Source organism: Meriones unguiculatus, chromosome 11 (genome assembly GCF_030254825.1).
Source record: "Meriones unguiculatus strain TT.TT164.6M chromosome 11, Bangor_MerUng_6.1, whole genome shotgun sequence".
Classification (NCBI taxonomy): domain Eukaryota; kingdom Metazoa; phylum Chordata; class Mammalia; order Rodentia; family Muridae; genus Meriones; species Meriones unguiculatus.
Genome location: NC_083359.1, coordinates 81,255,620 through 81,399,798, shown reverse-complemented (window position 1 = coordinate 81,399,798; position 144,179 = coordinate 81,255,620). Strand labels below are relative to the sequence as shown.

The following is a 144,179-nucleotide window of genomic DNA, read 5'->3' as shown; positions in this document are numbered from 1 at the left end:
CAGAATGGTGACCTAGCTGGAAAAGCTGATGTCATGAAAATGAGAGAACAGGCCCACACATGTGGGTCCTTTCCTGCTGAACCCATCTGCCTGTGCGGGCCATCCATGGGCTACCATAAAGGGATACACTTTATTCCTTTATAGTAATAGATTGGGTTCTGATTATGGTTGCTCAGAATGCTGGGGAAATTCAAAGAAGATTGGCATCAGTCTAATGATCTCATTTGAATAAATACATGGCAGTAATCTTTGTTTCCTCTGAGAAAATCCAGACCGCTCAGATTACAGACATTGCTTTGTTAATCTTGCTATGCCCCAATGAGGCCAAAATTTTATTAGCTCCGTTTTCCAGATGGTGAGACCAAGGGAAATATTTTAACTTAATGCCAGGAAAGCTAACCCTGACATTGCAGTTTTTCCTCTTACTTCCCAGGCCTGTCAACTTGTCTTTATCATCTGGTGGGGAAATGATTAGTTCTGTGATTCTAACATTATTTTCTTAACAAGTATATTCCCCGGGGCAACATGATCAACAATAAGTACCTTCGACTTTAGGATCTGTCGGTTTCTACTGAGAGACAGAGGGAAGCTAGGTGGAAATGAATTGGTAAATTTATGGAGCTTAAAAGGGCACTTCATCTTAATATTTGCCGACCTTTGGTCTGCACTGGAGCAAAGTTCAAGTCGCTTTGGCCCTTAGTTTCCAGCTGTAAGTGTGGGATGCAGTGTGAGTGGCAGAGTCTAAAACCGGACCATCTTAGCCCTACCGTTTGCTTACCTTGCACGCTGAGCCCCCATCTGAAACACTCCTCAGCGTGCTGGGTTATTGTGAGGATTAGAGGATTGAGTACGTTTCGGACTTAGAGTACCTGGGTGCACAGCGAGTGTCCAATAAATGATCTAGGATGATCACAAAGACAACGATTCCCCTTCTAACTGCAGGCCACAGGGATCCTTTCTTCAAATGTCATCTCACGTCATGAACTGGAAATTTCTACGTCTAATTGATGTCTCATATACCAGATGTTGTTCAAAAGTGAAACTCTCTGGGAATTTCCAGAAAATAAAAGGAAGATTTAGGAGGAATAGGGGAGGAGGAACAGAGAGAGAGACAGAGAGAGAGAGAGAGAGAGAGAGAGAGAGAGAGAGAGCGGTTCTCGAATTAACCCAAAAACCTTTACTGTGAGTCTGTCAGGTGTAATCCATTGTTCAGGAGACATATGCTATGCACCTGTACATATGTACATACAAACAATATTATTTTCTGACCTTAAAGCATGCAACTTATTGTTATCTCAGCCGGGAGGCTTTGCTGGACCCCCAGGCACAGATTTCTCTTAGAACGCTTCTGGCACTGATCATACACAAAGACTTCATAAGAATCTTCTTTTTTGAAATGTGAGCATTGCATGTGTGCGTACATGTGACTGTTTGTCTGGGTGTGCACACAGGTGTGTGGAGGCTGGAAGACAATGTCTGGCTATTTTTAGAAATGCTATCCACACCCTTTGAAACAAGATTGCTCACTAGTCCAGAACTTGCCGATTAGTCTGGCTGCCTGGCTAGATAGCGCAGAGATCCTCCTGCCTCCTCCTCCCAGAGATGGAATGTGCCACCATGCTTAGTATTTTCATTTGGGTTGAAGGGAGTGGACTCGGATCTATGTACTTGTGTCACAGTTCTCTATTGGCTATGCCTTCCCTCCTGCTCAGATACTGTATGGTGAACTAGGAGCCTGGGAGGTCAGGGTCAGTCCTTTCTCATCTTGAGCACCCCCTAGCTTTACAGGCTAAGACGGAGCAGAGCTTATCTCTGTGTGTACTTCCCTTCTCTGTGGTATTGGTACCTTTGGCCTTAGATCTCACTTTTGGATTCACTGTTAAGCTTGACTCCTTCATGAGCCCTGACCTCCATGACCTTCCAGTGGGTAGTTTTGTCTCTTTCATACTGAACATATACATTGGGCGTCACCAGTGAGCTAAGAGGAAACAAAAGGAACCTTTCTTTTAAAAAAATATTTATCTTTATTTTATGTGCATTGGTGTTTAGCTTGCATGTATGTTTGTGTGAAGGTGTCAGATCTTGGAGCCATAGACAGTTGTGAGCTATCATGTGGGTGGAATTGAACCCAGGTCCTTTGGAAGAGCAGTCAGTACTCCCAACAGCTAAGCCATTTCTCCAGCCCATGGGGCCTCCTGAGGAAGCCTAAAAGGCTAAGCTTTCAAAGCTAGAAGCGGTCTCCCTCCTCTTCAAAGGACTCCCCTACCTACCAATGCAGCTTCTACTGAGAATGATGCAACACAAAGTGAAACTGGGGTCTAAGGAAAGATTGGCCACAGTTTTGATCGAAGAACTTCTTGATCAACTACATTTCTCTCCCCTTTCTTTCCTAAAAGATCCCAGGGCCAGTCATTTCCTGAGGGTGGCAGATCTGTCCGTCTCATCTCTCAGTTGAGTTCCTGTAGCCTCTGACTTTGTCCCAGCGGCAGGAATTTTAGGATTCCCTGAAATTGACCATTCATGCCATCAAAGTGTTTCAGCCAGTGCACTCTCCTGCAGATGTCCATGAACACCCGGCAGTTGCCAGGCACCAGTCAAGTGTCAGTCTGAATCACTGTCCATCGCCTAGACCGCACAGGGCAGATCATCCTGCTGTGACATGCACACTCCCAAACACATGCCGTCTACCAATACGTCACTGCATGCCTTACTCTGCAGTCAGGCTCACAAATGCGCCATAGAGCCTGGTGCCTCCTGCAGAGACACAGCTTGTCTCTCTCTCCCTTGCTGTGGTTGTGCTTACCCAGGTCCTTCATTTATAATTACTTTTGAAGCATAGCTTTAAACTTCTCCCAAAACCACAGTGGCATGGCAGAAGGTAGGGCTGCCAAAATTTAAAAGAGTCAGGATGTCTGCTCTCCCCTTGCCTTGGGCCATTTTCTTTGTTTGTGGGACATTGTAATGAAAAGGTGAACAGACTTTTTTTCTTTTTTTTTCTCATCTGATGGCTCCTTTGGAGTATAAACCAAAAAGTCCCAGGGTTCATTGTGGCGCCAAGATTCCATGACAGAGGTTCCTCATGGAGGCTTTTGGATAAGCTGCAGTTGGTTTTGGACTTGGCTAGCACAGCAAGATTCTTGAGAAGTTTGTCACTGTCATTGCCAATAGGCTTTTAAGACCTAGGCAAAAATAATCACAGTCCTTAAAATTCTGGGTTTCCCTTTCCAGCTTCCTCAAGACAGTGATGCTTTCGTTTAAATGACATATGTCAGGGAGAAATACATTCATTATTTTAAAATGCATTCATTTCCTTTTATGTGTATAAGTGTTTTGCCTGCATGTATGTTCGTGAACCATGTGTGTGCCCAGTGCCCACAGAAGCCAGGAAAGGGCATTGGATCCCCTGAAACTGTAATTATGGACGGTTCCAACCTGCCATATAGGTGCTGGGGATTAAATCTATATTTCCAGTGCTCTCAACTGCTTAGCCATCTCTCCAGCTCCAGGTTCTAGACTCTTAAATGACCTGTTTTGCTTTTAAATTCTTCTGCAGGAGAATTTAGGAGGCTCAGTTCACAAAATCTACCATTGTATGGTTACGTTTACCATTGATCACAGAGGGCATGTATACAGTTGATTTCTTTGTTTGGCATTTAGTGACCTCCAAAATCTGGTTCTCACTCACCAATTCAACATACTACTTCCTTCTTTTAACTTTTGGTTTGATCAAAATGCCTTTTTTTCTTTTCATATAATTTTCCAACATTGTTGTCTTTCTAAGAGTGTGTTCCCAGATTTTTTAGGGTACCTCTTTCAAAAGTGTGAGTCCCCCAAAGACTCGGCTGTTCTGTTTGGTTTTGCTCTTCTCGTTTTATGATTGCTCTCATATATTCTGATAGCTTCAGCTGCCACCACTATGTCTACATGTCTGTCTCCCTTCACGTATCTCTCCTGAACTTCAAACTCTTATTATCTCATTGAGTTCTTTGGTTGTCTTGGTGGACACCTCAAACTGAATTCCAAAACTGAACTGACTTTTTCCCTAGAGCCTCATCTGCTGGCTGCACTTACAGCTCAAGTGAATGAGCTCTTTTCCTTCCCCCATCACAATCCCTTTTCTTCAGTTTGGCCACTCTCCCTCCCCATGCAATATCACTGTAACCATGTCCTTACTGATATGTGTATCTCTAGACCTGTGTCCTTTAAAACTGTTATTAATTTATCTCAACAGTGTTTGTGAACAAGGCAGCTATGCCACATGCCCTTGTGGGGCTTACATTTGGTAAGAATGACAGGATTCATGTACTTGTAAGAATGGCAACTGGGAGGAGAACCCCAGGTGAGGTAAAGGATATGGAATCCTGATTGTGGGAAATGCCGCATCATAAAACAGAGCATGAGCTTCTTACACACAGCTATGAGTTTGATCTTTTTTGAAAATTTTTTCCTCTGAGAAATGTAATACACATTCACTATAGATATTTGAAAATAATACATTAATAAAATAAAACAACAAAACAAATATTGTGTACTTAGATTCTCACCATTACTTAACACTGAAGTGTTAACCTTTTCAGCTCTGTTCACACGTTGTCAAAATGATGTTCTCCATCATGTAAGTGAAGTAAAACTGACAGCTAAAGATAAATATTGCAGACTTTCCTTCATATGTAGAAAAAATATCTGTATATGTGTGTATGTATGTGTGTATGTGCGTGAGTATGTGTGATGTGAAAGTAGAAGGGAGCCTATAAGAGGGGGAGGAAGAGTCCTAAAAGAAGGGCAAGAGAGGAGAGGGAGAGATTAAATATTACATATTTACTCTTATATAAAAGGAAATCTAGGTGATTGTATATGACAAAATAAAAGCATAAGGGGACTTTACGGGGGAGGGAGACTATTGAGGGGGTGAGAAGGAATATAGGCAAAGTGCAATGATATATGTGTGTGGAATGGCATAATGAAAGCTAATATTTTGTGTGTTAATTAAAAATTAATTTAAACATCCTCCTATATTAAAAATATAATACGATTTTCTTTTTGAGAATCTTCAGAAGCTTCTTACTGTCTAAAATTCCACGTGCCCAGCTCAGTGCTTAGCAAAAGATACTAAATAGGGCAGTAAAGGTTCCAGCTAGTATGAAAACATCTGTATTTAAACACAGATTTTATTATTTAAGTCCTCAGGGAAGATTAGCTGCTTTGGAATGTTGTTTTTCTATGTTTTCACTCTGATGCTAAATTATCTACTGAAAACATCATGTCATCGTTTCAATGCCGGCTTTTACTTATTTTAATAATAATATTTATTGTAATTATTGTTTTACTTGACATTATTTATCATTATTATTGTGTGTGCCTGTGCATGTATGTGCCTGTGTATATGTGTTTATGTGTGTGTGTACACACACTGCATATGTGTGTGGAGGTGAGAGGAAAACCCACAGGAGTCTTTCTCCTTTGACTGTGTGGGGCTGGGTTCAAATGAAGAATTCAGGCAGTGAGACTTGGCATCCTTTAACCTACTGAGCCATCTTACCAGCCAGTCCTCTACTCATGCCTGAGTAGCTGAAAGCCAGAGAACTACATTTCCCAACACCGCTTGGTGCAGTGTTTCCATTTTGAAACTGGCTATTAAATGCTGCTTTTGCTGAGAAACCTGCACTCCACACTTAGACTCCTCCCTTTGGCTCTCAGGCTATTAACCTTCTCTTCACTTGTGAAATGAATGTGTTTAACAGGAGTGTGGAGTCTATGAAAGGTTTGTACTATCTGCTTATATTTCCTATAATGGTCTCTGTCTGCTTCTTTGACTAGAGGTGGGAACTACAATTACTCGTGGATACAGAGATTAGTATTTAGAATGTGGTTAGAAACTATTCTGGTTTAGTTAAGAGGCAGCAGTTCTCCTCTAGAGTGCTTGGTCTCACCAGCCATGGCTATGTTTACCATGCCTATAGTGAATTCCCTCCTATTGAGCCTTAAATACAATTAGGATGGCGGTTGGTTGCCCCAGGATTTGAGTGCCACTATTGCTCCTTTAAGAACATCTTGCTATTCTGGTCATTGTTGATGTTCACAGGTATTATAGCTGGCTATGACTATTGATTGTTCTTCTCCCTTGGTAGCTTGCATGGCTCCTTCTGGTACTGTGAGAGCTTGTCCTTAGGGAGAATGCTTCCATGTCCATTCCAGCTCAATTCCTTCCAAGTCATCTGTCTGAAGTATGTGGTGTCTTAAGTAACAGGGTTCTACAGTAACAGCGTTCTACCTTGAATTTCTGGGTGCCAACCAAAGGCCATGGTGATAACTTTTATTGTTTCTTTGGGGGAGGGAGAGGGTGTTTCTTGGACTCCCCTGATCAACAACTTGAAAGGATGTTGTGCCTAGTTCTAACCGACCTATCTACAACACAACCTTTATGCCAAGGATGAGGTGTATTGAAGAAGAGAGAGCAGAAAGACTGTAAGAGTCAGAAGATTAGCATAGTCATCTGCTGAAACATGGTGTCTTCTATATATGACAGGGAAGGTACATGCAGGAAGTCTGAACAACATGATTGCCTGAACAAGCTTAAAAACTGGCAACACCAACGGACATGCCAGTGTTGATGGGGAATTCTCACAAGGCTTTACCTCTCAAAGAAGAGTTGCAGGCGATTAGTGGCTTCTAAGAGAGGAAGAGTCAGTCTTCTCTTTTCTATGGATGAGCCCTCTGAGAATTTAGCCAAAGTTATCCCAAGAGTTCAGCCTTAAATACATATGAGCAACACTAAATGATCTAAGTAGGCTATATTTAGAAATTTATATACACACATATAACAATTATATGTAAAAAAAAAGAGTTCACAAATTTGAGAAGAAAGGGAAGGCACACAGGAGGGATTAGAGGAAGAAGGAGGGAAAGCTGCAAATACAGTACTCAGTATAGAACCCTCAAAAAACAAATAAAACAATCTGAGGATGGACAAAGAACTTTTCTAGACACAGAATGGAAGGGAAACCTACATCACCAACTTATTTACATCAATTATTTTCTTTAAGGGAGAACTCTTAAACAATGTTTTTCTCTTCCCAGACTTAAATTTAAAAACCAACCAACCAACCAAACAAACAAACAAATAAACAAAAAGCAAGCCTGTTGGAGAAAACCCAGAGCCTAGGGTCTCAATCCTTATCCCTATGCACCGCCATTAAAAAAGACCAATTAGCTTACTTTACTGTTTACAGTTAAGTTTACATGTATTCTGGTCTTTGTAAGATGATCATGGGTTCAGTGGGGAGGAAACTAGATAACCTCTTCTTTGGCTAAACTGTGTATGATTTTTTTTCTTTATTAGTGTCTGTTTCCTAACCCTTTAAAAAAATATGAAACCATGCCACGAACTTAATAAATCTAAAGGCCCAGTAACACTTCTACCAAAAAGAGACACTCATCTGAGCTTTGGAGTGAAGTGTGAGGCAGAAGAGTGTATTTGGTCCCCTGGCTTTGGAGGTACATGTGAGGTATGGCGTTCCTCTGAAAAACTCGCTGCTTTGATGCCACAGGCCACCGGGATCACCAGCTTGCCTGTAACTCCAGAAACTCAGGATTTCCTATGAGGTAGAGGCAGATCTGAGTGCTGACCTTTGAACCCTGTTGTCTTTGATCTATGTCTTAGTTCTACCATTTCCTGCAATGTCTCTGAACTAGGGCTATGCCTTTGCCTCTCACATCTTTGCAGCTGGCTTAGTTTCTGGATCTACAGTTGCAAAGACAGATAGCAGCATCCAAGGCTCATTACTTCAGGCAAGACATCGTATTCAGTGAACAGAGCTGTAATTTTATTTAAATTTTTCCTGTACAGTGATTTATTGAGGATGTATGCAGTTACACAAATCCAGGAGAGGATTACAAGACAGGAGAGTGTCTGGTAGTAACTCAGCACCATCATCATGAGAAGAATGCTCAGAGTCTCTGGGGGTCTCTTGTGTCTGCAGCTGCATTAAGGCTTGATGGACTCATGCTTAGATGAGGTGTTCCCCACTGCAAAACAGTGAAATGATTAAAAAAAGAGACTCCTTTTAATGAGCAGGTTTTCAGAATTATTTTATGTGTATGAATGTTCATCTGCATGTCTGTCTGCATCCCACATGCATGCCTGATGCCCACAAAAGTCAGAAAAGGATGTCAGATACCCTGGAACTAGAATTACAGATGGTTGAGACCCATCAGGTAGTTGACTGGAATCAATCCCTGGTCCTCTGCAAGAGCAAAAAAATACTCTTAATCACAGCCAGCTTTTGACTCCACTTTGAGCACAAATACAGACACAGATGGCTCTGTATGTCGGCGGGCACAGCACGGGTACTACAGGTGCTGCCTGCCAGGCACAGGATGATAGACGATTCATTCCTAAAAGAAACGAGTGCCACAGGATAAACTTATCAAGAAAAACTGGGGCCACATGAGCACATGGGTATATTGAGATATTCTCAGGAAAATGGTGCCCAAGAACTTACACATATACTAGACTACAGAAAGAGTACAAGTCCCTCACCTAGACCCCATGGAGAGGAAGGCATCTAACACTGTCAAAGCCACACCATTGGTGCACACATCAAGAGACTGGCAGTCCTAACTGTCCTAGGCCCTTCAGCCCAGCATAGGCCTCACTATTGACACTGCCTACTCCAATTGCCACCTACACAGCTGTCTGGACCTGTCTGTTCATCTACTCATTGGTAGTCTTCGTGGTTCTGCACCTACTTCTGCTGTGAAACTTAATCCCAGGGCCTAAAACACAGTGTTTGTAGATTCAAAACAAGCAAGCAAGCAAACAAACAAACAAAACAACCGTAATACTGTTGCTACACTAGTGCTTCCTGATTTTAGTTTCAGACTTTGGAATATTTCATATCTGAGACCTTTGGGTTAGGGATGCTCACCCAATGATGTCTATGGTAACATTCCAAGTTTAAAAACAATCCAGAAGCACTCCCATTCAAAGCTTAGGTAAGGGGCACTCAGCCTGCACATAAGGCCAAAAAGCTTACAAAATAGGAGTTTGTTTTCTCACAGATTTAGAGGGTTTAGATTCAAGATCTAGATATTAGCAGGGTTGGTTTCTTCTGAAGCTTTTTCTTTAGTTTAGAGATGGCCAGATGCCTTCTTGCTGTGTCTTTACAGAGCCTTTCCTCTGAGTTCATCTTTATCTTATTATCCTTTTCTTTTAAGAATACCAGTTATGTTTGGTTAGAATGTATCCCGATAACCTATTCAAAATTTAAAGACCTTGTCTCCAAATACAGTGACATTCTGAGGTTTTTAGAGTTAGGACATCAACATATAGAGTTGGGGAGTACTATGCAGCCCATGCCAATCTTTGAATCAAACTACATATTGAGAAGTACTTCCATCAAATCCCAGTTGTTGTTTTTTTTTTAATAGAATTTGGCAACCTGAAGGTTGAGTTGGTGGAACATACCTAATACATAGACTTATTACAGAACAGAATAATTTAGACATTGTTGTAAGCTAACCAAATAGACCCATTTGTATGGACCTTTGGAAAAAGAAAGGGGATGTGAAATACCAGAGGAGCAAATATATATTTTCTCTCATATACGTCCAGTTATTTTTAGCATCATTTATGGCCTCTAGACATCTGTTTAGAAAAAGTATTGACTATTTTTTTTTAACCTTGGACAAAAAAATACATTTCAGATGTATAATGGACCTACATGCATTAAAATAAAATTTAAAAGCCTCTGTAGAACAATATAGCTGACTATCTTCATGACCTAAGGATAGGAAAATGTTTCTTAAATAAGCCACAAACAGAACAAACCATAAAGGGGAAAGGATGATAAAGTTGAGCAAATTAAAATGAAAAACATCTGCATAATAAAATACCAGACAGAAAGGAACAGAGAAGTACAAATAAGGAGAAAAAGCCAGTAATGTGAGAATATACTATGTTCCATGCAAACAAATTAGCACAAGATGACACAATAACCACCTTAAAATAGTCATTAATTTGCTAGCACTGGATATATGGGTTTAAAATACTAGTTTCAGTATAATGAGGAAAAATCATTTCCAACTTGTTATTTTCAAAATTAAAATGTTAGAATATATGAAAATAAAACACGTCAGAAAAGAGGTTGTATTTAGGCTCCATCTAGACATGGAATAAAAATATAAAGATAGCCAGGCATGGTGGGTCACGTTTGTACTCCTCTCATGCCTGAGGCTGAGTGGGAGAATGGCCTTGAGTTTGAGGCCAGCCTGGGACACACAGGCCATCTTGGGCTACAAAGTAAGACCCTGTGGGTGTTTAAAAAAAGAGAGAGAGAGAGAGAGAGAGAGAGAGAGAGAGAGAGAGAGATGCATTGGAATAATAATTCCTTTTTTTTTTTTTAAGTTTCTGCATCTGAATGTTCCAAAATGCATTTGTGCATATATGTGGAGGTCTGGGGTCAATTTCAGGTGTTATTCCTCAGGAGCTGTCCACCTCATCAAAAAAACAAAAACAAATCCACAGGCTCTCTAGGGTAGGAGAGGCTTCTGGGAGTTTGGGGGTAGGCTGACCTTAGCTGAGACTTGTAGCAGCAGGGAATATGGACCCCAAAGTGGCCACCTCCTGTGGCCAGGTGGGATTTCCAGTAGGGGGATCACCACCCACCCACAAAACCTTCAACCCAAAATTTGTCCTGTCGACAAGGAACAAAGATGGAGCAAAGATTGAGGGAATGGCCAACAAAAGCCTGGCCCTGCTTGAGGCCCACCCCATGGGAGAGAACCAGTCCCTGACACTATTAATGAGACTCTGCTATGCTTATAGACTAGAGCCTAGTGTAACTCTTCTGAGAGGCTTCACCCAGCAACTGATGGAAATAGATGCTGAGACCCACAGCCAAACATTAGACAGCTCAGGGAGTCCTATGGAAGAATTGGGGGAACAATTGAGGGAGCTGGAGGGGTCAAAGACTCCACGAGGAGACCTACAGAGTTGACTAATCTAGGCCCATGGGGGCTCATGGAGACTGAACCACCAACCAAAGAGCATGCATAGACTGGTCCCATGCCTCCTGCACAGGTGTAGCAGATGCACAGCTTGGTCTTCATCTAGACCCTCACACAACTGGAGCAGGTGCTCTCTCTTTCTCTGATGCCTCCCTTTGGATCCCGTTCTAACTGGGCTGCCTTGTCTGGTCTCAGTGGGAGAGGGTGCGCCTAGATCTGCAGTGACTTAATGCCAGGACAAGTAGGTACCTAGGGGGAGGGGTGTACAAATGGGGGGACGGAGAGGAGAGGGGGCTGCAATCAGGATGTAAAGTGAGTAAATAGATACATTAAAAAACAAAAAACAAAAAACAAAACAAAACAAAACAAAACAAAAAAAAAAAAAAACAGAGGATCTCTCAGCGGACTAAAATCCCCTGAGTTCATTGGCTGACTGTCCAGCCAATCCCAGGGCTCTTCCTGTCTCTGCCTTTCCAGCTTTGGGATTATAAGCAGGTGGCACCAAACCTGACTTTTTTATTTTTTTTTTCTTCCACATGGGATCTGGGAATTGAACTTAAATCCTTGTGCTTGTAAGGCAAATGTGTTCTGGGTCGGAGCTGCCTTCTGGCCCACAGCGCTTCTCTCTTGGAAGGAGGGCAGTATGGTGGCTCAGACAGCACACATAGAAACTTTAATAGTGCGTGTATCTTACTTCTGAAATAAGGAAGGTGGGGACACTGGTGCCTTTCATGCTCTTCTCTCTATCTTTCGTCAGGTTTAAGATAGTCCATGCTTTTTATAGGGACCACCTTCAGCTTCAGACTCTAATGGGAATAACATGTTGACAATGAATTTTGTCTACTTTTCAACACTTTGCAAATTTATATTTAGTAAGGGTTTTGATATCTGAAGGCAGGGATGAATATGGAACAAATGAGCTAGAGGCAGATGGGAGGAGGCAAAAGTGGAGGGGCATTAGTCTGCAGAGGTCCCTATTGGGCTTCTGTCCCCCAATCACACGGAACAGCCCCCATACCACAGATGGCCTCAGATTGGTGACCTCAGCAGTTCCACAGGAAAGCCATGTCATTACCGTGGTTTTGCCATTATGTGGAATGGAGCAGTTGCTATAGTGTGGCTTAGCAGTACAAAACAAAAATGTCAAACACTGGCTATTAGGGGGAATTAAGCTTGTCTTTTTCAAAAGCATGAACAGAACGGCCTTGGGAGGAACATTTGAGCTGGGAGCCTGGGACTCAGTGGATAAGGAAAATGATGGAATTTTCCTATTGTTACAGCTGTTAGTCATCTTCAGAGGAGGATAGTGGAATCTCTCATCTTTTTTAATTTACATCCTTGAAGTTTGATAGGTATTGCCATTATTTGGCATAAAAGTTTTTTTGTTTTTTTTTATTTTAATCCCTACAACAAACTTAGAGAGACTTTCCAGTAGTATTCCAATGTATCAGTATAACGATAACCAGCCAGGACTGCAAAGGACAAAGGCCCTTTACTGAGTTCCATGCTGTAAATATTCCCCATGAAGCCTGGTTTTTATGTGATATCTTTGAATGTGGAATTGGGAAGGGACGGGCACATTTGGCTTTCGGAAGTCGAGCCAGGCTGGCTTTCACACACTACTTCAAAGTTCTTTCCTAGCGGAATGGTGAGCCAGTGTCTCAGCCATAGAAAGGAAGACCAGCAGGGCAGAGGGACTTCTGCATCTACAGCTTCCTCCCACTCCCTCTCAGTGCAAAGTGTTGAGATCTCATTGTTCCACCTAGAATATCAGAGCACTTCCTTACACCCAAACACTTTTAGAAGATACCTGTTTAGAACAAAAATAGAGATTCAGTGTCCTTCCTAAAGACATGGAAGACCAGATCTGGCAATAATGTTTACCTTCCGTACAGCTCTTTGCAAACCAGCGGCAGCCAAGGGGACACTTATCTTTGTAGCTTGTGAGGAGCTTCTAATCTGAAGATCTGTGTTGGAGAAAATGATCAGAGTACAGCTAACAAACACCCTGGCTCAATTTGCTTGTGAAGAAAAGATATAAGTGACCATAAGTAATGAGAAACCTCAAGGTAGGAAAGCATCGGGACTGATTAATTCAGAGGATTAAGAGTGCCATAAGGAATTCAGGTTCAGCCAGGAGCTATGGTGTACAACTGTAATCCCAGCACTTGGGAAGGCAGAGGTAGGCACATCATTGTGAGTTCAAGGCCAGTCTTGTGAACATAGTGAATTCCAGGACAGCCAAGGCTACACAGAGAAACCCTGTCTCAAAAAACCAACAAAACAAAACAAAAAGAAAAGAAAAAATTTAGGTTCTCTCATATTTCTTCCAAGTCATAACCCTTTATCCTGTTGAGGACCTCACATAGCTGGAAGATGGCAGCCATGTTTCAAGTGACCATGACAACACAACACTAAATTAATGACAGAGATAAAGCCATTATGAAAGAAATTAGACCTCATCAAATAAAACGTTTATGCTCCAAAGAATGTTATCAAGAAAGTAAAAAGATAGTCTAATAAATGAGAGGGGATATTTGTAAGTGATTTTTCTGTCCAGAGCTTAGAAGCCAGACATGGTAGCACCCAAGACTTGAAAGGCTAAGACAGGAATATATTGAGTTCAAGGTCAGCCTGGGCTGCGGAGCAAAACCATGAAAGCAAAAGGCCAAAACAAAAACCTAGAATATTTAAAGAACTTTTGTAATTCAACAATGAAGCTACAAATAACACTTTTAAAACAGGCAAAGGATTTAAAACAACATTTTTTTTCTGAAGACCATTAATCAATGTCTAATAATTACATGAACAATGTTCAGTGTCATTAATCATTTTACAATGAAAATCAAAACTACAAGACTTCACTTTAAATCCAATAGAGTGTCTCTAATAATAATAATAAAAAAAGACACAATAGCAAGTACTGATAGGTTTTGGAAAAACTGGAATGTTGGTATGTTGTTGGTTGAGTTGTAAGATGGTACACCTCCTTTGAAAGACATAGAATTAACATACATCCCAGTAACCAATTATACTTCAAGATAAATAACCAAAATAGACCAAAATACATATCCACACAGAACTTTATACACAAATGTTCACATTTGCATCATCTCTAATTGCCCAAATTGGAACTAGGATGAGTATATATTAACTAGTTAATGGACAAACAAAATGTGGTGATGCATAATAGTAAAAAGATTTAAAATTTGGTGTATGCTACAAGAAGCTCGACAACTCTGCTAAATGAAAGAAGCCAGTCATAAAAGAACATGCACTTTGTGATTCCATTCGTGTCAAGTATCCAGAATAAGAAAATCCATAGAGACAAAACAGACTAGTAGCTGTCTGTCACAGGCAACTTAGGAAGAATGAGACACAATTACTAATACGTGTGAAGCTTCTTCTGGGCTTCCGAGATGTTCTCAGATTAGCTGATGCTGCAGTCCTATGAATGCTCTATGAATGCACAACTGCTTCAAAGCACTTACAGTGCACTTTCACAGATTACTGTAAAAGTATGTGAATTGTACCTCAGTTAAAAAAAATTACATGACTATGGCATGACTTTAGGGGAAACAGGACAAAAATGTCAATGGGATAGCAAACATTTTGTGTTGTAAAATTCATTAGACTATTCGTGATTATGAAACTTACTCATTTTATTTTGTCCATTCCTGACTCTTTGTTTTATGGTTTAACTGTGTCTAGTGATTCTCAATGCAAATGGTGCATTTCAGAACCACAAAGGGAGCTTTTACAGAGCTCTGTGCCTGGCTTCCATCCCAGCCCAACCAGACCAGTGTCTCTGTTTTGCTACCCACAATGTTGCTCTCTAACTCGGTTAAAATCTCCCAGTGAGAGGGCTTAGGAGTAGATCAGCAGGAAAGCGCTTGCCATGCACGTGCCTGTAATCCTAGTGTAAGGGAAGTGGAGACAGATGGAGCCATGAAGCTTGCTGGCCAGCCAGCCTGCCCAGTTCAGGGAGCCCTGGGTCATGGTGAGAGGCTTTGTCTCAAAAAACAAGGTGATCAGCTCTTGAGGAATGAAGACCTCTGGCTTCCACAGACATACATACATGGACACACATACACACACACACACACACACACACACACACACACACCCCTTCTAGCCAGTTCTTTATAATGGCAAGACTTAGATAACTAAAGAGTAGCCCAGAGTGTAAGGCAACCCTGGGGCAAATTGTTTAGGATCCTTTGATGAGCTCTTCTGTTCTTCTCAAGTCAGATGTGAGATAGAGTTTATATGTGGTAAGTCCTAAAAAAGTATTCATTTAAAAAATGCTGATTTTCACTCATGTTTATGTGTGTGTTTTGGGTGTCGGGCGTGTGTTTGTGTGTACCCACAGAGACCAGAGGCCAGAAGAGGGTATAGGATCACCTGAAGCTGGAGTTAGAGGTGATTGTGAACCACCCAGTGTCAGTGCAGGCATCAAAACGATCCTCTGGAAGATCGTTGAGTCATCTTCTCTCCATGGAGCCATCTCTCTAGCCCTTCAGGTATGATTTTTTGGTGAATCTTGACTGATGACTCATTCTGTAACAACTTCTGTGGTCAATACACAGAGCATTTCCTTACCCTCCCCCCAATTCTTGTGTTCCTTTGTGATCATCTCTATGAATTGGATATGCATTTGAGGATGTTTGGCCACACTAGAAAGCAAGTCTTGGAAATCTAGGTGAGAAAACAGAGGACAAAACTACTATAGAAAGAGTAAAAAAGAAGCAAAAAATTCCATATAGTGCAATCTTAATTTGCCCACTCTTTATTGAACATGTGCATAGATCTGCATATTTCTCCAAGTATGTATTCATTTGCAGGAAAAACATTAGCGATTTCCTCCAATGCTGAGAACTATAGGAAATATTAATTTCCCTCTTTATATTTTTTTCTGCATTTCCCATTTAAACTATGGCAGCAAATTGCTTTTATAATGAAAATAATAACATTTAGAAAATAACAATCTGTGCAAGTGATACATGAAGAGCTTCCTAAAGAAAGCTGTCCTTCCCCACTGGGTTTCAGACCCCCTAGCTGTAAAGCCAGCTCTCTGGCCCTACATACCTCAGGCAACTGTCTTATAGCAAGTGTTATTGCCAAAGAAGATTAATAAGAAGATATTGACTTCCAGTGAGATGGATATCAAAAAATATTGACCCAGGAGGAGAAAATATTGATGGAAAAAGAATCAAGGTCTTTCATTGCCTTGAAAGGAATAATAAACCTTCCACTTTGCTGAATTCCACATTCTGTTTGTTTTTACAGGCAATTGCACATTTCAAGTCAAAGATGGCACAAACTGGTAAGCACTGTTGGAAGCTTGAATTAAGAGTTCACCAGAAAGAAAACAAGGGGGCAAAGACAACCCTGTAGATAGAGAATAAGCACAATTTACAGAATGGGAGAGAGAACGTGCTAAGATATCTTGACAATAAAGCCCGTTTAGGTCTGGATTCAGCTCCATTAGATTCAGTAGCATCCTACTTAAAGACATTATAGGAGAGCATTGCAAGATCTCAAACAGACCAGCTCCAGCTCTCCAAGTGAGACATAACTAACTTAGTCTCCCTGAAAGGCAGCACATCAGTCTATCATATTTCCGGTGATTTCTTAGGACAAATACAATGGGGGATGACTATAACTGGAAGGCTTTCTTCCACATTTTTCTCAAATAAAAGAAGATGATATAATAACATGTTGGTTGAGTCATTTGAACCAGAGATTTTTTTCCAGGTTGTTCTGGAACGGGTTGTTTTTTTTAGTACTGCTAGACAAAAATGATGAGTTGGAATTGGTTTCATGTTAATGTCTTCCCTAATTTTGTGTTTTGTCGTAGCAGTTTTCTGTTGTTGCTTTGTGTTGTATTGTATTGTGTTGAGACAGGAACTCACTATGCAGTCTATGCTGGCTTTCATTGTGCAGTCCCCCTACAATTAGGCCTTCTAATTTCTGGGATGACAAGTATGTATCTCCAAGCCCAGATCTCAGTATAGGTTCTGATGTCATTTTTTTCATTCTTATATTGAAAACATCTCTAAAATATAGTAATTTCAAACAATCATTGATTTTTCACTGCTCTGTGTTTGGTAGCTCGGATTAAGCTGAGCTGGGATTACTCAGCAGGTACTGGCTGAGCTTCTTCAATTGTCTGGTGTCTCTGTCATGATGTCTCTCCTGATGTCACAGTGTCTCTTTCTTTTTTCTTTCACCTCTAGAGGCACTGCAATTCCCAGGGACTAACTGAACCTATAAGGCCACAGGAGGACACATCTTAGAGTCCCAGTATCCACCCTTTAGCTTCATTCTACTGGGAAGAGAAGCCAACAGAGCTGGTTCTGGCTCAGACAAAGGGTAGATAGACTGATTCTATGTCAAGAGGAGCAGCAGAGAGTCCATTTTTAGCTTTTGTGAACTGAACTTGCAGACAACACAGTGGACCTAAAAGAACAATAAACTTTGGAGTTGGATTTCCCGTGTCGATGTTACAGCCTGTTACTAGATCAGACTCCAGCTCCTTCTGAAGCCTTATGAAAGTCTGTGTTCTTTGCAGCACCTTAATAAATCCAGCTGCTACTAAGAAATGTGTGGGTTTTGAAATTCTTAGAATAGTTGCAGCTTTAAGAAAAAATCCTGAATACAGAAAATTCTGATATAGGAAAACACCAGGGGTAGTTCCTTTAGTTAGCAATGTCATCAAACCCCAGAGCCCCTCCATTTATTCCCTTCCTCCCTCCTCAGTCTCTTTCTTTTTTTACTTTCTTCCTCCTTCTTCCCCCTTCCCTTCTCTCTCTTTCTTTTTTACCTCTTTCTTTCACACACACTCTTTCTTTCTTTCTTCCTTCCTTCCTTCCTTCCTTCCTTCCTTCCTTCCTTCCTTCCTTCCTTCCTTCCTTCCTCCCTCCCTCCCTCCCTCCCTCCCTCCCTTCTTTCTTTCTTTCTTTCTTTCTTTCTTTCTTTCTTTCTTTCTTTCTTTCTTTCTTCCTTTCTTCCTTTCTGTGTCTCATGAGTAAACACTGTCCTTGAATTCCTGATTCTGCTTCTGTATGATTGTGTGAGTGTGTAAGTGTGAGTGTATATATGTGCGAGTGTGTGTGAATATGAGTCTGTGTAAGTGTGTGTATGCATATATGTGTGTGAGTGTATGTGAATGTGAGCATGTGTGAACATAAGTGTATATATGTGTGTGAGTATGACTGTGTGTATGTGTGAGTACAGTTTTCATTGAACCTTTGATAATATATTCTTTCTTGTTTACTCTGAATGCATTTCATGTTCTTGACTGAACTGGTTGCTAGAAACTGCTATGGAATTATCCTGTTTGGCTTAGAAGAGTCAAAACCAACTTCCTATTCTGCCTCTCCCTACATCAAGATATGAAGGATTCAAGCCACAAGTACCTACTGTCATGAACTCTGCTCTTCTCCTTCTTCACAGTGCTAGACCATATACCCTTTCAAACTGTGAGCCAAAACAAATTTCTCCTTCTCAAGTTCAGGTATTGAACCACAGCAAAAAGAACTAATATTGAATAGAAAATTGGTACTGAGAAATGGAGACATATATGTGACAAACTTTTAACACGTGATTCACAGCTCTTCTGAACTGGTTTATGGAAGGAATGTTGAAGATTCTGGAGCCGTGGGCTTGAGAAATTCTGGAATGCAATAAACTGAACTCAATGGGGCCAGTCGTGGAAGTCTGGAAGACCGGAATGCCAATAGAAATGTAGACATTAAATACTGTGTTCATGTGGTTTCAGGGGATAGCAAGGACTCTGTTTAGAACTGGATTGTAGACCATTCATGTTATATTTGGCAAAGACTTTGGCTATACTTCATGTCCTGAATACATAATGAGGCTAAAATAAAAGATAATAGACTAAGTTGTGTGGTGAAAGATATTCTAAGATAATATAACACCCAAGCTGTGGAATATTTGTTGTGTTATTTACCAAGATGTACAGTAAGAGAGAGAAAGAGCAGAGAACGGAACAGAAAAATATGCAAAATGTGCAGCTAAGCAAGGAAAAGAACACAAACCCAGTTTAAGTTGTGAACAGCATTTATTTGGACAAGTGTCTATAATTGTTGAAGTGATTCATGCCAGGAAGGAGAAACTTTGGACTTTGCACTAGGAAAATAAGAAAGGTGCCTACAAGGCAAGACTCTCCCCATTGAGGAGGGTAAGATGGATTGTAACAAAAATTCATTTGAAAGAAGGATGTCTGAAAAGACAAACATTCAAGGTACCCTGCTGGAAAATAGTTGTCCAGGGAAGTACCCTCCCAGGTTCAGTCTCAAAGCCACACAAAACATCTTGGTCCAAGATGGCTACCTAACCTGGAGTCATTCTTGCAGTATTGGTTTTACAGGCTTGCAAAATGTTGGGGTTATGGGGTCTTGGAGGCTTGCACCAAAATTCTAAAAATCTGCTTAAGCCAGACAATAAGGCACAGGATTAGATTCCTCAAATGGAACCCCTGAGTAAGGCTGTGTGTGAAGCTTTGGAGATGAAGCCTACATTGTACTGAATATTGATGATGCTACAAACATGGATCCTCTTCCAAGGAAAGCAGGGAGCACCAAGTGGTGAAACAGAATGAGAGGAAAGAGGTACAGGTGATATCATCATGAGTACCAGATGCTGGACATGGAGCTGTTGGGTTTGGTGGTGCTTGGCCTCTTGTGTTTTGGCCTGATCTTTCCTTGCTATCTTCCTGTTACTATCTTTTGAATGGAAATGTTAACTCTGTACCATTGTATATTGGAAGGATGTTAAATTCCTCATTATCATTATTATTATTATTATTATTATTATTATTATTATTATTATTTTGTTTTACAGAGGAATGTAGGTAAGCTATTGCCTTTAGTCTTAGAGGAAACCGGACTTTTTAGCAATGTTGAAAATGTTAAGACTATGGGAACTTTTGGAGTCAGACTGAATGCATTTTGCCTTGTGGGATGGCCATGAACTTGAGATGATGTTACAGTTTGAGTGCAAAATTTCTCGCCTAGGCTCATGTGCTCAAATACTGTGTCACAGGTGGTGGTGCTGTTTTGAGAAGATATGGAACCTTTAAGATATGGAGCCTCACTTAAGAAATGGATCCTCAAGGTAAGGGCCTTGGAGTTTTGTAACAGACCAGCTTCCTGTTCTGTCTTTGCTTTTGGTTTGACAGTATGTGAGGGTGAAAGTGCTAGCCATATGCTCCTAGCAACATAGACTCTGCCATGGCTTACCATTGTGGACTGTAGCCCTTAAATTTGTGAGCCAAAAATAAATGTCTCAAGAAAAAGGAGAAGGGATAAGGGAATGAAGAGGAGAAGAAGGAGCAGAAGGAGAAGAGGAGAAAGACAAGGAGAAAGAGGAAGAGCAGAGGGAGGAGCGGAAGCAGGAGGAGGAAGAACAGGAGAAGAAGGAGGGAGCAGAAAGATGAGGAGAAAAGAAAGAGCATAAGGTGGAGTAGTAGTAGGATGATCAGGAGAACAGGGAGCAGAAGAAAGAGGAAAAGAGGAACAGAAAGAGGACAAGCAACAGGAAGAGAAAGAGGAGAAGAAGGAGGAGGAAGACCAGGAGAAGGGGAAACAGGAGGAGGATGAGGATGAAAAGGAGAAGGAGAATAAAAGGAGTGACAGCAAAAGATAAGACCCATTTCCTGGAGAATGGGCCTAGATTTTTCTGTAGCAGATTAAAAGGACAAGAGTAGATCTTGAAATGAAATTGGGGTTTTTGGGGAGTGGCAGTCACATCTATAATCCCAATGTTTGGAAGATTGAGGTAGGAGATTGCCACAAGTTCAAGGCTAGCCTGGGCTGGATTTTGGGAAACCCTGCTGCTAAAGCCGCAGTCCACCATTACCAGGAAGCCCTGAGCTCTGTGTAAAATGTAGGACTCCATTTGTCTGTGAGGCTTCCTCTTTTTCACTTTGGGGAGCCCAGGTCCCCACAGCCTCTACCTGAGAAATGTCATATAATCCTCAGAGAAATTACAAGTCCAACTAACTGCCTTTCTCTCAATAAGGACAGCAAGCACCTGCGAGTCTTTGAATGCCTCCCCATGCAAATGAGGCATCTCAGTACCTTAGCCCCTCAGCTAATGACCTTTGCCCACCTGGGATGTCCTGCCACCTCCCCAAAATGCCTTTTAACCCTCCTTCACCATGAAGGTCAGTTTTGTTCGTGTTCACAGGCACATGTATCCCCACTTTGTTGGTTCTGTTCCCTTTTTCCTGAGGACCAGTGGCCAATGACTCCAGGAATGAGCCACAGCTATAGAGTATATATTCTAGACCTTTTCTTTTCAAATGAGATTTTTCTCAGGTAATAGAAAAGGCAAGGCTATTGGGGAAATCGGCTAATAGTGCTTACCTACCACCACAGCTTTGGATTAGCTTGTTTAATGTCTGAGTAATTTGCTTTGTCCTTGGGTATCTTGAGGAACAAATCTGACAAGATGTGATGCTAGGTAACTTAATACATGCTTTGGATAAAGGTTAAAGCAATGAAGGCAAACAGGCACCTCTTTCTCTAGAACTCATACTGAAGTGAAGAAACCTCTGCATGAACAGATTCTAAGAAGAAATTCTATAATGCAAAGTCCAATCAAGGTGAGATAAAATCAGCCCCAACCTCAATCTTACAGTCTGTGAGAAATCAAAGACTCTCCTGTCCCTGCCTCCATCACCACCTTCTGTGACTTCTGTCCTGGGCAGGGCAAATGAGCTCTTCATTTTTACTACTTGTGAATTCTGTCACTACTTGTAAATTACGTCCTTTTGTCACCTCCTGTTCTCCTGGCAGTGCTGACCATGATATGACCCAATTACTGTCTTTAGTTTATTTCCTCAAAGAAGTTACAAGATGTTGGTATAAAATGTAAGTAATCTAACACCAAATAGGTATTCTTGTTCTTAAAAGTAATTTGACTTTTGTTTTGTTTTGTTTTGTTTTGTTTTGAGATAGGGTTTCTCTGTGTAGCCCTGACTGTCCTGAAACTCACTCTGTATTCTAGGCTGGCCTTGAACCCAGAGATCTACCTTCTCCTGCCTCCTGAGTGCTGAGACTAAAGGTATAACAACCAAAGCCTGGCAAAGAATTTGACTTTTAAGGTCTCTCCCTCTCCCTGACTTTGTTCCTCCTCAGGCTCTATCTAGCCTTGCTGCATCCATCCGTTACAATCTTGTTTGCTTTACCATTTCTAATTATATTCTTTACCCTGTAGGGAAGTTCAGCTTTGGGTGGAGATATTGTTTGTTTCTTTGATTCAAGCTCAACCTTGGATTCCTAAGTAATTTCTTAAATAAATACAGTCATTTCCCTGAGAAAAATTTTGGAATGAGTTTTTAAAAAAGTAAAACTGGAGGCTGGAGAGATGGTTCAGTGGTTAAGAGCACTTGTTCTTGCAGAGGACTTGGGTTTAATTCCCAGCACCCACCCACATGTTGGTTTACAACCATCTGTAACTCCAGTTCTGGGGGATCCCATAGACACCAGGCATGCCTACCTACATACATGCAGACAAGACACTTACACATGTGAAATAAAATAAATAAATCTAAAAACTAAAAAACAAAGCAAGACTTCCACCTCTATTCAGGTGCTATAAAAGGAAAAGTCAGAAAAGACATCATGGAGATGGAGATAGGGTTGGCCTTTAGAGGAGGGGGCCACATGACTGATGATGGGAAGTGGGGAGGGATGCCTTGCTGACTCAGATGGGGTGGAGCTGGGCGACACTAATAGTTTTGTGAATAGTGGGGGAAGTGGGTATGGGGTAAAATAGAAAGGCCAGAGAACTTGAGAAGCCTAATCCTGTAGTAAGAGTTTCCTAGCTGTAGGAAGAGTGCAGCAGTGGAGTCTAATGTTATTGGAGATTTGGTGACCTGGGAAGGCCAACTTGCCTTTCTTTATTTGAGACAGGGTTTGATTGCATTGTTCAGGCTGACTTTACACTCACAATACTCTTGCCTCAACCCCCTGCATGCTAGCATTACAGGGATAAAGCCTCACCATCAATCCTCCTAACGGCTGTTCTTGATGGCATCACCCCACCTAATAAACATAGATGGGAATAGAGGGGTCTTTATCAACTGCTACAAAAGCAAGCAGCTGATTCGGGTGGGGATCAGCAATAGTTACCAAAAGTTATGTGTGAAAGTATAAGAAGTGGGGTGTTTAAAGATTTCAAAGTATACAATTACAAAGGGACAAACATTCACCTTGGTTGGTGAAGCTTGGTACAGTGATCACTTAAGCACTTAAACAAGTGATCTAAGGTAACGCTCCCAACCGTAGGGTAGCTTGATATCAGGGCCCTTTGATATGACATGCTGAAGGGGACTCCCAACATACTGCCCAAGCCACAACCGAACTTTAGTCATGAGGAAACATTACCTGAAAACAAACTGAGCATGTTCTTCAGAGTAACGGACCTCCACTCACCAAAGCTATCAAGGCTGTAAATAGATAAAGACAGAAGAACTACTTCAGGCTGCAGGCAGATGAAGACCATGGATTATCTTAGCCCGGGTCCTGGGACAGAGGACTCAATAATGTCCTTGGGTATAGAGGACATTAGAGAGGCAATTGATCTGGTTTGGATGCAGTATATAAGCCAGGTAATCAACCGTATTGTGTCAATATCAATTCCTGTTTTCTGTCATCACGTGGAAGTTATGGAAGAGTGTATTTCTGCTTTGGAAGACTACTATGCACTGAAGTCATTTACGATGAAGAAGCTAAAACGGTGAACCTCACCTGTAACTTAGTCTCAAAAGTTTTAGAAGAATGTGGGCAGATGGGAATTCTTTATAATATTTTTCCAGTTTTTCTCTAAGTCTGAAATGAGCAAGATAAAGTAGTTTCATCTATGCAAGCGATGACTGTTCACTCCCCTCTGCTGTTACACTTACCCCTGTCATCTTGGCTGAGCGGTGGACCTAGAGAGCCGCATGACGGTAGCACTGCCCTCTGTCTAAACTGCTTTTGTGAGAGAGGAGTCCTCTGTCTTGTTAAGATACCGCAATGGAGGAACCAAGGAGCTTCTTTCACTGATTTAGTTACATCCACTGAAGGTGTAGAAAGTAGAGGGGTACAGAGACTAGGCCAAAGTTGCTCGTGTGGGAAGAACTAGAAAAAGGAAATTAAGGGTAGGGACACCTTAAGGGGCACCTGGCAACAGGAGGACTTCCTCAAAGTGGCCCGAAAAGTTAAGAAGCAGAAAAGAAGATCCAAGGGGGAAAAAAGATATTTGGGGGCAGAGAGCGTCCTGGCCATTTGCAATTTCACAACACTGGTCACTTCTGTAAAAGTCTGCTCCTAATTCCTGGGCCAGACAGCAGAAGTGTTTGTGGTTGTAAATGAAGAAGCATAGGGGACATCTGGACTGAGATGGATGTTATCAAAGAGTCTTTAGTGGGATACACAAGAGTCAGAATGGGTAATAAGTAACAACAGCAGCTGATGCGGGTGCCTCATCTTGTCCTTTGGACTATTCTACAATCTTTAGGTGTTTCAACCTGTTCAAGCTGCACAATACATGCAATGTTCCTATTTCAGAGAGGAGGAAAATGAGGCATGATGTGGTGAAGCCAAAGGTCATCTGCCAGTTACAAACACAAGCTTTATACTCTGGCCCTTGGCTCATCTCTGAACTGAAACCAAAGGGAATCTGAGTGGCCTTTAGACTTGACCCACTCCACTCATTTTTAGCTACTATCTTTGGTGACCAGTTTTAGAGATCATGTAGCTAAGGGACATATTATCCCAGCAGCTTTGATGAAGATGACCTTTGCCATGTGAGTCATAAGGGAACACTTGCCTAAGTTTTTTTTTTTTGTTTTTTTTTTTTTTTGTTTTTTTAAGAATTTGGAGGTCATTCTTGTTAGCTCAACTCAGGAGAAACTACAGAGCCCTCCACCTGGGCCTGTGCAAAGTGTGAGACCCTTTGATGTCTGTGTTTTTGATCCCGCTAACACCATCATTTTTTGAACATGCGTCCTGTGACAAGCAGGATGTTTGCTGATGCATATGCTGACCCCTGAAGACCTCACCTTTCCTCACCTCTAACCACCTTTCCTCAAGCCTCTTGACTACTCTGCTTCTTTATCTCCTAAATAGCACTGAATTCTATTTTCAGGGAGTAGGTTTGAGGCTTCCTTTCTCATCTTCATCCTTGACTACTGTATTAGTTATTTTCTCATTGCTAGGACAAAATATCTGACAAACAAAACTTGAGGGAGGACAGTTAATTTTGACTCACAGATTATGTAAAATCTGTCATGGCAAGAGGGGCCTGACGGCAGCAGTGTATCGAGTCTGGTCGCGAGTAATCTGTGATCAGGAAGCAGAGAAAGACAAATGCTCCTGTTGCTCTCCCCTTTTTCATTCAGTCTGGGACTCAAGCCCATGGGATGGTACCACTCACACTCAGGGTGGGTCCTCTCTCCTCAGTTAAGCCTCTCTGGAAACACCCTCAGAGATAAACTCAGAAGTTTGTCTCCAAGGGGATTCTGAATCCCATCAAGATTAAGTTGGCTTATGTATAAACTTTTTCTCATTTAAAAGGGTTTTGTTGTTTAAAAGGTTTCTCATTGTTTCATTATAGAGCCTGATGAGCAGAACGGGCCTGGTTCAATAACAGCTGAAGACAACTCTTTGATTTTTCTTTGCTCTGTCCTCAGCCTTCTCCTTTCCCTCCAGCAATCTTTTTTTTTTTAAGTTTATTTATTTATTTATTCACTTTACATCCCAATCGTAGCCCCTCCCTCCTCTCCTACCGGTCCTATCCTCCCTCCTTTTTCACCCCTCCTCCTTCCCTATTCCTCAGAAAAGAGGATCACCCCCTATCCACCCACCCCAGCTCATCAAGTCACATCAGGATTGAGCTTATCCTCTTCCCCTGTGGCCTGCAAGGGAGTCCTGTCATGGGGAAGTGATCAAAAAGCAGGCAACAGAGTCTGCATCAGAGACAGCCTCTGGCTCCCCTTACTGGGGAACCCACAGAAAGCCTGAGCTGCCCATTGGCTACATCTGTGTAGGAGGCCTAGGTCCAGTCCATGCCTGGTCAGTGTTTGATGACAGCATAGATGAACTGGAAAGCAGTGGCTATCTCTGTTGTATTGTAGATCTGCCCTCCAGAATCTGCTCTGGGCAGGGCAGGGCAGGAGAGGAGTGGTAGGAGAGAATGAAGCAGGCTGGCCTACGACCCACTGGAACACTGGAGGGAGGAGGAAAGCCTAACATCTGATGTCATGATGAGAAGAATGGTGGCTTTCAAGGGCGCTGTTCTCCTTCTCTGGTTAGAGTTTCCATGTAGACCTTGTGGGATAGGCACCTGGGAATGTGTGGTGGAGTGGGCCCCAAAGTCCCCACGTCTGCTCTTCTTGTCCTCAACCCTCTTCAGAGAGCCCTGCTTCTCACAGGTGTGAGGTGATGGAGAAAGAGGAGGGGGTGTGGAGTGAGGTGGGGGGTTGAACATCAAAGCAGGGTCTACCCCTGGCAGTCTCTGCTGACTTCCTTCTACACTGAAGGATTTTTCTTATTTTTCAGTAAGTTCCAGAATGTCTGAAGCACAGAAAAGAGACTCAATAAATATACTTTCAAACCAGAAACTCAGCTCCTGGCCAGGAGACATGCACACTTCTTAATATCCTTGTTCTGCCTCCACTTAAATGGAAACAGCCCCTGGTATTTTTAGCTGCTGTGTAATCAAAGTAAGAAGGAAAGTGGAATGTATATTTTTTCCCCTCTCCTAGTTAAAATAAGAGAATGAATTGCTCATTCCTTAACAGAGTCCGGGAAGGGAGGAAAATCCTGGAGTCCCATTGATTGGCTCCTCCTCTGTCTTAGCCATGATTTAAACCCTGGGAGGGAAGAAGAGAGGAAAGAAATCAAGGGACAGACCAGCACTGAGGTTGAGGTCTACAGTACCAGGACCAGCTCCCAGGAGGCAGAAGGGTAGGAGGCAGAAGGGTTGGAAGTGGTGCCCGGCAGCCTCCAAGGTAAGAAAGGGTACCAGCCTTTGAGGCTTTCTCATTGACTGGGAGCAGGGCGGCCAGTGTGGGGATGATGGTAGACTGAGTGTACTGTTGGAAATCCAAACAAGGTAATACAAATTAAGTTCAAAATATCTCTCAGGACCTGTGAACCATGTCCTCAGCTGGTCTTAGACTTTGCCCTCCCTGTGCCAAGTGTGTGTGTGTGGGGGCACCTCTCTTACCTGCCAACTGTGATATGTAAGATAGCAGATTCTACACGGGGCAGTGCATTTTAGAGGACTTGTTTTCTTTTTTAAGTCTATTTGTATTTCTTCTGACACAGACCTCTTCTCTCTGTGTTTATAGCTCATTCTCTCAGAGAATGAGCTTTCATTTCAGTTGTGACTTGGAAACTATATATAACTTTTCTGTCTTTGAGATGTTTGTGTGAAGCAATGAAGATGATGCTTGCTTGCAAACTCACATGAAGGGGCTTATTTCGTTGTTCATATTTTAATCATTATTTGTGAGAGGAGAATTTCTTTCCCCTGATGTCCCATATAGTTACCCTCACAGTGCCTCAAAGCAGGCATTTTGAGTCACTTCAAGAGTGATGTGGTAGACCGAGTTTCAAAGATCTGACTTTTTATTTATAATTTTTGAGGGTAGGAGAGGGCTGGGTGAAGAGGGAAGACAACTGAGTGAGAAAGACAGGATTCACTCCTAAGGACCAGATTAGCTCATATAACCGCTAACGGAACAACCTCAACCAAAACATAAATGATCATCCACATCTGCACACAGGTAAGCCATGGCTTTGCTTCTGTGGCAGACCCAGAGTGAAGGTGACAGTGTCAAGAGACTCAGGAAAAAAAAAAAGTCTGGAGTATCAATACCATATGCCATTTCCCCAAAATGGAGGGGAAATAGCACCTGACTTTCTTTCCTGCTACTTTGATTTTTTTTTTTTTTTTTTTTTAATGTCTCCAAGTAATTCCCAAAGCAAGGAAACCAGGGCAGGCAATTTCCAGCCCATCTTGTGGCTTCTGGCTTTCATTCCAGTGCTGTGCCGTGGTCTGACACGCAGACGAGACCAGCTCTTTTCTGAGATGATGCCTGAGGAAATCATGCCCAGGCCCATGGAAACTATGCCCCTTTCTCACTCATTCCAGAGCCCTGGCTCCCATAGGATCTGGCTGTAGACATGAGATCATGGTTTAGGTCCTGTTGGAGCATTTGGAACCACCAGTTTGTGATATCAGGCCTGGTTCCTGGTGGTCAGCAGCTCGGCCTGGTTCCACCACAGAGGACTCGGCAGATGCCAAGCAGCTGCTATTCAAAGATGCGCACAGCCAACGCGGCTGAAGAGTGTACATCGTCGGACATTAGCCTCTTCAGCTTGAAGGAGGGCTGCGACTTTAACGTTGTTTCAATGTGTGGAAAATCACATTAAAGTAAAAAAAGAAATTGTAAGTTTTCATTATGGGTCTCTCCTCATTAGTATTCACACCTGAAGCAGATGCCCATCATGGCCATGGAGAATAGGGATAATTGCAGATCAGCTAACTATCATTCTGGGGACTGGGTTTATAAAAGAAAGTCCCCAAATTTAGATCTCATGTCTATTTTATCTTCCCATTGTGGATGAGCCTGGTCCATGGAGGCAAACAGAAAGCCTTTCTGTGAGAAATTAATTCATTCCCACAGGGATAAATGATCATTTTTGCCTATTGTTCACAGACAGCTTTTAAAGCTCTTAGCATAGGAGCTGGAGTATAAGGAGTGTTTAGAAAATAGTAGCTACTATTATCATCATTCATTGGACCCCTTGCAAAAGGCAGATTAAGATTTAGTTGATAAAAGAAAATGAGCCTGTCAAAACTCCTGAAAATGTAGTTGAGCCCCAGGGCTGAGCTGGCTGCATCATCCATTGTCTTTTCTGTCCTTGGTGGGTAGGCAGCATACAGAGACAGAGGGTTGTTGTGTAAGGCGTGAGAGCTCTTACAGGCAATTCCTGGGGACTCATTAGATCGACCCAGTGAACTAGGAACACAGGAGCACACAACCTGGAATGTGATATCATATAAAGCCACATCTTCATTCTTGACCTGTCTCTCATCCTATATGGAATGCCTCTTCAGAGAGCTCAGAGTCACGCATAAAAATGTTTGTATGAATTTGGCTCAACTGGAGGTTGGTCTAGCAGAAACAGGGCTGTCTCATATACTAGATTCTCTTGTAAACAGAGGAATGGGAAGTGGGGTCATTGGTTGTCTGAGGTCTCACTTCTGGGATGGGTCATGCCACAGTAAATTGTTCAGCCCCATGAGAACTTGATTTCTTAGACCAAGTGCTCTAGTCACAAGACTCAAAACCATTTGGGGTCGTAGTCCCATGGGAAAACCCCACAGGCTGTAGACCACCGGCAAATTATGCTCAAGAAGAGTTAATGGGAGGAAGGATTGAGGGAGTCTGAGGGGTCAAGGACAGCCCCAAAAGACCTACAGAGTCAACTAACTGGGCCCATGGGGGCTCACAGAGAATAAACCACCAACCAATGAGCATGTATGCACTGGCCCTAAGTCCCTACACATATGTAGCAGGTGTGCATCTTGTTCTTCATGTGGGTCCTCTAACAATTGGAGGAGGGGCTGTCTCCGACTCTGTTGCCTGCTTTCGGATCCCTTTCCCCTAGCTGGGCTGCCTTGTCTGGCCTCAGTGGGAGAGGATGTGCTTAGTCCTGTTGTGACTTGATGTGCCAGGGTGGGTTGGCACCCCTGGGGGCCCTTCCCTTCTCTGAGGAGGAGAGGAGGTGTAGGGAAGGGAGAGGGAGGGTGGGACTGGGAGGAGAGGAGGGAGGGGGCTGTGATCAGGGTATAAAGTGATTAAATAAATTAATGAAAAAAAGCGTGAAGTTTGCCAATGACATTTGTGACATCAGGACATCCTTAGCCACCTACTTCTTCATTTTTCTTCATGGTTCTACAAGGTCCACCCTATTATTTGAGGAGAGAATATCTTCTTAGTGACTCTACTGGAAATCAACCATAATAAAGCTTTTCTAAGACCCAGTGCAGTGGGCTCATTTGCTTGTGGTTAACCGTTAGGCAGGGTGAGGTCATGAAGAAGCAGAGAAAGCCCCGAATTAAAGCACAGAGCTTTTCTCCGGTGGCTAGAAGCTGGCAACTGCTCTCTTTGATGTAAGTAGTATTTTTATTTCTCCTGACTCAATGTGCATCTTTCTTTGGAGAGAATGAGGTGACACAGAGGCCATTCAACCCTAGTAAGGAGACCTTGGAAACTGAGAGCCCATTCTCTCTTGCTAAGGCCTGGTTGACAAGTGCCCTAGAGGGTAAAGGCCTTGGCATTCTCTGCTGTTTCCTACCTTTCCGTGGGAGGCAGTGGGACTTAAGCTACCTGTGAGGGAAGCACTATTTATCTTTCTAAGCACCAGCTTGCCCTGGTCACAGGCCAAGCAGGTCCAGGCTTCCGATACTGATTTATTGATGCTTTGTTGAATACCTGGTATGCCTTGGCTTTTCTTTCCTTTCAGAGCCTCTCTCTTGAAGGAAATATGGCAGGAAAGGATATTTGGTGTTTTTCTTTCCGAATCTACAGCATATATTGCAGAAAGATGAAGAATCCAGACACAAGGAGTATGTGATCCCAGCTCGGCTGCTTAACTAGTTGAATGCTCTGACCAAATCATTTAACATTTTGAGTGCTTGTGACAAAAATATTGTTGATCGACTGTCATCATTTTGAGGCTTAATTAAAGCTAATGTTTTTTAATTTTTTGGCCCAGTACATGCCATCTGCTAAACACACACACATTCATTGTCCCTTATTATTTAACCTACAAAACATTTGGCCAAAGCTATGCCATGTGGTTAGAAAAACAGGAGAGACCTGTATCATCTTAGCCATTGTTGTACATGAGCTGACAGGCATTCTAGGCTGGGAACAGACTTGCAGACTGGGAATTAAAGTCACAGGAGTAGCTGCAGCTAGCTACTGAGAAGAAAGAGCATGGAAACACAGAACCCTGTGACATCATTGTGCCTCGAGGCAATCCAGGGGACCATCCATCTAGGTCATGCTGAGCAGTAAATCCCATGAAAAGCCTTTCTCATAGTGTCCACAGGGGCAGCATTTACTCCTACCGCTGTCTCTTACCTTCCCACACCATTCAGTGCCCTCCTGCAATGATGCTCAGCTTCAGTGAGACGGTAGTTCCTGGGGGACCCCTCGTTTCCATGGTTTCCTGTGTATAAATGCCCTTTGCCTCGTGAATTCCTCCAGCATCTTCCCCCACTTTCCATCAGGAGCTACCTCACAAAGAATCCTCTCTACTCAGAAATGTATCGTGTGTTGTTTTTCTTGGTGAAATTTTGCGTCCCCCTACCCCCAACACTGAGAGCTGCCTGTGGTGTGCTATGCATATTAATACAGAGGATGAAGTCATGGCTTCCTCATGCTGTTCGGCAAGGAGAGGTTCCCTCCTGCCACGTGTTGAAGCCGGAGGCAGCAGCTTCCGTTCTCGCTCACACTTCACAATGCTACTCGGAGGGTTTCCCCTGCTCATCTTCTTTCGAGCAATCACTCTGCCCAGGAAAATCTGAGCTCAACATGTGCAATCAGAGAGGCTGTGATTAGCAAGGACATCTTGTTATAATTCAGGACATGCGACACGGAGGGCTCCTGCAAGAGCTTCTGGGGTTTCTCATATTTCAGGCTTCAAAAACAATGTTGAGACAGGGTTTGGATTGCCTTGCTGTGGTTTATGGCAGGAGTTCCTTCTTTTTTTTTTTTTTTTTTTTTTTTCATTTCTTAGGAACTTCCTCTTGGGGATGGGCACATCTGCACTCCATTTAGGGCTCAGGAATAGCGAACATTAGGCAGGAGGTTGGCGTTGGATGGTAGCAGTGAACCCAGAAGTTGGCTTTGTTGTCTCTATGGTTGCCTAGAGGGGACTGGGATAGTATAGACCACACTTGCTATACCCACAGTAGGTGATCCATTGCTCACCTGGGTCTAAGGACGTGTCCTTGCTTAGTAGTCACGTAACCAGCAGCAAGTGGTTATGGCCGCTGCTCCTCAGCTTCTGGCTTTAGAGTGGACAATTTGTGTTTTGTTGCCTTATCACCGGGATGAACTTTTGAATGAAGCTCTATTCATATTTCTATTACATGCCTACCTTCCAACTCATTTGCTGGCTCTCCCAATCCCACCTTCTCATGGAAGTCTCAGGCCGATTCTTTAGCTTTCCTACTTGCTTTGGTATTAAATCACTTCCATGAACTCAAATCCTTCTTCTTGCCAGACCTTCATCTACTCCAGTGCACAGCTTTTCTTCTCTCCTAGCTCAGGTTGCTAGGATCCACATGGTGTGAATGCATGTGATGCAGGGCGTGTGTAACTGGATGCTGTCCTTTCTCTTCTCTCAACTTGTACATCTGTTCTGGTTTGCCCAAGTTGCTTTCTGGGATTTGGCATGACATGGGGGAAAGGACACCTTTATTTACTCAGGGTCATCGTAGTTTTCTCCAGCTATTGTGATGGTAAATGTCTACAATACTGGACCAACACCCCTTTGTGGGAACTGTATGTGAATTCTTCAGAGACTCCCCATTTTTCCAGCTGGCATCTCCTCCTATCCTTACCTACTAGGGCAGAGAACCCCTGCTGAGCCTTGGGGCCATGTCCCAGTTGCCCTGTTGGGAGGTCTAATGAACCTTGCTCTATGGCATCAGCCTGACCTACCCTGAACTTAAGGGTAGAGTTTTTTTGTGGAACTCTACCAAGGGCCTATCACTCTTGGCTAGTTGGGCATCCATCTTTTTGCTAACCATCACCTTCCATTTATCCTGGCCTCACCAAACCTCCAAACTTTTGATAGATGCAGAGGTGCTTGCTACCTCTTTATTAGTGGAACCCTGACAGTAAGAGATGTTCCCCGATCATTCCATTTCATCTGGAGAGTGTTCCAGTGCCTGAAATATAGAAAGAGCTTGGAAGCATAAGCTGTTTTCACTGCTTTTAATAACATATGCCCCAAACAACAGGCAGAGCTAAGGATGGAGTGGCACAAATGAGTAATATGAAGACCCCTCTCTTGCAAAATAGCTAAATGAATATGAAATCCCCAGCACACAAATCAGCTAAGCTTTAGGGATATGGAAGTGCTTATTACCTTGATTTGGTCATTACACACTGTATGTATACTGTGTGCTGAATTACCTCACTGTGCCCCACAAAGAAGTACACATATGACAACAAGAGAGCCCCAGCCTGGTGCCGTTCTGGTTAGTTCTCCGTGATGACACATCCCTTCAGTACATCCGATCCAATGAGGGCATGACACGGGACAAAGAGATTTGCATCAGCACTTCATATGGACGTAGACCAAGCACACATGTGTTCTTGAACTCCATGTGAAAGAGGGCAACAGAGAGGGCTTGAGGATAAGCCGATCTTACTGGAAATCCTTATTCTCTGGTGTTCATATGCCGGAGCTGAGCAATCTCTGTACTTCTGAGCTGTGGTACCCAGGACAGCTCGCTTAACCCCTCCAGCTCCTACCTTTTGATGCACAGAAGCATGGCATGATGGTGAGCATGGGCCCGAGAGTCAGGTTGCTCAGGTTCAAATCCTCCTCCTGGGCTGGAGGTAGATGTAACTTAGTGGTAGGAACTTACATTAGTAAGCAAGAGACCCTCCCCTACGCATCGGAAGAAAAACCGCAAGACTCTGAGCAACGTGCATGCAAACGTGATTCAGCCTCGCTGTCTGCAAATAGAGGTTAAGAAAAGGTTGGTGTAGTTCAGCACAAGAGCGCAAGGTCAGGTTCAATTCGAAGACACGGGGAAAAGCGAGGGGATTAACACTAGGGCTCTCGTGATGGCTGAAGGAGTTAGGGGACACCGGATGCTCAGAAGAGATCTTGTCACACAGCAAGCCTTCTGAAATGTGCAGCTATTACTGTTCATCAAAACAGTGGTCGATATTCAGGCTGCTCTAAACACTAGGGATTAGGGAGATGAAAGGCTGGCTTAGGTGAAAACGAAGAGAAGCCCTTCCCGGTTCTGTGAACAGTGTGTGGATTCTTCGGATCTGCTAAAAAGGGCCCTTTCCTCTCAGCCAGGCCTCACGGCTTTCCTTGTGTTCTTTTTTCTGGCTCTAGGCCTCCTGGAGTGTCTTGATCCCTTTCTCCAAGAATGGGTCTCTGGGGGACGTTTGCCTTCCCCCTCGGGCTCCTGCTTGCCTCCGTGCTCCTGGCGGCTTCAGCCCCAGCCACTCCAGAGTCTCCTGGCTGCAGCAACAAAGAGCAACAGGTCACCGTCAGCCACACCTACAAGATTGACGTACCCAAGTCCGCTCTGGTTCAAGTAGAGACTGACCCACAGTCGCTCAGCGACGATGGGACATCTCTCTTGGCCGCCGAGGAGGCTGGAGAGGAGCAGAACATCATCTTCCGGCACAACATCCGTCTTCAGACACCGCAGAAGGACTGCGACTTGGCGGGCAGCGTCCAGGACCTGCTGGCGCGGGTGAAGAAGCTGGAGGAAGAGATGGCGGAGATGAAGGAGCGGTGTAGCGCCAACCGCTGTTGCCAGGGAGCCGCCGGTGAGGTTACCACCCGCTATGCACTCCACAAACACTTAGTGAGTGCCACGTGCCGGTGCCCCGGGAGCCTTGCTGTGCTGTGAGATCTTGGCGCATCACGCTCTCGGCTTTTCTCGGGGTGCAGGCCGTACCCCTGCTGGTTATTCACTGATTCAGCTCTAGGGTCATCTTAGAAGCCCAGGCAGGGAGGGCTCGGCAGGCTGGCCTCCTAGGTTAATGACACCAGACCAGAATGACCCCGGGGGCTGTCCAAGGGGGGGAGTGAAGGTACAGAAAGGAGAGAAAGGAAAGGCAGATGCCATGCTGTGAAAATTCTGCAAGTTTCTGCAACGATCCAGCGAGGATGATATACCAGCCAGCACAGTTCTGAGAACCAGAGAACATGTGTATTAAAGTGCTGGTCCCACAGTCCGTATTCAAAAACTGTAAATATTTTGTTAGTAATAAGGTACAGAGAATGGGGTCTTCTCAGCTCCATAGTTTAAGGACATGGCTGCTCAAGTGACAACGAGTGGGGCTTTTTATAGTTTTGGTTAAAGGCACCCCTAAATGCCAGGTATAAACCTAGAGGTCAGGGACACACCACTGGGATGGCGGCGGCATGATACACCCCACCCTCTGCCCCCGTCCCCACTCCCCACACCCTCCCACACCCGCCAGTAGCCCCACTTTGGAAGACTCCTTAGAGAGGGAGGATGACTCTAAGAGACAGACGGTCCTGCACTGAGCGGCCTGCGTCCAGCTTCCCTTAGCTGCGGAGGAGGGCTGGCCAAACGCTTTGGCCTACCATTGAGGCCAGGCCGTTCTGCAGTTTCTGTAGACTGATTCACAACCATTCTTCCTGAGTCCAGCTCCGTCCTCCAGATTCAGACAGGGTCCCCGGAGCCCTGCCCCTTGAGCTAGAGTTCAAACACCAGTGTAGACCATTTAAAGTCTCTTTATGGAAAAACCACCATCTAGAGAAGAGGAACCCAGTGAGTTCACCGGAGAAGCAGCTTTTTAGACAAACGAAAGAGAAACTGAGGTTTGGTTCAAGTGGAAAGAGTTTTGCTCACGGGGCCCCGACAAGATCCAGCTGTCTCTGAGCAGTCTCCAAGAAAGGAGACTTGTACTCATCGCCCATTTCTCCTCCTCCCGGCAGATCTGAGCCGCCACTGCAGTGGCCACGGGACCTTCTTCCCCGAGACGTGCAGCTGCCACTGTGAGGAGGGCTGGGAGGGCGCCGACTGCGAGCTGCCGACCTGTCCCGGGGCCTGCAACGGCCACGGGCGCTGCGTGGACGGGCGCTGCGTGTGCGACGAGCCGTACGTGGGCGTCGACTGTGCCTACGGCGCCTGCCCCCAGAACTGCAGCGGGAACGGCGAGTGCGTGCGTGGCGTCTGCCGGTGCTACGAGGACTTCACGGCCGAGGACTGCAGCGAGCGGCGCTGTCCCGGCGACTGCAGTGGTCATGGCTTCTGTGACACCGGAGAGTGTTACTGCGAGCTGGGCTTTACCGGCCCCGACTGTTCTCAAGGTGAGAACTGAGATGCGCCGCGAGGGCCACCCTTTCACTGTGGGCCTAGCTGCACTAACTCAATTGCATGCTGTCACACGAGGGTGTCTGGCCCTTTACCCTGCCTAATGATCCCCTTGGAGGGCTTAACAATAGAGATGGCTATAGAGGAAGGGTCCCCCCACCCAGGTCTCACCCCTACTCGAGAAGCTATGCAATTGGTGTGGCTTCTAGTGGGTTTCGACACCTCGGTGGGTGGGCCTCGTACCAGATCATACAAGAACTACTAACTGGACTCAGCCAGGTACATACAAAAAGAAAGAAGGGCGGGGGTGGGAGGGGAGGGGAGGAAGGACAAGAGAAGAGGGAATGTGAAGTTGGGAAGGACTGCGTTGAAGGGGGGGTTGAAGTGAGGGATAGATATGATCATGACACATTGTGTTCTCGTGTGGAATTTTCAATGAATTAAAAATAAAGAAATAAAAGGAGGTCCTGGGCCCACTGCCAGAGCTTGCCGCACAGATGCTCTTGGGGAGGTTCCGAGACTGTGTGTTTGCCCAGATTCCCCAGGGGCTGCTCCTGGTGGTCGTGGTGGTCCTGGTTCTGGCAGTGTGCGCGTGCTCAGTATTAGTGCAATCAGAGAGTAAGTTCCTGGGGAACAGGGCGCTACTTGGTTTGCATCCCGCAGGCCCACCCTCACAGCGCAGTAGGTGCTGGAGAACATTCATTTGGCCACCAAGGCTCACCCTCTCCACCCTCACCACGACTCAGTCACTGGCCCATACTCAATGGTTCTGTGTTAGTTGCTTTAAAGGCCTTCATCTGCAAACTCACCTCCCGCTCCTCTTCTGCCTGCAGTGGTGGCTCCTCAGGGCCTACAGCTGCTCAAGAGCACGGAGAGCTCCCTGCTGGTGAGCTGGGAGCCCTCCAGCGAGGTGGACCACTACCTTCTCAGCTACTACCCTCTGGGGAAAGAGCAAGCTACGAAGCAGGTCCGGGTACCCAAGGAACAGCACACCTATGACATCACCGGCTTGCTGCCTGGTACCAAGTACATAGTCACGCTGCGCAACGTGAAGAAAGACATTTCCAGCAGCCCTCAGCATCTGCTTGCCACCACAGGTGAGGACCGCTCCCGAGTCCGCGAGGCCAGGAAGGTCTTCGAGTTGCCCCACACTCCCACGCAAGCAGTCAAAGAGTGAATGGCTAGCTCCTCATGGGTTTCCAAGGCCATTCAGCAAGTTCCAGTAGGGGTGGGCGAGAAGTGGTTGGAGTCCCCCATCGCAGGTAGAGTCAGTGTTCATCGGGAAAGGGGACACAAATGGGGCACCTGAAGGTTTACAGAGTTATTTACAAAGGTCTGGACAGCATCTGGACAGCGGAACACTCAAGGGCTGGGCATTGGTACACTGGCCCAGGGGAAGCTGTAGAGAAGGCCGCTGGAAGAGGTGGTGTTGGTAGAGGTGTAGCGTCTGCTGCTCCTCAGCAGGGAGAATAAAGATCAGTGGCGTGAACTCTCCCCTGCTCTCTGAACCACCAGTGGTTCCTTCCGGCTGAACCCAAGGTGAAGGGTCTGGCAGACTTAATTCGGAGAGACAAAAAACCTGGGATACAGAACAAGGTGGAAGGTGCAGGGGACTGACTGGCTTGGGGGACAGACACAGTCTCCTCTGCATCACCTGATAACTCCAGAAGGACAGGAAGAATAAACATCACTGCTTATGTCACTGGATGCAACAGGTTCACCTTTTGGTGATCATCCAGGGAATTTAAGAGTAGACAGGGGGATAGGGGCTTATTACTTGCCGAAAGTAAGAGGAGCCCTGGAAATAACTCTCAAAGCAGCATTCTTCCTCAAACAAAGAAAGCAGGGGTAGATGGGGGGGCTCTATTCAGAAACTCATTCATAAAGGACAAGTTACAACCACATGTGAAGGTGGGCACATTCCTGAGCACACTTAAAAAAAAAAAAAGGCTAAGGACTTGAGCTCAGTCCCTAGAAACCATGTTAAAAGATGGTGCTATAATACTGGGTAGGCCAGCCTCACCTATTCAATGAGCTCCAGACCAATGTGAGACCCTTTCTCAAAAAATAAGGCAAACGGTTCTTGAGAAGCAATCCCTGAGGCTGTCCTCTGGCCTACACACACCTGTGTAAGTGTACCCACATATGTGTGTGTGTGCACGCGTGCGCACGCGCGCGCGCACACACACACACACACACGAACAAACACACAGGGTAGCTAACATTAACACTTCTGGGGCAAAGCATCTGGTGTTGTCATGCAAATGAACGACTCAGTCACTGGCCCGTACTCAATGGTTCTGTGTTAGTTGCTTTAAAGGCCTTCATCTGCAAACCCTCCACACCATCACCGTCATCACCAACTCCACCGCCATCATCACCACCAGCAGCACCAGCAGCACCCCCCAGCAGCTGTAGTGACACATGTCTGTAACCCTCGCCCTCAGGAGGCAGACGCACAAGGATCACAGGTTCCAGACCAGCTTGAGCTACCCAGTGAGACCCTGTCTCAGAACAAAACAACTTTGAAAGCACATTAAGTCATTTAAAAAGGTGGCTTTTTTCCCCTCGACGTGTGGGTAGGAACTACACTATGTGACTGCCTGGCAGGAACACTCTTTAGAAAAAAAATCAGTTTTAATGAATATTCTTAAAGCAGCTTAGACCTTTGAAGGTTTGGATCAACTTAGTTGTCTGAGTGACCGATTCATTACTTTACTCAACCCTCGCTCTTTGAGGACCCACCATGTGCCAGGAGCTGTTGTAGGTGCTGATAAAAATGCACTGCCTTCACCCTACTCTAATTCCCTGGGGAAAGAACCGATGGATAGGATGTTGTGTAGCCATCTTTGCAGAAACAGAAGGTTGCCTGTCCTATTTTGGTGGGGGGACTATGGTGAGCTATAGTAGATCAGAAAGGCTTTGAGAGACAGTTTTAGGCCAGGCCTTTGTCAGCAATCACTAGAAACATCCCTGTAGTTGAGCAAGTTGGATTTTGTTGTTTATTTTATTTTAGGACAGGGGGTCTCAGTGAGAATGTAAGGAAGGATTGGTTTTAGAATATTGGGTTGAATTAGATAACACGGGGGAGCAGGGGTTTGTTTTCATTGGGATATTGTTAAGAAGTGGGGCTAATTCTGTGGTCAGGCATCTTGGGGACTTCTGTCCAGAAAGAGGGCTCAGTAGAGACAGCCAGTGTTGTGACTGGAAAGAGGTAGCTGCCTTGCCTGTTAGTTAGGGGAGAGGACATTGTACCATCTCTGTGGACAGTAGCCTTGCCTTCGTCTGTGTTCAGACACGGTCATAGAATGGCTTTGTTTTTGTCTCACTTGTGCGTGTTTGCGGAGTGTCCTTGGCTCTCGCTCCTGCTCTGAAACGGTTTATGAGCATAGCCCTGAGAGCCAGGCCAGCTTCCGAACAGCAGGGGCTGCTTTGTCAGTAGCTGTATCTGCTACAGTCAGGGCGATGTTGAGAATCCCAGGGAAGTGGAGGAACATTTGCTCAAAGCCTTAGCAGCCTCTTCTTAGAGTCTTTCTCTGACAGTTTGTAAAACCCTACTGTGAAGTTTGTCTTTCTCTCTAAGCTGATTCAAGTTCAAATCTATCTTCCCTGCACCTCAGGGAGCTTTAGACCCAGTAACACTATTCCCATCTTGAACATTCTCCTTAAGTCCTTGCTTTTTTCTTCTTCCTTTTTTTTTTTTTAATTTGTGAATTTTTTCCAATTTTCTTAAGCCACGTAGGACCTCTTCCACAATCCTTGAGTTACCTTCTGACCTTTCACTTAGGGAATCCTCTTTAAAAGAATCTGGGCCTAGCAGGTAGGAGCTTCAGGTGAGGAGAAGGGCTCTGAGAGGTTCTTTGTCTATAGAAGAGAGAGTCTGAAATACTCAGAACTGAGGGACCTTGGGATAACTGAGTTCATATTCTGCCCAATATGAAAGTTCATATATCTTTGTCATATATCCTTGACAAGCGGTCAGCAGAACAGCTGGAAGTGCTTCTAAGATAAAGGTGACAAGGATTTGGAACGGGGCAAGGCTGAGAGTCTTGAATTTTTTTTTCTGTCTCACACTTTTAGAGCAAGCTCTATCAGTCCGGGATACAGCTATTGCAATTTTAAGCATTCACAAAAGAGCTCAGTTGCTCCCTCCCAAAAGTTTTCCCTTAGAGTGCCATTTATTTAAATTATAATTTCAGTCTTTCCCCCCCCCAAGTAGCAGGGCAAATGTTTAACCCTATGTACTCTACTGTGAACAAAGACAGGCGTATGATGAGCATTCTTTACAGAACAGGGCAATGGGGCAGCATGAATGCACCAAGGACCTTGTGAAAGTATTACAGTTAGATAGAATGTTCTGTAAAGATATGGGGAAGGACCAAGTTAAAAATCACCTGCTTTGTAGTTTTGCCTTGGGTTAATCTATAGAGCATTTGAGTGCCATGGACTCTAATTTGGGAGTTAGAGGAAGGATCTGGTTGTATTGGAATTGTTATATATTGAAAAATTGAAATACATTGCCCCAGTTTTACATGCATCTATTCCTGTGGCTATTGCCAAGGACAGGGACTCTGTAGCCAAAGGGAGAACTCCAGTTCAGAGTAGCTGAGCCTTGGGCTGGGCATTATGGATGCTGGCCTGAGAGGAGCAGCTGCTGCTTGGTCAGAGTCTGTATGGGAGGTGCATAGCAGGATAAGGAGCAGAGTCTTTCTGGGAAGAGTCTACCTTCTGTGAACAGCCTCAAGAGGCAGCCTGCTGCTCCCTGGGGAGCTGTAAGACTCCTGTTAAAGACTGTGCCCTGAAGCTGCAGCCAGGAACGGGAGCTGACTTAGTGGCCAATGGCCTGTTGTCAGACCTCTGCACTCAACCACTCTCTCTTTTCTTCTTTGACCTCTGTTCCAGATCTGGCTGTGGTGGGCACTGCCTGGGTCAATGAAGAGACTGAGACGTCCCTTGATGTGGAGTGGGAGAACCCTCTGACTGAGGTGGACTATTACAAGCTTCAGTATGGGCCCTTAACAGGGCAGGAAGTGACTGAGGTCACTGTGCCCAAGAGCCGTGATCCCAAGAGTCGATATGACATCACGGGTAAGAGTCTACACTGGGAGATTCCAGTTGTTGGCTGCAGAAGACAAGATGGAGGGAGACAGAGTACACTGGGCCTTAAGGACCACACTTGATTCTAGACATAGATACAACTTTTTTGGGCATCTGATGTCTATGTGCCAGTGTTTCAGGGATAGAATCCCAGGACACTTCATTAACAGTATGAGGGCCTGTGTATATTTTAGGATGTGTTTGATGGTCTATACATACTTCTTTATACATACTTCTTTTGGAGGATGGTTGCAGGAGGGTAGGATGGAGAGAGAGGAAGATATTGAGAGAAAGACATAGAAAGAGAAAGAGAGAGAGAATTGATTTGCTGAGTACCATGCAAGAAGGGTTGCGTTAGCCATGGGGCGGGGAATCACTTCTTAGATGACTAAACTCACTCCAGTAAGACCCGGAACTCAGGAAATAGGGATGTAGGGATGGATCAAGTTTTGTAACACATGGAGTTTCTATACTTTTCAAGGTCTACTTCAGAAAAGTAATACATGTGGTGCACAATCATGAGTTCAAGGCTAGGCACAGCTCGGTAGTAGAAGCCATCTAAATGAAGGATTCTCAGGCTCATTTGCCTCCTGGTCCGTCCTCCGGGTCTTCATTCCGCTGCCTACGTCCCCAGTTCCTTTTTGACAGACAACTTGCAGCTCTCCATGTTTGTGGAGAATGAGTGTGTGGGCCTCATAGACGCAACTGTTTGTTTTCATTTTGCTAATGGAGTCTAAATGGTTGTGTCATCAGGAACAAGCACTCAAGTTCTTTCCACAGGGAGATAACTTAGCCCAGATTTCCCTCTTTCTTCTATTACAAGAAAGAAGTTTTGAGGAAATCTGGTTGGTAGGAGCTGGAAAACATTTGGGCTATAAATAAAATTGGAAAGTAAGTATTCAATAGCCCACGGAGAACAGGAGCCCCAAGGACTTTGAACCATCTGTTTCCTACCCCTTCACATTCTACTGATCCCAGGGTTAGTTATCTGCCCCTGCGGTTTGGGGGGGGGGGGTCAGCATAAATCTTACCTTCACAGGGGAACCCAGGTGGAAGCTGAGTGGGAATGGGGTCTGGAGCCCATCTGCACACCTGTGTTGGTTGCTTTTTTTCTTTTTTCCCTAGGTCTGAAGCCTGGAACGGAATATAAAATCACAGTTGTCCCCATAAGAGGCGATCTGGAGGGAAAGCCGATTCTCCTGAATGGCAGGACGGGTATGGAGGTTTAATTGTCTTCACGTTCTCAAATTTTTCTTGTCCCTGGGTGACAATTTCAGGATTTCCATGGAGAGAGGCTGCAGCTTTCTGGCTGAGTATCTGTACAGAGGAGCAGAAGAACAGAAGCAAATTTCTCCTGTTTCACTTCTTTTCTTGCTGTGGGAAAACCTTCCTGGGATCTTGGAGTCAAAGGGACTTTACTATCCCTGATGCCTTTCTTCTGATTTTGGTTGTTTCAATCACTGAATTATTGTCTCAAGGCACTTAATAGGCTCCCTGAGGACAGAGGTGCTAGACTATTTGTATTTGTTCCTAAAGTCCACACTCAAGCAGTCTGCTTTCAAATGGGTGATGCTGTTTAAGGTTCTTACGTGGGAGTCATGGTATAGTTAGCATTTGTTTATTGAGAATACTTAAAAGATGTTATGCAGCAGTAATTTGTCATGGATCAACTGGAATGGAAGTTGAAAACACTGTAAGCTTAAATGCATTTTGAACTGTGGGCCTCCTCAGTAATTGTGTTCCTGCCTACATAGATCAGGGTCTGGAAGACGCTAGTGATTAGAGCCTACCAAGAAAGAATCTTTTAATTTTAAGTTTTTCTTTGAATGTGCTTTCATTCTTTCCAGTTCTGTCTTAGAAGTAGCTAGGTAAGGAGGATGAGACAGCATAAGGGCTGAATTCACCATTTCAGCTTCCTATGAGATGGTTGAAGTTTGCAAAAGTTAGAGAGCTGGGTAATTATAAAGAAAGAGATGTGATTTGATTTATGATCCAGACAAGATGGATTGGGTAGTCTGCCTAAATTGTTGATGAGCTATTTGAGTGAGTCAGAAAATGGCAAGCCCTTCCCTTGCTTCCTAAAGCTTTCTCTGTGGCTTGATTAGAAGGTTGTAGATCAATTGAAAGTTTGCTTGTGCCAGGCAGCAATTCCCCTCAACATTTTCCATGAGTTTTGTCATTTAGTTCTCACAGTCAGTCTATGGATAAGCTACTACTATTATTTCTAGGCCATATGCATAAAAAAAACTGAAACTTAAAAAAGTGAATGTTAGGATTGCCCGGCCAAAGGCAGAGATGGATTTGAATGAAGGATATGCACCTCTAGGCCTTGGAGCTTAGCCACAGAAGAAAGTGCTTCCTAGTTGACCCTTCTGTGAGAGATGAATATGTTTTCTCCACTTACACAATCAACACAACACACAACACTTGGCTATTAATGTGTGTGTTTTTGGATTATTCTCCAAATGCCAAGTAATTCACCATCAGACACCAACTGGGTGTCGTATAAGTCAATTCACTTCTAATAGTACCCACTAGAAATAGTGTTAGATTTGGACTGATGGGTCAGACTTAAAAATGTGTTCAAAAAGGCACTGGAGGATCGCTTTCTTAGGATTTGAAACGACAATAGGGAGACCAGTTGTAAACCCGGCAGTTGTGGGAGGGGGTGGATGGAGAGGAGGAAGATAAAGTCTGAGTTAGAGTTTAAGAAAGCTGGTGTGTTTAGCAGTGTAGACTGGCATGTCGCTGCATGGTAAAGGTGAGGAGTGCTTCAGAGGACGAGTGAGAAAGCCCAGGATATCGGGGAAAGCACACTTTGAGTTTTCTTGGTATCAGAGAGAGAGAGGGGGTGGGAGGAAGAAGGAGGAGGAGGAGGAAAAATATCTTTTTTTTTTAGTTTGAACTCAAAAGAGCAGGCAGGCTTAGTGGGACTGATAAATACATCATCTCATTAAGGGGATAATTATTTCTCTCATCACCTTATCATGTATTCAGGTGAATTGGCTTTCTGTGGGCTAAATTTTTGGCCAGGAAATTTAAGGGCCCCAGCAGATTAATTTTTAGGGGAGAGACAATAGCATGTTCTGATTTTTCCAGATGATTAGAATGTCAGTTTCCACCCAGGAAGAGAGGTGAACCTCAGCTTCCATTCTTTTGACAGGAGTGGGGTGGGGTGGGGGGGAGGCTTGCTTTCCCTTACATGGGATTTAGGGAAGCCCTGATACTTCCAACTTTTCATGTTTTATTTTAAACCCTAAGGAGGTCAGTTGTGAAGTTTCCATTCCTAATGTTACCCAGGAAAACAGGATGTAAAGTCCAAAGCAGGATCAGGAGGGAAGATCCACTCTCACTGGCCTACAGGTCAGCTAATCCTAGTAACAAAACTTCTACTTCTTGACTAAAGCCTTTTACATTCACACTAAATGTCACAGCCTCTAAGTTCTTACAGCAATTAATTGCATGTGCCATTGAATTGGTAGTTAACCTTTCAAGTATATTATCCCAACTAGACTATTAGCATCCAAGAAGTGTTTTTATTGTCAATTATCTCCTACATCAGGATGAGATACTTTATTGGATTGCAAATAAATCTATGGTGTGTGCTCTACTAAAATAAAAAAGAAAAAGATATCATAGTTCTGAGGTTAGGAAATAATTTCAGACTGGTTGAGAGTACTAGTTGATTAAGGCGACAAACAAATTTGGTTTCTCCAAACGTTTTGTATCTTGAAAGATGAAAAAGAGTACCGGAATTTAAGACTAGCATATGCATATACGGGAAGGGAAGACTGTAGTTCAGTTATTTTCCATTTAATAAGTCAGCCACTGGAACTTGTTAAAGCAAAACTCTTAAAACTGAAGGGTCTCTAAATAAAGGAGTTTATTGAGCTGTTACAGCTGCTAGACAGAAACAAAACAAACCAAAACAAAACTCTGACCAGGTTCTTGGACAAGTTCCTCTGACTATTAGGAACAGGGCTAAATAGCAATTGAAAATATCTGAGTAGGACACAGAGCCAAGAATATATTTGTATGATTCTGGGAAGGAGCACATATGTGCTTAACACTGGGTCTACACTGACAATAGGCAGGAGAGACTGGCTTATCATGGGCAACAGGAGCTATAACTCCACACTGCCAGCTCTGCAGCTGAAGGAGTTCTCCTGGGGATCTCTGTTCTGCTGCAGCCAGGGCCTTGAAATATTCTGCAGAAAAAAATTGGGTACAAGACATAAGGAAAGGGCAGAACATGCTCAAGAGATAGGTAGAGGCTCCTCAAGAGACAGAGAATAACAAGTATTTAATAATGTCTGCAAAGGGTTTTGAAGTTAGATTGGTCAAAGGATGTGGTCTGTATTTAAATTTAAAAATCTAAAATGAAAACATTGAATTAAAATGTTCAAGTATACTTGTTCTTAATTCAAGAATTGTTTTATTTGTCAATTATAAGATGTTTTATGATTGTATTCTACAGTTTTATGAATGAGCTAAGGGAGTACTGTAAAGAAAAGTTCAGATCAAAAAGGTCAAAAAATTTTTTTGCTATACCTAGATCAAAAGAAAATCAAGACCTCTTTGACTGTAAACTCTATCCACAGCTTTTTTTTTTTTTTTTTTGAGATTTTTTCCCCCTCAGGTTTATAAATAATAGACAATTCTGATATGGTTGAACTCAAAGGCCATTAACGTTTTGTTAATGTTTAAACCTAGCTAATGTTTAAACCTAGTTCATTAGTTGTTTTAGCCCTCCAGTTTCATATATCTCTCAGGAAAAGTGATATTGTTTCCATGCAGGAAATCTTTATAATGGCGGTATGTGGTGATGGCATCTTCACCCTCTCACATTTTCATATGTTTTCCTGTCTACCTAATACTCCGGAGTATTAGGATAATGCTCTGGAGTAAGGGAGCAGTGTTTACTGCTCTGGATTAGTTGGTTTTAATACAAGTAGACAGGGTGTGGTGGCCCTGGTTGTGAGTATATTTAAAAAATTATTATTATCATTTATTACAATTTATTCAATTTGTATGCTCCCAAGTTATTCAATTTGTCTCCTCCCAATTCCACCTTCCCTCTCTCTTCTCCACCTATGCCCCTCCCCTAGTCCACTGATAGGGGAGGTCCTCCTTTCCTTCTGTTTGACCCTAGCCTATCAGGTCTCATCAGGACTGGCTGTGTTGACTATATTTAAGTCAAAGTCTTTATGTAGCGTTAAAGAATATGGAGAGATCTTATTATTAGTTTCACCTACAGTTACTAATTGAGTTACTTTCCTTAGCATCTTCCTCCCTCCTCATCTTAAGTCATTGTTTTATCAAACTAATATCATGAAAAGGACAAGGCTGATAGAGGCCAGTGAGGACCACTAGAGTCCAGCAGGTAGGAAGTTGTAGCTGGAGGAGGATATTGGGACAAGGTTGGAGAAATCCTGTTTTGTAGATGAGACTACAGCTGTAATTAATCTATGATTTGGCCTGCAACTGCAGCTACTGGAAGATTTTGCTGCATGGAAAAATGGTTTAATGATCCCCACATCTCCTGTTGGCAGTCAGGGAGGTTTTGGTCTTGCAGTGCTGACTTTCATGTGATTTTTGTGAGTGTGTGGGGTCCATCCATGAGGTCTTCTTTTCATTCTCAGATGTCAGTATCTGATTGCTATCTTTGTTCTAGCCTGCGGATGATCAGGGATCACAGCTCCATGAGGATCCCACTTCTAGTTTATGACAGTAAAGGAGTTGAGAGCAAGGGGAGAGGAAGGGGGCAGAAAACACTGAGTTCTAGGCTGCTTCTGTCTCTCACTGGGATTCTGGGGTTAAATTTCTAGATCTAGAGCTATTCTAAATATAGAGCTTGATTTTTCTTTCTTGGTGCTCATAACAAAGATTTGTTAATTTACTTATTTAGGCTTTTGGCTTGATGGTTACCTAGTTCAGGTCTGGAAGCTCACCCCGCAGATAAACCATTTTGGGGAAGATGAGTGCTACAGTGAAAGAAATGCTTCACTCAGTGGTTGAAGAATGAAGAAATGGGAGCTTTTACCTGCAGATCACCCTTGAGTGGAGGGAGTTGAGTTATTAGACATAGGACAAGACCAATGAGGGAGAGAGCCCCCCACCCCCCAACGAAGGGGAGGCATGCTACTGTCTTTTCTCTGAACAAGTAGAGCTCTTCCACAAACGTGGGTGCCTCCTCTTTTAATTGTCTTTGGTTTTCATGTGACATCTCACAGGATGTTGTTGTTTTTTTAACCCTGAAGGAGAAAGAGAGACTTGGCAAGGTCTAGGTCAAGTTAATCCTGCCTTATAACTTTGGACAAAGCATTTTTCAAATGATCAACATGTCTGCAGGCAGAGCAGAGTACAGTCTGACCCAAAGGTTAAAGCAAAAAAAAAAAGGACAGCATGAAGGAAAGCAGAGATGGCAAGCCTTTCCATCCCATTTGAGTCACCCATCAGACATGTGCAGATAAAAGCAGAGAGTTGGTGTCCCCAGCAAAGTGTTCTTCAAGTCCTTGAAAAGCAACCCAGGCAACTGTTACCGTTATAACAATGCACTAGATGCTTTTAACGGCAAAGCTAGGGGGAAACTAAAGTGTATTTAGCCTGATCATGTGACTTACAAAGTTCATGGTTTTTAAGTGAAGGACAAATGAGTCTAGAGGGTTTGTTCAGGGTTTTCTTTGAACAAATCCCATCTCTTTAGTGTTCTGAGGCTTCTGAGGAAAAACAAGCTCCAGGGCCGGCCAGGTTAGATCTCTCAGTGCGCCTAGACAGTTCTGATCCCACCAATCCTCTGACCTGTGCAGGGAGCCCAGAAGCTATGGGCTAAGTGCTGACTGGGGCAAGGTGCAGAAGTGAGAGGCACTGCTAGGATCCTGGGTTTTATAGATGTGGGTGAGTCACTCTGGAGATGGTGAGGATTAGGGACCTCAAGAGCAGGACTGTACCCTTCTGTGTTCTCATTCATCTATTCTCATTTCATTACTATTGCCCCAGACTGAGCTCTGTTGGTAGGCTGTCACTATCTCTCCCTAGCAAGCACAGACTTGTATTTTGCATACAGAAAGGGGCATGGAGCAGGGAGGGAATCCTCTCTGTTGTGTGCATGCTTTTTTCAGGACAACCTCTCAGAGCCTCCTGAAGTTGGCACTGAGATTCTGTAGGTTTCTGCATCTGGAATTTCCCCCTCTCTCAGCTCCTTTTGCTGATGAGATATATCTAGCATTCCAAAAGCCCAAGGCTGTTTTCTCTCTTTAGTATTTTCCCCAAGTTCTAATCTACTGCTACCATGTTATTTCAGGTTACAATAACCTTTCAGAGCATATTTTATTTTGCCTATAGTTTGTTGCTGGTGGTTATTCTATATAAATTGATGAGATGTCAGTCATATTGGATTGGGTCTACCCAACTGACTCCATTTTAACTTTACTATCTCTGAGAAGATTGTTTAAAAGTAATAAGGTTCTATCCTGAGGTACAAGGCATAGCACTTTGGCGTGTTGTATTGGAGCAGGAGAACTAGACACAATTTAACACATACCGCTGCTACTGATCCTCAGCTGCAAGCAGACATTCAAAGATTGTTAGAGGAATGACAGTCACTAACATTTATTACTATTGATCTTAGAGAAGTTACCTAATCTGTCTAAGCCTAGCATGTACTTACTGTTCTAAGAAGGGAAGACTTTATTAGTTTTCCAAACTTCTGAGGCACTTGGTAAATGTCTTGCATTTTCGCCATGAGATTTGATAACTAATGAATGTACGGAAAGCACCATGACCCTTGGTGTGTGCTTAGTAAATGGTAGTTGACTTACTAAATGAAATATGAACTGCCTCTGGTAATGGAACACATTTCATCTTTTCTTGCAAATAAAACATTGCCCTTATGTTTGATAAAGGTGTGCTGTAGCTAATGTTGAAAAATGGGACTATGTGAAATTGTAACTTCTCTCTGAAAATTTCTTGGCTAAGAGTCAAATAATAGATGTGGGGAAAAGAGAAGAGTTTAGCTGCCTTAAACTAGGAAGTTATTCTGTTGCTTTTTAAGCTAAAAAGATGTAGATCCATACACAAAGGATATTCTAGTGTCATATCTTAGCTTTGTTCTATCCAACAACTTTATCAGTGGCCTTGATGAATGTGTATAGATGGCTTGCTTATAAAATTCTCCAGTGGTAGGAAGATGGATAGAAAGCTGAGCATATCAGTCCAAAGACTAAATTGTACATGGAACTTTTAAATGGTAAAATGAATAAGTGTCAATGTTGGCTAAGGACATTCTTACACATGCTGGGATGGAGCTGATGGGCTTAATATGGAAATCCTCATTCTTTGAATCACTTAACAGCTTTGTTTATGTATTTACTAACTTATATATATATTTTAAGATAAGGTTCAGTCTGTGGTTCAGTCTGGTGCTCAACTTCATGTATAGTCCAGGTTTACCTTGAACTCATGATCCTTCTGCTTTAGGCTCCCAAGTGCAAGGATTACAGACACCCACCACAACCACAGAAGTATGTGTATATGTGGTGATACTTGTTTCTACTCCCAGAATTCAGAAGGCTGATGTAGAAGGGTTATAAGTTCAAGCCCTGGCCATGCTATATAGTAAGGATCTCTTTTTAAAGAACTCTCCCAAATCCCCCAACCAAAAACCAAAACCAACCAACCAACCAACCAAAAATCATGAAAAAGAAGCTAAGAGGTGTTAGGGCCTATTCTAAACGTCCTGAAGAAGAATCTCTGCCGGTGGCACTTGGCAGAGAGCCAGCATTGACAAAATTTGAGGATCCCTTGATAAAGGTTAGTAAGTGCTGGTGTGAAAAAGATTAGGGGCATAGTTACAGGATATGTCATTGAGAAGCATGTGTGTGTGTCCAGGATACAGCTGGCAAATTGTTCTGAGCATAAGTGACCTGAACAAAGATTCCTGCTGTGTTATTTTATTGATAACTGCTGAGTGCCACCACGTTTTCTGTCATATATATTGTTTTGAGGTAAATGAGTTAAATTTTTGGCACTTTTATTTGGGAAAGGAAAAAGAAAGCAACGTTGTATAGATATAGGATAAATGCCATGTCTAGAAACTTTAAATTAGAAAGAGTAGACAGAGGAGGTCAGTTGTTTTGATTTCAAGAGAATTGAGAGGGGGAAGGACAACTGTTCTTGAATACTAAGTCTCCTGAAAAGGGATTTAGAGGCATTCCATCTGTACCTAATGGTAGACACGTTAAAGGAGTTATACTTCATAGAGACTTCTATGTCAGTGATAGCTTTGATTACATCTTAGTGTGTTCATCAGCTGCACCTAATGGAATTCACTCTAATGTATTCAGTGATCTGAGACTAGAACATAATTGTTTACCAATCTACCAGGGACCTATTTTTAGTTTAAGTTTAAAGCAGAGGCTGGATGATCACCTGTCCTGGTTGAAGGAGAGTCCTTCTTGCCCTGTGGAGAGACCGCTGACCTAGACCTTGAAGTGACTGCGGCTTTTGCCAGGTGAAGGCTTTCTCTAATTTTTCTCTCGTTTGTATTGTTATGAAGAAATTGATGGGCCAACCAATGTGGTCACTAATCAGGTGACAGAAGACACAGCATCTGTTTCCTGGGATCCAGTGAGGGCTGACATAGACAAGTATGTGGTGCGTTATATCTCCCCCGATGGGGAGACCAAGGAGAAGGCAGTACCCAAGGACCAGAGCAGCACCGTCCTCACAGGCCTGAAGCCAGGAGAGGCCTACAAAGTCTTCGTGTGGGCTGAGAGGGGCAACCAGGGCAGCAAGAAAGCAGACACCAAGGCCCTCACAGGTAACAGGACAATAGAAGTTGGGTAGGCATCCTCAGGGTAAGAAGGAAGTTGCTTTTGAAGGTGGCATCAGCTCTTTCATTGGTGGGGTTGGAGAATATTTACAAAAGCAGTTTTAAAAGATCTTTATTCGTTTTAAAATTTGTTAAATAATATATTCTTATTATATTTTTTCCTCTCCCAATTCTTTTTAGCTCCCTACCACCTCATCTCAGCCAACTTCATGTTCTTTCTCATTCCTTCAAAAGAGCCCCCATGAAAAATAATAAAACAAAACAAAAGTATGTAACATCAAAAATCAAAGCAAACTGAAAAACGTAACAAAAATCTCACAGGAAAAAAAAAACACATGGAGTTTGTTTTGTATTGGTTACCTATTCCTGGGCATAGGCCTGCTTGGAGTATGAGTGACTCACCCAGTAACACTCCATTGGGAAAATGTTCCCGCTTCCCAGCGGGTATCAATTTGCAGTTAGCTTCCTGGTTAGGGGTGGGACTTTCTGTCTACCTGCTTATTGCTGAGATTTTGTCCCAAAGCAAATTTCAAGTGTCAATTTTGTGATTTTTTTTTTTTCCATTTTAACCTCAGACTGAGAGATAAGACTATTTAATAAAAAACAGTCATACTTATTTGGGATGAAATTCCATATATCTCTTTTGGAGTAGAGTAAAACCTTGTGATTTTAATTTTTTTAATAAAAACTTAAAACATTGGACCAACTATAAGTTTGAATGCTTATCTGGGTTTGCAGTGGTGGTCAGAGCACTCTGCGTGTAGTTGGGAGCTCTCTTTCAGACCATGGGAATGGTTTGCATCAACATTTGCCAAATGTACCGATTCTTCCAGAAAACTTTCTGAAACAAAACCCTCCAAACTGCATTCACTTCTTCTGCTCCGCTCAGGCCGCTCTTTGTATTTAAACACTCCTTTGGTGATGCCCTGAATTCACAACAGCCTAATTGGTACCCACCTGCTCTTCCCAAAGGCTTAATAGGAAGCCAGAGGAAAAGGATTGTATTTGGACAGTCACTGAATACAGAGAACCTCAGAGAAGTATGCACAATAACTAGGGATGTGGTTTCAGTTCTTGGGCCGTTCAGATTTTAACCCCAGAGCTGCCACTTATTAGCTGAGTGGCCGTGAATCAATTTCTGCTTTATAGAATGGCTCAGAGGTGTCTGTGTTATAGGGGTATGGGGAGGGTTACATGAGTGTCTTGGGGTTGCTATTGCTGTGATAAAACACAATAACCAAAAGTAAGCTGGGCAGGAAAAAAGTTTATTTAGCTTATGCTTCCACATCATCAAAGGAAGTCAGGACAAGAACTCAAGCAGGACAGGAATCTGGAGGCAGGAGCCAGTGCAGAGGCCATTGAGGGATGCTGCTTACTGGCTTGCTCCTCATGGCTTGCTCAACCTGTTTTCTTAGAGCATCCAGGACCACAGCCCAAGGTGGCTCCACCCACAAGGTACTGGGCACTCCCACACCAGTAACTAGGAAAATGCCCTACAGGCTTGCCTACAACTGGGTATCATGTAGGGATTTACTTAATTGAGGTTCCCACCTCTCAGACGACTTTAGCTTGTGTCAAGTTGAAAGAAAACTACCCAGCACAGACTGACACACATCAACTGTCCTAGTTTGCTTTCTGTTGTTGTGATAAAACCCTGACCAAAACCATGAAGTTGGGACATTAAAGCCATCTCAGTGTCCCAAATGTTAAACCCTTTATCCTTCTATGACAGACGTCAGTCGGTATAGTCCCATCTCCGTGCTTCTTAAGGCCAGTTGTCTCACAGGACTCCATGTTTTACTGAGGTGACCGGCGGGCCTGGCTTTCTGTGACATGCAGGTTGAAACGCTTTTCCTTTCTGGGAACACTCTTAAAGAACTGGCTCCTAGAGCAGGGTAATAAGGGCATTCATTACTGCTTAGCCATGCCTTTTGTATGTCCCATACTGTTTGAAGGCCTTACATTTAGAGGAGGAAGTGATATCCCATACCTTAAATGCCATTATTTACGCATTACCTTAAAATGCCATACCTTAAATGCAGTATTAAATGCAAGCTTTACAAGCACTCATCATGCGGTAAGTAGTTCATCTAAGGGGAAGGACTGCGCTTTCCTTCTCTATAGAGGTCCAGAGAGAGAAACTTAAATCATACAGTTTGTCTTAAGTGAGGAACCAAGAAAACCAGAACCCAGGGTTCAGGCCAGTTTCATCACGCTGACACTCAGGCAGATTCCACGAGGGTCCTATTCATTAGCCCACACCCCATTCCCTGGACACAGATGATGCTTTATGTAGAAAGCACTGTCAGCTCCTACTTCTAGAACATCTTTCTTCCCAAAGAACATACCAGAGCAGGGAGAGATTATTGCAATATATTTGTTTTTGTGTACAAGTGGTAGGGAACTGCAAGAGAGTGCTATGTAATCTATGGTAAAGGAAAACTTTGTATATGAAAGCCATTTCTTTAAAAAAAAGAAGAGTGTATGGAATTAATCTATATATTGGCATGCTCTAAAGACTCTGCCTTCCACTTACCCTAGTAGATTGTTCGTAGAATACCTGACTGCTTGTCTACTCAAAGCCTTAAGTTCTCTCAACCCCTGGCACATAGATGACTGTGGAATTAATTTGACATCATTATTTCGGCTATGCCTTTGGCCTTTTAGGGAAGTACAGAGTAATAAAGCTCACATTTTTCTTTTGTGTCTTCCTTAAAGAAATTGACAGCCCAGAAAACCTGGTGACTGACCGGGTGACAGAGAACTCTCTCTCTGTCTCGTGGGACCCGGTGGAGGCTGACATCGACAGGTACGTGGTAAGCTACACTTCCGTGGATGGTGAGATGAAGCAGGTTCCGGTGAGGAAGGATCAGAGCAGCACCGTCCTCACCGGCCTGAGTCCAGGTGTGGAGTACAACGTTTTCGTATGGGCTGAGAAAGGCGATCGAGAGAGCAAGAAGGCCGACACCAAGGCTCCCACAGGTAAGCAGGCAGAGACAGACTGTCGGAACAAAATGGAAATCGATGGATCTGAGTGCGTGTGGTACCACAGGTTTGGTTCCAAGACCAGAGACTACAACTGGGATGTTAAGATGCGGTACACCAGGGCTGGAGAGCTAGGTCAGTGCTTGTGGCACAATCTAAGTTCGATCCTTAGCATCCATGTGTAAAGCTGGACATGGCAGCATGGACTTGTGGTCCTAGAACTGGAGAAGAGACAGGTGGATGCCCGGGGCTCATTGGCCAGCCAGCCTAAGCTAACCAGCGAGCCTCAGGATTGCATGGTCGTAATGCTTTTAGGTAGAATCGGTAGATGTTCGGAGAGGGTCTGCTTATGGAAATATTTGTGACGAGACTTTCAGAGCGCTCACCGGTGAAGCAGCCCTTGATAAAAAGATAAATTAGGTACCCTGTCATTGTGGCAGGTGTTTAATTGGCTGTCTCCATGTGCCATATGTTGCTATGAAGATATTGTTCCTTCTGTATTTTGGGGAGCCGAAAGCCAAGAAAAGATGCTAAGTGTATAGCTAGCCTGATTTTGAGACTGAGACTCGGAAAACGCTTTCTCCCTTGACTCCAAGAAGAGATTTGATGTGGGAACCCACTGCCTTGTGCTGAATGTTCTAGAAGATAAAGAGCAGGATAATGGGGGTGTGACTTCCACCGCTACAGATTTGACTTCTCAATCGTTTTCCTTTCAGACATTGACAGCCCCAAAAACTTGGTGACTGACCAGGTAACAGAGACCACTCTCAGTGTCTCCTGGGACCCTGTTCAGGCCAGCATTGACAGGTATATGGTGAGCTACACTTCCGCTGATGGAGAAACCAGGGAGGTGCCAGTGTCTAAGGAGAGAAGCAGCACCGTCCTGACAGGCCTGAGACCAGGCATGGAGTACAAGGTTCATGTATGGGCCCAGAAGGGGACCCAGGAGAGCAGGAAGGCCAACACCAAGGCCCCCACAGGTGACGGAGCATGCATTGCCTCTATCTATGTCATTTCTAAGTTCATGCGACATCAAGGCTGCTTTTTCCTTCTCTGACCTTGGCAATGCTCCATAGCAAACTGTGTACCTCCTTCTCTTAGGACACATGTCTCGTACCATAGTCTCCAAACTGTGATCTGTAAAGACTGATGCTCACTGCTCACAACCACCCCTGCTTCATCTTCTGCCTGTGTACCTTATTACCTAAACATTTCACTTCGGCAAGAAGCAAATAGGAAGAAAGGATAAGAAACTGTCATGCTGAGAGAGCCGGACTTGTAGGCTGTGATCCACAAACAACCTTTCCTTTTAAAAAATTCCTCACTTGTTTAAACCCCTCCAATGAAGTTTGTTCTTGTTTCTGCCCTTTGGAGGGAATGTTTTAGGCAGAAATAATTGCAGTGTTTTGTTATCTAAAAACAAGCCAGTGTCTAGTTCGCCCAGTGTTTTGATTTTTTTCTTTGTTTTTTTAGTAATGAAAATGTCCATTTGCATGTAAGAGTCCATCGTTCATATGCACCTAGCCATTTGCATGCTACTGCTTGTCGTGGGAAGGGGCATTGGTCAGCTTTTCTTCTGTTTCATTCCTTGAATTTCAGGTCTTGTTCTTTCCTCGGGCTAAGTAAAAATTTTCCATCCTGATCGGTTACCATTCCTTCCTCCTTATCCCCAGCACATTTCCTCTAATGGTTGGTTGACCAACGACGGTTAGCTGAGGATCCCCAAAACTGCGCTGATGGTGTCATCTCACACCTCTAGGTAGTCCTCCAGAACAGCTCTTGACACAACCCCAGGCATACCCCACTCTGCTCAACTGACATCTAGTTTGTGGGAACCACACATGCAGTTTGTGTCCATCTAAATTAACAGTCTGCGTGAAATGCTGCCATCCCCCTGGTTCTGTGAGAGCAAGCCAGCCATTTTCTCACTGATGAGGTATTTTTAGCCACAGGTCATACACCAGCTCATGTGTTCCCCGTGCTTCAGAAAGGGCTTCTCAACCTCAGCATGGTTGACAATACTTTGTTGCAGAGGTCTTTCTTTTGTGTTGGAGGATGTGTGTCTCCCTCCCCTTCACTGAGTTATAGCGATCAGAATGTCTTAAGCACCGCTCACCACCCCTGCTGAGATCTCTTGCTCCATAGCAGACACAATAAGCTCTACCAGGCATCTTGGTGAAACAGATGGAAGTTCAGACCTCACTCAAGGCACACAAAGTATTTTCATATAATTCCATTCTCTAAGTTCTAACACACTGGCCTCTTCAACTTCCTTAATAGCCCTGACATGGGTGGCCAGCCAAGAGTCCTAAAACTGTTGATCCTGCCTTACTTGTGGGCCTCCAGGTAGAAATTTAGATTCCAGTCTTCCTGGGGTCATACCCTGAAGTAACATACAAAGTAGAACCTTTGAACAAATGACCTTAGGAAAACGGCTTTTGCAATGAACTATTTAGAAAAAGGAAATGCTAGATAAAATATGTTTTGATTACCCTCTGTTATATAGTATGGAGGAAGATAATCATTTGGATTTAAAAAGTGGCAACAATATGATTTTATTATTGGTAATGTTAGTTGAAGGTCTTGGGCATCTACTCACTGCTAAGAATAGTCATAGCATGTTATTAACTCATAGGATGTAACACTTCTCAAGATATAAATTAATGTCTCCCATCTCCTGTTTTTGTTTCCTCTGTGGAAGAAATTGAAACACAAGGGCTGGAATGCCATTTACTACATTTTTAATCTCAGAATGAATGTTATCCGTTACCGGAGCTGTAAACATCGTTTTTATTCTTAGTTGAAAGAGCTAACCACAAGTGTGTGTGCACTCACACACACATTAAAAAAAAAATCTACCTTATGAATGCAGAATACAATGAAGCAACTTGCCCAAGTACTAAAACAGTTAATAACGGATGCAAGTAGATGCACATGTTGAATATTAGTGCCTGAAAGAACCTGAAGTCTATAGAACAGCCTCTATATAAATTTTAGAGGTGAACGAGCAGGGCTCAGAGACAGGCAGCTGAGTTGCCTGAGGCTGGCTACCAACAAGCTGGCTGATGGCTGAGCTGGGATGAGCCTCTTGGTCTGTTGACTGGAACCCAAGGTGCTTCCTGCCCCTCAGCTCTGCCTCTTAGTCCATTCTACTGTCCTGTGCTGCCTCCCTGAGGCTCTGAGTCAGCTGTGGAGACAACATCCTTGTCCATGAAGCACTGAAAATGCATGTATGACATGGAGAAACCTTATGAACTGGAAACTCTCCCTGCCCAGGCCAAACGGTCTCATTCTTTCTTGCCTGTTACTAGTATTTATTGATCAACTCTCTCTCTTTCAGATATTGATGGCCCCAAGAACCTGGTGACCGACCATGTGACAGAGACTACTCTCAGTGTCTCCTGGGACCCCGTGGAGGCTGACATCGATAGGTATATGGTGCGCTACACCTCTGCAGATGGAGAGACCAGGGAGGTTCCTGTGTCAAAGGAGAAGAGCAGCACTGTCCTGAAGGGCCTGAGGCCAGGGGTGGAGTACAAGGTTGATGTGTGGGCCCAGAAGGGGGCACAGGACAGCAGGAAGGCCAACACCAAGGCTCCCACAGGTATGAGCATTGTAGTTTGAAGATGTGACATATTTCACAAACCATAAGGGGACACTTGCTGTTCCTTCTCTGACCTTGGAAGAAAGCAGTGATTGTGGAAGACGAGAGTGGCAGGCTTTGTCATCACACCCATGCCAGCCCCACATACCCTTTACGGCTAATCTAGAAATATGGACCTCATACTTTGTTCTTACGAAGACTAATGATTGCTCACATCTACACACTCTTCTTCTAATGGTATATTTCCCCAACTGTCAATCATTCAATTATTCTAGGATCTAGGCGCTAAGTGAAAGGGGGAAATGGCTTTTGCTGGGATTTCCTTGGCACGGGAGGATTTATTGTTCTGTTAGTGAGTAAATTCTTTGAATACTGTGTATTCCATTTTGACGGTCCTAGAGTAGTGGTCATGCATAACAACAGTAGCTACTGGTAAGGCTTTTCCATTTCTGTTTCATTTGCAAAGAATAGCCTGATTAAAACGTGTTTACATAGAAAAGTCAGTCTTTAAAGTACACAGCTCAGCACTTAGGATTACACATTCACAAAATTGCCCAACCATTAGCACTGCCTATTTATAACATTTTCATCACGATAAGGAACATGATCTGCATGACCAGGTGTTGCCTGTCCCGTTCCCTCCCCATCAGTAGCAACAGCTGTCTGTTCTAGATTTCTTTTTTCTGTACAGTTCTAGTACATGGATTAACACAGTATGTGGCGTTTTGAGATTTACTTCTTTCACAAAACATAGTTTTCAGGTTCATCTGAATGGTAACCTAACATTGACATTTATTTTTATTAAAATTAATACTTTCTTGTATGGATATGCACATTTGTTTACCAGTTTTTATTAATGGCTGTTTGGTTTATTTCCACGTTTTAACTACAGAGACTAATGATACCGAGGCATTCATTTCCCATGGATAGATATATTAGAATTGACGTGTTAATTCTGCACATTTAATTAAGTTGCTGCCAAACTAACCTCTAAAGTGTTTGTGCCTTTGTGCATAACCACAGGCAAAAATAAGAGTCATTTTCTTCATTTACTTGGTCCCAAAAAGGATTTGTTGTGTTGGTAGAGCAGGCGGTCCACGTTTCCATTCAGAGTTGAGAATCTTCAGTCTAGTGGAGAACACGATTTCTATAGTTCACAGAGGATGATTCATAGGGTTTGATTCATAAAATACCCATGGAGTATGGCCACGTTACAGGTGGGCAGACTGGGGTTTAGTTAGCAGCTAAAACCCCCAGAGCCACTGGGCTGGGACTGGTACCCAGTCTCTCTAACTTCTGTATATGTTACTGTTTTCACTGTCCTTGGCTGTGGCCTGAGCATCCAAGAGGCTGTTTGTGGAGATAAGAGCTCTGTCCATGAGTCAACTGAACACCAGTATAGAACTTGGGGAAACTATAAGAACAGGAATGTTCAGCCCAGCTTAAGGTGGCTGGTGTGTGCGTGTGCATGTAAGCATGTGTGTGTGTGTGTGTATGTGTGTGTGTGTGTGTGTGTGTGTGTGTGTGTGTGTGTATGTGTGAGTTTAGACCAGTGGTTCTCAACCTTCCTAATGCTGTGACCCTTGAATACAATTTCTCATGTTGTCATGACCTCCCCAACCATAAAATGATTTTAGGTGCTACTTTATAACGTTAATTTTGCAACTGTTATGAATCATAATGTAAATACTTGTGTTTTCTGATGGTCTTAGGCAGCTCCTGTGAAAGGTCATTCAACCACGGGGGAGGGGGGTCATGGCCCACATTGTTGAGAATCCCTGGTTTAGACAATGTTTTGTTTGGGCAGCCCATGTTGATCTCAATCATGATCTCATGATTTCCCGCCTCAGACTCTGAGTGCTAGGATTAGACACTTGAAACATCGCACTCAGTTTGCTGGTTTGATCAAATTTTTCCTTTTAGATATTGACAGCCCCAAAAACTTGGTGACTGAGCAGGTGACAGAGAACACTGCCACCGTGTCCTGGGACCCAGTACAGGCTGACATTGATAGGTATGTGGTGCGCTACACCTCTGCCGATGGAGAGACCAGGGAACTTCTTGTTGGGAAGGAGGAAAGGAGCACCGTCCTGACGGGAATGAGACCAGGTGTGGACTATCAGGTCGACGTGTGGGCGCAGAAGGGGACACGGGAGAGCAGGAAGACCAGCACCAAGGCCCCAACAGGTAATGGGCGCTATTCCTTGAGATTATAACGATTATCATCGTATGCCTATGGGAGTTTGGTCATCCTGGGGTTTCTTTCACTGCTATTGGCCTAAGTCAATGATTTGGAGGAACAGGATAGCAGAATATTGTACAGCTTGTGCTACCTCTCTGCCTTTGATACGTTGTCTCTTAAGGAGGACCCTACACTCAAGCCTCATCTAGGTTAGTGGCAGGCTGTGGATATAACTCAGTAACTAGTGCTGGCATAGCATGAACAAGGTCCTGGGGAATCAAGTAAAAGGACGGATGGTGACGGGTGACTTCTGCCCAGTGTTCGTTCAACTGTGTATTCTCTTTGTGCTCCATCTCAAAATATTTCTTTTAGTGAATAGATAGAGAGGAGATGTATGTGGTCTGTGAGGGAAGTACTTTAGGAAAATGGCTTCCACTTGGAGCAAAGAGAGGATGTTACTTTGTTAGTGGTAAATCCTTTTCTGAGTACGATGCTCCATTCTGAGGATTTTTATCATTGTTATCTCATATAACATTTGGTAATTGTAAGGCCTTTTCATCTCTGCTTACAGATTTAGAAAGAACAGTCACATTATCAGATATATACATATTGACATTCACCCTTTAAAATGTACAATTCAACTAATTTAGTATACTCACAGAGTTCTGTAACTGTTACTATAGTATATTACTGTAGTCTCTTCTCATCACCCAAAAGAACTGAGCTCAAGTTCACATCCATTGCCATCTGCTCTCTAACCCTGCTGCCTCCAACTTTACTAACAATTATAGTTCTCTGCTCTAGACATTGCTTATATGTGGATTTATAATCTATATGGCCTCTAGTGAGATGCCATTCATTTAAGTTTATTTGTGTTGGAAGATGTATCAATATGCAAATTAGTATTTGATAGTAACATGTGAGCACATTTGCTTTTCAGTTTACTAGTTGTTTGACAATTGGATTATTTTAACTTTTAAAACTCTATTATGCCCTGACATTAGTCCTTTAGCCATAGCAACAACCATTGAAGTGACAGGAAAAAAAATACCATGGTTTCTTCCACACATTGTTTTCTATTTTGGTACACTTTAATTTTTCCAAATTGTGAAATGTATTGTTGTTATATTGTGGTTAAGTTTATGAAATAAATACTGATTTTACATAAAAAATACCTCTATTATGAATAATGTTATTAGGACATGGGTATATAAATATTTCTTTTGTATGCATGATACTGGGGATCAAACATAGGACCTGGTACATGCTAGGTCAGCACTTCACTATCTTTCCAACCTTCTATATGTAAGGTTTTTGCATACATATGTCATCAACTTTACTTAGTTATACAACTAAGAGTGGAATTACAGGATCATTTGGTAATTCTAATTTTAATTTATTAGGGAAAAGTTGAGATAGGATGCTGCATGCCCACTAGCAAAAGAAGGGGGTTATTTGCACATGTATTTGGTCTTCAGAGGTCTTTGTTGAATTGGTTGAGAAGGAGTCAACATCTCTGCTTCACGGCTGAGAATCCCTTCGTTCTGTGAAGCGGGTGGTTTCTATAAGACACGTAGCTGAGTGTGGCTTCAGAAATTCTCATGCAATCCTGAGGTATCTTAGAATTTACTTACCTAGGCCTCCACCTACAAATGAGGAAAGCAGTCAGGTGCCAGTTACCCAAGCTGATGAGGTTCTGGTCTGCTGACTGGAACCCAAGGTGCTTCCTGCTCCTCAGTTCTGACTCTTAAGGTAGAACACAGTCCCTTTGGCTGTAGCGCTCATTCTGCTGTCCCGTGCTGCCTCCCTGAGGCTCTGAGTCAGCTGTGGAAACAACATCCTTGTCCATGAAGCACTGAAAATGCATGTATGACATGGAGAAACCTTATGAACTGGAAACTCTCCCTGCCCAGGCCAAACGGTCTCATTCTTTCTTGCCTGTTACTAGTATTTATTGATCAACTCTCTCTCTTTCAGATATTGATGGCCCCAAGAACCTGGTGACCGACCATGTGACAGAGACTACTCTCAGTGTCTCCTGGGACCCCGTAGAGGCTGACATCGATAGGTATATGGTGCGCTACACCTCTGCAGATGGAGAGACCAGGGAGGTTCCTGTGTCAAAGGAGAAGAGCAGCACTGTCCTGAAGGGCCTGAGGCCAGGGGTGGAGTACAAGGTTGATGTGTGGGCCCAGAAGGGGGCGCAGGACAGCAGGAAGGCCAACACCAAGGCTCCCACAGGTATGAGCATTGTAGTTCGAAGATGTGACATAATTTGTGGTAATCCATAAGAGGACGCTTGCTGTTCCTTCTCTGACCTTGGAAGAAAGCAGTGATTGCGGAAGACCAGAGTGGCAGGCTTTGTCATAACATCCACAATATCATAATATTTTCTTCTTCTTTTGTCTCCTGAAGGTTAACAGTGATTGGCACACCCACTCACTTTTTATTAAAATGTGTATTTCCTTTGTGACCAGTCTCCAAAGAATCCTCTTGAAAAGAAGGAATGTATGCTAGGATCTGTGAGCCATATTCTTTATTGAAGTAAATGTCTTTTTCTGTGTTCTCTTTGGGACAATGGAGGACATTGCTTCCTTAGAAAACAAACCTCTTGAGTACCGTGTTTTCTATTCTGAAGCTCCTGTGACTAATTAGATCTAAAAACAGTTGATAATTCTAAGGCTTTTTCACCTGTGTTTCCTCTTCATCAAGAACAGCCTTCCCAAGATGCATTTTTACACTAAAATTCACCCTCTTGAATAGTCCAGTTCAGGGGATTTAGTGTATTCTTGACACCTTCACAGAACTATACAACTACTGCTGCTGTTTCAGAGACATCATGAGCAAGAGGAATCTCATGTCCATCACCAGCAAATTCCCTCCTCCTTCCTGTAACCTTATATCACAAGCGCCATCTGTCTCTAGAGATATTCCTGCTCTGGACATATCTTTTAAAGTAAAAGTATATTTTTGTTAATTCATGGGAATTTATAATGCACATATTATATTTTCATCATTCCCCATTCTCCCCTCTAACTCATCCCTATTGCTTTCCAACTCAAGAGTGAGTTGTTGTCTTCTCTTCTTCCTTTATAACCCACCAAGTCCAATTTATACTTCCCATATACTCATGGGTGTGGGGCCATCCATGGTTGACTGATTGGAGGCCACACCTTTTCCCAGAATCCATCAACTGTCAGCAGCTCCTTAGCTGGGGTTCCATGAGTCTCGCTCCCATTCACGGAGGAATGTTGCCTGGTTTCATGTTGTACATATGTCATGAGGCACTCGTGGCTGCCATGAGTTCTTGATTATCGCAGTCTTGTCACATCCATAAGACACTGTTTTTGTGAGGGTCCTCTCCAACTTCTGGCTCTTACCGTCTTTCTGTCTCTTCTTCCAGAATGGTCCTTAAGCCAGGGTGTGATATAGATGTTACATTTGTGGCTGAACCCTCCACAGACATTTATTCTTTGTGCTATGGCCAGTTGTGAGCTTCTGCACTAACCTCCATTCACTATTCTAAGAAAGTTTTCCAATTAGGCTGGACACTTGTTATACATGGATTCATAGATCATGTAGCCTTTAGTGATTTTCTTTTTCATAAAACACTATTCCTCAGGATCTTCCAAATTGTGGTATGAATCCATTCTTAATTTTATCATTAGTGAATATTTCATTGGATGGCCAAATGACATTTGGTTTGTCCATTTGTCGTCTGTGAATATGTGCATTTTCTTCTTTTCCATCTTTTTGCATAATGGTGTCATAGCATTTGTGTGCTAGTTCGTTTCCAAGGACATATATGCTGGGTCATTCTCTTATCAGGTCCATTATTTTTCAGTATATTATATATAGCAGTGTATTTTTATAGGGTTTATGCCACTTTATATACCCATTAGGAATGAAATAAGGGCTTTCTTCCTCTCTTCAGAGGAATTTATTAAGTTGATAGTACCACTGTTTTATAGTAAACATACTAAAATCGAGTGAAATCTTTGATTTCACCAAGACATATAGATAGCTGATGAAGGTGGGATTTGATTCATGAAGTGTTCATGGAATACTGAGCTATCTTATAACCCAGTTTAAGGTCCACATTTATGGAAACTGAGGCACACTTAGAGCAGCTGAGCTGTCCAAGTTCACGGCCGGTAAATGGCAGGCCTGGGATAGGATTCTTGGTCTACTGAGTGTAACCTGGGGTATTTTCTGTCCTTCAGCTGTTCTGCTGGGGTAGTTAATAGAACACAGGCTCTCTAACTCTAGATGTGGTAACCATTCCATTGTCCCAGACTTCCTCTTTGACGATCCAAGAGTCCAGTTGTAGTCTCTATCAATGAAAACTAAATATACGCATGGGGACGGAAAAACTATAAGAATGGAAAACTCAGCCCAAGCAAAATGGCCTCAGTCTTTGTTGACTAGTCTAGTATTTATTGACCAGTACTTTTCCTTTCAGATATTGATAGTCCCAAAAACCTGGTGACCGACCAGGTGACAGAGACCACTCTCAGTGTCTCCTGGGACCCAGTAAAGGCTGACATTGACAGGTACGTGGTGCGCTACACCTCTGTTGATGGAGAGTCCAAAGAATTTCTGATTGGAAAGGAACAGAGGAGCACTGTCCTGACAGGCCTGAGGCCAGGTGTGGAGTACAAGGTTGAAGTGTGGGCCCAGAAAGGGGCCCGCGAGAGCAAGAAAGCCAACACCGAAGCTCACACAGGTAAGGAGCGGCATAACTTGGCAGCATGACGGCTGCCATGTCAAGCTCAGGGGCAGTGAGATTTTAATTTCTTTCTGCGACACAGGGTTATTTCTCCCATAACCAGCATCATACATCAACCCTTATTTCCTTCTAACTGCTTTCCCTACGTGCTAGAGCAGCGGTTCTCAACCTTCCTAACACTGCGACCCTTTATTACAGTTCCTCTTCTTGTGATGACCCCCGACAGTAACATGATTCCCTCGTTACTTCGTAACTGTCACTGTGCTACTGTTATGAGTCATAATGTAAATATCCTTTTTTTTTTTTTTTTTTTTTTTTTTGCTGATGGTCTTAGGTGACCCCTGTGAAAGGATTAAGCCCACAGGTTGAGAGCTATTGAGCTATATTCTCTCCAAACAGTCTCCCAACTGTTTGATTGAGTGTGTGTACAAATTCCTCTTCCAAGTACATAGATCTCTTGCTAGAGATATTGTTCTTGGTTTCTTTGTGAATGAGTCCAGACAATAAAAAAAAATAAAATTTACTTTAAGATTTTGCATTTTACATCCACTTTCACAAGTAAAATTTGCTTTTCTACATCCAAGTCATGTTTTAATTATAAAACAAATTTGTCATTGTAAATGATAAGTCCTATGAGAGCTCTTTACTGTTATGCTAATGGACACCCACTTGTTTGCAAAACCAAGGTCTTCAACTCGAATCTCTGTATATTGCCTGTAGCATGCCTTACATATAGAGCACTGGCTTGATAGTCCTTACTAAATGACTAAGAAATCGGTTTTGTTGAAGCCTTAGATTTTCAGATTCTGGTTGGTTGGGATTTCTACTTGAACAGGGAGTCAAGAGATATGTATGTAGGAAACAGAAATAAGAGACAAGTAACAAACAAACAGCAAATAAACAAACCCTCACCAAAATGGGAGAATATTAGAAAACCACAGAAATGAAAACTCACACCGGTCGCCATGTCTAGCAGTTTCTGCTCCTTGGGCCTGTTAGTGGTGCATATTGATTTCTTGTTGTCACCATCATTGTCGTATCATTTTGTGTGAGGGGGGCACACAGGACACGGCACATGTGTGTAGAGGTGACAGGATAATTTTCTGGAGCTAGTTCTCTCCTACATTTACATCAGTTTTGGGGATCACACTGAGGTTGCTATCCTTGTGTCTTTACTGACTCACCCAATTTGCTGGCCCAATAGCACATACTGACTAAAACTTTCCCTTCTAGATATTGACAGTCCCAAAAACCTGGTGACCAATCAGGTGACAGAAAATACGGCCACCATCTCCTGGGACCCGGTGCAGGCTGATATTGACAGGTACATGGTACGCTACACCTCTGCCGATGGAGAGACCAGGGAGATTCCAGTAAGGAAGGAGAAGAGCAGCACCGTCCTCACAGGCCTGAGGCCAGGTGTGGAGTACACTGTCCAAGTGTGGGCTCAGAAGGGGGCCCGGGAGAGCAAGAAGGCCAAAACCAAGGCCCCCACAGGTAACGAATGTTGCTCTTTGGGGCTAGCAAGCCTGTCATGGAAGAGCAAACGTTGCTGTCCTTTTCTTACACTGATGTGATGTAGGAGGTAAAGGATGAGCAGGCTGGGCTAATGAACAGAGCTTCATCTATTACTGCGGAATGACAACATTAGTATTTTGGGCTCTGTGACCTCAGAGACTGTAGTGTTTTAGGACGGCACCTTAATCCATTTGCTCTGATATACAAGGCGCCTGTCAGACATAAGGTAAAATTGTAAAGAACAGAAGGTTTTGTTTGTTTGTTTTGTTTATTGTTGTAGAGTCTGGTAAGTCCAAGACAAAAATCTCCCAGTGATTGGTGTTTTCTGTTCTGTATCATAACACACATGGACATGTGAACATATGTAAGACAAAGAGAAGCAAGGGGGTCTTGGACTTCAGCTTAGTCCTGAGCAGACTTACTTGGCTTCTCCTATGGAATGCCAACCTGAGGTGACGTGCCCATTCACCTCCATTCATGGAGGCATTAGTCTCTTCACGAAAGCAGAGCCCTCCTGACCTAAACACCTTATCAAAAACCTTAAAAAAAAACCTTAAAACTTCTTAAAAACCTTAAAAAAAAAAACCCAAACTTCCGTTCACTGCCAAAGAGAACAAATTACAGTAGTAACCCCACTGCGGAGTAGTCCCACGAATGCTTTGAGACTTCTCCCATCGCGTGTGCCCTCAACTGTTAATGTTTCCCAGCTCCTGAAAATTATATGAACTGATATAAAACTAATATAAAAGTCCTAAAATTACTGGGTGAAAGTACTGTTTTGAGGCAAGCTGTTCAACGTCGAGTTGACCTCACGGAAACTGGGTGGTGTAAATTTACAAACATTACCCTGGGATGTAGGAAAGGCCCGTGTCCAGTATGTCGCTAACCTTTCATCACCATCTTTTAAGTGCCAGGCCTGGGGATGGAGTGACAAACAAAATAAGTATGCTCTCTGCTCCCCTGACATCCAGTGGGAGTGACAGGCAATAGACAAAAGGAAAATTCATATCTGTAAATGATGATAAGCTCTGTGGAGGACATGAAGATAGGTCCAGAGCATGGTGGGCTTAGATGAGGTGAGTAGTCATGGGACAACATGGTCAGATACACCATTGTTTGGGCAAGAATGGAGTTTATATAAAATAGCAGAGTGAGTGGCGAGGGCTGATGTGGTAGCTCTCTGTGCCAGAGACCCAGGCGCCTTGTCTGTTGTATATCCCTCACTCTTTGAGAATTGTGTTTATTTACTTGGTAAACATACATCTGCATTCCAGCCAGTGAGAAGGGGCCTTGGAAAGGGCAGAGCATGACTTAAATACTCAGAATTATCTCTAACATCTAAGACGTATAATAGGCGGTCTAGAGAAGGAGGTCCTCAGAGGGATGGGCACACGCTCAGCTTTAGCTCTCCTACACTGTCCTGTTAAATTCTCCTCCAAAAACAACCCCAACTGATTAATTAGCTAAATATAAGTAAAGGAAATTCCTTGCTTAGTCAGACTAACCACATTTCAAATTGTCAGTAGACACGTGACTAATGGCTCTATGTTGGACAGTATTGAGGGGAAGCTGGTGATTCCTGACATAAGTAAGACCATATGTTAAGACTGTAATTTGTGATGAGATGATTGAGGAATGGAGAGAGGTAGGTGCCTGCAGGAGGAACTTTTCCATGTCTATAAAATAGAGACACAACATAGTATTAAGTAAAAAAGTTTTCTTTTCAGGACACAGTGAGAATAAGTTGAAGAAATGACAAGGGAAGAAATAGAAAGATCAGCAAAGAAGTTACTATTAAAGTCTGGGTAGTATAAATTTGGACAAGGAGGCTAGGAACAGGAGTAGAGAAAAAAGGATGGCAGACAACATATTTTGGAGATACAGCAATAGTACTTGTTGGTTGAAAAGATGTGGAGCAAGATAAAATAATGAATCCAGTGTAACTGTGTCTGCTGGAGCAGCATGGAAGGTTGCAGCATTACTTTTGAGAAAGGAAGCTGAGAGATATTTGTTTCTTCGGGGAGGCAATCGGACTTAAAATCTGAGATACATGTGAGATTCTTTTGCTAAGTGAATGGTTTGTTTTTATTAGTTCCACAAATATGTACTGGGTGTGTGAATGAGGCAGACATTGTAGGTGATATGAAAACCAGAGGCTTAGATTTGACTTATCATTCCACAAGGGTAACCAGTATATATTTCAAGGCACAGTTATGGTAGGATCATACTAGTGGGAAATGGGGAGGGAGGAAAGAAGAGAGGGAGGAAGAGAGGGAGGGAGGGATATATAGTGAAAGAGAAAGATGAAAAAAGAGGAAGAGAGAAAGAGGGAGAGGAGAGAAAAAGAGAGAGAGGGTAGGAGAGGAAGAGAGAAAGATAATATGAGAGAGCATATAATCCAATCTTTAGATGCTCCAACATATGAAGATTGCAATCAAAGGGCTGAAGAGGCAAGGCAGAGGTGCCAACGAATTAAGAAGAGTGGTGGAAGAGTATGAAATCATGGAAGCCAAGAGCTGAGAGTGTTCCAAGAATGGAATGGATATATTATGTACAATGCTACTCAAAGATTGAGTAAACAAAAACAAAAAAACAACAAAAAGACTGAGTATGTCAAGTGTCCATTAGAGAGTTGTCTATATAGAAATTTTTAGGTACCTAAAATTAGCAGATTTAGAGGTGTCCACAATGGAGTTGAGGCTTGAATGTGAGGTGAGTGATACTGAGATGTAAAGATCCTTCTCTAGTTTGTAATGGCACAAAATGTGAAGAGAAGGGTAGATCCTGGAGCTTGATTTTCTGAGACAAATGGTGGAGGAGAAAATAGTCATTAATGATCATGAAATAGAGAGAGGAAAAAAGCCCTGGAGATGGTGGGTGACCTCAAAATTCAGAACAGAGAGGTCTTGGCTTGAAAACAAGAAACTGGGATGAGTCTTCATTTCTCTACTTTTACAAGTCGAGGGGCTGGAGAATATTTGGTGGAACATAGTAGGTACAATGGGAAACATTCCAACAATGGTTTCAGTGGTTTAGTTAGCTAGTTATTGTGATGGTGGTGAAAACTGGAAGGACAGAATATCCAGACTGAAAAACATAGAGAAGATCTGGTTCTGCCTTGTTTCTCTGGTCCAGTGTCCTGTTTCCAGAAAATGGAAACTGAGGAACTCTCATACCCATCTTCCCCGCTTCTCCTTTCCTTTCTCCCTCTCTCCCTCCCTTCTTCCCTCCTTCCCTCTATCTCTTCCTTTTTTAAAATTTAGTTTTTGAAATAGTCCCTTACCATGTTACCCTGGCTATCCTTGAATCTGTGCTTCTCTTTCCGTTGACCTGTTGGGACGGTGGGAGCAGTCCACCGTATCTGCTTTACTTCTATATTTATACCACTAATGGTGATAAAATTGTACCCATAATAATTATACCATTATTATCTCCCTTGATGGAAGAAAATTCTTGTGGTAGGGGTGGTGAGAGGTCATTCCATGGTTCTAAAGTCAGCCTTTTCTAAATCTTAAAGAAATTGATAGCCCCAAGAACTTGGTAACCAACCGGGTGACAGAGAATACAGCCACCATCTCCTGGGACCCAGTGCGAGCCAAAATTGACAGGTACATGGTACGCTACACTTCTGCGGATGGAGAGACCAAGGAGATCCCAGTATCAAAGGATCAGAGTAGCACCATCCTGACAGGCCTGAAACCAGGCATGGAATATACCATTCACGTGTGGGCCCAGAAGGGGAGCCGGGAGAGCAAGAAGGCTGACACCACGACCATAACAGGTACTGTGACACTTCACCCCTGTGAAGAGTTAGCCTCTCTATAAATAGGGTAAGGAGGGGAGCAGAAAGGACAATTGCTTCATATGAAGATGTTTTCCAAAGCGGTTCTCCTTGTTTCTGTGTGTTGTATGTGTTTAGATGTACATGCGTATGTATGCATGTATGCTTGTATGTGGAGGTCAGAGGTCGACATGGGTTGTCTTTCTCAGTTGCTGTTCACTGTTGGTGCCTTTTAAAAGAATCTATATTATTTTATTGAGTTTCTTCTTATTTATTCATTTATTTATTTATTTATTTAGTGTGCGTTGGTGTTTTGCTTTCATATATGTCTGTGTGAAGGTGTTGGATCTTCTAGAACTGTTACAGATGGTTTTGAGCTGCCATGTGGGTGCTGGAGATTAAACCTGGGACCTCTAGAAGAGCAGCTGGTGCTCTTAACCACTGAGCCATCTCTCCAGCCCCCTTATTGGGGTTTCTTATACCGCTACCTCCCTTCTCCACCCCAATCCCTTCCAACACCCCAACACCAGGTAGGAGGGAAAGAAGCTAGTGGGGAAAGGGGATGTAGTTCTCTTTAGCTACTTTCTGATGGTTAGAGTCATCAGGTTCCTTGGGGCAAGTCCAATCTTGGTTTTGGGGTATCTCCAATTTCTTCCTCTCATCAAGCTGTATCAATAGCAACCAGGAGCAGCAGTGGGGGGGGGCATCAGCAGCCTTCTTTATCAAACCCCCTCCCCTCTGGATTCTGGCATTTATTCCCTCTCAGAGTCCCCAGAATTAAACTATCTGCAGCTGGCAAAATTTATGCATCCTCTCAGCCAACATGAGACAAATAGTCAGCCACTGTGGACAATCCAAAGCAGCCCTATATCCTACACCTGGGATCAAAACAAAAACATGTTTACATAACATAACTGAGTTTCTAAAGACACTGAATCTTCCACTACAGTTCACATTATTTTTTGTGATGGTCTCTCTTTGATTTGGCTAGGCTGTCTGGTCAGGACAACTCAAGGGATCAGAGATGGTCAGTAAAGCTTTCTGAGCAGTCACTGCCACATCTGCCCCGATATTACAGACATGTCTTACTGTATGTGGGTTTTTATATAGGCAGTAGGGATCTGAACTTAGATTCCCATGCATGCATGTGAATCAGTTTACCCTCTGAGGCTTTTCTTCAGCCTCATAGGTAGCTTTGTGAGTTAGTGCTTTCATGAGTCAGGTAGGATAGAAAGCACATGGTGTGATGGTTGTGTAAATTATTCTCCCTCAGGCCTGAGCCCTGATGCCAGGATCTCAGCCCCTGCTTTGTATTAGACACCTGTTAGGTCTCAGCTCCTGTTGGGAGAAGAAAGAAGCAGGGAGCTGCTCTAGTTTCTGTCTTCCAAGGTGGAGATGGAGGTGATGGTGGAAAGTCCTTCTCATGTCGTCATTTGTGGGTGATCGAAGGTGATTACGTTCCAAGTGTATGTGTGTGACAGGGACTCCAGGCTTTGATGAGCATTATGGAGCTGGGCCTCTGTGGGATCCAAAGTCTGTGATCCCTTCAGGCATTCTGAGCAAGGTTCATTCATCTCTATGGTTACTAGAGATGTCCTAAGTTTCTTGATGGTTTTTATTAGTTAAAATTAGCTGGCATTAAAAACTCCTACATTAAAATATATTAAGAACAACAACAACAAAAAATCACATTAGAAATCTGTGTAAAACAAAACCTCCAAATAAACCCGATACCTTTTTTAGTCATTGCAGACTCCCTAGAGACATTTGTGACTCTCCGGAAGCAATGAATGGCCATTGTCTTCCTTTTTCATCTCCTCCATTACTTTCTTCCTCTTTCCTATTCATCTTCTCTTCCTCTTTTATTTTATCTTATCTTTGCTTTACTTTCCCCAACTAAAAATGAACTACATTTCTCTCTCCTTCCCTCCTCCTTCCTTTTCTCCTTCTCCTTCCTCTCTTTCCTCTCTGTGTCCATGTATGTTTGCACATGAGCATGCCACAGCACACATATGAAGGTCAGAAAACAACTTGCAAAAAATTCCTTCCTTCATGTAGGTTCTGGGATTGAACTCAGGGTGCTAGGCTTGGTTGACAATCTTCTGCTGGCAGAGCCATCTTGCCAGCTCCACTTTCCCCCATTTTAAAGACAACCAATCTTCTTGCTTCAGAGAAACAGGAAAGAAACCAAGTAAGACACCTCAAGTTCACAGCCAGGGGACTGCGGTTAATCAAAAAGGAGACAGAAACTGCCTTAAAATATGTAAATAGCTATGTGCTGCTTTGATTCTGAAGGAAATTCAGTCTCTTGATGTGATGGATAGAGCACGATCCACGCCAGATGTTATGCTTTGCAAAATCAAACCAAGCTGATATTACAGAGACTCAAAATTTGTCAAAACAACCTAATTCAAAACAACAGCTGTCTGATTTCTATTAAAATACTGCAATTCAGTTCTCAGCTGAAATGCTACTGGGTAGAAAATAGCCTGGAGATGTCTTTTGGGGAAGTTCTAAATTAAAATAGCCTTTTATGACTTTTTTTTTTTCAAAATGGAAATTTCCATTCATATCTTGTTTGCTTAAAAATACGAACATTCTAACCAGCTCGTGTAGGAATTGGTATTTTTGCTGAGCTTTCATTGTCCTTGTCTGTGGTACATGTTTACATAGCATGCATGCCCTCTGGTACATGCTCACATACCCAGTCATGCCCTCTGGTGTATGCTCACATACCTGTGTATGCCCTCTGGTACATGCTGACATACTCATGCATACCCTCTGATGTATGCTCAAACATCCATGCATTACCTCTGGCATTTGGGTGGGCAAGTCCATACAAGAAAAATAAAATGTCTGCTTTGTCTGTACCTTGGCTACCAGCCCTCCCCACCTCTTTCTGAGACCGTCTTCTGCGGTCCAGGAAGGCCTCTGGCCTCAAGCTTTCCTGGCTCAGTCTCTTGAGTGACCACACGTACTTTCTTTCCTTTTAAATATATGAACACTATCTTTTATTTCTGTACTGGGTACGTATTAAAGCATACTTCGATGCTTAAGAAACAGAATTTTGCATTTCTATACTAACTTAACTTTATCCTAAGTCCCCTTGCATGTTATGGCCTCTAATTTCAGTATGTAAGTCTTTGGGGGTTTCTCAGTGCTGGGCATTGGAAGCATGCGAGCTTTTCATTACCTCTCCAGACAGGTAGGTATCATTGCATGATCCCTGGGTTCTGTTCTCAGGGCCCTTTCTAAACTGCTGCTCTCATTTTTCCAAGTCACTCATGAAGCTCCACCACCATAGAGACCCCAGGTGCCAAATTAGATTGTTCATATTTACCACTCTGGGAATCTACAGGTGAAATGAGGCCCAGAGTCCTTCCCTCTAGAGACTCCTCAATGCCATAGCCCCAAATCCTCTTGAATTCTACAAGTCTGTACTTTTAGAAACAAAGGCTAGGAAGGCTCTGGGCAGAACAGGACTGCCAGCTGCTTGGAGGCAGGGAGAGAAATGGGAAAATACATAGCAGGGAAATAAGAACAGATTACTTAAAATTACGCCTATTTTCAGAACAATAACTACCTGGCTTCTCATTTACAGAAATTGACCCTCCTAAAAATCTTCGTCCATTTGGCGTAACACATTCCAGTGGGGTATTGACCTGGATGCCCCCTGCTGCTCAAATTGATGGCTACATTCTGACTTACCAGTTCCCAAATGGCACCGTGAAGGTATGAGGACATCTTCTATTTCTCTTGGTGCCTTCTCTTCACAGCCTCCCTGTTGAACAACTGACTTGGACAAGTTGGCTTGACTTGATCCATCACCTGTTAAGTATACTTATTTGCTAATATGGTGTTCTCCTTGAAAGGACTCATGTCTGTGCCTCCTCCTAGCTGACTATTGCACATTTGCTGGCTGTGCATTTACTGCTTGTTTTCAAGTTCTAGAGGCCCAAACCCAAGGTCTTGTCCATACGAAGCAAACTCTGCATCACTGAGTTCGTCTGTCAGCCCTGCTATCCGTGCGGCTTCCTCCTGCCTCTCCTTCTGTTCCCCCTGCATTTCCTTCTGCTGATGCTCTTCCTCCTGCTCCTCCTGCTGCTTCCCCTTCTCTCTCTTCTCCCCCTCCCTTCCTTCTGTAAATCATTGGACCTGCTTAATATATGTAAGTTCCAGGAGGACTGAGAAGGTTTTATCTAGTTTGTTTATTTTTGTAGCCAAAGCATTTAGCTTAGCATGAGTTTTTTTTTTTTTTTCAATAATGAAGCTTGAATTCAGGGCCTTGTACATGTTAGGCAAGAACTCCACCCCTGAACTATGTCCCTATCCCTTTTTAGTATTTTTATTTTGAGACAAGTTTACTAAATTGCTGAGGCTGACTTCAAGCTTGAACTCTTCCTGCTTAGTATGGAAAGCAGTTAAGATCAGAGGTGTGTGCCTCCACTCCTGGCTACCAATAAATATCCACCAAATAAATAGATAACGATTATTTCAAGGGCTAGCGTTGCACAGGAATCTCTGAAGTCCAGCAAAATTTCCAAATGTGGCCAGTAGAAAATTGTCACTCTCTCTCTTTGGTAATAAATAAACAAACCGATAAATAAGAAATAAAAAGTAAAAAAGGGACTCTGATTTACTCACTATTACAATGTATGCATCTGATTGTCCTGCTTGGAGAGTTAGTCCAATGTTTATAGAGTGAGTAAGGCATATTCAGAAGGATTTCTTGAAACACCAACTAGTTTTATGTATCTCACAGATATGATGGCCAATTTCAAGTTCTTTTTAAAACCATGTTCTTAGTCCAACACTGTCAGCCTGCTGGCGACAGCAGTTGCTATGATCAGTACTTCAACTGATATCTGAAGGCACAAGGCAACCTAGCTTGTGCTCCTGTGGTGGCCGTGCATGGCGCTGGTTCTCAGCTAACTGTTCTGGCGGTGCTGACCCTCCATGGCATGGCCCTCCAGGGAAGCCATTGCTGCTCACTGTGGTTCCGGGCTGCCAGAGAGAACTTGCAGAGCTTCTGATATCATTCTAGTCAACGCTATTGATGCCCAGGGTGCTGGGAAGAGAAACGGAATGGCGAACAGTCAGTTATCTTCTTTGCTTGTAGGAAGTGCAGCTCCAAAGAGGCCAGCAGAGGTTTGAGTTGGAAGACCTGGAACAGGGCATCACCTATCCTGTTTCCTTGGTTGCCTTTAAGGGGGATCGCCGGAGCCGGAGTGTGTCTACCATGCTTTCTACAGGTACTATAGAACCCAGTCCTTTAAACGATGACAAATAGAGGAAAGGCACTGGAAAGGACAGGGAGGAGCATGGAGAAACGAAAGTGGGGTTATGGGTTGCAAACAAATCCACCCCATAGCGAAAAGACTGAAGAGGGAGGTGGGCAAACCTGAGTGTTAACCTAGGACAGTGAGTGGCCTAACTTGAAGGTGCATTTGCTGAGTTTGGTGGGAGAAAGTGGGCAAGAAAACCAAGACAGTGGGCGAGAAAACCAACACGGGAGCCAAGGATTGGAAGAAGCAAAATACTGTGCGAGGTATGAGTTAATTTCCAAACAGTGATTTGCCTTGCACTGGGGAAAGCTGCATTGTCTCTTCTTCCTTCCTTTCTAACAACACTGTCCTTCTGCTTGATCTCAGTGGACGCCCGTTTTCCACACCCCTCAGACTGCAGTCAGGTTCAGCAGAACACCAATGCTGCCAGTGGCCTCTACACAATCTACATAAACGGCGATGCCAGCCGGCCCATGCAGGTGTACTGTGACATGGACACAGACGGAGGCGGCTGGATTGTGAGTCCCCATGGTGCCCAGAGGAGCTCTGCGGAAGAACTTCTTTCTTAGCCTGGGGAGATGGTCTTAGCTGCCCCATGAAGGTTCTATTTCTTTGATGGCTTGTAACTGTTTGGAGAGCCATCTTATCCCATTGTAAAGAGGGATCTTAGAGCTTAACACTAGTCACAGAACAGGCTTGGTTAAATCAGGGCTAACGACTATGACTTTATCATCATCTGATAATGGCTGGTATGGCTATCATTCCTATAGACTACCCTCCTCAAAGCACCTTCAAAAGCACAACCCTCACATAGCACTTTAGTGTGAGAGGATTATTACTCTTGTTTTACAAAGAGGGAAGCTGAAGCTGACAGTGAGAGGATCTTTGGTCGAGCCAGGCACACATGTCAGCGACATTACTGGAACCACATTCCAGGAGTCACATCTGCTAGATCTTTGGTCTTCCATTTGCCTCCTCTCAGGTCACCTGAGATGGAAACGCATGGCCTCTTGGGGGATCAGTCCTCTGAACTGGATCGTCTGGTCTTTGGTATACACCTTGGCTCTGTAAGACAGAAACAAAACTCTAGGGCTTAGATTTGAGAGTGAGGCCAGATCCAGGAAAGCTCAGACTGTGTCTAGCTCTTTCCTTCTGTCAGGAAGTTTTGCTCTCTTGAGCCATTGTCAGCTTACACTATATGACTTCTTTCATTGCTTGCTGATTCTGTTCTATGATGAATCTTTGAAGGCTTCAGGTAGATCGTTCTTTCTCCTGCACTTTGCTTCTCCCTATGTCTGAACCAATTGAAGTTCTTCTTTTCTCCAGTACTAGGCAGTCTTCACCTGCTGGGCCTTGCAACCCACTGTGGGAAGGAGGAAACATGGTTTCCTTGTGTCCAGCTATGTTCATTTACACGTTTGCTCAGGGCTCTGGGAAGCCAGACAGTTTTGAGCAGCCACAGGTGAAATGATCTCATCTGATGAGCAGCAATGAAGAAAACCTAATATCTGCACAGACGCAAAGAATAGTTGAAAGTCTGTTTCATCTGACAACTGGTTGGATGTCAGAAACTCTTGATTTATAAAACAACACAACAGCTTGTAACATGGAGGTTTCCCACCTAAAAGCAGAACCATAGGGCTGTGCCTGCTGCTTTTCATCAGCACCATTGTAACTCTAAGCTTTGGTTCCTCCAAGCCTATAGCCCAATTTCCTGCCATTGTCCCTGTAAGTGACCATTGGCAGGATGTCTGCACTGTTTATTGTGGCCTTTTTGAAAGCCAAGCTTGACAGGGAAGGAACCATTTATCTAAGGCATGAGAGAGAGAGACAGAGACAGAGACAGAGACACAGAGAGACACAGAGAGATTGTCTCTCTGCTTACATAACCCACAATATATTGTACAAATATTTAGTGAGTACCTACTGTTTCATAGACCAATGATTCATGAATGAACAAATCAGATGCTTCAAGGGACTTGCTTTCTGTATACCCATGCAAATGAGCCTGACACAAACACAGTTCTAGAACTACTGAATCCACTCATTGTAACCAGTCCCCAAACCACACCATCTCTTGTTGTCTGCTCCAGCCTCCAGTAGGTAACAGATGGAGTGTGTACAGAGGTCTCCCTCCTGCACCTGCTCCAGAAGTGGAGTCTTAAAAATGTCTCTATTACATATTTCGTTGACCGTTTCTATGTTTTATTTGGTTCAAGGGTCTCCTGCCCCTGAAAGATGACCCAGGCTTCTTTTGAGCTTTTAAAATCCTTTTATGGAAGTTGTTTTCTGTCTTAGGCAGCAGGAACCTGATTTGATGAACAGGCAGAAGGACTTTGCCCCAAGGCAACCCAGGCAGCCAGGAGGAGGCTGGAAAAAACATCAGGGAACAAATACTTGAAGTCTCAAATCTTTCCGTCTTAGAAGTCTATGGGCCGCATCAGAGGCTCTTTCCACAGGCCTTTCAATGCAGTTTTGACTTTCCCTCCTGATTATGTCATTCAAGAGAGTGAGCTAACATCTCCAGCACAGTGGCAATGTTGGGCTGTAAAATGCACTGTAGATATTTCACCACCTTTTAAGATTTATTTCCTTTCACTGTTTTTTAAGTAGTTCATTGTAGAGCATTTTAATCTCTAATAGATTGAAAGCCTAAATCAAAGCTGTCAGATCAAGATGTCTGAATTATCTGTGCAGGTCAGTACACTTAAGTATGATATAATAAAAGGCAACCAGCAATTATTAAGATATAATAACAACTATCTCTATGTGCCAGCCTCTGCTGTTTTCCGGCTTCCTGGCCTTCCTGAAGCCTCCGTTTAAGCTCTTAAGTGATGGCAGCTCCTTATGCCTTGATCTGACAGTTCAGAGAAGGGAAGCTTGGGCCGTGGTTATGGCTCAGAAGCCCTGGGATTGTTCTATGGCACCACAAAAAACTGGATGTGATGGTACCTGACTTTAATGCTAGCACATAGGAGGCAGAGGGAGATGGGTGGAATGAGAAGGTCGAGATCATCTTTGGCTACATGTGAGTTTGAGACCAGCCTGCAATACATTGAAATGAAGCTCATCAAAATCAGCTAACTTAGCCAAGGATGCATCTAGTAAGTGTGGAGATTCCAGAATCAGCTTCCCTGGACATATTGGGACATTATTTAAAACAAAAGAAAACACAACACAACACAACACAACAACCACACCCTAAACCCCAAACACGCTCATTGATTGGAGATTGTGACAGTGGTATTGTATCTTTCCTTAGAAAGGCAGGCGCCAAATCAGTCTCAGCCTTGTGGTGAGAATGATATTCATCACAACAGATAGACACATATAAGAACATGTCAGTATCATGTCCAGCCTAGGATTCTGTTGTCTGTGACATAAGAGGAATCTGAGAGCAGGGTTGACACAGGCTCCTGACTAGGAAACAAGTCTTCTATGTTTTCTAAAATGCTGCTACTGAGGAAATAGAGCTGGGAGAGCTAGATTTTCAAACTTTCTGACTGAAAAGACCGGGCTGTGTATTATGCTCCTGTGAGCCACCAAACAGTTGTGTGGATATGGCTAATTTTCTGGACTTTGCCATCTGTGGAATAGCATCGTTATTTTTAACCCAGAGCCAACATTCAACAGACGTCCAGTAAACATTTGTTATATAAGTAATGAATGAAGAATGAAGGAAGCAAAAAAAACAAACAAAAATAAAAATAAAATAAATAAAAAAGGAATAAGGAAGCTCTAGCAAATGGGCAGCCAAGAAAAGGAGAATAAGAACAGTCATGCTAACAGTGTTACAACTGTGTGTGATGGCTTGCTGCGATTTTTCCCTAAGTTCTTCTCATCAGCTTATGCCCATTTATGGAGCATTTTTGGAGGATGCAGACCATTTCATCTAGTCTTCCCAGAAACCGTGTGGCAGGCTTCTCTTTCCCACGTGAATCTCTGCTTTACAGGCCCCAAACGCCTGACTCACTCTCCCCTGCCAGGAGGTGTCTGTGGCTGATTTGGACCCTGAAACACACTCATCCCATGGGTGTCTTTATCCAGTACCTCCTGCTCAGCCACAAAGCTGTAACGGTGCTCTATAGGGAGTGAATGGTAAGCGGCCATGTGGGACTTAGCAAAGTTCCCTCCTCTCTCACTTCCTCCTCCTAGAGAACAATGTGAGGATCATACAACCATTAGGTTTACTTTGCCAAATTTAAGATCATGGGATAGCAGACTTTTGTGTTGGTGCTTCTTCATTTAGTTGAGCACAAAGGAAAAAAAATAGGTGGAGATACAATTCTTTGGTAAGGCGTTGGTAATCATTACTGTGTGGGCTATGATGGCTTTTAGCATGGATCTCAAGTTCAAGTGGAATAAGGAGCATTTCCATTTTCAATGCTGTGTGCAGGTGTGTTTGGCTTTGGGGAGCTTCTCAAGTTCTGATTTACTCTAAGGGGAACTGGCCTTTCCTTTCTGGGGAGAGATATTTTTGTGAACAAAGCAGTTCCATTTTCTCACTTTCCATTCACTCCTCAGCCCGGCCCAGCCCTGCTCCTTGTCTCTCTCTAACACAGCCCTTGCCGAAGTGACGGCTGACTTCCATGTCACTACATCCCAGGGAGGGTTTTGATCTTACATCCCCTCGCCTCTCATCAGTGTTGGGAGCTATTGGCCATTATTTATCTTTGTGGCTTTTGTGATATCACATTTTTCTACCTTTCTTTCTATGTTCCTAGTTGCTTCTTCTCTCCTGAATGAACTTATCCATGTTCGTGAACAGAGTGGAGGTCTCCCAGGTGGATCCCACGCCCCTCTCTCCTCACTTTTGACTTTCTTCTCAAATGGCAGTATCCTCCCCCGGGCCTTCATTCCCCTCACAGTCTTGGTGGGTCTCTCTGTTCGTAGGATGGCCTGATTCCGCTGCAGTGGCAAGCTACCCTCTTGTTCCCATGCTCTAATAATATGTGAGCCATCTCGCTGATGTGTGCAATGCCTTCTGTAGGTTTGACAGTCACTTCTGAGTGGCGACTCTGTGGTCTGGGCCGCTTCCATTGCAATCTGTGGCTTTTACCAAGGTACCTGTCCGTGGAAGACAGCGTGGAAAATCCCACCTACTCTAGTCCTCCTGCTTATGGCCTTTTGGCTAGAAACAGTCACATTGCTTTTAAAAAACTTAATTGCAAAGAAAGCTGGAAAAGACCCCATATTCTTGGGACAAGGAAAGTGACACGGGACTTGGTAAGCTCCTACAATTTTTCCCAGGTACACCCTCACCTTAGAAACCAAGCCTAGGTCTCCCTTCATGGTTACATGAGCACTTTCTTCACGAGGAAACCTCAGAAAGAACTCATACTGGACCAAGGATGTCACTCGGTGCTAAAGCACTTGCATAGCCCCTAGGTTTGAATCACAGCACAGGACAAAAAAAAAAAAAAAAAAAAAGAAAACCAACAAACTCCCAACTCACACAGTGTCCCCAAATGAGCTTATGATAATACGTACAAAAGCTGTCCCTCTCCGAATTCGTTCCTGTAAAAGGAATTCTATAGGAACAGCTGAGTAAATAGTTACCTAGTTCTGCAATCAAAACTCCTCTAGAAAAGGAGACCTGTGTAGTTATCAAGTCCTAAAAACACGGACTGGAATTCCAATGACCGATCTCCTCACGCGTGTGTGAACTCTCACTATTGGCTCAGTGCCACATTCTAGTGTCTGACAGCGTTGCCTTCTGCCAGCTTCTGTCTGTTCTCAGGGTAGCTTTTTGTCTAAGCTCACCATCCCCTGCCAATAGCACAGTGCAGTGGTCTCCAAACTGTCTCTCTTCCACTCTTGCCCCTGGCCGGGCTGTTCTCTATGCTGCAGCCAGAGGGATCTGGGGAAGACCCCATTTCCTGCTTAGAGTCCTCCAAAATCACCATTGCTTTTTTACAATGGGCCAACATCTTCAACCAAACTGAATCCCACCGGGGCTGTCCTTTGCCTGTTTTCCAGCCTCTTCTCCCAGTCCCTCCTAATGAGCACTCGGAGCCACCACAGCCTAGCGTCCTTTTTCTTCCCAGTGTTCCTGCTCACCCTGCAATCTTGACTCTTCCTCTGGTGCAGTCCTGTTGTATCTTTCCTCCATAGCTCTTATCATTTGTTTAACGGAATTCTTATTTGTCTGATTGCCTAATTTACGTCTACCTTGTTTACTGGAATGCTTGCTCCATTTGGACAGGAACCTTTTATGTTTTGTCCATTTTGCCCATCACCTTGCATGGTTTCTACTGTATAGGAGATGCTCAATAAATACTTGCTGGGTGAACTTTTGTTGTTCTGTAGAATCTAAATACTTGCTATGTTAGGAGTCTCAAGAATTAAAATAATTCCTGCTTTCAGACTATTTAAATGGAAGATAAAAGACAGCATATAAATATATCATGCTCAAATCAAGTCAAATCATTGAAGGTTGTATGCCAGAGACAACAAAGATCTGGAATGTTCTGTCCCTCACAGCTAACTACTAGCAGTATATTGCCAGGTCTCTCAAGTTTTTCTGTTTTATGATTGAAATTTCTTGAGAGTGGAAACACTCCCTGTTAGCTACTACCCATTTTCATACCTGGATTACAAATTTCACCTAAAATTCTTACTAATATAATAGGCATTATAGTCAATATACTGAGATATAAATAAAAATTGCTTCTAAAAGATGAAGCTGTATGATTGCAGGAAGCCAGTGTATGTGCAGGCTCACAATTTCCTCTTGCCTCCCACAACCATCTGGAAAACACAACTACCATTTCCCTGCCCTTCAGTAATGTCCATTCAATGGCAGAGCAACAAAAGCATTCATTTTTTTCTTCTCAGGTCTTCCAGAGGCGGAACACTGGACAGCTGGATTTCTTCAAGCGTTGGCGGAGTTACGTAGAAGGTTTTGGGGACCCCATGAAGGAGTTCTGGCTCGGTATGACCTCTGAAAATCAGGAAGGTTGGGTTATGGGAGAATGATATATCTCTTGATAAGCTGGTCAGGCTGATTAAGGAAGCTCCTCATTTTCAAGGAGAGGTCCGAGGGTAAGGACACGGTGTGATGGGGTAACACCTATGGGAAGGTTTTTGCACACCAGGGATGGGTGAAGAAATAGGGCTGCATGAGGGGGCTTTCCTGCCATATCTAAGCTCTACAGAATCTTTCCAGAGCCTCCATTTCATAGAACCACAATAGAAAGAGAGTTGATTGAGTTGGAGCCTGGGCTCTCATTTAGACTGTGTGCAAGCGGTCCCTGTAATTCTGCTAGTACAGACAGGCACTAAGGACATTAGTTTTGCCCATTTCCCCTCTGCTCTCTTCTGAGCAGATGTTCACAGAGAGTTAAATAGCCAATAAGATATCTACTGGGAAATATAAAATAATAAAAAAAAATCGAATCTGCGTATTTGGTGTCTACTAGAGTAGATGATGTTTGTGGTTTGCCGGATTCAGTCTCCTTTGAGATCCGAGGATGACAGTTAGTTGATCTGTCCTTCTACTTGTAAGATGTGTGACAAAAAAAAAAAAAAAAAAAAAAAAAAAAGGCCTACTTCTCTACTTCTGCTTTGGAGACGTGGAGCCAGTGGGCAGATTGCCCCAATACTACACACCCTCTGCTACCTGATGGCATTCCATGAAGTCATTAGCATTGCCATGCCAAAGAAATAACGGTGAGAATATTAACACCCCAGGAGAAAAATGTTGGGAAAGCCTTTTATTAGCAGAGAAGATAAACACTAAGATGGCATTTAGCTCTGAACATCTCAGATGCAGACAGTGAGAGCCCGCCCCAGGAGCTGATTGGTTATTAGAATTCTGTTCCATGTTTTCAGGACTTGATAAGCTACACAACCTCACCACTGGCACTCCTACTCGGTATGAGGTGAGGGCAGACTTACAGACTGCCAATGAGTCTGCCTACGCTGTGTATGATTTCTTCCAAGTGGCATCCAGCAAAGAGCGGTACAAGCTGTCGGTCGGGAAATACAGGGGCACAGCAGGTAAGAGAGATTTCTGACTGCGGGACTTTCTTAGTGCCGTCATCTAAGGATCTGTTTGCCGTGTGCCATGGGCGTGGGCTGCAGAATACTGGTAAATAGGTTGGCTGTCCTCACTAACAATGGAGGTCATGCTCTGGGAAGGGGCTTGAGGGTAAAGGAAGTGAGAACAATCTTTAACCATAAAACCGGAAGTTTTCTATTCCCCCGCCCCCACGGTCCTTTTATTCTTCCCTGGTTTAGGGAGTTGCACATTTTTGAGCAGTTTTATTTGGAGCCTTTCAGTGGACTTCCATACACAGTGTGACTGCCATGCTTGTCTGTCTTAACAGGGTGTGTGCATGCCTGTATGAGTATCATTTCATCATTTTGAAGTATTTGGATGTAAATTAAGACAGAAAAATGGAAGTGTTGAGTCAAGCAGGAAGGACTGTAGGTCTCATTAACTTACACAACAGGGACAAGACGAAAATGAATAGTTTATCCAGAAGCAGGGACCCTTTTAGCCTCCATTAGCCAGCTGCTCACTAGATTTTGGTCAGTGGGTAGTGTATTCAGTTGTACAGAGAAAGAAGCACAATTAAGCAGCATGACTGAAATGCTGAAATTATACTGACAAGTGTTTTAAGAGGGAGGGTGCAGTTATTGCCTTACTACTGATATTTTAAAAAAGGATATTCATGGCTTTTAAAGAAAAGTCTGTCCTCTGCTTTTCGCCTGAGTCCGACTTTGGTGTAACCATTTTGTAGTCATTTAGGAATGTGTTACTGGCCAAGTTGGCCGACTGTGTAGGACACAGTCTCTCATCTCTAAAGCACGTGGCAAAAGGAGAATAACTTTGGCAGACCGAGTGGTATGGGAAGTAAAGAGCTACGAATGGGGATGGTGGGTACATAAAGGACCCGGGTGGCTGGGGGAAGCTTCTTGGAGGACAAGGAAGTTTCTCAGCCAGTGAGCCAAACACAGAGGGGAGGAAAGGAAGGCCTCACCACTCTCAGTGAGCCCAGGAGGAATAGAGGGCTAAGCCAAGGGGAAGAGGTTGCCGGGTATTCCAGAAGCTTTGCAGGGCATCTCAAAATTGTGTCCTCGAGGATCTCCGAGGTCTGGGGTTAATGATCTGAAGTGGTCATCTGTGAATGGAAAGTTTCTTTGAGTTCTATCATTTCACTTCTTAAAACCATAATACGAATTTTACTCTTGCTTCTTAGTATCTAGCAAGGCATCTGGTGCAGTGTTAATGAGTTTAAAACAATGAACTATCTAGCAGGATTTCTCTGTCTAACCTCATGGGTGTTTAATATTTTAATAGGGTGACAAGGTAGTGTGGGAGCAAGTCGGTACCTGCCATCAACGCATTTGCACTTGACCAAGTCTGAGCTGTCCAAGGATTCTATGCAGGGATTGCACGGGAAACAGTGTGCAAAGGTTTCTGGGGGAAATAACTCCAGAAAAAGTCACTGCGCTAGGAAGGCCCACTCTGCTTTGGATTCGTCCCTTCCTTCTCCCTATGTTCTGCCTCTGTATGGGCTAGAGATGGGCTGCCCTGCAGGCACTCTAAGTGGAATATAAAATGCAGGAGTCAGCTCTGGAAGTCAGGCTATTGAGAGAATGAGTCGAAGGAGGCAACATATTCTAAACTAATTGACTGTCCCCAAGGTACATTATTTGCATTTTAAGTCTGACTAGGGGATAACTCCTTTCTAAAGTTGCTCAGGCCAAGAAGGCCAGTCAGTGAGGATTTTTTCTGGTTTTGTTTTGTTAATTCAAGGAGGGAAAGGCAGCTTGGATACAACTGGGAAACCCAGATGGACCTTTGTTCATATGATTATCAGGCTAGTTATAGAATGATTTAAATGATCATAATAATTACTGTTTTAAAAAGACAAGCTCTTCATGCATGGTCCTTGGTTGAACCATCAGTCTCTTTAGGCCCCAATGGACCCGGATATTTTGGCTCTGTTGGTCTCCTTGTGGAGCTCCTGTCCCCTCCAGGCCTTTCTATATTCCCCTCCTTCCATAAGATTCCCTGCACTTTGCCCAAAGTTTGGCTATGAGTCTTAGCATCTGCTGGGTAGAGTCTTTCAGAGACCCTTCATGGAAGGCTCCTGTCCTGTTCTCTGTCTTCTGCTTCTGATATCTATCCTGTATGCTTTTCTGAATGAGGATCAAGCATCTTCCCTAGGGTCCTCCTTGTTGTTTAGCTTCCTTAGGACTAGATCCCCTGCTCCGATGTAGCCCATAGGCAGCTCGGTCTCCACCACGTGGGCTCCTTAGTTAAAGGAAGCAGGAACAGTCACTGGCATAAACTTGATTGCATGCTCTTTAATCATCTCCCCCTGGTGAGGTGACCTTACTAGGCCACAGAGAAAGAAGATCCAGACAGTCCTGATGAGACATGGTAGGCTAGGGTCAGATAGCAGGGGAGGAGGACCTCTCCTATCAGTGGATTAGGGGAGGAGTATGGGGGGAAGAGGGAGGGAGAATGGGACAGGAGGAGATGAGGAAGGGGGCTACAGCTGGGATACAAAGTGAATAAATTGTAATTAATATTAATAATAATAATAATAACCAGAAAAGCTCTTATTATGTATCCTAGACTAGCATGCAACTTGTTATTTTCTGGCCTCTGCCTTTTGAGTTCTGGCATTAAGGAATATACTATCATACATGGTGATCATGATAACTGAATACTAAAATAACTTAAATTCACTGTCTTGGACAGTGCTCTTGTCTCTTGCCTCCTCTCTAAATAAGGTCAGAGTGTATTCCTGATGGCTTCTTCCACTCTCTCCCACCATTTAGAATAATAGAGGACTTGCAGGCCAGCCTTCAGTTCCCCACTTGGGCCTCCTCCTGCTCTGGTCTCACTGTACCTCTGTCTGGCCATCCCTCATGCTTTCAGCTAGATGTAGCCTTTTCTTCTCATGTTAGTGTCTCAGATTTTACATACCTCATTCCTGACGTCTTCCTGGACCAGTTTTCAAGTCAGGTGCTTCTCTTTGGCCCCAGTGTCTTCCTGCCCCACGCAAACCTACTGCCCTTCCTGGCCTCTTGGTTGGGACTTCATTCAGACCTGTCTTTGCAGTTTGTCCCTTTCTTTCCCTTTCCTTCCTCGGACCATTACACTTTGCCTTTTCTGAGCCTGGTTAACATAATCCAGCAAATGAGCTGGTGCTAATGGGAAAGGGAGTCAACATATTCTTAAATTAATGCGATTCTCCTCCCAGGTACCTCATTTGCATTTTAACTGTGACTAGGGGATAATTCCCATTCTAAGGTTGTTCAGGCCAACAAAGGCCAGTCAGTGGAGGATGTCTTCTTTAATAGGAAGCCTTGGGAGACTCTCAAATCACATAGCATTTAGGCAGCCATCTAATCTTCCTACCTTTATCGTCTGCATTACAACGGTGGGATCAGTGGCATTTTAGATTTCCTTGTATATGATTCTTGGTTCAGATGAAGGTTTTTGAATGAAGGAAGCTTCTGGCTATGATGACACATGGTGTAGAGGACAGATGTTCAAACGGAAGCTGAAGATCTTGCTATTGCTGTGTGTTCCACCTAGTCCTGGGTCTAGCTTCATTGGCGCTTTTATTACAGCAGAGATGCACAGCCTTGGTGGAAAGGGGAGGCTTCAGGGTTGCCCCCTCTCAGGCTGTTTAGCTGGGGCCATAGCTTCTGATTTCCACTGAAGTCATGGCTTCAGGCTTATTATTATTATTATTATTATTACAAAGGAAACTTTACAAGGCCACAGAATGTTAACTTAGTTTTTGATTCTGAGTCTTATGGGTTTTCTTACAAAGCCTACCATAGATATGTTGTTCAGAGTTTCCACTGCACTATCCAACTGTTTATTTTATGTTCCTTTTGTATCATGTCCTTATATCATGTTCCTCAATCATTCTAGGGTGCTCATGGGTCTACCTTCTGGAGACATTTGGAAATGTGACAGGGAATCTCCAAGAGCGCTTAGTACTCCAGGAATGACAATGTCCGTACAGAGTTGTTTTAACCCAAAGTCGGTGTTTCTAATATTTCGAAAAAAATTTTTCAAGGCTGGCATTGGAGAAAAAAAAATGGGTAATAGATTCATGGAGAAAAAGAAAAGCTAGATGGTCATGGCTGTTCTTTACTTGCTTCCTCCAGTCTCAGGGAACACACATCCAAGGTCTAAACTCACAGCCCTGTGTCGGAATGTGACCTACAGGGAGCATGCTGCTTATGGCTTCTTCTGGTCTTGGGTTTTAGGTGGTGGCTGCAGAATCATTCTTCTTGCACAAAGAGTACTGGAGGAGAGCAGGTCTCAGAGTGCCATTTTGATGAGATGGACAGTGACCGGCTCAGTGGCCACACCTTGGATGCTGCTTTAGATCTTCTATGAGTCTTTTCTAGTCCTTCCACCCATGCCTAAGAACCAATTTCCCCCAAAGCCAGTAGAATAGGGCCCTTAGAATAAGGCTTATCAGCAGTTTCTCCCAACACTAATATGAGGGAGTCTAAGCATCACTGATTTCACTAATTATTTTTGAGCCAGTATATAGTCCAGTCTGACCTCAGACTTGCAATAGTCAGGCCTTAGCTTCCAGAGTTCTGGGGTTAAGGAGTATCTATCACACCACGATTAACTTGTTTTTACTTAGGGAACATAAACTCATTGACTCAGAATATTACTTCAGCTGGAGCCAATTATTTTCTGATTCATAAGCATACTCATTTTCTACGCTCTGCACAATAGGGTAGCCTCAGTTTCTCAAAGGTAGAAAATTCATATGAAGAAATAATAATAATAATAATAATAATAATAGTAGTAGTAGTAGTAGTAGTAGTTCCATGAAGACCGAAGCTCACTTTCTTTTTTTTTCTAGTTCAGGGTCCAAGGTTAGTTAACTGAAGATATCTTAAAGCATTTGTCTGGATTCTTGGAAAGTAAGCTCTGGGAACTTCATATTCAAGCTTGGAAAGCTGTGCTTATTAAAAGAATGTTACTAGGGGAGCCATTGTGTGTCATTTCAAGCTGTAGTTAACTGTCTGCAGGAAATCTGGAGGAAGGAGAAAATGTGCACAAATAAAGCCTGTCTTTTTCTTTGACTGGAAGAAACTCATGGAGGCATGGCCATCTTGGTGTCAGAGGAATGGCCTCTCTTGCTCCCTTTGCTGGGTATGGCACGAAGGGACCACTGTTGAGTTTATAGACTTGGGGAGACACATTAGAGCCTTCCCTTTGCACAAGGGGCTGTTAACTTTTTAGAAGGACAAGAGATGCTAGAGCTTGAACTTTGGGCCTTGAACTTCCTAAGTGTTCCTTACCCCGGTGCCTCAGCACCTGTCAACTCTTTCCGTACCCGCTCTAACTCACCCGGTCAGTTTTCAAGAATAAGAACCCCCTCTGCTTTGCCTCCTCGGAGACGAGCATGGGGCTCACCCGTCGAAGGCTTGCTGTGTGTTCTCTGAATAAGTGTGTGGGTGAAGCTGCAGCTGTGCAGGGACGGCAGGAAGGGCTGTTGAAGCCCGGATGGCATGCTTCCAACCTGTGTGTCATTTGTACTTCCATTTGCCTGGGGTGAGCCCGAGAATTTACATTTTCAGTAGGTTCTAAGGTAATGATGGTGATTCAGGTCTTGGGACTCCCTCCAGAACCGTCGTTGAAGGCTGTCAGAGCAGGGATGAAAACTTCCGTGGGCCTGAGGGGCCCCAGGTGAATCTGTGTTCCCGAACGAATTGTCATTTTAGAATCTGAGGACCAGCTCGCTTAGGTCGATACAGCTGCCTCCTCAGGACCTTATTTCCTTGTGGGAGCCGGAAGAGCCCTGCCCACCTTGCAGGCCTGTGAGAGTCACAGCACTAAGATATAAGCGTGAGTGTCATGGTGGCAGAAGGAGAACTTGATTAAGCCTATGATTGATATGGGCTCTTATTGCCTTTTATGAGCTGAAAAAAGAAAGTAAACTTCTAAGAGGATGACAAATGTGATAGGGAAATAGGTGCAGTATGAGTGAGGTAATTAAAGCAGATTCTAGGCAGGACGTAATGAAGCATTAAATTGTACATATGTCCCCAGAGGGGCTCTAGAAGTTCAGGTAGATGTGTGTGTGTGTGTGTGTGTGTGTGTGTGTGTGTGTGCGTGCGTGCGAGCGAGCGAGCATGTGTTGAGCTACATTGTAAGGAAGACTAGGGTTTGACCAATGAAGGACAGAGGGCAAATGGGCCTGCTCTCCACACCAGTAGAGACAACGGGATTGGAGGTTGAACATAGGAGGTAGCCTAGTGACAGCAAGTAGGATGAGTCATCTTTCCAAGGCAATGAAATGGGTATTTCCACAGAGGCTGAGAGATGGAGTGAGAGGGAAGATTCACCCAAATACAGGCCCTCAGAGATGAAAAGAGGCCTGACTGGCAGCTGTGTAGAGGTGGGGAGGGTGATTTGAGAAAGTAGGACTACATCAACGGTATGAAAGGTGTATCAAGCAAGGGGCATGAGTTTGGGTCATGGTGTCAGGAAGAATGGTCCTCATGGCAAATGCAGAAGGGCAGAGAGGGTTTACATTGAGTGAAGGGGGGTTAGACACTTGATGTGATGGTAGAACTTCCAAGTGAAAATGCTGTAGAGGTTGCTGGAGAAACAGGCCTAGTGTTTGAGTGACAGGCCAGCAAAGACAACCTGTTCATCTACACATCACGTTCTCACATTCCTTAGCCATTCTGAGAGAGTTGCGACCACCTGTGATATACAACTGGATCCTTGGTGTTTTAGTCCTAGATGTTTCCTGCTGGGGCTTCTTTCCTCTTGGCTCTTGACTCCCTTGCTGTCTCTCCTGCAGGCGATGCTCTTACTTACCACAATGGATGGAAGTTCACAACTTTTGACAGAGACAATGATATTGCTCTCAGCAACTGTGCGCTGACCCATCATGGAGGCTGGTGGTATAAGAACTGCCACCTGGCCAACCCTAATGGCAAATATGGGGAGACCAAGCACAGTGAGGTAAGTGGCAGGTGAACATCTTTTCCATCACAAGCTTTGTCTGTCCCTACTCCCAAAGCGACACCGTCCGGGTTAGTGTGGTAGCTCCTCTCTCTCTGAGGCTTCCGGTCAGGGCAGGAGGCTATGCCTCAGGCTTCATGGTGTCCCCAGATGGACAGATCCTACGTAGTGTGCATTCCACTACCACACGCTTTTCAGCTGCAGGTGGGCGATTTGTTGTCGCTGGTACATAAAGACTCACGATGTGAACCACACACCGTCTGTCTTCATTTTAAGGTTTCCTTCGTGTTATTTTTGAGACAGGGTTGGTCTCATGTACCCAGGCTGACCTCACACTCGCTGTGTAGCTGACGATGCTCATAACCCAGAATCCTCCTGCCTCTGCCTTTTAAATTCGGAGGTTATAGGCATCTGTCACCACAGCTGGCTGAATTTTTGTTGTCGTTCATCACATCACACACACTCTTGCTGAGTAGCCTCAGCTGGGCTCAGCTGGGCTCTGAATCCTCCTGCTGTAGCCTCCCGAGGGCGGGGGTTCCATGTGTGCACCACCACAACTAGCTATCAGTGCACCTCACTAATTCACAAAAGACCCTGCTATAGATCAGGTTGCTTTAACAACCTACCACAGGTCAGAGGGTTTAAAAACAGACATGCCTATCTCACAGTCCTAGAGGCTGCCTAAGCCACAATCAGAGTGGAAGCGGATGCATGCTTGATGGAGCCTTGCTTCTTGGCATGGAGATGACACCTTCTAGTTATAGCTTCATCTAGGTTAACCACCCTGCCACCAGGGAGCTGCCTGAGGCAACGGAGCTAATAAGACTTCAATATACAGATTTTGGGGTGAACACGAGCATCAAGTATAAAAACAGGCATTTCATTGTCTTTCCCGGTTGTCCCTTCATTATCCCCAAACTGCTCCCCTCAGTCTCTCCCTCACCAAGTAGACAGGTTCTAAGTTAGGTCAGACTCCCCCTAGGCTCCACTCTCACCCACGTCACCCAGGGGCTGCTGTGAGCATCCTGTTTTTGTCCTTCTGTCAGGACTATGCTCAGGGATGAGTCTATGCTAGGACTCCTCTGGCAAATTTTCTGTCAGTACTATTTGGGACCCCCAGGACCCTTGTATATCACTGTGACTCTTTGCCAGCTACAGGACATCTGCTGACCCCCCGTGGCTTCTTGAAAATTGTATGTTTCTTCTACTCACCGTCAGTCTCCTGTCCTCCAGAAACCTGTCTTTGGTCTCTAATTTCCAATCCTAGGTCCTGATCCTGGCCTTCATGAAGCCACCTTTCCGCAGAACTCACAGACACCAAATATTACTGTAAATATTAGCACTTCTCAGATCTAGGTACATTTTTATTACTTTTGTTCTTGCCAGGCAGCCAAGACTCCAAATCCTTTTGTTATTTTTTTTTCCAAAGGGAAGAAGAAATTTGTCCCCAGGGTATAGGGAGGGTTGGCCCAATGAATCATGGTGGCAGCATGTGGGCCGACAAGAGAAGCCTGTGATCAGAGATCAAATATCTGAAATGAGCAGCCAGCATGCCCTAAACCATCCCTGTGTTTGCTAATAAAAGACATTCATCTGGTTAATGTGCTTTTCTCAGTCTGCAAGGCATTTAGCTTCTTGTTTATTATTTACCTCACAAATTAAAATACATAAAATTGGTCACTTGGGCTCTTTATTGGCCAGGTTGCAAGGTTATTAAGTGAATTAAATATTATTGTGCTCACCAGTCAAAAGACATAAAATGAAATTTAGTTTTCAGTGGGCCATTTGTCATCCCAGCGCTAATATCTAAACAGTCTAAATTGAAAATGATTTTACACAACTGGCTAATTAATATGTTTATTTTTACTTTTTTTTTTTTTTGGAAAAGAGCAGAGTGAGGCAATAGCTGATTTGCTGGTCTCTGCCTCGGTTACCCCCGTGGCATACTTGTGTTCTGGCCTCTCCCACATCTAGGGCTCACACTCCATTTTTCCCACCAGAGGCTTCTTTTCCTGTCTACTCAGCTTGTCAAATTCCAGGAGAGGGCACATGACCTGCCCCTCCTATCTTGCCTCATAACCTATTACTACCCAAACTTTGTCCTTCTTTCCCTCCTCCACCAGAGAGGGAACTCTAGGATCCCCTCTTCTATAAGCCACCTTAGTCTTCTCCCAAATACCTTTTCTTGATGTTTGTTTATTGGTTTGTTTTGCAGGGGGTGAACTGGGAGCCATGGAAAGGACATGAGTTCTCCATTCCTTATGTGGAGCTGAAAATCCGCCCCTTTGGTTACAGCAGAGACCGTATCTCTGGCAGAAAGAAACGTTCCATAGGAGGAAAGGCGAGAATGTTCTGAAGGCCCGTCTGAGCTGTCGTCACAGGAGAAAAAAACAAGCTTGGGGTGGGGTGGGTGGTGGTGACTGGGGAGCTGAAGTCTGACTCATTGCTCATTGCCTCTAGCGTCTTGGATTGTTGGGTACCCACAGTGCTAATGATGTCTTCACGTCAACTTTTAGAGGCTCCTTCCTTACCATCTGCATGTTTGCCAGTCTCTGCTGAGGGCCCCCAAAGTCAACAATATTGTAATTGAACAGTGCATATGTATGGGACGCAGTGTTGGAGTCACAAGTTTTTTTTTAGCCCATCCTTAATGACAGGTGTATTGGATTAGGGCAAAAAGATGAATCATTCAGTAGACCACCAACTGGAGATCTTTAGAAATCGGTAAGGATCTCTGTGTGCATCTGGTAATATAGATCTCTATAGAAAAAAACTAAAGTGAAGTTCTGAGCCCCTAGGGCAACCTGCTACTTGCTGTCTCCTGGGCCCCCTGATCTTTGGGGGAAAAGTACAAATCTTACTCCTTTTAAATTTCTTGTGTGGTGAAGAATGAAGAGACTACAAAGGGGCCACAAAGTATTCCTATTTAGTTAAATTCTGACTAATCTCTAGCATGCTGGAGAGCAAAGCTCCCATTTCATTGTTATTTTAACCACCCCCTTTACAGACATTTGTATAATCTCTTTCATAGATCTGCATATGTTGTAAATAAATTTGCAGTCATTTCAGCTTTAAATAATCTGTCTCTCTAAATAACTGGCACCCTCAGTCTTCCCTGAGTTCCCCCCAGGCCCCTCAGCCCTCAGCTTCCCTCCTCCCCTGCTCCCCACACTGGAAGCCTCTTCGTGTCATCTGTTTTGTGTCTTTTGGTATCATTTTTGGAAGGTTTTCTGTCAGTGACCGTTGAAGTAAGTTAAATTCCTATTCAAGAAAACAAAAATAAACCATTTAATTTTTAAAAATTGCCTTGTGTTATTTTTTTTTTTTCCACTTAAGTGCACTTGAATTCTAAACTTAAGTACGAGTGAAGGTGCAATTCAAGTGTTAAACTGGCTGGCTGTGGTCTCTTTACCTGTGTGATGGAAAATAATGCCCTTTGGAATGCGGCAGAAGCCTGTGAGCAGGAAGGAAGGCCAGGATTCTAGCAGCTCACTTCCCTCCTCTGGTCTAGGGTGTACATTGCTGCTTAGGTTTAACCTCTGGTCAGTGCCAAGCCATATGCCGGAAATCACTTTTGCCAGCCTTTCAAGTTTTCGGTATCCCCACCCACAACCAGGCATCTAGGAAGGCCACAGCCACAGCTACATCTGATAATGAGTGGGCTAAGGGAAGCTCACGCAGTGTATGGGCTGATCATTTAAAACGGTGAAAGCACATCGAGTCAGGAATCTAGAGAGCGGTGGCCTGCTGGGGAAACAGATGAACGAGTCCCTCAGTCCCGGCGCTGATGGAGCTGTTATTTATTCATTCGCTCATTTATTCGACACTTATGGCTTAAATCTTACATGTACCGGGTTCTCTTCTAAGGGCGGGACCTATCCAAGTAAACAAAGCTTCCACTTACATACTTCGTTCTACATATTCTAGGCAAAGGCTGATAATACACAAATGATGCTTCTACCCCAGCGGTGGAGACTGACAGTAAATAATAAATTACCTCTGGTGTTTATAACTGCTGAGGAGAGCCACGGAGGTGGTGATGGAGGTGGGGTAGGGTGGGGTGGGGGGCTTCGAAGACGGTCCTGGAGGGGACATATTTTCAGAAACAGGTTCTTTGAGTCTTTTGTTGGGGCCTGAGCCCTAGGTAGCATCCCCCTCTGCCTTGGATCTCTCTGTAGAGCCTCCCAGCTAAATGTCCTCTCTGAAGAGTTCCTTCTGCAGTGTCCTGTGCTTGTTGGCACAAACGGGGCGCTCTGCGAATGCGAGTCTTCGGGCTCATCATCGTTGGTTCAAACCTTTTAGCAGGAAACTGCTTCCTTGGCAAAGTGGATTCGATTCCCAGCACTGGCCCAGAGCCAAAGATGGCCGCCAGTAGCCACAGCGTCAACTCTGAGCAGACTTCTTAAGTGTGCCTGTGTGATCTAGCCAGTGTTCTGCTGCTGTGAAGAGCATTTAACTAGGCTTTTCTTACAGTTTCCGAGGCTTAGTCCGTTATCGTCACGGTGGGAAGCATGATGGGATACAGGTAGACCTAGTACCGGAGAGGTAGCAGAGAGTTCTACATCTGGGTCCACAGGCAGCAGGAAGAGAGAGACACTGGGCCTGACTTGGGCTTTTGAAATCTTAAAGCCCACCCCCCAGTGACACAGTTACTCCAACAAGGCTATACCTACTTTAGCAAGGCCACACTTCCTAAATCCTTTTCAAGTAGTGCCTTTTCCTGATGATCAGACATCCAAATATATGAGCCTGTGGAGGCCATTCTTATTCCGACCATCACAGACATAGATTGGTGGACTCTTTCTCAGGTGTTATTGCTTATAAAAACTGCTGCTAAGATTGGCGGCCTCTGTATAGAGTCCTGCTGTGAAGGTGACCCATAGCCTTTGTGCTGGAGGAAGCTTGGATGGCACAGGGTGGTACCACGCCCATCCCAGTTGGCTCCAGGGTTTCTCCACTGCAGGCCACTGAAGTGACTTGTGTGGGAGACTGGAGCTGTTTTAGCGACCTTTTGCATAGGGTTCTTTGGTTGCCATGGAGAAATCTTCAGCTGACCTTCAAAGCTTCTCCTGTGAGCAGGGAAGGCAGTTGGGGAAGTTCATTTTCAAAGCATCCCAGCCCCTAACCTTCCTCCATGCTGCCCCTTGTTTTCACATGGCCAACCCAGCGGTCCATTCCAGTAACTGAATATGTGCCTGTGAAATGGGTTTCTGGGTAGATCTCCTTTTCAGAGAGGTTTAAACACTTTTCGTAGAGCCAGCATCCATCACGATCCTCAAAGTTTTGAAGCTTAAAGGAAGCCATCCCATGTTCCAAGACAACCTAAGGTGAAAGGAGGTTTGAGAAGTGGGGAATCCACCAGAAGCCAGGAGCACAGCATGGCCCAGGACACTCATCCCACAAACTTTGGTAAGGTTTCCAAAGCGTTGTCTATTCTGCGCATGCACAAGGAAGAGATGAGCAAGCAAACTACTGCCCCTGATCAACTCTTAGAACTATGAGAAGACAGGATGGAAACAGATCAGGATGGTGGTGGCTTAAGAAAAAAGTGAGTCACTAGGGGTGTGGTTAGCACTGGGGGTCTCTCTCTCTCTCTCTGTGTGTCTAATTCCACCAAGGCTTTTGAGAGCTGTAATGATGGTATCGGGTGTAGAAAGACAGACTGAATTAGCAAGGGGAGCAGCCAGACACCCGGGAGACCCAGGCTGCTTTCAGGAAGAGGGAAAAGCAGCTTTCAGTGGGGGAAGAACTTGGGGACGGATTCACTGCTGCAACACCGCACTGGCTGTCAGCCCCCAGTGCCAGGCAGGGCCAGCGTGGGCTTTGATGTGCGTCCTTTTGTTCACTGCCCCTCCAGAGACTCCACTTCAGTGGGTCTCGGGCAAGTTCTATGCACCTGAGCTTGTCAAAGCTCCCAGGGGACTCTAACATGGATCGAGGGGTGAGCGCCACTGTTCCCACACAAACAGTTGGACAGTGGAGAGCTCTCAGAGGTTTTGGGAGCTTGAAGTGGCATGGCAGGCTTGTCTTGAAATATCGGTTTGGTGACAGGCTGGAGAGGGGAACATAGTGGGGTTTTTGGAAACTACCTAATTGTTGTGTGTTTGTGTGTATATGAGTGTGCACAGGCCAGAGTTTTACCCTGGGTCTCCCTTGGCCTCTTTCTACTTCATGTACTGAGACAAGCTCTTCCGACAGATTTGGCCGGTCTACCCGGCCAGCCTGTTCCACCTCCTGAGTGTAAGGATTTACCTTAGCTGGGCTGCCGCACCCAACAAGCATTTGCGTCAAGACCTCACATTTGAGTAGCAGCCACTTTGTTTTCAGTGCTGTCTCCAAGTCCTCGTGCTATTTTTAATTGACACATATGTATGGGGTAAAGTGTGACATTTCAACACACACACACACACACACACAATGTATATATACAGTGTGAAGTGATCAGATCAGGGTGACTGGCACATCCATCACCTGAGACACTTATGTCTTAGTGTTGAGAACGTGCAAAATCCTCTCTAGTACCTTTGAAATGCACAGTTAATCCCTGTAAGCCACAGGTGCTCTCTCCGCTGTGATGTGGCTGGTCAGAAGACATTCGTTCCAGCTGATGGGTCTCTATGAGCCTTAACCATCTGCAAGGGGTGTGGTATAGGGAAAGGGCGGAGGGTCACACATCAGCTCACAGCTGCTGTAGTTCAGGCAAGAGGTAATGATTCTCTTGGTCCGTGTCAGAACGAGATCTGCAGAATCAGCAGGGTTTAAAGAGGGCTGGCTTCAAAGGCCAGCCGGCGAACCACTGAGCCTGGAGATGTTTGTGCGTCACGGCTGCTTCCTCTGGAAATGGGTTGGCATTTATGTTTGTCAAGTGAGTTTGAACACTTTTTTTTTCTATAACTTACAATTATCATGGATTCAAGGATTAAAAAAGCTAGAAAATACTGCAGAAGAGAGTGTGGGGTGAGGGGAAAGAGCGAGGAAAACGGAAAGAGGAGATGCAGAGACGGAAACACACACACACATTGCAGAGATTTTCAAAGAACTGATCAAGGATGAAAAAAAAAACAACAACAGGTGTGGGCTGTGCCAATTGAGAGCATGCAAACAAGAAGGCTTGCAAGCACTGAAAGAAAAGATAGTGAAAAGCTGCTGGTGAAACTTAGTTACTAAAAGAGGCCCCCCCACTTGAAAAAAAAAAAAACCTTACTAGCCAGCCAGTACTTTAAGACTTTCTCCAGGGTCATGGAGAGGTGTTGGTGTCAATGGGAGCCAATCAATATGGTTGAAGCCTAGAGCCAGGGCAAGAGGCCTGCAATGTCCATAATTGCCAGTAGATGGCAGTGTTGTCTTATCAGGTGTCTCAATTCAAGTGAAACTTTTCCTCCAAGAAGGGAAGTTCCTGAGGGGTCCCCACTTTTTCTCCTTTTTGGGTAATACTGTCTTGAGAGTTGGCCAGTGGGGTCTCGTCAGCATCCAGCCTGTATTTAGTGGTTGCTCCGGCTATGTTTTTCCTGTGATTAACACAACAGGTAAGCAGACACCTCCGGGGGTGGGGGTGGGGGGTTGCCTAGTGAATCCTTGGCTCTGTCTGCTCCCAACCTCCTTAACTACCCCGCACTGGGCTGGGCAGTGGGTAGAAAGTCTGTATTTACAAACTCTTCCTAAAGTGCCCTTGTGAGTGGATTGTTTCTGTGGCTGCTTTGAGTTCCAATACCAGTGTTATATAAATAAGGTTCCCAGGTTAGCTCATTCAACCTGCTCATTACACAAGATGAACGCCTGTGTAATTATAAGGGCAAAGAATAGTTTGGAAGCCTGTAAATTTTAGTTATTTTTACATATGGCTTGTCAGCTTTATATATATATATATATATTTTTTTTTCTTTTTTTCTTTTTTCAAGACAGGGGTGTTCCTGTGTAGCCTTGGCTATCCTGGACTCACTTTGTAGACCAGGCTGGCCTCAAGCTCACAGAGATCCACCTGCTTTTGCCTCCCACAGTGCCAGGATTACAGGCACGCACCACCGCACACAGCAGCTTTTTAATTAAAAAAAATTATTTTGGAATTATTTTTTAAATAATTTATACGCACAAGTGTTTTGTTTTTATAAATGTATATGCCCTGTTATGTGCAAACTGCCCATAGAGGTCGCAAGAGAATGTTGGATCCTCTGAAGCTGGAGGTAGAGATGGTTGTGAGCTGCTGTGTGCGGACCAAACCCGGGTCTTCTGCAAGAACAGCGAGCACTCTTAGCCGCTGAGCCATCTCTCGAGCCCAGCATTGTAAACGTAAAGAAAATAAAGGAATGCAGTTCTTTGTTTTGGCAAGTAAAGAGAATTACGTTTTTTTTTTTAGAGGAGGCCCAGGAAGTTGGGGTTTGCTGTGGAATGCAAGAAGAGGACATTTGGACACTTACAGACTTATGGCCAGACCCAAGAAGCTCTTGGAAGAAGACCGTGGTCTCCATTCCAGGCCTGGGTATGCTGGCTCTTTTTTTTTTTTTTTCCCCTTGATGCCTCACTTTCTTGTGAGGCAGGAATCAAATTGTGATCGTGAATTCTCCTAATGGGCTCCAAGATCCTCTGGAGTGGTAAGCTCGTTCATTTGCTTCTTAAGGCTTTATAATGTCATTCAAAACCTTTGAGTTGTCTTTTTCCTCAATAGGGTATATAAATAGCCAGTTCTAAGGCTGGTTTTCTATGAATAGTCCACACAGTTATGATGGCTCATGAATGGAGGAAAGGGAAAGAATGGTGAAAATCAAGATCATGTGACTAATGAGAATTTGATGCTCTCCTCTGGAAGTTGCTCCTTTGATTTCTTGAACGCAAACCTTGATTTTCCTTCATTAATGATACTTATTTTGGGCAGTTCCCCTAAGCCTGGCACAGTGCTAAATGTTTTATGTGCATTTTTCCACTTAATTTTTGAGGATGAGTCTTAATAGGGAGGTAACATCACAGGCATAAATTACATGACCGGTGAGAACTGGTGTGCGTATCAGGGCCTGCGCCATCCTAGTCCTGAGTCCTAGCCCACAGAGCCCAGGGCCTCTCATCCGCTCTGCCAGGGTTCAGATCCTTTCTCAGCTCACCCCAGTGCAACTCTTTGTTCGCCTGAGCTGATGCCAGCCTTGGTGTGTGTGTGTGTCCCTCTGAGAAAGCAACGAGTACATTGTATTGTTGTGACCCCCTCAGAACAAATTCTCTGGTATGGGCCTCAGCGGACTTGGCACATAATAATAGATAAAATATTTTCATGCGTACGCCCTGCCATCACTGAATAAATAGTGGCAATTTCCCTACGCGAATCTGAAAACATTTTAATAAGTTGAACCTAGGACAGATACAGTAAGTTGTTTGAAGGAATTCATCATTGTTGTTCAGTCTTGTATGCCCGTGATGTTGAATTTAAGAGTAATCCTAAGACCAAGGGACAAGCAGCCAGCAGAGTTCTCTGGTGAGTGGAGAATGCTGATGGATGATTGCGTTGTACAACTCTATCATCATACCCCAGAGTGTAGGTGGGCCTGAGCAGGGGGAGCTGAGGGCCCTGTAGAGGGGGTGGTGAGCCTTGAGGTACCTGGGAGGGATGCTGTGGACTTCTGGGCAGCTCCTCCTCCATATTGGAAACCTTTGCAATGTCCTAGAGGAATGAATGTCCTAGAGGCTGAACGAAGACTCTTCTCCCTGGTTGTCACGGGTGTGTGGTGATAGGCAAAAGAGCTCAAGAATCAACTGAAACTGGGAAACAGCCTGCCTTGGGCAAGACAGCAAAATGTGCAGCTGTGCTGTGGGTCTTCCCTCTTAAGCCTCCACTAAAACAGCACAGCTGTTCACCAACACTGGACTAGCTACTCTTCCCTCAAGATGCTAGCCTGTGCCATTGGGGGTGCTGTTCCTGGCCACCGGGTGTGCTCCAAGTACGGCTGGCATAATTGAGCTTTGAACTTTTAATTTGATTTAATTTTAATGAACTAAACCACATGTGGCCAATAGTGCCAGAATGGGCAGTGCCGGTAGAGAACATTTCCACCTTCTTGCTTCTGTTGGCCAGCACTCCAGGTGTCCTCTCCTTTAATGAGAAACTAAGCATTGTTGAGAAAGGAATCAAGAGCATCTGAATCACTCATTTCTTAACTAGCGAGAAGTTGTGGTTGACTTAGGAAAAAGGTGTATGTGCTTATATAAACACGTGCACGTATTTACATGTATGTATTTGTGTATTTATACTCGTATCTATGTACCTAACAGCTACTGCAGGGCTCCTTGGGCCTTCATTTTGTAGTACACGATTAACCCAGAGGTCTTGTTACTTTTTTTTTTTTTTAATCTTTAATATATATATTTTTTCTTATAAAACAACACTGGCTGACTCCACTGGAGAAATGTTTTCTAAGTGTCACCAGAGAATACCAGTATGTTTTTCTATGGTCGTCATTGCTCAGTTTAACCTTCAAGTAACAGAGAGAGATGCCACATTCCTGGTCCTTAGACCTGAGATTCTAGGAGGGCAGTGACCAGACAGGGAGAGGCCCTGCTTCTGTTGTTTCTGTGTGAGCATAAAATCTCAGGGATAACACAGTAAGTGACTCACTCCAACATTCAAGGAAGGTTTCATTTTCAAAGTATTTATTTAAATAAACTTTTATGTGTATTAGAATTTTACAGAAAAAACATTGACAAATACTGCACAACTTTGATCATTTATATATTCTCCTTGAAAAAGTGACAGCCCTTTATTTACATTTTTCTATTCTTTTTCCTCCTCTAAAGATATAAAAAGTCCATCAACAGTGGCCAAAGACCCCTCTGACTATATTGGAGTGTGATCAAGGTAGACCAGAAGTCCAGTATGGAGGGAGCCCTTCCCCAAGCCCATGTTGGTTTAAAGGGCCTCTTTTTAAATGAATCTTGTTATCAAAATTTTTAAGAGATTTATTTCATGTGTACAAGTGTTTTGCCTACATGTATGCATGTATACCATGTGCATGCCTGGTACCTGGGTCTTTTACAAAAGCAACAAGTGCTCTTAACTGCTGAGCCATTCCTCCGGTCCCCTGAAGCCTCTTATGTTTTCCATTAACTTGCCCTCCCCTGATGGGTCAGGTAAGCACAGGTCCTAAATGGCACCCTGCCGCTAAACTGTAGCCATGGCAACTCTGGGATAGAGTGAGGGAAACAAAGTGGAGAGATAAAGAAATGAACTGGCATGATACAGGGTAAAGAAGTGATACGAGAAGAATTGGAAAAGAGTAAAGCTGGGAGCCTGGACATGAAGCACTGCTCTGGGTTTCCACTCCCCAGCATCAGTGTGAAGACGTATCATATCATGGGCCCTGCACCATCCTAGCTTCTCTAGAAAGGCTGTCAGATTGTGACAGGAAGGGATGATCCAATCAGGGTTGGGACTTCCAGATTCCAGGATATAGAAGCAACTGAGAATTGACTTTCTGGGTGTTTCATGACAGGTACTGGCTCAAGTCTGTTTGATTAGAAAGCAGTAGGTACACTGTGCCTGGAGACAGAGGGCTTGTTAGGGCAGTCAGTGACAACTGACTGCTGTCTTAATTCAAACCGGCAGCCAGTTGTCACGGAAACCATGTAATTTGTACGGTCCCTGATCCTGGTGATCCATCCTTGCAGACCATATCTGACATCCCAGCTCTGCTGTCCTGCCTCTCCTCTACCCCAAGTCTTCTGTCTTAGGGTGACTGAGAGTTGGTGGTGGGAAGGACACCTTGTGGGTAGCAGTTGGCAGAGAAGGGCATGTGGTATGGGGAGATTGACCATTCTGTCACGTGAGGAGGACAGCCAGGCAATCCACAAGATCCCTATGTGACAAAGGGAAAAAGAACCAGGAAGTGTCGCTGTGGTCAGAGAGGCCTGTGGGTGAGAGGTGTGAGTGCTTAGTAACATGGAGCTTCTGTCGGGTGAGAGAGAGAATCTAACTGTTCTGCTGGAAGACCAGGTATGAGAGCCACCAGTAGACAAGGGCCTGGAGCACAGAGGGAGTTGAACCCCGAGTCTCAGGGATGAGCCAGTAAAGTGCAGCTTTCCATTCATTACAGTCTCATCAAATTCAGGGATTTTTGTTTTTCTTGCTACTGTAATGTCATAATTTGGCTATGTTCTTAATTAGACAGTGATCTGCCACTATCTATAATGATCTCCATGGGAAAAATATTTAAAGCGCTCCCCAGTAGATGTGCAAATGAGCTGTGAGAGTATAATCCACGTCCGAATTGGGAGTTCTCTGCCTTCGTTACATGGCTGCGATGTAATGAAAACGCCAAGCAGTCTGTTCCCTTAGCCTTAGCCTGGGGAGGAAAGGCTCTCCTTTGCTCAGAACGTGGCATGTCCTCAGGTACCACGGGCACATATGTCAATGCCACCCTGGTCTCAGCTTCTGTAGCAGTCAGTGGGGTATCTTAAAAGATTAGGTCGCTGGGGAAATCATGAGGTATTACAGGTTTATCCTTAACACCACTGTGTATCCATCCACAGTTATGAGTACCTACTGTGTAAAAGATATTTGCCTGAGCATCAACATGAGTAGCAACAAATGTCCTTACAGTTTTATCTTTCATTTAACCTATACACTGCTACAAACGCAGGGTGTATGTGTGTGCGCGTGCATGTGTGTGTGTGCGCGCGTGTGTGTGTGTGTGTGTGTGCTGTTTTTGAGAGTGGACTTGGGATGATCTTACTTGTTTCCTTTCTGATGAAAACCCTCGATCACACAGAACATATAGCTAGCTCACATCGGGCAGCTCCTTGCCCTTTCTGTCTGCATATGCATCACACAGGTATACAACTACAGTCCAATGAAGAGAATATGGGTTTCTGTAGCTTTCTAGTAGTCACTGCCAAGAGCTGTTCATCACGGCTCAGAAAAGGGCACCTTGCTGAGTAGTTATAGGGTAATGTCCCCAGAGGTCTTGGGCCACATTAAACACCTGTCAGTGGCAATAAGGACCTGACGTGAGTTGCAAGCCAAGAGCTTTGAATGTATTTGGAGCTATACGTTAAACTTGTAGCTACAGGCAAAAGGTCAGAAGCACATATAGGAACTACTAGCTTCTGTATCAATATACACTGGGGTGGAGGTTGTATCAGGTTCCTGGAATGTCCAAATGTATTTTCAGTAAAATGCTATGTAGGTACAGGACTAGGAAAGCACCCGTCTCCAACCCGGATGGCAAATAGACAGGGCTTAGGGCCTTGCATGGCTACTTAATTGTGCATATGTGCCTAAATCTGGACGTATCTTCCCATAAGGAATTTCAGTACATGTATATATACATATCTGAGCAAAGTACATATTAAGTGGCCATGTGATAAGTAGAGCATACTGTCCCTTGTACCTGATGTTCAAATGTGATACATATGATACATACAAAGTTGGATGCCATCTAAGATGCATGTATACATGTTTTCTGTGCTTTTGTGATTGAGTATACCAGAGACAGTGTAAGAGATGCTTGGGACTACAACAGAGAGCTCTGTTATCGGACACATAGCTGCCAAGACACTGTAAGAATTGTCCATGTGCTCCCATCCATTGGGATGCTCAGTCTGAAATTTGTTCCTTGGTTGAGTAATCTGTGGACACGAATGCATTGCTGCAAAGGCTCCTGCCAAGTCTCTCTCTGTGGCTGATGGGAAGTTCGGCTCCAAGGGGAGTTCCCTCTGCCTCCTTGATCAATAGATAGGCAGCGATGGCCTCTTCTCCATCTGGAGGAGCTTGGGCTGAGCAGAGATCCAGAGGTCTTCATCCTTCTTCTTCTTTTTCTTCTTCTTTTTCTTCTTGTTCTGGTCTGGCTGTTGGCTGCTCTTGGGTGGCCGGCTACAGCAGCAATGGCAGCAGACGAAGAGGAGCGTGAGAACCACCACCAGGGGCAGCCCCAGGAGGACAGCCAGGCAGACCGTGTTAAAGATGCCTCTTTCATGTCTGGTCCTGATGGTTTCCCAGATAGAGTTGAAGAAGGAACTGTTTCTCTCCATGGTGCTGGGCTATAGTGTGGGGCCAGAGGATTCCAATTATCTACACCCTGGGCTCCACAGGACACAGTGTTAGCCGCTTGGAATGTACTCCTCTTTCAGCTTCACATTTGGGCATGCCACCAGGAGCACCTGAAGAAAGTAAAATGGACAACTTCAGAGAAATGCAGTGGTTCATGATTTTCATAGTGTCAGTGGCTTTATGCTTAGAAAAGCAAAGCAATCAATGATTTGCAGGGTTTACTGAAATTATATTAACACCCCAAAAACAAAGTGCATACAGTGAGTCGATAGAATGTTCTCATTATGCACACACGTGCTATTGGATAAAAGAATTAATATTATGTCAGACCTGGTACATGCTAGGTGCTCAGCAATTGCTGGATAAATTAATCAGTGTGTATATCATGGGCTTTCTGGTTATTTCTCTACCTGTACCCTGTAAAATGACAGTTCTCAATCTTTCCTCAACTCTAGCCCACCTGACAGGTGATAGACATGCATTTCCCATATGGTAACTCCATGTCATACCCCTTTGAAATACAGTTTATAATTTTTGATGCTTACTAAAGCTTAAGCACAAGGTGAGATGGCCTCTTTCTGGCTAAGAGGTCATTGGTTTGCATCGTGCCACATCCTTGCCACCCTCGCTGTATGCTTGCTCTTTTCCCAATTCTATCTCCCCTTCTCCTTGTACCCCACCTCTGTATCTGGTCCTCTATGCTTTCTCCCTTCTCCCTCTTTGTCATCCCATGTGTTACTTCTCAAGCAAACCTTCCCAGTCTCTTTCTTACCTGTTCCTTTATTCTTCAAGGGAGAAAAAGCTAATATCTCCTTGGGAACTGAAGCTTGAGAGCAGGCATGGAACCTGAGTGCAGTGGATGGGGGGGGCATCTTCCTATTTCTGTACAAGTAACTTCTCTTCTGTCAGGCCTCCATCTCTCCACACAGAGCTTAGAGATCAGCTCTTAGGTATAGAGTCTCAGAGGCTTCTATGGATTCCAGAATCCACAGGTCCTTGTGTTCAAAGATGACTTAGGGAACAGACATGATTCAGAGGGATTTAAGGACCCCCTACATCCCGCTGTGTAACACATTGCCCTGGACTCAAATATCAAGAGTAACTGATTTTCAGGCTGGAGACTTCTGGATAGCTCTTTTACTTAGAGGTGGCAAATACGAGGCCTAGAGTGATGAAGCAGGACATCTGAGGCTGCATGGAACCGGAGTGAATGTACCCAGAGTTTTCCATAATGTACCCAGCCTTCTGCCAAGGACGCTGACAAACTGATAGTGAGAATGATGTGAATGACCTTGCAGTTTACTTGGTACTTTGATGAGCAACAGGGTCTGCAAATGTGAACCAGGTTAGGCTTGAACTTACAATCATCCATCCACAGATTCCTGCGTGGTTGGGGCATTTTACCTTTTAAGTGAGCTGTAGGATAGTGCTGTGGACCTCTGTGTCTCCTGGGTTCAGAATTCCAAATTAGTTCAGGTTTAATTCTGTGGCCTGGAGGTTAAAGGTGTGCTCCAGACACAGGGGTAGGTTATGTGGTTGCCTAGAGGTTATCCTAGAGGTGGTCTAAGTCCTTGGATAACATGCTCCATAATTGTCCCACATACTCGGTGGCCATATGCCCATCTCAGCTCCACCTGGCTTAGTCTGATGGCATTTGACCCCAATCCCAATGGTATTATTTGCACGGTCTTTGCAGTAGCACAGATTGGCCCCCCAGTACTGTACCCCTTGGCCCACAGGAACTAAAGTAATGCTATAAAAGTATGAAAACGATTTTAGCTCATGTTTTTAAAGCATTATTGTATGCCAGGCACTGTTCTGGGTACTTTCTGCCCATTCACTCGCGCCACACTCACTGACTCAATGTTGCCTTATGCAGAAGATCCTATCTCTCTCCACCCTTCGGCTGGAGACGGAAGAACAAGTCACAAGACACGTGAGTGGCAGGACTGAACTTACTCATTCTGGGGAGTTTGGCTCCAGATCTCCAATGAGTAAGCTGTTCAGAGGCGTTGCTCCGGGCCTCCTATTCCTTTGTGTGGCATTAACCCATTTTTGGCAAGCAGCCCAGGATTTGCAGAATCTTACAATCCTTTTCCTCAGACTGACTTAATATCACAGTCTACTGTAGAGCAGTCTGCAAAGAGATTGATGCCCCATTGTGAGACACTTCCCCCAAAGAAACACAGAACAAAACCCAACTTCTTCCTCAGTGCAGGTTTACGAAAGGCTAAGCCTAAACTAAAATTCAACATGCAACAAAGCAGAGTGCGCTCCAGGAGGCCATGTCCTCTCACTGGAGGGCTGGAGAAACCCCAGGACATGAATCTGCCTGCACTCCATTCCACTTCCAAGATTCCGGGCTCTCTGGAGATAAAAGTAACCACTGGTGCAACCATAATTCCATAGGATACACCTCCCCCGAAACACACATAAGGACTTTTCCTACTCTGAATTTCCCAACTTTTTGCCACGACCCCTTGCTTTGAACCACTTATGAACTGATATTTTTGGTTTACCCAGAGCAAGGTTTTTGCTCAGTTGCAGGAAGATTCAGGTGGTCTCCTCTCCTCACTTGATACCACACACAGCCATCCTGGGACCAAGGGATCCTTGCACAGAATCTGTGACTCGCACTCAGTGACACCAACACCACATTTACTGGTAATCTGTTCTTATATCAGGTGGTGCTAGGCTCTTCAGGCAGGAGAAGGGCACGGGGGGCAGGGAGAAGGACACTGAGCCCCTGGAGATTATTAGGGCAGTGTTTGGCCACTCAAGAATTCCTTTAGAGATAAATAGGATTTTGAGCGAGAACTTTGGGTGAAAACGATATTTTAATCTATCAGGCAGAACGATGTCTGGAGCATGTAGAACAGGCTGCCTTCCGATGAGCCTGGAACCCACGGTGGGAGAGGGAAACTGGAAGATGAGTGAGAAGGGCTGTCGGTGGCTAGGGTAGCTCTGGGTCCTAGGTGGAAGCTTTGTAACGGTCACTACGATCTGAGGTGACATTTAGGGAAAGATCACAGATCTGAAAAGCTCTGGAAACTATCATAAGAGAAGCCCTTTATCCATTTAACAAACATTTATTGGACATTTGATTTGTGCCAGAGTCTGTGCTAGGCATAGAGGATTCAGCAATGAACGACAAAGTTATAATTTCTGACACCAGCTTTTAGAGTCCAGGGTAATTATTATTATTGAAGGATTGTGTCATAAAAGACAAATATAATAAGCAAATTCCAACTTAGATTGCTTAGTTGGCTGAAATAGAGGCATGCATTTGAATTATATGTTTATCACAATGTCCCAGGCTCTCCTTCCCTCCCACCTTTGTCTTAAACACATCCATCCCATGGCACCTAAAATAGCCTTTGAATAAATAGATTTCTTTTCAACTAAAGCTAAGTCAATAATTCACTTCTGCGTTCTTAGAGGTACTTATTAGCGTCAGCTCTCCACACAGTCAGAAAGAGTCCTCATTAACATTTGGGAACCCAGTCTGGGGAAAATTCGATTAAAAAGTATTCTTTATATTTTTTTAATCTAAGAATTCTTGTCTAGGCTCCCTAGGTTACTTGCTGAGTTCTGCTAATCTATAGCATTTCATTAGTATTTATGAGCTTTGTGTTATTAGCATTTTCAGGAAACAATCAAATATCCCCTCAGTGGTATGAATGAAAAGTTAGGGCTTCCATGGGATAGTATGCGATGTACTTTGCAAGAGCCTTTCCTTTTGTTGCTTTCAAGTATCACTGACATAGAAATGTCACTCATCTATTCTTGTAAAGTGAACAATGGGTGCCAATCAATCTTTGCGGCTGTGCTTGTGGGTGTGGGTTTGAAAGAGAGAATGGGGGACAGTTACCTTCAGTTCCCTAGAAACTGAGTATTATTGATCTTTACAATCCTCTGTGGTTTCTAGATGGGGAAAGAGTCATTCATTCATTGTTGTTTCTTCACAAGCTTTTATCTGCCTGCGTCTGAGGCGATAGAGTGGATCAGTGGTACTAGAGCCAGAAGACCTGGGTTTGAGCCTCAGGTGAGCCTGTATGACCAAAGCAAGTTACTGAACCTCAACTACAAAATGGAACTAGTACACATCTCTGTGATGTTGTAAGGATCAGTCTATTTTGTGCACTTTGTAAACTTTAAAATATACAAACACCGTCCATAAAACAGCAAGTTATCTCCAGTAACAACAGGCTAATTCTAGCTTTGAGTTCTTGCTTCCCATCCTTTATCTCCAAGCCTAGTCCTCAGTGTTAAAGAAAAACCACCCCAGTTGGGTGATGGTGGTGTATGACCGTAATCCCAGCACTCAGGAGGCAGAGGCAGGTAGATCTCTGTGAGTACAAGGCTAGCCTGGTCTTCAGAGTGAGTTCCAGGACAGCCAAGTCTACACAGAGAAACCCTGTGTTGAAAAAAACAAAACAAATAAATAAAACAAAGTACCACCCCAAAAGTTCATCATCAGGGGGAGGCTTTCAGTTCAGTTCCACCTCATTCCTGGTATCAGATTTTGTTAGGTGGTCTTTGGCTCTCTGAGGGAGCATTGTCAACCCAGATGGGAAAATTTCATTTAAACTCTATATGCATATTTATATACATATATTGTAGATTTTTTAGATTGTTACTAGTATGATTCCTTATGACTTTTCAGCCATTGTTACTGTTATTATTTTATTCTCTTTCTATACTTATTTTTCTCACCATTTCTAATTAGCCGTCATCTATTTTTCTCTTTTTTCACCATCAGATCATTTGTACTTTGCTATTTCCTTCTATTGCTCCCATACTCCCACCACAGAAATGGTCTCTTTTTAACTTTCCTGGTTTCTGCAGTTACTCTAGGCTATGTACTCACATCTGAAGATGGGGAGCTAGAAGCCTCAGATGAGAGAGAACATGTAGCATTTGTCTTTCTGTAGCTGGGTTACCTCACTCAATATGATCTTGTCTAGTTTTATCCAATACCTGTAAAGTTCATGATTTAATTTTTCTTTACAGCTGAGTAGTTCTTCATATGCATGCAGTACAAAAAGAAGCTTCCAAAAGAGGGACGCAATCCACCCAACAGCCTTATCCAGCTATGACGCCTATGAACCACAACAATAACCAGCATGGTGCATGCTAACCTGCATGGCCAGCATGTTAACCTTAAGGGTGCAGTAGTGGCATACATAGGTTGGTGGTAACCAACAGTTTGCTAAATTGGATTTAAGACCCATTCAACAGGAGGAAAAACATGGCTGGTATGGGAACCTAGCTAACCACCCAGAGCTAGTGAAGTCAGGGATCTTGTAGGAGAACCTACAACTGCTACCTTAGTAAACCAGCATATTCCTTAACAGAAGAGAAAATGACCTAATAGCCTTAGGTGGGCTGAGAAACACTGGACAGGAAATTTGACTGATCATAGCTATGGGCTCTCTGGATCTGGGAAGATCCTGATAAGGAAGTCCAAAGGATGTTGTGGCATCCTAAACTAAGGAATTTCCCTTTCTCCAGAAAAACATCCCTTCCTGATAAGGCCAGCACACCAGCCTTCTTTGATAATTATCACTTTGAGACTGTAGGGGAACTGACTTGAAGATGGAATCTTCAATTCCCAAAGTCCCCTTTTCTAATACTCCAAAGCCCCACACCATGTGCACTGAGGGGCACCCCAAGGACAGACTGGTATCCTTCATTGTTTTGGTTGAAGAACAACCTGCTTCTGGAGAGGTTTAATTTTCTTTAATTCCACATCATCTCAATCAATCCCGAATTCAATACTAACAACATTAGAATTGTTTGTCCTTATACCCACAGAGAAGTGTAGAATTCAGCCCTTATAAACAAACAAACAAACAAACAAACCCTGCTCTTTGAAACAGGTAAAGAACATTAAAGAAAACCACAAATGAAAATGCAGCGTTGTGGAGCCCAGTTCCAGTGAGTACATCGACAATACAAGTCCTATATCAAAGGCTCAGGGATGACTGTGGAAGAGGAGTGGAAAGGTTGTAAGAACCAGAGGATCAGGGAGTTTGTGGTGATATTGTGTTTTTAGGAATGTCAGAAGCTATGCTCAAAAAGTCTCACCAACATGACAGCCTAAACATAAGCTGAACACAGACAATAACAGACATGCTAAAGTGGATGAGGGAAAGCTCATGAGGCCTCAAGTGTACACAAAGAACTACAGACAACTGAGGAATACTAAGAGTGGGAGAAATTGTCTTCCCCAGGGAAGAGCACACCAATTGGTTAGCCGATAGCAAAGGTCAGCCCTGAAAACATACATACAAATAGCATTCTATGGACTGAGCAGGTTGTACTTATGTATTTAGAACTATATACACATCTCCATATATGTATGTAGCAACAATTAATAATAAAAAAAAGAGGCCAAGAATTTGAAAAAGAGCAAGGAGTAGTAGGTGGGAGGATTGGGGAGGGGAGAAATGATGTAATTATAATTTCAAAATGAAAAAAATTACAAAAAGAAGGCCCCAACCCCATCAAATTAAAGGGGTTTCATGAGCAGCTTTCCTGTTTTGCAGGCAGCCTGTGGCTATGGCTTTCATTCTAGACTATGGCATTTGGAGACAGAGGACTGTCACCTGAGGAACACCTTACAGTGTTTAGAGGAGTATTAAGAGCATAGGTGAGGCTTCAGGAAAGTGCCTGGCTATTTGCAGGTCCAAGCTTTCTTTGCTACTAGGTTTTGGGACCCATGGGCGTGAGTACGCAGGCATTACTCATTCCCCAGAGAGGGCGAATCAAATCTCCGAGAGCCAAATCAAGTCGCAGAGCTGTGTTCAGGCTGGTGCTTGGTGTGTGTGTGTGAGCCTTGGGCTTTTAGGCAGGAATGAACTATGACAAATGTGTACTCCATAATGAAGTCGTCAGCAGGTGTGAACAAACAGACTGGAGAGGCGGAGGTGAGGAGGTCCTTTCAGTTCTTTGGAGGGAATGGCATCAGTCCAGAGGATGACAGTGGTAGAAACGATGGGACACAAGGCCTAGCTTGGATGTTCTCCAGATCTGAGTATGACTTGCAAGACACGAGGAAGTGTTCCTGGGTTCTGCTTTCTTCTAGCTCTGGTCTGAATGGACTCCTCATGGGTGTGTGTGTGTGTGTGTGTGTGTGTGTATGCATGTTATGGGTGTGCATGTTTGTGTGTAAATATGCACTTTCTTTTATCCACAAAAAAGAATAACATCGAGCAGTTCCTGACTCCCACCTTCTCTCATGCCTTATCCCACCCTGGCTGCCCAAACCTTGCCTCAGCTCCCAGACAAACCCACCTTGTAAAACCCCAGTGGTTATGACATCACACAGTTCACAAACCACACCTGTGTGGCTGTGGGGGCAGAGAGTTGAGCCTCAGCCAGTGGTCATCGACTCTGCTGCTCTAGGTTGTATTTCAGTCACAGCTCCTACCCTGATAACCTGCAATGCACAGCACCCTCTCATGCGTGAAAGAACTGCGCTGTACAAAACCTGCTGGATCGTGGCAAATACTCTGCTTGCAAAACATATTCGCTACTGAGAACCAGTCCTGGACATTATAAAAGTAAGCAGCCATCCCCAGTTTATTTAACTGTTTCACATAACTAGTTCTAATAAAAGCTGGAGGCCCGTTCTTGCCCTAAAGCATGCGTATGTGATATATGAGTAGAGGTTGAATGTTGAAAGAAAATAGATAGTATTTTCCTCTGGAATCAATGTGGCAATTATGGTTACAATTCTGAACAAAAATACAAATAGACCGTCAATACCGAAATGATTAAGGTACCTAGAGTTCTTAAAAATAAACAAAGCTTTATTTTAATGTTCTTCCTGGATTAGGAGAGCCTTGGGATAGGCTATCCGGTGGGAAGCCACTGAATTCAGCAACTCCCTCCCCCCTAATAGCCCATCCCAACCAACATAGCTGATGAACAAGCTCACATTGATATTGTTTATAGCACACGTGTGGGGAGTTCTACAATGCTCCTTGGTAGCTGCTCTGACCCAAGAGTAGTTCACCTCAGTACCTGAAACCAGATATCCTGCTCTGAATTCTGGCTCTTCTACTCACCAAGAGTGCTACATGGCTGGTCTCTCTCTCTCTCTCTCTCTCTCTCTCTCTCTCTCTCTCTCTCTCTCCTCTCCCTCTCTCCTTGTGGCTCAACTTTCTCACTTGTAAAACAGAGCTGATGATACTAGAGTCTTGTTAACAAGGTAACTGCACCAGTGTCAGTGTCTCAGAGTCTAGCTAGGCAATAAATATGATGATTTGACCTCGAATAAAAAGGCTTGCTGGCTAAAGTAAACAGCCCTCAGCTCCTCAGCTAATGATGGTTTTGTTTGTCTTTTAACATTGTAGCTTGTTTTGGATGTAATAATTTTGATATTCAAGCCTCCAAAAGAGACATTCTTCCTCTGGTTTTCCTGGAGCATGGAGGTTCCTTTTAAACATCTCACTCACTGTTGTTTTTCTAACCAATGATTCCAGAAATGTGAATAGACATTACTTAGAGGCAGAACTATATCGATTCATCCTCCTTCCATAGACTGTGTGGAGTGGTACCCAAGTCTGCTTTGTCACCTATATGTGACACTACTCTTTTTCTTCCCTTAAGTACTCCTTCTGCCAGAGTACTTAATGAGTTGCTTGTACATGCCAATTTGGATCCTAGGCACCGCTGATAGACTCAAGAAAAAGTGAGATGTGGCCAAGCAATTTGTTCTCTACAGGGAGAAGGCAGGAGGTAAGTGAGCAGAGAAATAAACCCAGTGTGTCCTTACTTCTATAAAGGAAATGACTACACTGGCCTCTACAGAGGTGACTTGAGGGATGACAAGGATCCACGTATGTGAACAAGGACCCTCAGAGGGTAGATGCAGTGAGGTTGGGGCTCTTCAGGGAGAAAGAACAGGGATGTCCAGGAATGGGGGAGGTTGTCCACTTGCCAAAGGTGAGACGAAAAGTTGAAGGAGAGCTTAGTGAATGAGCTCGGGCCCTGTGGGCAGGAAGAGGACCGTCAGGGAAACGGTCCTGAGATGATGAAGCGTGTCCTCTTCAAACCCTTCGCTGTTGTAGTCATCCAAGTGCTTAAAACAGTCTTGGTCTCCAGTTTCTTCTTCCCTTCATCTCTCTAGACTCTAAATGTAGTTGTACTCACAGCTTGAACCATGGTGATACAGAAATCACACTCCTTAGCACAGAGGACTTCAACCTGTTTCTCTTATCATCCCAGCCTCATCTCCTCTACTGTCACCGCCCATTGCCACACTCTGCAGTGCTTTATCTGCCCCATGTCTTCCCACCTTCTTCCCTCCATCCTCTCCTCAGGAGGACTCCTGGCTAGTCAGGCCTCCCCTTGAGGAATGGCTCCAGATCTCCTGTCCCCCACAAGCTGATTGTTTTTCTTTCTGAGTTTGCACAGAGGCAATCACATAGCAGAGCCCCTATCTCAGTGCATTATAATTGTGTTTTCTTTGAAAAATTACACGAATTCAGAAAATCAGGAAAGGTTATATAAATCTCAAACACTCTTGTGTTTGTTGACTTGTTTTTCAAACTTACTTCACACTGCTCATAGCAGTGATTCTCATTCCTCTTGTCTGACCTGAAGATCTACCTTTGTGCTTATCATATAATAGGTGATAATGACTATTTGACATGTAAAGGGATTCTGTTAACATTTAAACTGAGCGGAAGAATGACCTCATCATCTGGATTCTAACTCTCAACCCTAGCCACTTCTCTCACTTCCTAGGCTAGATGGCTGTTCCCTGTTAGCTTTCTGAGTTTCTGCAGTGGCCTCCTTCCCAGTCTTTCTGGTTCCGCTTTTCCCTTGCTTTTGTTTGTTTGTTCTCCCCACATGAGCAGGCCATGCTGCTCCCAACCCTAACTTATGGTTCCACCATACCCATCACATGACGTGTAAAAGATAAATACTATGTCATATCCCACAACTTACCCCCATCGTTCACCTTCTGCCTCCATCGTCTGGTCCCTGTTCAGCATCATCTACTCCCTGCCTTCATCATATGTACCCTGTTGGCCCCATTTGGTCCCTTTCTCCATCATCCAGCCCTGTTTCTGTTTATGACATCGTATTACATTCTTTTCTGCTTTATTCACCGTGTCTAATCCCAGGACTCTCTACCTGCTCAAAAAAAAAAATTTTTTTTTAATCTCTTTGCTTGGTCCTTGTAATATCAGAGCTTGAAAAAAAAAATACTTTATAACATTCAGGTCTTAGCACAAACAAATTTCAAATCTCCAGCAATGATACCTCACTCAGCCAGGGGTTTCTCCTGCCATCTTGTCTCTTTACCTTTGCTATCTGTCTCACTCTGAAATTCTTGGTTTACTCTGATTCTCCTTCTCCTCCTCTTCTCACTTTCTCCTCCTCTTTCCCCCTCATTTCTTCTCCTCTTTCTCCTCTTCCTCCTTCTCCTTCTCCCTCTTTATCTCATTCGTTCCTTCCTTTTCTCTTCTCATCCGTAACTACATGATTCCCTGCTTGTGGAGATGTACATGTTTAAAGCCTGTATTTCTCTCCTGGAATACAAACCACAATAGAACAGGGATTTTTGTCTGGCTATTCTATTTGAAGATTTTAGCACGTTACTATATGAATGAATGAAGTTAAAACCCAGAGGTACTGAAAAAGAAAGCAAGAACCTTACTGGACATGAATCAGTCTTTCAGGTTACTGGGGAGAAAGTATGGAATGGAGGGTATAAATGGTGAACACTGATCAGGGCTCAGGCTGAACTTTGATGATAATTGCCCACTCATTTAGTACTGTCCAGTCAGATATTCCAGCCACAAAATTCATTTGAGAGGGAAATAATGACCATGAAAATCCCATTATCAGAAAAGCAGTAGGGAGTGGTGTATGCTTTATCAACTCCTAAATAATCACCTACCTTCCATGTGCTCAGTTACAAAGAGCCCATTGTAGCTGGGACTTCCAGATAACAAGGGAACCTTTCCTAATTACTATATGCTCTATTCCGGGTTCAGCAGAAAAGAAAATTAAAAAGCTCCATTTCACTTCAGGTTCAAATGAGTCAATCTCTCAATCAATCAGGTATTAATTAAGCCATGCTAGGACATACAGGGCACGTCAGAGATAGCCTCTTCTTGAAGACAATACCAGGGAAATAATTAGTGAATGATTTAGGAACAAAGAAAAGAGCTTAAAATGGGTTTTATTTAGACTTTCTTTGATTTTCTATTATGAAAAAAAACAAAAACAAAACAGAAGGTCTAGAGCCTCCAATTCCTTGATTCTTCCTTATTTCTCACTGTCTTGTTTCCTTCCCTTTCTCTTCTCATCCTGACTGTATTATCTCCAAAGGGTTTGTGCGAGAACAGCTTCATCCTTATTGGTCTGTTCTCGGGCATGCTGCCTGGAAAGCGTGTCTCTCCGATTCCTTGAAAGGTCCAGCTGTGTTCATGTGGCAAACGTAGAATCTCCAGCCTATGGCAAGCCATAGGGAAGACATTTCCTAAGCCAGAAAGTGCGTAGTGAAGGGCCTCATCTCTTTTGCCAACACGGTAGAGGGGGTCTGGGAGCATTCACGCTCACACTTTGTGCACAGCTTTTCTCTCTGGCACCTGGCTCAGAGGGCGGGGTGCTTATCCGCTGTGCTGCAACACTTGGCCCCCGAGTCTGGCACAGTGCCTGGTGGAATGCGGACTGACAGCATCTCCTGAGCGAGTAACGAGAGGACACATTTCTAGGTGGAAGGAATCAGGCGATGTGTAAGGCATCTTCACACAGTGGGTGCCTTAAAATCATCCTGAGGAGTACAAAGCAGCATAGTAATCTACAGCAGCCTTTTACCAACAAATCATTTTGTTCTGACCCCATTTCATCAGTTTGTCAGTGAATTGGATTAAAGGGTGCATTGATCAGCTCCCAGGAAATTAGGCCAGATACAGTTGGCGCTCTCTCTCTCTCTCTCTCTCTCTCTCTCTCTCTCTCTCTCTCTGCTATCTTTATTTCCATCCATTCCTTACTCTGTTCCCTCACTCAGCCCTCCTGACCTCCAGGGTCGAATTTCTTGGGAATTTGTTTTATATGTCAGTCTTTCTCTTCTTGGTTTCAGCTGGAATACTCACTTGCTTTCATTTGACCCAGCTCCTGACTTAGATACTTCAGAAGGCCCAAGCTTCCAAACAGAGCATTGGCAAATGCCTTAGGATCTCAGAGAAACAGATGATCTGGTAAATCAAATGCTACTATTTGCTGAGTTCTTGCCAAGTGCACAATTCTCTCCTCCTCCTCCTCTGTGTGTGCACGTGTTATTAGGCCTTTACATTAGGGTCTAATTCAACAAGTCAAGATAATTCTTTTTCTTTCTAGTGAGGAAACTGAGGCCATAAGAGATTTAAAAAAAATATAGCCAAAGCCATCAAGCTGCCAAAGGGCAAAATGAGGTCCAGTCTAATCCCGGCTGAAGGCAAAGTTTCTGCGGTAGCTACTCTCGTATGTGATCACCACCCTCAGGAGACCAAGGACCTGTTTTGTTAGGATGATGGATTCCCACCCAATAATTCCCTGAAACATGTGAGAATTCCCACCTGTGCCATATCCTATGGGAAAACCCAGATGATATGTACACTGTGATTTTAAAGGGCTCAAATTTTCAATATTATTAAATATATATATATATGTGTGTGTGTGTGTGTGTCTGTGTGCCACATACATGCAGTACCCACAGAGACCAAAAGAGGGCATCAGATCCCGTGGGCTCACACAGACGGTTGTGAGTCCCCTGATGTAGGTGCTCAGAACTGAATTTAGGTTCATTCTCTGCAAGAGAAGCAAGTGCTCCTGACACTGCACCATCTCTCCAGCCCTAATCAGCAGGGCAACCTGGATTTGAGCTAGGGACTTTCCTGATGCTCTACCCCTGAGCTCTATCTCCTGAGTGGCTCAAATTCTAACAAGACTACACATGGTATGACAACACCTCATATGTCAGAAGGCGATAGGCCTCCAAGGCATGAGACTCCATGATGGGCATAATGCCTCCTTGCATTCCAATAGTTATACCCAGCACATCTATGCTTTATTGTTATGGTGATTAGTCACTATTCTTCCCTTATATAAAATCCTCCATTTTTAGCTTGTCCTAATACTGAGCTGTACTAAGGAAGGTCCCACAATCTGTGGAGCTTGAAAAGGGCCAGAGTTCTTTCTGATCCCTGTTCCATCTGATCCTGTTCGTACCTGGTCCCTGGGAACATTTAAAGCTTGCAACCTGAATTATAAAGATCCTGGAGTAGGGACTGCATTATATATTCTCTGTACTATCATCTCTATAGAGAGCCACACAGCAGCTGGGAAATATAGATGGGGACAAAAGGCCAGCCTGTCTTAGCAGCAATCACCTTCTGGTTGACTGTCTGGTAATCAGAGGAATGATAACAATGAGGATCATTTGCAGAGGAGTTAGTACATAATGCTGGTAGAGGGTTGAAGCGCAAAGAATGCTAAGTTAGGAGTCAGAGGAAACAGGTCTAGTTCCAGCTCAGTTGCCCTCAATGTCTTTGACCTTGGACAACATCGGTTAAGCTTTCTGTCTGGGAAACAAGATTACCTGCCTTGTATATCCCTCAAGCCTCTTGTGAAGAACAGACAAGACACGGGAAAGAACATCAAGAAGGGGGATAAGAGCTCAATCTAAATGCCAGGTAGTGGCATTTTAAAGACGTACATGAAAAGGATGGAATTAAACCTAGAATCAGAACCCTGAGCTTTTCCTTCCAGAGTAGGGCTCCACTCTCCACCCCCACCCCCAGGTCTCTCAGGAATCTCAGTCATGAGGAGCTGTATTTCCAAGGATCCATGAGTGCACACTGATACCATGTACACTTTCGTTCATCCAATTTGACTGCATTCTACTCTTAGTCCACCCAAGATCTGTAGTCATGGGTATGGTGAAAGGCCTCAGCTACCCAGCTCTCATTTTCACTCTTCACAAGTGTTCTGGGAAAGTTTGGAGCCAGTTTTTGTGGGGGTGGTAAAGAAGCTAGGTGAGGTTTTATTTTTGGAAGGCTCAAGCCTCTGAGGTCATCTGTGAGTTAGGAGTGGCTAGGGTGGGGTGGTATCATTTCTGTTCCATAAATAAAAGGAGAGTTTGGCTCCTGGGGGAACTCCAGCCACTGCTGCATAAGTCTTTCAACGTCATATCCTTTAGGAGGAAAGAGTGTTATTTGACAAACCAAGAGAACAACCAAACACTTATGTGACTTAAGGGCTCTTTCATAGGTGGCAATTAAAAGATAGGCCTTAAATTAAAAGTCACATAATTCTTCTTAATACCAGAGAAGGGTATTTAGAGTTCTTCAAACTGCAGCACTAACAGAATGACAGACTGATTTCTTTTTTTCCGTAGTGATGGGGGAAGGGTTTACAGGCTAGAAACTAATGATGTGGCAAAAATATACAATTATGTGACTTGAAAGCAGTTACTGATAGGGTTCTATTTTCCTTTCCATTTCCTCCCTTCATTTAATGTTAACGGAAGTTCAGGGCAATTAAAAGTCAAATGCTACCTTATTACAGTGTTAAAGCTTAAAATGTCCATGCCAAATCAGGGGGAATGAGCAGAAAAAATAATCATTTCAATAATAACTCACTCCTGTGGAATGTTTAGCATGGTAGGCCGCTTCTGAGTCACCGGGCTGTGGGTCACAGCCTCCTTGTCCCATATGGTGAGCTGTGCACAGGATGAATACTCACCTGTCCTCAGCATGGGTGGAGACCTACATTCCTAACAGTGCACGGAGACTTTTTCCTTTTGATTATTTTGATAAATAACAGTAGATAAATGCGAGGAACATATATTATCGAGCTAAGGTATTACCACCAAGTGCCAGGCAAAGAGTTTCTTCTGCCCTACCATTCTAGTACCCTTTCTTCCTAGAACGGCTATTCCTTTAGTCTCAAATGCACTGTCTCCTGGTTATCTCTACCAGCTTCGCCCCCCCTCCCTGATCTACTCTGAATACCAGACATACGTCTGAAATGCCTTTTCCAAAGGCAAACACAGTTACAGGAGTCCTAGTTTATCCAAGGCTCTGCTTTCTGCAGTTCGAATACCCTGCCATCAAAAAACATTAGTGAGAAAATTCCAGAAACCCACAATTTACAAATCTTAAGCTGTGCATTATTCTGTGGATTGTCATAACATCTTGCACTGGCCAGTTTTTACAGCTTGGTGTGTGAATCATCATTTTGTACTGGGTCATGAGATTGACTGTCAAGGTATGATAGTGTTATATTCAAATAAGGTTCACTTAATAACAGACTCATACAGCTAGTGTATGGATGTTGACAATTTTACTATTATATATATATCTTATCTATCTATCTATATAATATATATCTTATATATATTATATATATATCTTAGTTTATTATGATTACTCTATTTTATGATTTTTACTGTTAATGTTTTACCACAACTAATTTATAAAATAAGATTAATTGCAGGGATAGATAGTTAGAAGATAGATAAAACAGGCACACACAATTATTATTTTTACCTTTATCTCCTCACCTACCACTTGTTCCAGATGGTCCAGATCTTATTATCCCTGGGCCTTCCTATGGTGTGGCTATAAGGTGGACTTTCTGTAGACCTGGCATCAGCCTTTAGATTTTATCCTTCCTTAGCATTCAGAAAGCATGGCTTATTAGATCAAAGGTCATGCTGTTGGATCTTAAAGGAATAGGAGGATCATGGGAATACTTAATAGAGGAGAATAATGTGACCAGTGGGTCTGGTCCTGCCTGTTAGAAGGCAAGGATGGCTCTTGGGGATGACAGTTGACTCAGCAGCCAGGGAGGGGAATGTTTTGTACTGCTTATCAAGGTGAGCAGTTAGGTTCCGTGATGGAAAGTCTGTGGGTCCGAGGCCTCCAGCTTGCACTTGACTTCTCCCTGGTTTTATTAGCTTTATACTCTTATGAATTTTCATGAGTCAAAGTCAAAATCTAGCCAGTGGACAGTGTAAGAGCCACAAACTCACAGACTGAGGCATGAGGAGCAGCTCTGTATGTGTTACTGAGTATGTGTTTTGGGACAATCACTCAGCTGCTCTGGACCTCAGTTTCTTTATCTCCAACATGGGGATAATCTAGAAGAATATACAAGAAAGTCAGAATATGCATTGTTTCCTTAGAAGATGACTGGGGACACAGACACTATCCTCTCAATCTTTTGAAGAAGGTCTAACGGTACTAGGTGGTACATAATTCTCCCTAAAGACAGACATAGTATCACCTGGATGTGAGGACCTTCTCACAGGGTCCTTCAGGTGAAGCAGGTGATACAAGTGATGTACACGCTAGGCTTCTGGCAACTAAATTTTTCAAAGTCAGGATTGGTATCATTCTGGTAGATGAAGGCGCATGACAAACCACAATGACAACAACAGTCACTCCTTGGTTCTGCCCAGCCCCAGAGCAGCCTGGAGTTCTTGGAAAATTTCAATGGTAGGAGATTTCCTTGAATTCTTCCCAGAATGGAAGGGGAGGCATCACTCTGCCTAATTTCAGGGAACGTACTTCCTGCCCGGGTTACTTGATGTGTAGGTGCTGGGAATTTGGGTCCTTGTGTTCGAAATGACTCTGGGTTTTCAAGGACTAACAGAGCATGTCCACCCCGTTGAGCAAGTTCTGACATGCACATTCCATCCATTACTGAGAGGTGGTGGGGCTGAGAGCAGAGGGAGTGACCCCTGAGCTAGCGGCTGCCCTCTGATTGTTTGCTAATGTCTGTGGGTTAGAGAAGTCTCATGGGTCTACCTTGGGCTGTTTACACTGCAAGCACCATTCTTTACACTTGAAGAGGCTCACAGGACTAATACTTATCTGTGCCAATGTAATATGCCTTTTGAATTATTTCTTTGTAGATGCATGAGGATTTCATGTCAACAAGTGTTAGTTAAGTCTCTACTGTGTGATCAGCATATGTTAAAGGACAGGAGGGGCAAGAGCTATGACTTGGTTTTTATTCTTCAGTGGGTTTCTCCATGAACCTCAGAACACTGCCGGTTCCTTTTTTACTTTGCCAGAGGGTAGGTCAAGTCCTGGTGCCTCGTAAGCCTTGGGTTTCCTACCACTATCAGGAAAGGCAGTAATGGCTTTGGCTTCACTCACCATCCAGTATCCATCCCTGAGACAAGGCAGTAAGAGACATGTGGATTCTGCGTGATTGGAAAATGCCAGGCAGAGGAGGCTTTGCTGTTTTGAGGCAGAGATCTTCTGGATCCCTGGCTGGCCTCCAACTTGTTACTTAGCCAAGAATGACCTTGGACTTCTGACCTTCCTGACTCTACTGTACCCACCATTCTTCCCAAACCCACTGAGTTTCTTAGTCTGCTCATCTTCTAAGCCTCAGCTAAAACCTTGTTCCTCTTGGGAAACTTCCTGGGCCATATTAAAGGTCAGAGTACCCGGCTCTTTGCCCTCTACTGTCCATATAATTTTGCCACAGCCCATGTACGGATATTATTCCATTGTTTTCCCTCCTTTTCACATAAAATCTACTCCCATCATAGGAGTCCCCTCACCCCACGCTTCTTGACCTTCCCCGAGTGCTGGGATTATAATGTGTGCCATCATGCCAGGTTTTATGCTTTGCCAGGAGAATCGAACCTAAGTCATCGTGGATGCTAAGCAGGCATGCTACTCACTGGGGTACATCCTTGGCTTCCCAAAGTAGTGTCCAAATGCTAAGCTAGGAGTCAGCAAGTGCCCCAGTGTCATTCTATTAGACCAGAGAGATGGATATGAGCATAGGTTCTAAAGTGAGATGGCAAGAGGAGGTGAGCCTGAGCTGGTCCATGTTTGAATTTAGTCTTTACAGGAGGGCTGAAAATGCTGATAAGGGAGGGGTGCTCTGGGGTGAATTAAGACTCTATGGGAAAGCTGCTACAGGGGGACAGGGGGCAGCATGCAAAGAGTTTGAGTAAGAACTAGCAGAGAGGAAACCTGAGGAAGTATGGGAAGCGATACTGGAGACTCTTGATATAGGTTCAGTGCAACGAGCCTCACAAAGGTTCTAGAAGTTGCGGGCAGAGGAAGCCTTGTAACACCATTATTTCAGTGTCCCTCAAGAATGAAAGGACATTTTCCCAGAATTCAGGATTACCCAGCATTAAGCAACCATCCCTGGGCCCAATGGCAGTCTGTCCTAACCAGATGTGCAGAGTAATAACACATGTTACAATGAAAAACTGTTAATAGCACACTTTCTCCCTTAGACAAAGACCTGATTATGACCTGAAATGAAACCTCACTGTACAAATAAGAAAGAAGCTGTTGTTTGTCTCCTGATTCCTTTGGAAAAGGGTATGAGAGCTGAGAATACCAGGGCTCTCACTTCTTGCATTTGAACTGACACCCATATGGGCTTGGGTTTATTTATGATTGAATTAAGTACCATTAAGACCTTACACTTAGAACATTTGGAATTTGGGATCATACAGCCCAGGCTGGCCTCAAACTGGAACTCTTTTTGCCTCTGCCACCCTAGTGCTGGAAGGGCAGACCTATAGTGTTACACCTAGCTCAGGGACTGTTAATGGATCCTGTAAACATTTGTCCTTTGGCGCTCTGTAAAGTAGGAAAGAGAGGGATTGCTCGCCCTGTCTCACAGGTTTGTAGAGAACAAGGGTGTGTTCAGAGTTGTGAAGCAGTTGTGTAGACACAGGAAGACAGGTTGTAGTTTTGGGTCCCAATGTGACGTACTCCTCACTACACCATCTCCTGAAAAGCAACAATAAGGGAAACAAGCAGCAGCCACCAATCTCTTTGGAAGTTTGCGAAGGCTTCCCTGTCTCAAATCTGAGACATGGGGTTCCCCTTCTGCTTTGGGGTCTCATACAAGCTTCTCTACCTATACCTCATCATTGCTCCCAATGGACAGTAATATATGAGTGAATTCTGTGTGATTGGAAAATGCCCTGCAGAGAAGGCTTTGCTGCTTTGAGGTAGAGTTCTGTATCCCAGGCTGGCCTCCAACCTATTACTTAGGATGACCTTGAACTTATGACTTTCTTGCCTCTACTGTACCTGACCATTCTTCCTAAACCCACTGAGGTTTTTTTTGTTTTTTTTGTTTTTTATGTCTATTCATATTCTAAGCCTCAGCTAAATCCTTGTTCCTCCTGGGAAACTTTCTGGGCCATATTTAAGGTTAGAGTCCTGGCTGTGCCCTGTACTGTCCCTATATTCTTGCCAAGCCCATGTCAGCATTCTGGTTATTTCTTATTCAACCATTCTTCCTTCCCACATGAGATCTACTCCCATCATCAGGTCCCCAATGTCTGGGACCTATTTTGTTACTGGGACATATACACCTTTTCTAGATGAGAAAACTCTGATGCTTATTGAGATTAAATGACTAGTTCAAGGTCTCACAGTTATCAAAAATGCCATGGCAAAATTTCTACCTGTGAATACTTGGAACTCTTGCTTACCTACACTGATGTCTAGGTTCACACACGGCACTATAGCCAAAGGAAAGATGTTCAGAAAAAGCACGCAAGTTGGAATGTCAATATTCTGCACCTGGAGAACTCTTTTGGTCTGGTCACTGCTTAGAGGGAAGATGTTCCTGGGATTCCCAGAGTAGGTGCACTCTACAGCCACAGGTGATTGGCCTCGTCGGACACTGGCCTCTTCATGGGACACCATGTGGAAGTTTAAGATGACCTTACTTGAAGGGGGCTGCTCCCATGTTGTGGGAAGCCCCTGCCTGCTCATCTGCTCATGTTCTTGACATGTCTGTGTTCTTGAACTGATGACATTTCACACAGTGACTCCAGCTGCCACACAAACTGCGTCCAGGATATGTGTGTGTGTGTGTGTGTGTGTGTGTGTGTGTGTAGTATCTAACTGTGCCATTGCTATTACTACAAAGTGTCTGCTCCCATTTTTTCTAGAGAGACTCCCTTTGCTCTCTTCTATCTTCCATTATTGAGCCTGGATTGTTGACATCACTGAGGCTGAGGAAGCCAACAGCTGCCATTTCTGCTCCCTGCAGTACAGAAGTTTGTTTCAGTTTCATCTTGCTACCTACTATATAGACGAAGGGCATCTCTCTTTTCTAAGACTTTTCAGAAAGTGCTGTATGATGACAAATAAACATTCTACCATCTCTCTGGGTAAAAGATTCAAAACTGAACTGAAGACAGACTGTGTTTAGGAATTTGTTTCTTCCTGGGGAACTGGGTGAAAACAGGGGAAGCACCATAAGGCAGGATTAGTTATGTGCCCCAAAGGGAATTCAAACAAATGGTTCTGGGACCAGCAAGGCAGGATGAGTCAATCTCTGTGAAGAATGGGTGGAAGGATCCAGGCAGGTGAGCTTTGATGAGGCAGCAAGGATGGGAGAGAAAAGTGAAAACGGCGTGCTCAAGAAGAGAGGTGGCCCTGAGGAAGCATCCAATTAAGATGGCTCAGGCTTCAGCTCAGATCTGGAGGTTTCCAACCTCCCTGTTACTATGACAATACTCAACCAGCTTCCTCTTCTGACCTCCTCCTTCCTGGGCCTTTCTTCAGCTGTTTTAAATGCCAGGGCATTCCAGGGAGCAGCCTGGCACATGGCAGAAATTCCAGGCCTATGGCCTATGGCGGAGACTATTAGGAAAAACTTTCCTTCTCTCCATATTTCATGAACTGTTATGACTTGAAAGTCCAGGGATGAGGAATCACTGCTGACATACCAGGCCCGAAAACCTTCAACCACTTTTATGTTTGATCAAGGAAGTAGACTGCTGCAGGAAAGCTTGAGTGAGCAGTGGTTGTTTTTCTGTATCCTCCCATCCCCCACCCCAACCATGTTCTATCTCTGTGTGCATCTTTAAATTGGATGTAATACTGATTTCAGAGCTGTCACAAGGCCTTCGGCAACTGAAACTGGTTTGGTTCAAAGGGATTTGCCCCCTCTCTCTCCACACAGACAGACAGACAGACACACAAATACTCATACCCTAATACACACACTTCCCAACCCCTACCACAGACACACACACACAGACACATATTACTTACACATACACCCTTCCTACATACATATTCATACATACACATACCCTCACATACATCTTTCCCACACCCACCTCCATACACACATATACTAACCCTCACACCAAAACCCATACACAAACACATACCCTCACATACACCCTCCTCACAGCCACATCCACACACATATACTCAACTCCACACCCATATACACCTACCTAAACCCCTATACACACATGTACCCTCACACAACCCTCCCCACACCCAGATCCTTACACATATACTCACCCAGTTCCCATACACACACACACACACACACACACACAATTGGGGTGGGGAAGAGAGAAAGACAGGGAGACAAAGAGAAATACACACAGAAAGACACACATACACACAACCACACAGAGAGAAAGAGGAGGGAGAGACAGAGGAGAGAAGGAAGGAGAGGGAGAGAGATCTTACATAGCAGCGCTGCCAGTATTTAACATAAGTTTGTGGAAAGCAAATGAGGTTTGGGGAATCCCTGGACCAGCCTGTGGGCGTGAGCTGAGAGATGGCTGTGCCCAGCCAAGGGGATTTCTGTGCTTCTCACTTCCAGCTCTCCAGTTAGTGGAGCGCCCTGTTTGTGACCCTATATGGCTTCAGTTTCTCTTTTGGAGGACAGCCTGGGTCAGTCCTGCCTGCCCCAACTCTAGTTATCTGAATACGAAACATCCATTGACATTCCCCCTTCCCTTGGCCATGTTTTTTTCAGCTATAAAAGGAGGCTAAGGACAGCCCCTTTGTCCTAGGATTGTTGTGAGAATCAGAGAAGTTAAATACATACACTGTAGTTACAACATTGTAAGGGCAAATGCTCACTGAGTGTTAGCTTTGTCCATCTGTTTCCCACGTAGGGTTTGTCCTGGGCTCTCTGCTGTGTCCAGTGGCAGGGAGCTGGGGTGTACAGAAAGGACCACAGCCATGAGTCCAGTGTGTGTCACGGAAAGATGGCTTTCACATTTCAGACCGAGGGAGAAATGTAAAACTGCAGCAAAGATTGACTCTTGAGCAGCTCCCACCAGGTAGGGGTGAGAAAAGGAGGATTTGGTAGCTTGATTTTTCTTTTGGAATCTTGTGTAATAACATAGGGAACCTGCTAGTTGAACCCCTCCTTGCCTCCTGAACAATTCCCAGAAGATGGCTGCTCTCCTGAAAACACATGTGCTTCTCTTGTCTCTTCTCTGCTGAACACTGACCTCTTCCTCTAGGCGTCTCATGCCCAGTTTGGTACCAGCACATGCAAGGTGCTCAGAAATGATTTGTTTTTGAGGAATGGAATGATTGACCCCTTATCGTTTGGAGAGATGGGAAAAAATGGAGTTCAGAGTTTCTTTGAGGACTTCGTTGGATCAAGGAATCTGATTAGCCTTCTGGAGAGCTAACCCAGGAAGAATAAAGGAGCTGGTGGCAGGAGTTCCAGAAAGACACCACCCTGACCTGGACAGTGAGTGAACGTACAGTGGCAGACAGATTCCTCCTAGGGAAGATGCTTCTCTTAGTCCTAGATGAAGCCCGGCAGGTGATTGCAGGCTCCAATATGATAGGCCCCCGGAAGGTACAGTTTGAGTCTGTTTTCTTTTGTTTTGTTTTGAAAGTTCCCCACAGCCTCTAGCACTCTCACACACACAGAGGTGTTTAAGAGATGCTTGTGCATTAAAAAAAAAAAAAAAAAAAAAAATGCAGCCCAAGTCATGCCACCTGAAGCAAGGCCACCAGGCTTCCTAAGAGTTTTCACCATTTTCCCTTCTCAGAGGGGAGCTGAAAATGAGTGGTCAAAGAAAGTGAAATATCCAGTTCTCACTGACCCTGGGAAGATGGGTGAAACCCACTTTTCCTTTCCTTTTCTTTCTTTTTCCTTACATAGGCTCACAGCATGTTGGCGGCACACGGCTTTAATCCCACCACTTCAAAGGCAGAGGCAGGCAGATTTAGATGAGTATGAGCCCATCCTGGTCTACCCTATAGTCTTAGGGCTACCTGGAAGACCTTGTCTCAAACATTACGCCCCAACACCATTCAGAGGGCGGGTGGGGAAGACAGGCTCTCACTGTGTAGCTCTGGCTGGCTTAGAACTCAATAGGTAGATTATGCTGGCCTCAGACTCACAGAGAGTGATCCCCCTGCCTGTGATTCCTAAATTCCAGGATTAAAGGTGTGTGTCACCATGCCTGGTGATGCTTGGCTTTGGGAGACCCTTCTGACATGACAGAAAGCTAGTGCCTCCCATATCTGCTGGCTGTGTAGTCATAAACCAGGAGTCCAAACAACTCTGAAATTTCTACAACAATGGGTTTAAATATCTCTCACTAAAATTTAAACTCAAAGGCATCAGAGACCGGGCATTGAAAGTTATGCCACACATTATGGTATACTTTGGCACACAGTGATTTTGTAAGGATGTGGAGAAAAACATGGGGAAAAGGAAAGTAGTTTGACAATTCCTGAAAAAGTTAAATATGGAATTATCATATGATTTAGCAATTCTACTTCCTGGCATACACCCCAAAGAGCTACAAACTGGTGTTCAAGGGAATCCTTGTATGTACATATTCCCAGCAATAGTTGAAAGGAGAAAACTTGAATGTCCATAAACTGATGGACAGATTAAACAAATGGTAGTGCGTATATATAAGAGAACCAGATGAGGATATGAAAAGAATTAGTGCTAATCGAATCCACAACACGGCTGAATCTTAAGAACATGCCAAGTAAAAAAAAAAATGCCAGCCATTAAATGTCATATGCTGCATATATGAAATTCCTGGAACAGGTAAGTCCATTGAGGTGGAATGCAGGCCAGTGGTTGTCAGAGACTGAGAGCACGAAGCACCCAGGAGAAGCAGCTTGATGGGTTTCTTTTGGGGGTAATAAAACATTCAGGATGTAGGTAGGAGTGGTAGTTGCATGGAAATTGCCATTGAACTGCTCGCTTTATAATAGTTAATTTTACATGATGCTCATTTAACCCCAATGAAAGATACAGGAGATGATACAAAATTTCTTGAAAACATAGGATGGTGCAAGCCATTATTCTTAATCATTTCCAATATGAGAGGTTGAATGGCCACACATCAGTGATGTTTGCCCTTTACTCTTGGTCCCATCTTGAAGGAATAATATTTTTAAAACACTAAACTCTTGTTCCTGGAAAATGTCAGCCAGGAACAAATGACCTTCCCTGTATGGCACGTGTCCCACAACTGTCTCCTCCCTTGGCCCAGACAGGCTGAAAGAGAGGTATTCTTTCCATGGGAAAGTGGCGCCATCCATCCACCATAAATTAAAAACTCCAGCTCGTTCTGCAGAGAGACTGGTGAAATAATCCTCACGCTGAGAAGAATGCTGTCATTGGAAGTCAGCTCGTATGTTGTGCCACCCGGCAGGGAATTGCTTTCTTTCTGACCCAGAGAAGGCTTTGGTCCAAATATCCCACGAGGGCAGTGTCTGACTTTCTAATTTGGAAGCCAGAAGATCTCTAAGCAGGCTGTGCCTAGGTGGGGTGGCCAGCTAATATGCCTCCTTTCCCGGAGAGGGCTTCATTTCTGGATGGTGGGGGTCAGGCACGTGACCAGCCTGGAGGCTTTCATCTAGGCCACTCTGTGCTAAGCTGGCAACTGTTAACTCAGCAGACTGCGGGCCTCAGGCAGCAGGTAATGTTTTAGGTTAGGAGTGAAAAGTGGAGAGAGCAAAGGGAGGGTTGGAAGCCTAGGGGTAGGTCTGCAGGACTAGATTTAAGAGTGATGCACTCTCTTTGTTCCCTTTGATCCTCCCTTTGTGTAAAACTGAAAATCAAAAAAATATATTGTGATGTGTTCATTAGGCAATCTGGAAGGCAGGAGGCAGTGATGGTTGTTATCTTTGAGTGCCTCAAATTCTTAGCAGGATCCCCCTGAAGAAAAACTATTGAGAGACTGGTGTGCACACAGAAGCTCTGTGGAGCCTGGAAAGATTGGGTGAACATTTGTTTACTCCAGTGTCCATGGGAAGGTCACTTTGACTGCAACTGCTTTCCTGTGTGGTTTCGGACTGGTGTGTTTGAGTGACTGGCTGGAGCTTGCAGGTCATGACCAGGGCTGTGGGTGTCTGAGGACCACAGGCAGAAAGGGTATTGAAGGCTTGTACTTCGCCCACTCATGGGTCTGTGTATGAGTCAAAGATGAGGAACTACAGGAAAAGGGAGACAGATTTGGTGTCTTACTTGGGTTGGGGAGAAAACAAGGATGCATCTAACTCAGACTGCCGAGTTCTCTTACTCACAGTTGTCATTTGGGTTCATGTATAGCGTGTCCCTTATATCATTCTGCTCCATTGTACTAACACTGATGGACCTTCCCAGTTCCTGCTGCTTCTCTCCCTGGCTTCAGGCCTAGCCTCTCTCCCATTTCTATATCCTTGACCCCTAACCTTTTCCCTGTCAGAATATTCTGAAGATGGAAAGTTTTCTAATATGCAACTATCTTATCATAGTTGTTCAAATATTTTTCTGTCTTCTGTTAACATTCTTTTATTAATAGCAAAAACAAGAAACAAACAAGCAAAAAAATCCTAATAATAATTGCTTATGGGATTTCCTTAAACCTGTTCATCTTTACAAGATGAGAGTCTTTTGGAAGAGAAAGATAAACTCGGCCAAAAGACTGCCTGGAGGGGAAGTTACAGAGCTAAGAGTGAGGGTAAGCCTGGAGTGGGTTATAAGCACACTTGTCACTTCAAGTTTAAGCCAAGAATGTGGTGATGATTATGGTTTCTTTCTTTTCTTAGAAACTCCAGGGGCAGCTTGTTTACCATAGTGGGAGTGAGTGTGGACTGGGCCTTGGCGCTGCCCAAGTCCCTAGAGACCTTCCCATGTTTGTGTGCCATTCCTTTTAGAACCCACTCCCCTTTCCAGTCTCCGTTGAGTGTCTACCCCACAGCCCCAGATAGCCCTCTGTTCAGAAAGCACTGGACCATGCTGGGAAAAGGGTAGACACCTGGTTTGTGGCCCTAGGGATTGTCCTGCAGATAGTCTGCTGTCTATTGTCCCTTTGCTGCTTAGAGAGGGAAAAGGTCTCTCTGTCACTGTCCTTATCTCTCTCACTGTAACCATGACCAGTGTCATGTGTTCCGGTTGTTCACCTGAAGCCTTTCTCGGTGAACAAATGAATTCTATGTTGGTGTCTGGGGAGGAAGAGACACTTCTTGGCCTCCAAGCACATTCTAATCTCTAAGAGCAGTTTTCATGATTATTTGAGGAAACCCAGGAAAGGCTTTAGTTACTTAAGGCACCCGGTGTGTGGTCTTCCTGCACAAAGAGTGTTTGGGAATGCCCGAGGAAAGTTAAAGATAGAAGTTGCAGAAACAGAGGAGGTGGGGATTATTTGGATCTTGTCATAAAAGAGGTCTAGCTGAGTCTCTTCAAGATCTGGGGTTTGTCCCAGAAGCTACTGCAAGAAGATTCAGGCTTTAACTGTGATCTTTTCACTTTATTTCTTCCATCATTTGAGTGCTGTGTTTGTCCTTGTGTACAGAAGTCCAGGTGATGCTGACCTTAGATGGTACTAGGAATTTCAGTGGTGCTTGGGTTCTGGTCCCTCCACTAATGGGCTGAATGACTGCAGCACTCACTTCCCCTCCCTGAACCCTAGTTTGTTCATCTTTGAACGGAAAGGGCAGGGCTGGTTCATCTCTGGAGGTGTTTTTTTTTTTTTTTTTTCCATTTGAAGTCCCTGAACCTATGGTTATTTCCTCTTCATCAACAAACAGCCTTTGTTCATTTAAAAGTCTTGATGCTGACATAAAACTCCACTATGTTGGAATATGAGATACACCTGAATCTCTTTCAGGATACAGGCTTCATTGGTCAGGGTGAGAGAAAGCCACAAATATACCTTAGCTATAACTGATGTCCAGATTTAGAACTACCACCTACTAAACTGATACCTTTGTGAGTATTAGAAAAAAAGAATAAAAGAAAAAGAGAAAAAAACTAGTCACTATGGGTTGACTTAGCTGTAAGCCTATCAGATAGAATTCTGGCAACTTTCATCCCCACAGGCCTCAGAAATTCTTATGCAGTGAGTCACCTGCATGCACATATATCACCACATCATTGTTCTTTAGGCTCTGTCCCTTTAAGCTGGGACAGAAACTTACTGCTTAAAAAGAAGAAAGATGAGATGAGGCAAGACCAACACATATCACTGATAAGACAAAGAGAGACTTTAGGCGTTACTGCCTTAAACTATTTTATTAAAAAAGCACCGTCTAGCCCATGATACTGCTAACCCTAAACCCACATACCCCATCTGGTTTACATAGCTTCAAGAAGTTATAATAATAAACCCTCACATTTTATAGAGCCTTAAAATTTATGGAGCACATTAAATGTACTTGCTTTTTTTTGAGTTGGGTTCTGAATCTATCCACTGCCCTGGTGAGTAATAATTATCTCTGTTATAAATATAAAGGAAATAAAGCTGAGTGAATCAAAGTCTTATTCAAGGGCAGTTGATATGTGATCAAGTCAGGTACTGAACACATCTGTCTAGCTCCATCAAGGTTTTGTTGTTGTTGTTGTTGTTGTTTTTCCTATGCCAAGTAAGATATGGATGTGGGCAGGGGCATCAGATCTAAAAGTAACTCTGCAAGAGTCTGGGATCAGTCTCATCAGGCCATTCTCTTCATTCTAATGAAGACAGGTATTTCACATAGGTAACTAACATTCTGAAGAGGCGATAGCAGAGATTGCAGCTGAACTAAATATCCCTCCTCCTCCTTTTTTGAATGAAGGAGTGCTTACTAGAGAGTTGATCACCTAGTTAAATGGATAGGCCATACTTGTGTGCCACTAATCCAGAATTATTTCACAATTCTAGGAATTCCTCTGCCAGGCATCTCAGGAAAGCCTTACCTCTAATCTATCTCCCAGCCTGCATCCCTCTGTCTCCATTGTCCATGTCTTCATATAGTTCCCCTACTTCTCTTCTCTCCAAGCCAGCCCTCATTTGGCCATTAATTCTTTCTCCACATGCAAATCTGAGAGTACCTTTCCACTACCTAGTAATGACTTAGTACGGCTGGAAAAAAAAGACATCCACTCTTGGCAGCAGAGGATATAATCCCCCTCCCATGCTGTTACTCTAACCTGCCACTGACTTTGTGAAAGCTTTCTCCTCTGCCCACGGTATCTCTTACCTGAGAAATGCTAGTCATTTTCAAGACCCTGGAGTGACCCTTGTGCCATCCTTTGTATGGTTTCACTGTTACTACTATATGATTTTCATTGTTCTGAACTGTAGTTTGTTTCTTAGCATCTATTTGCCAGTCTGGGGCTCTTCGAAAGCTGAAACTACCTCATCTTCTCCTCATGGCCCTGACACATGGCTCATCACACAGTAGGTACAGTCATAGTTAGCTAATGGATGGGACAGATGATAAAATTGGTAAAGTAGCTTGCTGGGTGCTTATTATCTTCTTGTGCTTGATCCTGAGGCTTTCACCGCTTCTCATTCCATAGGAAGAATGTTGGCAATGCATGAAGGCCAGAGAAACGCTTGTTTTGTAATGGGCCTCTTTCCTAGAACTGTGTCATGGGTACAGATGGGGACGCAGAATTTCAGAAAAAGGAAGGCGCTGGCTGAGGGAAGGCACATTAGACTAAGCGGTTGCTGGAAATTAATTTTAGCTCAAAGGTAGGAGAGACCCTTGCAGAACCCCCCCTTCCCATAAATCTTAGAATATGAAGGTTTGCTTCAAAAAATTACATTAAAAAAATGAAACAGAACAGGACGCAGCTGCACTTAATGTAGAGTTCCTTTAAGTTACAGGGTTCTTTAGGTGGCATTGGTAAACTTTGTAAAAGGGTTAAGAGCAAGCTATAGACCCATGTAACTTAAGACTTGTTCTCGGTCCCCAACAGGACTTCAGAACGAAGGTCCCTTAAAATTAGCTTCAGGTTCTTATTCTCTTTCCAATAATGGATTCAGCACAACGGGTTTGGCAGGCAGGAGCTCGGGGGACACTTAGGTGCTGTGTCCCTCTCTGAGCAGACTGGGCAGAACAGGACTGCAGGTCCCCATGGCAGATTGGCTGGTGTGCTCTGGTAAATTAGGGCAAACGCTGGTCTCCACTTTGGGTTCCCTTTCAGTTAGGCAGGACTGGTGTTCACAACAGCCATCTGGCTATCATTTACTGAACTATTATTACACAAATCATTCTTACAAAGCCCTTCAAAAAAACGGTAGGGAAACAGTCCCTGCTGTGTGCTCCAATCTACCTTCATGGGTGGGAAGAAGACCAAGGGCCATTCAGAGAGTCAGAAAGGTTCAGGGGAAAAAAAAAATCCGTGTCACACAAATTATCAGGAGACTCAGAACAGCACACAGGTCTCACTCACTCCACCCCTTGGCTCCAGGCCACGTTTTCAGTTTGGGCAGTTTCTTAGCCCCACCGAATTTAGAGTTTCCTTTCGAATGATTAAAAACAAAACAAAACAAAACAAAACAAAAAAAAACATCCAAACCAGTATGATTTTAGGAGCATCTCCAACACTGACTTTGTGCGATGAGACAGTCCCCATCTGCTCCCTTCAAGTGGCTCCCACCCACAGCTGGTGTCAACTGGGGCTGAGAACTCCACCCCAAACTCCAGAGAAGCCCATGTGGCAGGTCAGGAGAGGAAAGTTCTGAGACCTCTAGGAGGAAAATAAGCTAGAACGAAAGCAACCCGGCAGAGGCTTCTTAGAAATAGCCCCTTTATCTCACTTCTCTTTGGGGCGGATTTCACCCTTTTACAGAAAGGAGTGGGACGGCCCCTCCGAGGCAGGGGCAGCTCCCAAATGCATTTTGAAAACAACGGCACAAAGCACTACAAAAAAGTTGGGAAACTCACCTTTGGGACCCCTGGAAGGCTTCCTTCCTGCAGGCGGGACTTATGATCTGCCCGGGAGCTGTCTGAAGTGACTTGGGCGCAAGGGCGAGGTCTGGGTCCTTCCTCTAGCCCCTCCCTCTCACTGCCAGGTCCCCAGAGAGAGGCGGTGCTGAGGGTCAGTGGGTGACACCCGCGTGGTGGGGAGGAAAGCGCCCCGGTGTTCCCTGCTGAAGTTTCACCGGCACCCAGTCCTGCTCCTGATGTCAGGAGCACTCACTCCACTTCCTGAATCTAGCTGACTGGCTCCTCTGTTCCCCAGCCCAGCTCACGCCTTAAACTAGGGCAAACACGCCACAGCCACAGCCACAGCCCCATGCCCTTCCTCCGGGTCTCCCCGAAGGCTCCCACCCCGCCCCGCGGTGACGTTCTTTTGCCCCTCCGCCCCCAGCACGCCTCCTTCCGGAGGGACTGGACGCCTGAGCTCTCCTTGAGCTGGCCGAGCCAGCTTTGCTCGCAGATGCCATCAGTGTTCCCGGAGAGGTGTAAACTCCCAGCCCTGGCTTTAGGGAAAACATCAGCCTGGCGCTTTGGAATAGAGCCACCTTCCAGGAAAAGCGGTGCCTAAGGGAGGGCGAGCCACAGTGCCTCATCCCCACTAGGTATCCTTGTGTGTGTGTGTGTGTGTGTGTGTGTGTGTGTGTGCTCCAAGGCATCACTTGGGAGCCATCTGGAGATGTTAGGAGAACGGGAGGCCAGGACAACTAACTTCAGAAAGTTCTCAGAAGTTCTTCCTTTCCATTTTATGTGTTCTTCGTGTGCTCATATTCAGATCTCTTGGATCTAACTCCACGCACAAATGTAAAGTCTCAGATAACGGAGAACAGAGAGCTTGCTCAGTGCCTCCAAGGCTTCCGAAGGGAAGTGGGGAAGTATGACGACAGCAGTGGCTGTGGAATATGTCGGGGCTTCCCCAGAACCACCTTGGGAGATCTTGCCGTGATAAGGACGTGAGATTCAACCCATTGGATTGTAGGTGCCAGGTGCGGTGCGGTTCTGGTGGCTATGCCTGAACTGTCAGGTCTTTTGTGTGCCTGAATTAAAATGACTGGTGAAACCAACTGTCACACTGAGAAACAAGAGTGTTTTCTCTGGTTATTCAAGAGAAGCCAGCCAGGCTTGGGTTGAAAGGCCGGAGAGAAAACCCAGCACTCATCCAGGAATGCCAAGAATAGTTAAGGGGTGGTGTGGTCTTCTTTCAAAGGCAGATGGATTAGAGACCTCCTCCCCCCTTCCAAATCCCTCCGAGAGAACTTGATCTAGATCTGTTGCTGGTCCTTTGGAAGCAAATCTCTTTATATAGCCCTGGCTGGCCCAGAACTCACAACGTGGGCCAGGCTGTGCCTCTTGACTTCTGGAATTAAAGTTGTGTCCATCCATCATGCCCTGCATTGGTCTAGATTTGAAGAAGTGGAAGAATGGTCCCAGAGATCTGATGTCCAGGGATTTAGTGTAGTTGAGTGGATGGTGAAGGGAAGGTCGGGCTCCGAAAGAAGACAGAGATCTTAGAAAAAGCCATACATGGACTCCACTAACAGCTGAGGGCGCCTCCATGGAAGGCTCCTCTACTGTGTCGGATCTGAGGCCCCAGAACACAGGCTTGGGTAACCTCAAGTGCAAACATGGTAATTGGAGACTATGACTCTCCCCCAAGACCCACAGCTTTAAATAGTGTATCATTCTGTCTGTAACCCCACATGTGTGAGGCATAATCTGACCTCTCCTTTGAGCATGGTAAGTAGCTTTTTTTCCTCAAGGTCACAGCTAGTATACAGCGGAACTTAGATCTGAGTAGTTCTGATCCAGCTTACCCCTCACCCATCATTTCATCAGGAGAGAGAATGGCTTCTGTGAAAACTTCTTCTCTTGAGCTGGCTTGATGTTCAAGTCTGGGTTGACACCTACCAGGCAGGGGGAAGACAACAGAAACTACTTTTTCCTGAACGACTTTATTGATGGGTTCAGGCTGAAGTGAGAGTCTCATTGCTTTCCAGAAAAACAAGAACAACATGGAGAAACGGTGAGCCCAAGGCAGCCAGCATGAGCTCAGTGCTTCGACAGTATGACAGTATGACTGTCACATATGGAAGAAGAACCAGATGCTTATTTGTAGGGTGGCATCTCAGTGCTGTTGTAGGCCACAGGGAGACAAACCTACTGAGTGCCAGTGGCTTTGTGGTAGGCAAATTTGAGACCTACTAGATGGCAAGATGGTAGGTGTACTGTCACTGAATTGCCAAGGCTACAGGGTCTGTTCAGGTTCTGACACCATGAGAAAGAAAGATCTGTGGCAGAAGCAAAGAAATGAGTATCTGGCCAGGAGGTTTCCATTCTGTTCTGTTGACTCATCCCTTATAAGCAAGTCAGAGCACCCACCTCCTGCTTCACCCCTTTGGCAGTGAAATTTCAACTCCTATGAACTCACGAATAGCCCTCAGCCACCACGGTGCTATTCAGTTTTTAAAATCCTCATTAGTTTTCATGTTTTTGGTAAGGATCTTTGAAGATAGTCAGGAGGTTAGTGGACCCCAAGTGGAGTGAAACGGAGCATTAACGCATCTAATTAAGGAACAAAAAGCACCCAAATAGCAGGTTTGTGAACCAAGACTAGAAATTTAAACCACGTTTGTGGGTGACCACCCTTTCAGCAGCTTTAGCACCTGATGGGCTCTGGTTCCATATTAGAATGTTTTGGACCAAAAGCTCTCGGTACCTTCCCAGATGTTGTGGGAACAGACAGGATATTGAACATTGAATATCTGTCTGCGTTGATGATGAAGATCGACTACACGTGTTCTCTCTTGAAAAAATCCTATTTCTGACAGGCCAGTGGCAGTGTTGGCAGGCACTGATTCATCTGCAAGTCACCTGTGGGAGACAGTTTCCCATCAAGTCACACGCTCTGAGTGCAGAAATCAGAACTTGAAGAGCAACATTTGCTGTTGCTTCAAGTTCTGATTTAATAGTTCCCACCGGATGAGGTGCCTTCATCCGGTGGGAACTATTAAACGGAGAATCTTAAATTATTATCACCTACAACTGCTGCATTCTTGCCTGCAACATTCTGCGTGGCACAGGCATGTCCAGCCTTTGAACACTTCGACACAACAGCGTCATTGACAATATGAACATTCAAGAACCAAAAAAAACCAGGGTACAAAAAGTCTGAAATAAAAACACTCGCTCCTTGCAGTGTTTTAAGGCAGTTTGTGAGTTTGTGCTACTCTCCATCTAGAGCTACCCTTGGCCGCGTGAGTTCTGGGGCAGTTCCTGTGTTGGACAGGCTTGGCGGAGGTGAAAGCAGGGCTAGAAGAAGAAGAAGGGCAGCTGGCCAGACGAAAGGTTTTAGCGGGAAATGATGGAACTGCGTTGTGGGTAAAATGAGCGCAGACTTGTTTCTCAGCTCCCGGAACGCCGCAGCCTCTGGGAAAGGCAAGTTCAGGACAAGTCGGCGGAAACTACTTCACACAGCGGAGTAATGAGTTTGTGGAATGGATTATCTCCCAGAGGTGGCCCGAGCTGGCAATGTAAGTGATTACAGAAAGCTCTGGAGGGATGTGGGAATGGCAGAGCTGTAACCACCGAGAGGTGAGGAAAGCTGAGAAGTACACCAAACAGGAGTTCAAGGTGGCGCCACAGACTGGACCTCTGGTCTTTGTAGCCAAAGGAGTCCTGGCTTCCCACGTGCTTAGCTTTAAGCCAATGGGTAGCTCCAACACTTTGGTCCGTATCTTACAGTGTCTGCAGCGGCTGCTTCCATTAGGCAGCAAAACTGCTCTTTTTACTTAAGCCTTACTCCTTTAAAATGCGTCGCTCTTTCGTCGTTTGGCTCTCAACTTCTGAAAAGATTTTGAACATGTCTCCAGACTGTTTATTATATGTGTCTCTTGCAATTAGATTTCCATCCAACTTTTCTCCTAAAACATCAAATCTGGACAGAAACCACTCTAATTCTGGAAGCTCCTCTGAAGAAAAGCACTAACAATACAATTTTCTCAGGAATACTTCACAGCATGTCATCCAAAGTGTCCTCCCTGATGCATGGGAAATGCTGGGCAAACAATGGCTGGCCACAGCCATGGTGACAAATCCTGGCTTTGGCGGGGGGGGGGGTTGAGGAAACTCTTGGTTCTCTCATCTGATAACCCACCATCCCCCCACCTCTCTGCTGCATGTACTCTCTGCCTTCTTTAGTGTTCCTATATGTTGTAGGAAACAGCTCTCTGCCCCACCTCCTTGAGAACAAGGGTGACTCTGAGGGGCGTTTTTTGTATTTCTGGGCACTGAGGTGCTCTGTTTTCACTTTCAGTCTCTGGTTCAGAGCAGCCCCGGTGCTTTTTTCAAAGCAGTTTCACAGTACTATGGCTAGCTGTGGTGAACTGGCAGCCCTTCTGCCCGGAGCCCTTAGATGGATTCAGCTTTGCTTTGTTAATGTAAACAGTGGGCTTCTGCTTCCATTCTTGGGGCGGGCATATAGGGGCAGGAGAGCCCACAGAGTTCTCATTTTGCCTCCCTTTGTAGTCTCCTTTGTCACCTGCTCCTCTTGTGGGGATGGGTTTAATTATTGATTTACTGAGTGACCCCGCCGTTTGGGGTCTCAATGCCTACACAGAGCAGGTAGAACATTTATTGTCGTTTTGTTGGAGAGATCTGGGAAACTCCAGCTTACCCTGCCCAGATCATTCATTTTGGCAGAAGGTTTTGTGAAGGCTGCAACCGTTCAAGCTTCTTGCCCCGAGGGCCCATGAAATAACCCCATGAAATAACAGTGGCTTTGAAATTTGCTTCCTTGACTACTTCAGTGACTCAGAACATCAATGTTGCCATAAACAAACTTCCTGTCCCCAGGCTGGCTCTTTCATAACAGGTAAAAGGAAGGGCTTGAAGAAAAAAGAAAATGAAATGACTAGAGAGTTCTCATTAACCAGGTTGTAGGAGTGAATTCTTTCTTTTTTAACTACTGTTGATGTATTGCTTTCTTTGTGCCAAGTTCTATACTGTATGCGTCAGTAGAAAACTGTTTATAATGAAAGGTTACACTCTGTAATTTGGATTTAAGGGCAGTAAGGCTAGAACACTCAAAGAAATTTTCTTAATAAAGGTGGATTGACCAAAATATAGAGCGACAAAAGAATCTGGAAATACAGTGAGATGCAGTGAGTGGTCTCTGACTGGGCAGAGCAGGAACAAAGGTGGTGTTAAGACAGTACAAACATGGCTGAACTCCCCGTCCCCCACCCCTCACCAAAGGATTCAAAATAATGAAGGGAAATCACTACCCATAATTTTGCTACTCCCCAAATGATCACTCTAGCATTTTGGCATGGTTTATTCTAGTCTCTTAGAAGCAGATTAGAATTAGAATCTATGTGCAGGTAGTTGATAATTCCAGATTTTTGATAATAAACTGACTACTATTAAAAAAAAAGATGGGGGGTAAATCTAATGGCTTTTTATAGCATTTATTTGAATAAAGAGACTGAATTCAGAAACTCCAATGGGTGAGAAGGACATTATATACTCTAGCTTCTGCTTTTATTTATCTATAGTTTATTTATTTATTATGTGTGTGTGTGTGTGTTTATATATGGCATGTCATGGCACAGCCTGTGTGTCGGAGGTCAAAGGACAGCTTTTGGGAATCAGTTCTCTTCATGCACCATGCGGTCCTGGGGATACCAGCTGAGCTGTATTGCCAGGGTTAGTTCCTGCCTTTAAGACCAAGTAATGAGCCCTTGACTGGTGAACATTTCCCACCACTCAGGCCCTCCACACACAGAAGCAGAATAAGCTTCTGGAGTCTGCTGTAGAGGGACTGCTGTATTTCAAGGGAAGCTTACATGTGACTTTTTCTAGGATTTGTGTTGTTAGTTGTGGAAATTCACATTTACATAAATTATGATACCCTCTTCTCTTAAGATTTGACAGCAATTGGCTCATTTCTTAGGCATGATCGGGCAACAGAGTAAATGTTATTGGGAAGAAGATATCAACTAACTTTGAAACACCAAGGTGGAGTCCCTCCCATCATTCCCTCCTCTTTCCTCCCCCCCCTTCCTTTTGTTTTTGAGACAGTGTTTCACTCTGTAGCTCAGGCTGACCTTGAACTTGCAGCTATTCTCCTGCCTCAGTCTCAGTGTTGAGATTACAGACACAACTTACCATGCCCAGTGTTATATATTAACACTACTAATTTAACCTTGGGGACCTGCCCTTACCTGGGGAACATTTCAGGAAAAATGCTGACCCCTACAGGGTCTCTTGTTTCCTGGCTCCTAGCTCAGCTATGGTCTTTTTTAACACAACTTTATTGGTCTGCCAAGATTGAGGTAGAAAGCAAGTTCCTTTGTATTCCCATGGGATCTATGCTGGTCTGTCATTATTGCTGCCCCCAGAGAAATGAAATTGGCCATTTCTATGCCCCATACACTGGACTGTAAGGCTTATAGGGAGGACAGTTGCCTGGCAAATGGTGAGTTGCTTGGTAACTATGTCAACGAATGAAGATCTGTCTGTGGCCAGAAGTCTGAATCTAGGAAGCTTTAGAGTCCTTTGGACATGGACAAGTGCGATAACCTTATTCATCCACTTAATGCCTTATTCATCCCAAAGCATGTGTTTCTTTTCTCCCTCAGCATTGCTTTGGGGTCGGCATTTTTGTGTCTTTAGGAAACACCGAAAATATAACTGGGACTGACCATGGAAAGGATGCAAGTAGGCAAAGAAAATAGACGGAGGTGGGTTAGGGCTAGGGAGGCAGGGAAAAGATTAAAAAGTCTCTTCTGAAACCAGGTATGTATCCACCTTCCCTCAGACCGATGCACCATTAATGAGAAAGGGCTCTGTATTTGGAATGTATTTGGAATGCCCTCATCTAGCATCCAGACTCAGGAAACTGCATCTCTAGTTAGCCTCCGTCTCCATTTTCCCTTTCCCAGATTCCTGCCTGATGTTGCCAGATGTCAGTGAGGGCTGGGTCAGAAATGTGTTGCATGTACAGTCAGCTGGGAACAAGTTGGATCGGGTCGCCTGTGAGATTCACACAGGTCCTCCTGAGAGCCTGAGTGAGGAGGGAGAATAACCATCAGCATATCGTCCACTTCTCTCACGGAATCACTTAAGTAACCCAGTTTTCAGCAGCTCTAAAACACATGTGGGTGAAAGATTACTTCTATATATGGCCAGAGAATAGTCCAGTCGCAGGGCTAGCTTCCTGGTGGACGTGCTCCAGTTTTTCCAGACCTGCAGACTCCAGAGACTTCCAGGCTGGACATTGGTTTCTGTGGTGCGCATATAATGAGGTTTAGCAATGGAAAACTTGGCTCTTTCAGCTTGACTGCCTCTGCTTTCTTCATACCTCCCCCCACTGCCAAACACACACACACACACACACACACACACACACACACACACACACAATCTTGCCTCTGCCCCCTTGGAATTCTGCAGCCGAAGGCAAAGAATGACACTCCCACAGCACTGTGGCCCTGATAAAAATAGAAAGTTTGTTTATTTTTATGCTCATAAAACGCTTTTCCTCCTCCTGTTGCTGTTGCTGTTGCTGCTGCTGCTGCTGCTGCTGCTGCTGCTGCTGCTGTTGTTGTTATGAGTGGGACTCTCAGGCCGGAAGAGGATGGACTGACAACACTGGTCACCTGCCAAATAGATTCTAAAGTGTGTGTGTGTGTGTGTGTGTGTCCATGTGTCAATTCTAGCCTCATATAGAACAAAGCACTAAGTAATATATTTCCTTTTTGAGCCTCTTGGCTAGTGGGCATATGGCCTTTAGGACTTGGGGAGAGTCTTTTGGTTTGGGACAATCTGCCTGAACGTCCTTCTCTTTTAGGCACAGCTGCAGTGGCCTGCCCACAGCAGAGGTGTGGCTGGAGAAAAGGGCCCTGAATTAAGAGGAGAGAAACTTGTTTTTCTTGAGGTTCTGTTATCTTCTTTTTTCTTAGCAGGTGACCCTAAACAAACCATAACCTCTTTGAACCCCAGTTTTGCCCTCTGTGCAATAGATGTGATGGTAGCTGCATAAGGCACAATTGAAAGTAACGAGAATGAGACAAGTCTGAGCAGGTCAAGCTGTCTGCAAATAAATTTTAAGTTCAAGTTTCCCAGTCATGTCCAGGAAATAGAGATTTCCTTTTCTTTATAGTGCGCCTAAGTATTCCTCCCCCAAAGAGTGATAGGTGGAGTCTACACAAGACTCTATCTTCTGATCACATTTACTGAAAGTTGTGCAAAACACAAGTTTGTATTGTGTTTGGTGTTCTAGGGTTACTATTGCTGTGATGACACATCATAACTGAGTAACCACCCACCCACCCAACCAGCCAACCAAACAACCAAGCTACCAAACGAACTTGGCAAGGAAAATCTCTATTTGACATATACATCCTGAATCATAGTCCACTGAGGGAAGCCAAGGAGGAAGTCAAACTGGGAGGAAACGTGGAGGCAGGAGCTGATGTAGAGGCCGTAAAGGAGTGCTCCCTACTGGTTTACTCCTCATCACTTGCTCAGCCAGCTTTCTTATAGAACCCAAGACCATCAGCCCAGGGATGTGGCACTACCCATAATGGGCTGGGCCCTCCCTCATCAATAGCCAATTAAGAAAATGTCCTTCAGGCTTGCCTCCAGCTTGATCTTATGAAGCAGTTTTCTGAGCCAAGGTTCCCTCCTCTCAGATGACTCTAACTTGTGTCAAGTTGACATAAAAACTAGCCAGGATAGATGGTCTAAGTGAAAGTAAAGAGTCCTAGGTTAAGATTTGGGAACTTTAAAAGGGACAATGCTTGCCTTTCTGTTAGTTTGATGTGGACTCTAGAGGAAGTTTTCTGGATGGTTGTCAGTGATTCTTTCTCCTCTAAGATCCTAGCTGACAATGGGGCTGTGTTGGCTGTATCTTTGTCCTACTTCAAGCCACTGTAACTGTTTTGGCTCTTTGTGTGTCTCTGTGTGTGCAGAGCTGTCTTATATGTGGCGGGGGGGGGGGGGTTCTGGCACATGGCTCATTAGATGTGCAAACTGATAAGGTTTCGATCATAAATCACAGAATAACAGGTTTGCTTAATATAAGCAGCAAAGAATTCTTTAAATAAGGACTTCTAACTTGTTTGCCTTATTTAAAATTCATGGGATCTGGGCACTAGGCATGGTGGCTCATGCCTTTAGTCTGAGCACTCAGGGGGCAGAGCAGGCAGATCTTTGTGAGTTTGAGGCCAGCCTGGTTTACAGAGCAAGTTCCAGGACAGCAAGGCTGTATAGAGAAACCATGTCTCAAAAAAGAAAAAAATTATGGATCTGATTTTTACATTCCTTTCCCACATTTATTGTCCTATCTTTTTTTTTTTTTTTTTTTTTTGGTATTTTCTCAAGTTGTAAATGTAAGCAATAAACTAGGTGTCTGTGATTTTATTGTATTAGGCAATCAGATTCTTCTGAGACATAATAAAAAGGGCCCTGACTCCTCCACCACCAAAGCTGGCTTCTCCGGGATGCGCCGTTTCTGTAGGGCATGTCCACACATAGCCAGCTCCCAGAAGTACAAGATTCCTGCAAAGAATTCAGAGACTTTCCTGCCACTCTTACAAGTGCAGCAAAGCCTGGCTCACTCTATTACACAACTTCCCTGCTGGTAATGAGACCTCTGTCACCTCTCTGCATATCAGGTGCAAACAGGCTCAATGTGCATGAGCAAGTCAATCATTGTACCAAGTACGGGCCTCTGCGCAGAGAGCAAGGATCAGATGAGAGGCACGCAAAAACCCTGGAATGGCACAGTCCAGGATCGTACAGGTTATATCTGATACCTTCTCAGACAGCCCTTATCCATGTATTGTCTTCCTGTGCTCAAATTTAAGTGCAACAAAACCTGCTTTGATTGGTATGGCTTGCCATCTCCATGGATTCTGTCTTTAATTAAGCAAAATTAACCTGGGTGATTGACATCATTGGTGACCCAGATGATACCTCCCCTTTAGAAGGTCTCAAAGGGCTGGCAGCCGT

At 44.1% G+C, this 144,179-nt stretch overlaps 2 protein-coding genes across 3 annotated transcripts; one reads left to right on the top strand and one right to left on the bottom strand.

The window, feature by feature from the left end:
* The first annotated feature begins 33,969 nt into the window (after nucleotides 1–33,969).
* Nucleotides 33,970–93,427, top strand: Tnn (tenascin N). The gene is made up of 21 exons (XM_060364538.1): nucleotides 33,970–34,636; nucleotides 35,778–36,152; nucleotides 36,990–37,253; nucleotides 41,059–41,244; nucleotides 42,379–42,468; nucleotides 50,810–51,073; nucleotides 53,804–54,067; nucleotides 54,787–55,050; nucleotides 57,411–57,674; nucleotides 59,598–59,861; nucleotides 61,834–62,097; nucleotides 64,319–64,582; nucleotides 65,819–66,082; nucleotides 69,621–69,884; nucleotides 73,486–73,616; nucleotides 75,004–75,136; nucleotides 75,536–75,687; nucleotides 82,007–82,103; nucleotides 83,003–83,170; nucleotides 89,989–90,152; nucleotides 92,368–93,427. The coding sequence occupies exons 1-21, from the start codon at nucleotides 34,228–34,230 to the stop codon at nucleotides 92,506–92,508; spliced, it is 4,686 nt and encodes a 1,561-aa protein (XP_060220521.1). The 5' UTR covers nucleotides 33,970–34,227; the 3' UTR covers nucleotides 92,509–93,427.
* Nucleotides 93,428–100,764: 7,337 nt separating this feature from the next.
* Nucleotides 100,765–134,502, bottom strand: Kiaa0040 (KIAA0040 ortholog). Of its 2 annotated transcripts, XM_021663334.2 has the most exons (3): nucleotides 134,133–134,502; nucleotides 106,135–106,312; nucleotides 100,765–104,285 (listed from the first exon to the last, which is right to left on the bottom strand). In XM_021663334.2, the coding sequence occupies exon 3, from the start codon at nucleotides 104,154–104,156 to the stop codon at nucleotides 103,854–103,856; it is 303 nt and encodes a 100-aa protein (XP_021519009.1). In that variant the 5' UTR covers nucleotides 104,157–104,285; nucleotides 106,135–106,312; nucleotides 134,133–134,502; the 3' UTR covers nucleotides 100,765–103,853. The 2 variants fall into 2 exon arrangements, with proteins under 2 accessions (XP_021519009.1, XP_021519008.1); XM_021663333.2 differs by lacking the exon at nucleotides 106,135–106,312.
* Nucleotides 134,503–144,179: the final 9,677 nt, after the last annotated feature.

Bases quoted from the DNA above. Each gene is read 5' to 3' on its own strand.
- Kiaa0040 (XM_021663334.2), bottom strand. From the start codon at position 104,156: ATGGAGAGAAACAGTTCCTTCTTCAACTCTATCTGGGAAACCATCAGG.
- Tnn (XM_060364538.1), top strand. From the start codon at position 34,228: ATGGGTCTCTGGGGGACGTTTGCCTTCCCCCTCGGGCTCCTGCTTGCC. The intron at 54,068-54,786 runs GTAAGCAGGCAG...TTTTCCTTTCAG, and splicing joins CGACACCAAGGCTCCCACAG to ACATTGACAGCCCCAAAAAC. The intron at 57,675-59,597 runs GTATGAGCATTG...TTTTCCTTTTAG, and splicing joins CAACACCAAGGCTCCCACAG to ATATTGACAGCCCCAAAAAC.